This window comes from Oncorhynchus masou, chromosome 3, assembly GCF_036934945.1.
Source record: "Oncorhynchus masou masou isolate Uvic2021 chromosome 3, UVic_Omas_1.1, whole genome shotgun sequence".
Classification (NCBI taxonomy): Eukaryota; Metazoa; Chordata; class Actinopteri; order Salmoniformes; family Salmonidae; genus Oncorhynchus; species Oncorhynchus masou.
Genome location: NC_088214.1, coordinates 42,813,884 through 42,927,788, shown reverse-complemented (window position 1 = coordinate 42,927,788; position 113,905 = coordinate 42,813,884). Strand labels below are relative to the sequence as shown.

General features: G+C 45.0%; 3 protein-coding genes across 4 annotated transcripts; 2 read left to right on the top strand and 1 right to left on the bottom strand.

Annotated features, from left to right (window-relative positions):
- Window positions 1-24,507: 24,507 nt before the first annotated feature.
- Window positions 24,508-27,682, bottom strand: LOC135517306 (Krueppel-like factor 9). The gene is made up of 2 exons (XM_064941492.1): window positions 26,905-27,682; window positions 24,508-25,294 (listed from the first exon to the last, which is right to left on the bottom strand). Exons 1-2 carry the CDS (start codon window positions 27,392-27,394, stop codon window positions 25,041-25,043), a joined length of 744 nt encoding a protein of 247 aa, XP_064797564.1. The 5' UTR covers window positions 27,395-27,682; the 3' UTR covers window positions 24,508-25,040.
- A 3,389-nt stretch (window positions 27,683-31,071) lies between these two features.
- Window positions 31,072-47,341, top strand: LOC135507388 (apolipophorins-like). The gene is made up of 17 exons (XM_064926939.1): window positions 31,072-31,169; window positions 31,445-31,495; window positions 31,859-32,025; window positions 32,303-32,373; window positions 32,837-33,002; window positions 33,369-33,506; window positions 33,969-34,146; window positions 34,558-34,700; window positions 39,126-39,229; window positions 39,864-40,029; window positions 40,335-40,508; window positions 40,760-40,912; window positions 41,708-41,852; window positions 43,937-44,095; window positions 45,963-46,081; window positions 46,766-46,921; window positions 47,153-47,341. The coding sequence occupies exons 1-17, from the start codon at window positions 31,106-31,108 to the stop codon at window positions 47,339-47,341; spliced, it is 2,343 nt and encodes a 780-aa protein (XP_064783011.1). The 5' UTR covers window positions 31,072-31,105.
- Window positions 47,342-47,624: 283 nt separating this feature from the next.
- LOC135517160 (uncharacterized) lies at window positions 47,625-97,229 on the top strand. Of its 2 annotated transcripts, none has more exons than XM_064941225.1 (56): window positions 47,625-47,744; window positions 47,967-48,058; window positions 48,341-48,510; window positions 48,911-49,064; window positions 49,390-49,469; window positions 49,677-49,857; window positions 49,964-50,119; window positions 50,225-50,358; window positions 50,639-50,797; window positions 51,232-51,412; window positions 51,523-51,734; window positions 51,937-52,125; window positions 52,665-52,807; window positions 52,960-53,119; window positions 56,785-56,868; window positions 57,126-57,263; window positions 59,120-59,236; window positions 59,338-59,430; window positions 59,590-59,813; window positions 60,132-60,334; window positions 60,494-60,742; window positions 61,029-61,258; window positions 61,563-61,727; window positions 61,936-62,025; window positions 65,048-65,398; window positions 67,486-67,836; window positions 68,575-68,940; window positions 69,230-69,361; window positions 69,515-69,667; window positions 70,295-70,411; window positions 70,674-70,847; window positions 71,150-71,354; window positions 71,568-71,722; window positions 72,004-72,116; window positions 72,204-72,285; window positions 86,923-87,060; window positions 87,516-87,678; window positions 87,909-88,024; window positions 88,385-88,531; window positions 88,688-88,801; window positions 89,064-89,189; window positions 89,409-89,567; window positions 89,716-89,874; window positions 90,079-90,241; window positions 90,464-90,657; window positions 90,779-90,871; window positions 91,081-91,285; window positions 91,554-91,741; window positions 91,885-91,982; window positions 92,180-92,370; window positions 92,646-92,851; window positions 92,966-93,128; window positions 93,994-94,103; window positions 94,213-94,338; window positions 96,555-96,702; window positions 96,857-97,229. In XM_064941225.1, exons 1-56 carry the CDS (start codon window positions 47,656-47,658, stop codon window positions 96,865-96,867), a joined length of 8,910 nt encoding a protein of 2,969 aa, XP_064797297.1. In that variant the 5' UTR covers window positions 47,625-47,655; the 3' UTR covers window positions 96,868-97,229. The 2 variants fall into 2 exon arrangements, with proteins under 2 accessions (XP_064797297.1, XP_064797290.1); XM_064941218.1 differs by having other exon boundaries at window positions 59,111-59,236.
- Window positions 97,230-113,905: the final 16,676 nt, after the last annotated feature.

The following is a 113,905-nucleotide window of genomic DNA, read 5'->3' as shown; positions in this document are numbered from 1 at the left end:
TTTGTTAGGTAACAGCCTTACTCTAAAATTGATTCAATAGTTTTTTCCCCCTCATCAATCTACACACAATACCTCATAATCACAAAGCAAAAACTGTTTTTTAGAAATGTTTGCTAATTTATAAAAATGTCAATCTGAAATATTCCATATAAGTACCCTTTACTCAGACCCTTTACTCATTACTTTGTTGAAGCACCTTTGGCAGCGATTACAGCCTCGAGTCTTCTTGGGTATGAAGCTACAAGCTTGGCACACCTGTATTGTGAGGAGTTTCTCCCATTCTTCTCCGCAGATCTTCTCAAGCTCTGCCAGTTATTTTCAGGTCTCTCCAGAGATGTTAGATCAGGTTTAAGTTCGGGCTCTGGCTGGGCCACTCAAGGACATTTAGAGACTTGTATCCGAAGCCAGTCCTGCGTCATCTTGGCTGTGTGATTAGGGTCATTGTCCGGTTGGAAGGTAAATCTTCGCCCCAGTCTGATGTCCAGAGAGCTCTCAAGGATTTCTCTGTACTTTGCTCCTTTCATCTTTGCCTTGATCCTGACTAGTCTCCCAATCCCTGCCGCTGAAAAACATCCCCACAGCATGATTCTGCCACCACCATGCTTCACTGTAGGGATGGTGCTAGGTTTCCACCAGACGTGACGCTTGGCATTCATCCCAAAGAGTTCAATTTTGGTTTCATCAAACCAGATAATCTTGTTTCTCATGGTCTGAGAATCTTTATGTGCCTTTTGGCAAACTCCAAGCAGGCGGTCATGTGCCATTTACTGAGGAATGGCTTCTGTCTGGGCACTCTACCATAATTGATTGGTGGAGTGCTTCAGAGATGGTTGTCCTTCTGGAAGGTTCTCCCATCTCCACAGAAGAACTTTGAAGCGCTGTCAGATTGACCATCGGGTTCTTTGTCACCTCCCTGACCAAGGCCCTTCTCTACTGATTGCTCGGTTTGGCCGGGCGGACAGCTCTAGGAAGAGTCATGGTGGTTCCAAACTTCTTCCATTTAAGAATGATCGAGGCCACTGTGTTCTTGGGGACCTTCAATGCTGCAGAAATTCTTTGGTGCCCTTCCCCAGATCTGTGCCTCGACACAATCCTGTCTCGGCACTCTACGGACAAATTGCTTCGACCTCATGCCTTGGTTTTAGCTCTACCATGCACTGTCAACTGTAGGACCGTATATAGACAGGTGTGTGCCTTTCCAAAATCATGTCCAATCAATTGACTTTACCACAGGTGGACTCCAATCAAGTTGTAGAAACATCTCAAGGATGATCAATGGAAACAGGATGCACCTGAGCTCAATTTCGAGTCTCATAGCAAAGGGTCTGAATACTTCTGTAAATAAGTTATTTCTGTTTTTAAGTTTTAAGAAATGTGCAAACATTTGTAAAACCTGTTTTCCCTTTATCATTATGGGGTATTGTGTGTAGATTGCTGAGGATAACAAAAACATCTCTATTAGAATAAGGCTGTAACGTAACAAAGGCACCGTATAGCTTTATTCTTGTGTATTTTATTCCTCTTGTGTTTTTTGTTTTTTTACTTTGCATCGTTGGGAAAGAGCTTGTAAGTGAGCATTTGACAGTAAAGTCTACTCCTGTTGTAGGTTCAGCACCTGTGACAAATAGGCCAACAATTTGATTAGATTGTCTCTTTAGATATAATTTGCATTTTAATTTTCTCAGCTGACATTCAATTGTTCTCCGTACCCTATTTGAACGTTTAAAAAAATTGGAGGTACAAATAAATAACTATTTCGGTGAAAAGTTGCAGTCTTCGTTGTGCTTGTAGAGTTATGGACTGTTCATAACTTGAGAGTTCTGTACTCAAATGATTACATCCTGATTGTGACAGTCATACGAATAATATTACAATGTTCTATTTCATTATGTGAACGGGATTCTGTGGCGTCATCCTATAAAGGTTTCATTAATTCCTTCATTCCTTTATTCATTGTCATCCAGGTCTGAGCTCAACAAAGTTAGGCAAATGCATTATTGTGATGAATAATTGTTTATGTGGGCTATGAGGAGTCATATGCCTACATTGGTAGCCAGACACTGCAAAGAAAATCTCCAGAAAATATAAATAATTAAAATATTTGGGCGGATGAATAGTCGGCTTACCAAGTGGTTAACCGGTTCCCTTCACATTTGTGGCTGCTTCGAGTGATGTATTGTCATTTCTACCTTCTTGTCCTTTGTGCTGTTGTCTGTGCCCAATAATGTTTGTACCATGTTTTGTGCTGCTACCATGTTGTGTTGCTACCATGTTGTTGTCATGTGTTGCTATCTTGCTAGATTGTTGTCTCAGGTCTCTCTTTATGTAGTGTTGTCTCTCTTGTCGTGAAGTGTGTTTTGTCCTACATTTATATCTATATTTTTATTTCATTTTTAATCCCAGCCCCCGTCCCCGCAGGAGGCCTTTTGCCACAAACTCGTCTGGCAGCTTCATTTATTCTCAGGTGCAGTTTTCAGTTGAGAGATAGAGCACATGGATAATGTCTCATTGTATATTCACCGTAAGGTATTTTTAACTAACTTTTGAAGTCAATGAAAAGTAATTGTTACTTAAAATGTTTGTGGTACTGACTCAAAACTAAATGAGAAGTCACACCAACTAAATGTTTTATAAAATAGGTTAACAAATTAATTTTTTTCCCACTATGCTCTGCTGCAGGTAGATTTTTTTGGAATTGTTTTTAATATTTGTGATTTTGCATTGAGTGATTGATTGAATTAATGTTATGCTACACAAAGATTTTTTTAAACTAATCTGAACTAATCCAATCATTACATTGTTGCACCTGAAATGGTTATACCAGTTTAAACAGCTTCTTCACACTGTTCCTAACCCTGGCAGTCATTATGAATGCAGGTTGCTGGGGAATACACATTTCAACTGTAGGATAGCCTAATGTTGGCAAGATTTCAAAAGCAATAACATGTCACTTTTGCAAGCCAACATAATGTGATTTACAGTTAGGGTTGTGAAATGTTTGCAAGTTTTCCAGAAATGCTGGTTGGAAGATAACTGGAAAAGAAAATATGGAATTTTGCAACCCTACTTGCAGGCCTGATGTGGTGGGAATATTTCAGCTGAAATGATAATATTCGCCTAGGAACTTACTTGGTGAAGGCCACAGGACTGACAATGAAGGACTTCAACAGCCACCTGTCATTAACAAATACAGTCATGTGTGGTAACTCTACAATTCAAGTTCTATTCAATGCTGGTTTGACCAATCGGAATCCATGCTTCAAGATTGTTTTGATCATGCGGACTGGGATATGTTCCGGGTTGACTCAGATAATAACACTGAGTTAATCAGGAAGTGTATAGGGGATGTTGTTCCCACTGTGACTATTAAAACCTACCCAAACTAGAAACCGTGGATAGATGGAAGCATTCGCGCTAAACTGAAAGTGCAAACTACTGCATTTAACCATGGAAAGGTGATTGGGAATATGGTCGAATACAAACAGAGTAGTTATCCCCTCTGTAAAACTCTCAAACAGGCAAAATGTCAGTACAGACACAAAGTGGAGTCGCAATTCAACAGACACAAGACATATGTCACGGACACCGACGACTTTAAAGACCTTTTTCGCCCGCTTTGAGGATAACACAGTACCATCAACGCAGCCTGCTCCCAAGGACTGTGGGCTCTCATTCTCTGTGGCCGACATGAGTAAGACATTTAAACGTGTTAACCCACGCAAGGCTGCCGGCCCAGAAGGCATCCCTAGCCGCGTCCTCAGAGCATGTGCAGACCAGCTGGCTGGAGTGTTTATGGACATATTCAATATCTCCCTATCCCAGTCTGCTGTCCCCACATGCTTCAAGATTTCCACCATTGTTCATGTACCCAAGAAAGCAAAGGTAACTAACTAACTAAATGACTATCGCCCCGTAGCACTCACTTCTGTCATCATGAAGTGCTTTGAGAGGCTGTCGGGCTGTATCAGCGCCTGGTACTGCAACTGCACCACCCGCAACCGCAGGGCTCTCCAGAGGGTGGTGCGGTCTGTCCAACGCATCACCGGGGGCACACTGCCAGGTGTCTCCCATCTTCCCCATTATCCACTGTGTATTTATACCCGTGTTCTCTGTTTGTCTGTTGCCAGTTCGTCTTGTTTGTCAAGTCAACCAGCGGTTTTGTATCAGCGCCTGCTTTTCCCCAGTCTCTCTTTTCTCGTCCTCCTGGTTTTGACCCTTGCCTGTCCTGACCCTGAGCCCGCCCACCTGACCACTCTGCCTGCCCTTGAGCCTGCCTGCCGTCCTGTACCTTTGCCCCTGTTGCTGTAATAAACATTGTTACTTCGACATGGTCTGCATTTGGGTCTTACCTTATCCTGATATATAGCTAATTTCTTCACTTAGAAATCAGAGCTTGAGCACTATAAATAGGTTTCAGGTTGGCTTTCTTGGTTTGGACAACAAAGAAGGCCGATTTTGGAGAGAGAGTTAGAGGAGGAAGAGGGGGACGAGGACAAGGACAAGGACGAGGGGGCATGCCAGGGCTGGATACCCCACTCCAGACGCTACTTACCCTACTGTTTAGCCAGAGAGAACGTTGCTTGTGATGTTGATGAGGTGCTGTGGCCAGACCCAAATAGGATGCACCCAAATTGTTTTTTTTCTTTATAGTAACAAGCTTATTTGTTTATCTTCTACTGTATTTGATTTGTCTAATACTGTTCACATACTGTATTTATTTGTGTGCATACATGTACTTGTGAGTGCTATGACAAACTGCCGTGGACTCCACTAAACATGCAAAAGACGCAAGATAGTAGTGTTTTACATTTGTCACATCCGTGTGTAGTTGGCGTGTATAGGAGCTAATTATTTGATGGTTTGTGGGTAGAGTTTTGATGCAAAATCACAATTTTGAGAAGAGTTAAAATAATTTTTAATTAAGTGTTTGGTCTACGACTTGGGTGACTGGAGTCTCTGACAATTTGATGGTCTTTCCTCTGACACCCCTTACGGTCAGATGCTGAGCAGTTGCCATACCAGGCGGTGATGAAACTAGTCAGGATGCTCTCGATGGTGCAGCTGTAGAACCTTTTGAGTATCTGGGGGATCCATGCCAAGTCTTTTCAGTCTCCTGTGGGGGAAAGGTTTTGTCGTGCCCCTCTTCACGACTGTCTTGCTGTGTCACTTTAGTCATGTTTACATACTGCTTTACTCATTTCATGTCTATACTGTATTTTAGTCAAAGCCACTCTGACATTGCTCATCCTAATATTTATATATTTCTTAATTCCATTATTTTACTTTTAGATGTGTGTATTGTTGTGAATTGTGACATCTTACTGCACTGTTGGGAGCTGGGAACACAAGCATTTCGCTACACCAGCAATAAAATCTGCTAAATATGTGTATGTGACCAATAACATTTGATTTGATCTGATTTGATTTTGATTAGAAAAGGCACGGCACACTAGGAAATTATTGCATTATTGCATTTGTACTACTAATCTGAAGGTATTACTGCTCAAGTTTCTTAACATTTTTTTTTTTTTTTAGGTAATTGGTTTCCTCAAAATGTTTGAGTAGCCAGAACGTATTCGGTTTTACAGTGTAGCCAGCTAAAATTAGGCTTTCGACATTTTCTGGGCACAGTTGAGTAGACTATAATGCTTATATGAAAATCATAAGTGGCACGCAGTCCTTAGAAATTGTAGAATCAATTGTAAATTGTCACTCATATGAAAATGGCCGAACCCCTGCTATAGGCTATATGAGGTCATCCTTGTGAAGCGGTGCATACGTGTACTACGACAGTGTCATTGTCTCGTGCGCTTCCCTCCAAAACTGTTGCTCTGCATTCAGAGATGTTCCTTATAATGTGTACACCCAGCTCATTTTTAAATGTGCCTGTCTGCAATATTTGTCAGGGAAGGGAAACATTCTGCGAATATCGAAGCATTGCATCAACAATATGTTTCTGAGAATTTTGAAACATTGTATCAACGAACGACGCGGCTCGGAGAATGTTGAAACTTTTTGTATAAACAAGACTAGTAAAATTGCAACATAGTAGCCAACGCGTAGGCGGCCCGCGAAATTTTTCCCCTCGGCAAGCTTGTCTCTGTCTGATATTATTGTGTTGCCTACGCAGCATCTGGGTGCTTATTATATACAACAACAAAAAACAGCCCTACATCCACACTATCGCTAATTAACGTAGCAATATTTAATGACGTTTTGCCAGCAAGATTGATCTGTTAGAATATCACATTTTTAATTCAGGAAGATGGAAAAGCAAGACGAATACGAGTGAGAGGTGGAAATGCACTATACCAGAAGCAGGTATGCTACAGGTAAGGATGAAGGCAGACGATGATGATGTACGTCTACAGCAAGAAGTAAAACATTTTTTGTCCAACTCATTCATTATTTACATTATCTCAATTATCATTCTGCCACTGCATGACAATGCACATTTATTATAGCCTACAATTGTTATTGTCTATGAAGCCAAAAACAAGACGTATTTTGGGGAAATGCTCTAAATAGCAAGTTGTTCAGTTGTTTATTTTCAAACCAATAAGGCTACATGAAACCAAAACTGCACTAGTCTCCAGGGCGAAATAAATTAAAATAACAATTCGGCTTTACAGCTATCACAACCTACAGTACATTGGGGAAGTAAGACCCCTTGACTTTTTCCACATTTTGTTATGTTACAGCCTTATTGTAAAACGTATTAAATAGTTGGTTGATTAAATGTTGGCTCCAAACTTCCATTTAAGAATTATGGAGACCACTGTGTTACCTTCAATGTAGACATTTTTTGTACCCTTCCCCAGATCTGTCTTGACACAATCCTGTCTCAGAGCTCTACGGACAGTTGCTTTGACCACCTTTCCAAATCATGTCCAATCAAATGAATTTACCACAGGTGGACTCCAATCAAGTTGTAGAAACATCTCAAGAATGATCAAAGGAAACAGGATGCACCTGAGCTCAATTTCGAGTCTCATAGCAAAGGGTCTGAATACTTATGTAAATAAGTTATTTCTGTTTATTATTTGTAATACATTTGCAAGCATTTATAAAATGGGTATTGTGTGTAGACTTTATTATTATTTTTTATTTTTACCTTTATTTTACTAGGCAAGTCAGTTAAGAACAAATTCTTATTTTCAATGACGGCCTAGGAACAGTGGGTTAACTGCCTGTTCAGGGGCAGAACGACAGATTTTGTACCTTGTCAGCTCGGGGATTTGAACTTGCAACCTTTCGGTTACTAGTCCAATGCTCTAACCACTAGGCTACACTGCCGCCCAATAGATATTGTGTGTATCTGGTTATTGTGTGTAGATTGATGAGATAAAACATATATATTTTTAGAATAAGGCTGTAACTTAACAACATGTAGAGGAGTCTGAATACTTTCCGAATGCACTGTATATGTTAATAGCAATAAAAAATTGCATTTGGTTTCAAAGGGTCAAAAAAAGGAGTGCTCCTCACCTCCCAATATCCAATTAAATTAACAACACCTGCCTATCAGATTACAACAAGGCTTACAAGGTCAACAACAACAAAAAGTAGACTAAAATCATTTGTTTTTTTTGGCATGCTACAAGTGGCTATGTGAACCGCTAATACAGGACTGGTAAAGGCCCAATGCACTACTTTTGTGAAATTTTCCATAAAATGCATATTTTTTTATTTTATTTATTTATTTGTTTTTGATTTTTCAGAGGCAGCACCCTCAGCTTTGTGACACCACAAAACGTATTTTTTGGTAAATTTGAGTTTTGAACTGAAAACAATCCTCAGTTACTTTACTGAGCTGGAGTTCATACATTATTTATCATCCAGCCCTATAGGCTAATGGTCACTGCATTTCACCATAATAAAATATTAAAATATGTATCAATCCCGGAATGGAGGAGACTTTCATTGGGCAAAACCTATTCAATACCAGTTGCTGTCAGTGGATTAAGTTCAGCCCCTCTAATGAAATATTCAGAGATGTGAGAGGAGTAAACAGTGGTCTTAGAGCAGAGAGGGTGAGACACCAGGACGCTGTAAAGTCCATGGAGAATAAGAGCACCTCCTCCCAGCTGCCTACTCCACTGAGGCTAGGAAACAGTCACCACCGATAAATCTATGTAATCAATAATTTCAATGAGCATTTTTCTACTGCTGGCCATACTTTCCACCTGGCTACCCCTACCCCGGCCAACTGCTCTGCACCCCGCACAGAAACTTGCCCCCCCCCCGCTCCTCCTTCATTCAAATCCAGACAGCTGATGTTCTGAAAGAACTACAAAATCAGCTGGGCTAGACAATCTGGACCCTCTCTTTATAAAATTATCAGGGTAGGGCAGTGTGAGCAGAACCAGCGGTGTCGTTTGACTTAGCAAACGAGGATCGGATGTCGTCGACCTTCTTTTTCAAAATGGTTGACACCACAAAACGTATTTTGGTAAATTTGAGTTTTGAACTGAAAAAATCCTCAGTTATTTTACTGAGCTGGAGTTCATAGATTATTTATCATCCAGCCCTATAGGCTAATGGTCACTGGGAGTTCAGCCCCTCTAATGAAATATTCAGAGATGTGAGAGGAGTAAACAGTGGTCTTCAGGGTGAGACACCAGACGCTGTAAAGTCCATGGAGAATAAGAGCACCTCCTCCCAGCTGCCTACTCCACTGAGGCTAGGAAACAGTCACCACCGATAAATCTGTGTAATCAATAATTTCAATGAGCATTTTTCACTGCTGGCCATACTTTCCACCTTACCCCTACCCCGGCCAACTGCTCTGCAATAAAACTTGCCCCCCCCCCGCTCCTCCTTCATTCAAATCCAGACAGCTGATGTTCTGAAAGAACTACAAAATCACCAAAATTGTTGCAACCCCTATTACCAGCTTGTTTAACCTCTCTTTCGTATTGTCTGAGATCCCCAAAGATTGGAAAGCTGCCTCAGTCACTCTAGACCCAAACTGTTATAGACCTATATCCATCCTGCCCTACCTTTCTAAAATCTTCGAAAGACAAGTTAACAAACAGATTACTGACTATTTCGAAATCCCACTGTACCTTCTCCACTATGCAATCTGGTTTCCGAGCTGGTCATGTGTGCACCTCAGCCACGCTTAAGGTCCTAAACGATATCATAACCGCCATTGATAAAAGACAGTACTGTGCAGCCGTCTTCATCGACCTGGCCAAGGCTTTCGACTCTGTCAATCACCGCATTCTTATCGGCAGACTCAACAGCCTTGGTTTCGCAAATGACTGCCTCCCTGGTTCACCAACTATTTCTCAGATAGAGTTCAGTGTGTCAAATTAGAGGGCCTGTTGTCCGGACCTCTGGCAATCTCTATGGGGGTGCTACAGGGTTCAATTCTCAGGCCGACTCTTTTGTCTGTATATATCAATGATGTCGCTCTTGCTGCTGGTGATACTCTGATCCACCTCTACGAAGACAACAGCATTCTGCATACATCTGGCCCTTCTTTGGACACTGTGTTAACAAACCTCCAAACGAGCTTCAATGCCATACAACACTCCTTCCGTGGCCTCCAACTGATTTTAAATGCTTGTAAACATAAATGCATGCTCTTCAATTGATTGCTGCCCGCAACCGCCTGTCCGACTAGCATCACTACTCTTGACGGTTCTGAGATAGAATACAGTGGGGCAAAAAAGTATTTAGTCAGCCACCAATTGTGCAAGTACTCCCACTTAAAAAGATGAGAGAGGCCTGTAATTTTCCATCATAGGTACACTTCAACTATGACAGACAAAATTGAAAAAAAAATCCAGAAAATCACATTGTAGGATTTTTAATGAATTTATTTGCAAATTATGGTGGAAAATTAGTATTTGGTCAATAACAAAAGTTTATCTCAATACTTTGTTATATACTCTTTGTTGGCAATGACAGAGGTCAAATGTTTTCTGTAAGTCTTCACAAGGTTTTCACACACTGTTGCTGGTATTTTGGCCCATTCCTCCATGCCGATCTCCTCTAGAGCAGTGATGTTGCTGGGCAACACGGACTTTCAACTCCCTCCAAAGATTTTCTATGGGGTTGAGATCTGGAGACTGGCTAGGCCACTCCAGGACCTTGAAATGCTTCTTACGAAGCCACTCCTTCGTTGCCCGGGCGGTGTGTTTGGGATCATTGTCATGCTGAAAGACCCGGCCACGTTTAATCTTCAATGCCCTTGCTGATGGAAGGAGGTTTTCACTCAAAATATCACGATACATGGCCCCATTCATTCTTTCCTTTACACGGATCAGTCGTCCTGGTCCCTTTGCAGAAAAACAGCCCCAAAGCATGATGTTTCCACCCCCATGCTTCACAGTAGGTATGGTGTTCTTTGGATGCAACTCAGCATTCTTTGTCCTCCAAACACGATGAGTTGAGTTTTTACCAAAAAGTTATATTTTGGTTTCATCTGACGATATGACATTCTCCCAATCTTCTTCTGGATCATCCAAATGCTCTCCAGCAAACTTCAGACGGGCCTGGACATGTACTGGCTTAAGCAGGGGGACACGTCTGGCACTGCAGGATTTGAGTCCCTGGCAGTGTAGTGTGTTACTGATGGTAGGCTTTGTAACTTTGGTCCCAGCTCTCTGCAGGTCATTCACTAGGTCCCGCTGTGTGGTTCTGGGATTTTTGCTCACTGTTCTTGTGATCATTTTGACCCCACGGGGTGAGATCTTGCGTGGAGCTCCAGATCGAGGGAGATTATCAGTGGTCTTGTATGTCTTCCATTTCCTAATAATTGCTCCCACAGTTGATTCCTTCAAACCAAGCTGCTTACCTATTGCAGATTCAGTCTTCCCAGCCTGGTGCAGGTCTACAATTTTGTTTCTGGTGTCCTTTGACAGCTCTTTGGTCTTGGCCATAGTGGAGTTTGGAGTGTGACTGTTTGAGGTTGTGGACATGTGTCTTTTATACTGATAACAAGTTCAAACAGGTGCCATTAATACAGGTAACGAGTGGAGGACAGAGGAGCCTCTTAAAGAAGAAGGTACAGGTCTGTGAGAGACAGAAATCTTGCTTGTTTGTAGATGATCAAATACTTATTTTCCACCATAATTTGCAAATAAATTCATTAAAAATCCTACAATGTAATTTTCTGGATTTTTTTCTAATTTTGTCTGTCATAGTTGAAGTGTACCTATGATGAAAATTACAGGCCTCTTTTTTGCCCCACTGTATGTAGACAACTACAAATACCTAGTTGTCCGGTTAGACTGTAAACTCTCCTTCCAGAAACATTAAGCATCTCCAATCCAAAATTAAATCTAGAATCGGCTTCCTACTTCGCAACAAAGCCTCCTTCACTCATGCTGCCAAACATACCCCCGTAAAACTGATTATCCTACCGATCCTTGACTTTGGCGATGTCATTTACAAAATAGCCTCCAACACTCTACTCAGCAAATTGGATGTAGTCTACCACAGTGCCATCTGTTTTGTCACCAAAGCCCCATATACTACCCACCACTGCGACCTGTATGCTCTCGTTGGCTGGCCCTTGCTACATATTCGTCGCCGAAACTGGAGACTATTATCTTCCTCTCTAACTTTAAGCATCAGCTGTCAGAGCAGCTTACCAATCACTGTACCTGTACACAGCCCATCTGTAAATAGCTCACCCAACTACCTCATCCCTATACTGTTCTTTTTTGTTGTTGTTGCTATTTTGCACCCCAGTATCTCTACTTGCACATCATCATCTGCACATCTATCACTCCAGTGTTAATGCTAAATTGTAATTATTTCACCTCTATGGCCTATTTATTGCCTTACCTCCCTAATATTACTACTTTGCACACACTGCAGATAGACCTTTTCTATTGTGTTATTGACTGTACGTTTGTTTATCCCATGTCTAACTCTGTGTTGTTGTTGTTTTTGTCGCACTGCTTTGCTTTATCTTGGACATGTCGCAGTTGTAAGTTGTTGTTCTCAACTGGCCTTGTTCTCAACTGGCCTACCTGGTTAAATAGTGGGCATCAAGATTAAATAATACAATTCATGACAGCACAGTCATTCAGGACATATACATACAGATCATATGTGGATGTGTTGGTGCCTAACTCTCGATTCATCCACATGATGAAGCTAAAGCAGGCTGCTCTCAAATCAGCCAGGACTCTTTGGGCTCATTACATACTGGTGAGGTCACCCATAACTCAACCCAGTGGGATATCAACACTCAGTTGTCATGCACCTCTTAAATTTTGAGATTTTGGCAAAATATAGTGATATAGTGTTTAGGCTTCACTGTAAGAGTAACAACACATTTTCACAGCTGTAACTGGACGAAAGTACCACAAATAGCCAAATGTGAATTCACCTCACTTCTTTTGAACCAGCCCAGAACAACAGAACGTTCTATATTTCCGCTGAGATAAATTCTACATCACCCAGTTTGTGGACACTGACAACTTGCTGACCAACCTGCGGGTGCTGACGGAGATGATGGCAGAGAATTCAACGGTTGCGACGTCCATTCAGCGCCCTCTACTTCTGGTGTGGCATGACCCCCACAGGTACATCCTTCATTCATCTTCATTTATTTCACTCATTGGCACCATTTCTACACCTCCGCCTTTTTATTGGCCCACTGATGGCCCCCTTCTCGGGAAGACAACTTTATGGTTTGTTGCCATCCGAATGTTAATTCAATCTGAAGCATTGCACTTGTCTGTCTGTCTTGTCTGGCTCTGTTAGTGTTATGATGAGTAAGGGTCAGAGGGCAGGAAAACAGATGGAGCCATTTCATGGTTTGCCTTCTGCCATCTTGCTTCACACCACCACTCCCTTGGCACTGTCCCTCAGTGTTCTGTGACCGTATGGCTCTTCTGTCCTTTCCCAGTTTCATTTCAGTTTTGCTGGTTTGTTTGCCACTTCAGCATGATTTGCATTCAGTTTTCTATCTATGACATCAATATTAAATTCAATTAGCGAGTGTCTTTTTTTAATGTAGACGTCAACAATGTTTGTAACGCATGATAATTTATACAATTAATGCTAATTAAATGTGTTTCCTTTTTGATTCATTGTATTACATCATGTTCTTTCATGTGTGCTCAATGCCCACCATTGTATTTGAAGACTTGAAATATGCAAATGACCAGGGAGGATATTTTTGAATTTTTTTTTTCATTTCAAGGGCTACATAAAATGTCATAGTGGGGCCTGATTTGGCCTTTGGGCCACTTCTTAATGCTCAATTTAATTCACCTTCCTGGTGGTCTTGAGGCGGGGCACCGCCCGGGCGCTGGCCTTGCACCCGCCACACCACGATTACACCGTTCCCCTGGATGGCATCATGGTCTTCGCCTTCTCTGCGCGGCGGGTAGGTCAGACATGGAGTCGTAATGAATTGTGTTTAAACGCACCGTTCATTACTGCATATTGAATGGGGGTCAGATCTGGGCTTAAATAGCATTTCTTCCTGCTTTCTTTCTGGTGCAATACACACAACAGAATAGTCCCAAATGTGCAAACCCCACCTACAGTATCTGCCACACCAGGCATACTCAATCAAACATGCAATACATGTAACGTGTATGTGTCTAATGTATTAGGTTATATTATGACCCTGTGATTCCGTGCAGATGTACATATGCAACAGAGAACACTATGGGTATCTGCCACGGCCCCCGAAGTAACAGCAAGGTTAGGAGGAGGTGGAGAGATTTAGCCACACCATGACTGAGGCTCTGATTGAGACGAATCCTTTCTTACATTTCTGCACAAATCTTGGAATGACATTAATGCATGATTTCCACAAACGTTCGAGCAAGGTCTGAGCATTCTGATTTAGTATAGGATATTCTCTCTCTCACACACAACCCCCTCACTATCTTTAAATATATCCCTCCACGCTTGCCTTCTACATCCTTCCGTGCTTTCCCCACGCCTACAGACCAGTCCCTGCGAAGCTGTTACGACTCCCTTCACTTTAACAGCCTTGTCAGAATGCCCACTCCTCCGTTATAGCTCACTAGTTATCTCTTTCTCTCCTTCATCACGCTCCCTCTCTTGAGAAAATCCCCAAAATGGTCATTAATGAGAGGCTGAGGAATTCCTATGGAAATCATAGATGGCCAATGTCTTAACACAGTGTGATCTGCTTTTATTTAATATTAAGAGTCTAATACATATATTTTTCTTCCGTCGATTGTCAAATCAAATTCAAATCAAATGTATTTCTCTAAAGCCATTTTAACATCAGCAGATGTCACAAAGTGCTTATACAGAAACCCAGCCTAAAACCCCAAACAGCAAGCAATGCAGATGTAGAAGCACGGTGGCTAGGGAAATCTCTCTAGAAAGGCAGGAGCCTAGCAAGAAACCTAGAAAGGAACCAGGCTCTGAGGGGTGGTCGGTCTCTTCTGGCAGTGCCGGGAAGTGATTATAAGAGTGCATGGCTATATTGTTCTTCATGATGTTCAAAAGTTCATATATGACCAGTAGGGTTGAATAATAATCACAGTGGTTGTAGAGGGTGCAACAGGTCAGTACCTCAGGAGTAAATGTCAGTTGACATTTCATAGCCAAGCATTCAAAGGTTGATCATGAAGCATTACAAATACATGCACCATACACCTAAACCTGGAAAAGATTGGATTTGATGAGGTTCTGAGAATGCCCTTACAGTACATCCACTGTATACTGTGTCTTTAGTCATCCACTGTTATTCATTTCATGCGAATCATGAGAAAGGGGATAAAGGATGGAACTGTCTATTCTCCCCAGCTTCATTCTATATCTTTCGGATTCATCCGAAGCGGCGCTTTGTGCGGCGGGATCGAATGCTGAGCACCCTCTCCGTTCTGGGCATCCATATTACACTGACAGTGGTGGTGGATGGCAAGTACGACACCACAACCAAAAAGCACATTACGTAACGCCTGCACCTGTTACTTCAGAAGGGAATAAAAGAAATTGCCTGCTATCCATACTGAATCCTCACTCCACTCCACTATTGCTCCAATTAGTGAAGCATGGATTCATAAAGAAACTTAGATTTATTATCTATATCGTAATCTTCCTTTGATCTTTTCTTCAAACGTTTGTGCTACATTTTGTCTGATAAAGAACAGGTGCCAATGCTGCAGAGGTGCAAACCTGAAGTAAATCTAGACCTAAGCATCTGGGCTGGGTTTGAACATTTAGAATGATGTTTACTAATCTTTTATTTTCTTCTCTTTTGTTCAGAGCTCTGAACACCTCCCAGCTGCAGGCAATGGGCATAGACATGTTGCCTGAGTACAAAGACTCGTATTCGGGGGGGTGTCCTGACTTCCTCAGTCACTACAACATCTGGAAACAGTTGCAAATCTAGTCTATACATGCAAATTGATTCTATACACCTGCAAAACATTGCATAAAAATCCTAATAAACATTGATAGCTGCTACTTTTATTGATTGTGTTAAGGATCTGTAACATTGCTCAAACTTGTTTACTACAACTAGTTTGTTACTTGATAGATGGAAAGATACAGGATACAATACATGACCAAAGGTATGTGGACACTGCTCGCCAAACATCTCATTACAAAATCATGAGCATTAATATGGAGTTGGTCCCCCCTTTGCTGCTGTAACAGCCTCCAATCTTTTGGGAATGCTTTCCACAAAATGTTGGAACATTGCTGCGGGAACTTGCTTCCATTCAGCCAGCCACAAGTGCATTGGTGAGGTCGGGCAACGATGTTGGGCGATTAGGCCTGGCTCAGAGTCGGCCTTCCAATTCATCCCAAAGGTGTCCGATGGGGTTGAGGTCAGGGCTCTGTGCAGGCCAGTCAAGTTCTTCCACACTAATCTCGACAAACCATTTCTGTATGGACCTCACTTTGTGCACGGGGGCATTGTCACACTGAAACAGGAAAGGGCCTTCCCCAAACTGTTGCCACAAAGTTGGAAGCACAGAATCGTCTAGAATGTAATTGTAAGCTGTAGCATTAAGAATTTCCTTTACTGGAACTAAGGGGCCTAGCCCGAACTATGAAAAACAGCCCCAGACCATTATTCCTCCTTCACCAAACTTTACAGTTGGCACTATGCATTAGGGGAGGTAGTGTTCTCCTGCCATCTGACAAATTCAGATTTGTGAAGCGTGATTAATCACTCCAGAGAACATGTTTCCACCAGCAGACGCTTGGCATTGTGCATGGTTATCTTAGGCTTGTGTGCGGCTGCTCGGCCATGGAAACCCATTTCATGAAGCTCCCAACAAACAGTTATTGTACTGACGTTGCTTCCAGAAGCAGTTTGAAATTCGGTAGTGAGTGTCGCAACCGAGGACAGACGATTTTTACGTGCCGTGCACTTCAGCACTCAGTGGTCCCGTTCTGTGGGGACTTAATAAAACAAATGGAACTAGGTTGAAGCGTCTCCCTCTCTCCCTCAGCTACAGTGCATTCGGAAAGTATTCTGACCCCTTCCCATTATCCACATTTTGTAACGTTACAGCCTTATTCTAAAATGTATTAAATTATAATTGTTTTCTCATCAATCTACACACAATACCCCATGATGACAAAGCAAAAAACTTTTCTTTTTTTTAATTGTTGCAAATTTATACAAAATAAAGAACGTAAAAATCTCATTAACATAAGTATTCAGACCCTTTACTCAGTACTTTGTTAAAGCACCTTTGGCAACGATTACAGCCTTGATCCTACTTGGGTATGATCCCACAAGCTTGGCACATCTGTATTTGGCGAGTTTCTCCCATTCTTCTCTTCAGATCCTGTCAAGCTTTGTCAGTTGGATGGGTTACGTCGCTGCATAGCTATTTTCAGGCCTCTCCAGAGATGTTCGATCGGGTTCAAGTCCGGGCTCTGGCTGGGCCACTCAGGGACATTCAGAGGAGTCTGAATACTTTGCGAATGCACTGTATGTGGGGCATAAGCGGCTAGGGGTGAAGCGGCCAAAGCGCTGGGTGGAGGGGGTCTGTAACCCAGTACACCCGGTTTACTCCCACTGGATCTTGATCTATACCCTCTTCCTGCAGAGAGGCAAGAGCCTCCTGGGGGCCCCTTTGCAAGATGCTGCCTGTGGATGAATACCTGCCTTTCATGTTCAATAAGCACCCAAGATGAGTTCCAGTGGTTGGACAAAGTATATTTTCATACAGGCTTTTGCTTTTTTAACTGCTGTGTTCACTCTTTTTCACACTATCTTTCTCCAGCAAGCACCTTATTTAGCAAGTAGATGCTTGTTGAGTAATATTTGCCCGTGTAAACCCTGTGTTTGCTGATCTTAAAGGAAAACTTCACTCAACAACTATCTTTTGGCATTTTTGTCAATAGTCCACTGTTGCTACTGTCCCAAAATGTATTGCATGTCAGTAGTCAAGTTTTCAAGATATTGGACTATCAAGATGCAAAGTGTCACCTGCCACAGTGGACAAATTATATAAATACCAAAAAGAGAGTTTTTGAGTGGATTTTTCCTTTAAGAGACCAGATAGTGACCAAAACGGTGCAAACAATATGGTGCTGGTTCTAGTTGATCATTTCCTTGCTCCACAAGGGGAAGGGGTCGTTTTCAGACCGGTCATATCCGAAAACGACTGTCCTTGTCCTCAGAGAGGAGTAGAGGGATGTCCTATGCCCCCCGGGCGTCGCCAAAGAAGGAGACATGCCTCCACCCTTGCCCGCCAGCATACAGAGATGAACTCTATCCATTAGCCAGCTCTCTCTCTGTCGAACCATCTGGTTTCACAGCGCCTCAAAATGGAACTTGAATGGGAGTCTAATGGCAGGAGCTGCGAACACAGCCGACGGTTTGACCGTTTTCCCCTGATTGCTTCGGCACTATCTTTGAAACTGCAGGCATTCTTTTTTTCAAAGCTCGACACACTAACCAGAACACCTTACACCAAACCAGCAAAACATTATACAAACAAACAATTCTTGCAAAACTCTTCAAACTCTTTTAGAAAATGGTGTTTTTGCCTCAATACAGGACACTCAAATCATCATTTGTATAAGCACACGAAGCACCAACTAGGCACTGATAGTATAAATGAAAAACACTTGTGGCTTTTTCTTTTTCTGTGTGCAATGCACGGCAGTTTGCAATAAAGGTTTGTCATACATGTAGTAAACACACATACACACAGGTATCCAAATGTGTAAAGTATGGATGTGTACTCCGAACTTAACACACTATCAATACAAATAAGGGACAAAAGTAAATATTTTTTCTCTCTCCAAATGTTCCAACACTCCTCAATCAACAAAAGCGCAGTAAGAAGAAAACAAAAACATTTGTGCTAGAAAAAAAAGAACCGATTTATTATTATTATTTTTTTTTTTTTTGTTGCCATTGTGAGTCTGACCGTTAAGACTTCATCCACATCACATGCGATGTTGTCTTGAGCTAGGCAGCGTGAAAAGTATCGCCTGGAGTGTCATGCAGTGTTGTATGGGCCTAGGATCGCATGATGGCGAAGGACGCCGTTTTGACATTGTATTTGCATGGTTGAAACCTGCCTCGTCCACATATATTAGCTCATGATGCACTGCAATCTGCTTCTAGCTCCACGACTCTCTGAAAGAGACGAGACAAAACAATGTATCACAGTACGAAAAGACAGGGATTAGTCAATATGATGTAGCATCACACACTTCTAGATCCAGTGCATATTCATATCTCAGTTGATTTATAGTCTAAGTTTCTTTCGAAAGGGAATCTGTACAGTTGCTTCAACCTAATTCTATTGCGTTTCAGTAGACGAGACAGTGCAGAGAGACTCACTCTGTTGACGTTTTGGAATATGGTGTTATCTGCCATTATGTGGTCCTGCAGTTCTCGGAGTCTGATGCAGTTATTTGCAATGCCCATATTTACAATGTGGGTCTCCTGCTCTGAACAGTCAACCTCTTCCACCAGATACTGGTTTTCTTGCACTTCTGTAAAGACATTTGAATGGTTTTAGTGATAGATCCTTCTCATTATGAAAGTACAGTACATATTACTGCACCAGTAAGACTACAGCACTTAGTTACTTACCGGTTTTCATTTCGAAATATCCAGATGATACCTGCAACAGTATAGAGGCTCAGATTTGGTTGAACCCGTTACCCAGCCTCCCTCATGCTCATCCGATGGTTGACAACATGGTCAACCACAGTCGCTCTGATTGCATCAGTTTTTGTGTTCCTGACTCCCCTTCCTCTTCCCCGCCCTACTTCACCTCTTCCTTCTCCTCCTCTAGTTCTCACCCCTCTTACTCTCTGTCCAATATTGGCCTCCATTGTTGTCCCAAACTAATGTTTACCTGTGGCCTATTTAGTGCTCAAGCTCTGATTTGTAAGTGAACTCATGATCTTAAAGGGTTTTCCCGTGTCAATGATGGAAAGGCAATTGGCGAAATAGTGTAGCAATGTAGAGACCAATGTTTACAGTTTTGCTAGAGGTATGTTATTAAATTGCAAACTGAGTGCAAAGCAGTGAGTTGAGTTTACAGCTTTGAAAAACGTGTGCTTTATAAATCTACAAAGCAGAGAACGTGCATTCAGTTTGGCACACTTGGTTATTGCTTTGGCTACAAGTGTTAACGGTTTCAGAGAAAGTGCATTCATTTTGGCACACTTGGTTATTGCTTTGGCTACAAGTGTTAATGGTTTCAGAGAACGTGCATTCAGTTTGGCACACTTGGTTATTGCTTTGGCTACAAGTGTTAACGGTTTCAGAGAAAGTGCATTCATTTTGGCACACTTGGTTATTGCTTTGGCTACAAGTGTTAATGGTTTCAGAGAATGTGCATTCAGTTTGGCACACTTGGTTATTGCTTTGGCTACAAGTGTTAACGGTTTCAGAGAAAGTGCATTCATTTTGGCACACTTGGTTATTGCTTTGGCTACAAGTGTTAATGGTTTCAGAGAACGTGCATTCATTTTGGCACACTTGGTTATTGCTTTGGCTACAAGTGTTAATGGTTTCAGAGAACGTGCATTCATTTTGGCACACTTGGTTATTGCTTTGGCTACAAGTGTTAATGGTTTCAGAGAAGGTGCATTCAGTTTGGCACACTTGGTTATTGCTTTGGCTACAAGTGTTAATGGTTTCAGAGAACGTGCATTCAGTTTGGCACACTTGGTTATTGCTTTGGCTACAAGTGTTAACGGTTTCAGAGAAAGTGCATTCATTTTGGCACACTTGGTTATTGCTTTGGCTACAAGTGTTAATGGTTTCAGAGAACGTGCATTCAGTTTGGCACACTTGGTTATTGCTTTGGCTACAAGTGTTAATGGTTTCAGAGAACGTGCATTCAGTTTGGCACACTTGGTTATTGCTTTGGCTACAAGTGTTAATGGTTTCAGAGAACGTGCATTCAGTTTGGCACACTTGGTTATTGCTTTGGCTACAAGTGTTAATGGTTTCAGAGAAGGTGCATTCAGTTTGGCACACTTGGTTATTGCTTTGGCTACAAGTGTTAATGGTTTCAGAGAACGTGCATTCAGTTTGGCACACTTGGTTATTGCTTTGGCGACAAGTGTTAATGGTTTCAGAGATAGTGCTTCAAGAATCACTGTTGGTGTTTAAGCATTCAGAAAAAAAATTAAGTGGCTGATCTCTCAGAGCATCACCATCTAGCGCAACCTCCCCCATACATTGTGGACTTCAAAGCGCAAGCGATTTAAACAAGGAAGTGAATTTGGAAAAGCTGAAAGTAGGCTTACGCATCTTAGAAATAGTTTTCACAAATAAATATTATATGCCCGAACTCAGAATCAATTGGGCTTCCCCAAAATAATATTATTGTGAAGTCACATCTAATGCAACTATTGCAGGCTCGATCCCTCTCCATTGCCACTAGCTTCCACAGCCACAAAAGTCAAAATTGGCTCTGTCAAAACAGTCACACATTGTTACCAGGCTCTATGCCCCCACAATCTGAGCCAGGGGCCAAGGTTAAGGTCACAAACAATCATCCCAAAATGTATTGTGTAACTCATTGAAGTTACTTATAGATGGTGCTGAGCAATAAGTGCTTTTTGAAGTTAGTTCGATTATTAAAAAAATAATTACGATTTTTCGATCATTTAAAAAAAAACATCAAATGCATCATGCAATGTGGGTTGAGTGCTGTATCACAGAATGAAAATAATTTGTAAAAGTCCCCTGATTGCTTATCACTTTAACCATCAGTTATTCACAATACCTTAAAAACATTTTTCAGTTGTGTATATTACATTTGTTTTATTTGATGACTTATTTAATTCCAAGTCATCTCATCTCAAAATCACTACTTTAGCAGTTCTTCGAAGTAAATAAGGCATATTATGACTGCTGAATACCAATATCTTGAGGCAACTGCTCTCTATGTATCTCCTCAACACAGACCGGACATATAGCCGCACAGTGGATTATGGTCAATGTAGTTAATGATCACATTTGCTGTGCTAAACTATGTACAACATTGGCCTGTTGGAAACTACAACTTCCTACTACATTGCACAGTACAGGCATGATCTGATTTCTTTCTAGAGAAACTGCAGTGCAATGTGCGCATTGAGCTCACAGAAACAAAGAAATGGAATACTAATAATTGAACCAATGTTCCATGAATTAGTTGTTTGAAAAAGCGAAAAATAACTGACGTTTGGTTAATCGCTCGCTACTTATAGATGATTTGGACAAAGCCTAAACAATACTAATATAGGAACCATTGATTTGTATTGTGCCACAGATGCAAATAAATTAGCAGTGGCCAGGTAAACAACCAAAGCATGCATTTCTTTCATATCCTACTTCGTCTATAGACTGCTTACAGGGTAAGAAACCCAATGTAATATTGTCATTTGAATTATCCATTTCAAAAAGGGATTGATCAAATGTTCCTTACTTTAAATGCCATCACAGACAACCTTCCCTTTAACAATATTGATAATAAATGTATGTCAAGTATAACTGAACATTTAAATACAGTTTCAAGTTAACAGCATCTGTTAAGTCACCTATTAAGAAGAACATGACCCACACAACCAAAACATTTAACTCAAGGTTGGTATTTATTATTTTAAAAAAGCACTGGCAGTTTTGTATCAAGCAAACAATGGAACCAAATTATTAGCATTGTTCCATATCACCAAAAATAATTAGCTATAAAAAAGAAAAAAGAATGAAACCACACAAATAATAAGTCATAATAAATTAATCAGAGGAATAATAGAAACACATGCTTAGACTTGGGTGTTGCACAGGAAATATGGAAGTTCCAGCGCTCAATTCGTAAGACACCTGAGAGTATAAATATCAGAGAGCATGTCGCAGCTGTATTCAATTATTTCCACAGTTCCTCTTACCGACGGAAAACAAAGCTGTAATAAAGCGGTTTCTTAAATAATTAATTATTCATGTAAAAATGTAGCTTTAAAAAAAATCTAAAAACATTGGTTTTGTATGCACAATACAGCTGTGCCTATTTTTATTTATTTATTAGTGTATGGTGAGAAACAATAGGCATTGTTTGCCCTAGGTGTTCAGCGAAGTGAATTAAATAGTTAGAGATATGATTGTGCCCCCCCCCAAAGCCAGTTTAAGTGGTTTGTCAAATCTCTATTTGATTAATTGGTAACTTTATCTGAAGGATTACCTACATAAAGGACTTTATAACCCATACATTAGGCAGTTAATGAGTATTTCACAAATCCCTATGTTAAACGGAAAATAGGGACATAACGGAGATATCAATTTGCGGTCATTGACATTAGAGTTTATGAAATGTATGGGTTATGAAGTTCTTATGTAGGTTACAGAACTCATCTATTGATACATCTAACGCAGTAGGTCCAAATTGAAATCTTCAATATTGTGCAGGGTAGTGATACATAACAGCACATTTATATAGGACACATGCCAAAACTGATGATCAGCACTACTGAACACCCTGGGGTAAGTAAAAAAAAAAAAAAAAAAAAAAAAAAATATTAAGCACAATCAAAACTCTGTACACACAGCATACATAAGAAGATAGACAAGACAAACTAAAAGAGACCTCTCTGTCAGAGTGTAGTTTTCAATTGAAGAACAGAAGAAGTTCAAACCGAAGGCTCGATTGGCTTTAGAAGCATTTTGATCCAACTAACTTTCCAAGGGAAGATAAATATTACACAAAACAAATTGTGAGGTAAATTATTGTTACTCTTATGTGAAATAATCATTTTGACGAGGCAGACTTGCTTAGTCACCATGTCAGAAAATGACGAGATCCACGGAGACATTCACAATTCATTCAAAAACATAGAAGTATCTTCTAAGTAATATTGTGCCTTTGAAGTTATATAGTCCATGTGTGTTTGAGATAACTGCCAGCAGTTACCATCAGCTGTCAGATTGTAATAACTTGTGAAAACGTGTACAAATGGCAAAAGCGTTCCAACTTAAAAAGTTGAATATATCCCATTACAATGGAATGAACAGTGTTCAAATAACGCAGCAAAAATGAACAATTAAAGTCAGTCTGTTAGTGGAGACATGAGAGAAGGAAGACATCGGAGGGACTCTACGAGGAGGTGCCTTAGTCATGCAATTTCAATCTTTCTGTGGCGGAAATGACCGTTTTTAAACAAGGCTCTGAGAGCACAGGGTACAGTGTTATCGTGTCTGAGAAAAGCCAGATATGATGAGAGAGAGGACCGGAATGACCAGCAAACAAACAAAAATACACATAATAAACCCCCAATCCATCCTTTATAGCACTTCCTAAAGCACTTGGACAAATGTTGCTTACTAACCATTGGTTATAATAAATATAATGAGATAACTTGTATCTTTATCAAATTCCACAGTGTTCAATTGTAGAAGCATATTAACACAGTGAATACCTATCACACAAATTAGCCAAGTAGCGTTCAAAAAACCTGTAAGAAAAAGTGTCATATTGCATATGTGTATTTGTGACGTGTCGACGAGTCGGAGTAAAAACCTGTAGAATTGATTCAAACTGTAAACATGGTCAAAAATAAAAAAGGAAAAAATAAAAAGTATGAAATTGTTTAAGGCTTTCTGAGTTTCCTGAAGTGTTGTTCACTGAGACAAAGTAAGAATATGTCCATTTGCTGGACAGACAGTGGAAATAGTAGAAAGTGTCTTCTCTCTCTAACAAAAAGGAAATAGAGACAGACACACGCTCTCTTACACACACACTCACAAGCAGCGCTATCCGATCCAAGCGTATACTCCGTCACCCCTAATATAAGGACTACAATTCATCACAAGCATTACTTCCTCTAATAGAATTTAAGGATATTCTCTACAATAGAAGTTTAAAGCACTTGCATCAGTATCCGACATGTATCATGTGTCAACGTTTCATGGATGGTGAAAACAAAAACAAAACAGTTGATCTAGAATTAATAAGGATGGCCTGCAAACCGCTAGTCTTGAGCGGTTTAAACCATTCATCATCATTACTATGAAAGTGAAGCTGGCCTGCAATTTAAATTATAATAATGCAGTAAATACAATATTGCAAAAAAAAAAAAAAAAAAAAGACATACCTAAAGCCAACTAAATTTATTTGAACGACAAAAACTCATACGACAAAAACACATGGAATGTGCAACCTCTAAAACTGCGGCTGTGGGATCAGCAATGCGGCTCCCCTTCTACTCGACCTCCACCTTGCTACGCCTCTAGCTAAATATCGCTAAAATGGCGCTAACAAAAAAAGAAAACGGGCACAGTAAAAAAAAACGTGTAGCGCCATCTCTTTAAAATAAACTGAGAAAGGAGGAAAACATTTGGCTGCTGCGTGCAGAGACAGCGGACTGAAGACATTGAGAATTCCCTGCATGCGTGAGTGCTTTTCGGGGAAAGGGTTGGAGAGAATTGAGGTTGTGTTGAGCATTGAGAGTAGTGTCGTCTTCGTCCATCGAGGGCGGGTGGTGGTGAATGCAACCCCACCCAGGTCCTGTTTGTGGTGAGTGGTGGACAGGCTGGGGCTGACTGCCCTGTGACCCTTGCTGATCCCAGCCCTAGATGTGGGAGTGAACCCACTGACCCATCCACACTACTGGCCCATGGCGGGGCTGGACACCCCCTGGCCCCCAGAGGACGAGCTCTTACGGCCCAGCATGGACGGCTGGAAGTCGGGGTGGCGGCGGGCGTGCTTGATGAGATGGTCGCTTCGCATGAAGCGCTTGTCGCACAGTGGGCACAGGAAGCGCTTCTCGCCCGTGTGGGTGCGCATGTGGCGAGCCAGCTCGTCAGAGCGGGCAAATTTCTTCTCACAGTCGGACCAGGTGCAGGGAAAGGGCCGTTCACCTGGTGAAGGAAGACAGAAAGAGTCTAGGTCTACACCAAACTTTTGAATTCAAGTCCAGTCAGACTGGGGGTCAAGCATTGCCCTGCTTGTGCCAATCACTTACACAAGCCATTAAGGTAGAAACACAGAGGTTGGTAGTAAGGTAAATTCATGGGATACCCTTATGTACCCATCAAGTTAGTTTAAAAAAAAAGTTCACAATATTATCAGCACCCTTTTTTAATGCAAGGAAATCAACCTATTTTGAAAAGAAAAACTTTAATCTATCGGGTCATGGTTCATATGGGTAGTGAAGAGTGAAATTTAAAAAAGTGAATGCAAAATGTAGACCGCAATAGATATTGACACTCATATGGTAGGCTACCTCCAACATATGGTGGGAGGCCATAGAAGAGACCTCCCTCAACACCTCCACATGTCTCCTATGAAAGGCTCTAACTGGGTTCAGAAATGTGAAACCTTCAAAAGGGCTGCCTTGTTTTTCGAAAGTGATTAACTTGACACAAAGTTGTGAAATAGCTTTGAATTATCCACATTAAAAGTGTGAAAATGTTCATTTAAAGCAGGCATTCCCAAACTACCATTTTCCACAAATGGGTAATAGCCAGGCTAATAACCTACAGTAAAATGGTTTGAGGAGGGGTGAGGACACTTTTTACGTTGACTATTAACGTTAGTTAAAATGATAACCCCAATGTGAAGTCTGTAAGGCTATTTCGTGGCCCTAGAACAGTGCCGTAATCGAGTAATAGGAGTCAAACGAGGGGGTGCCAGGGGCTATATTCAAGACCGCAAAGAGGACCAGCGTTTCGCAACACGCCCAACTCGGTCTGTGCTAGGCGGGATCCCTACCCCTCAACCCACTCCCGTTTTGTGGGCGTTCCCTGACGACTTGTTCTTTTCAATACGATTTCCTCTTCTAATCCATCTGCGCCTGTTATTTCACTGACCCTGAACTTCAAGACCGTGCGGACACCTGATGCATGTACACAAAGTAACAGCGCTTAACATACAACTTTGACGTGGAAAACGATGACAGACGTGGGTGGTTTCCAACAGAGGAAACGGCGTTTTTCTACAAAGACCTGACTCTCACCTAATGGCCACATTGACGCGAGGTGGGATGAAACGATTTGGCAGCTCGAGCTAAAAGAACCACGGTGCCTGCGCAAACGCCCCCGAACGCTACGTTTCTCTCTCTCTCGAACTCACTCGTCGTATGCAAATCTAGCCTAGATGTAACATGTTCGTCACTAGTCACTATGCTTTTTCGTCCAGCCCCATTCTTTTGTTCGTTTACTTCTTTGTTATGAGCCCTCTGGTTGGGAAGTTTTTTCCTCTTTCGGGGAGTATTGTACAAACTCGCGGGTAAACGACAACCACCCCAATGTACAGTATATATATCCGTGACGAAAAACACCTTTCTTCAGGGGGAAAAATGTGATATATATGCAGAGAGGAGAGTGACACTAAAAGGAGGAGTGTTTAGTGAGTATGGCCAAACTACAAGTTCTGGAACAACTTGGATAGTAAAAGGGTTGTTTGTTCAGATTACATGCCCAAAACATTTTAATTTTTTTTACAGTTAGAGCTAGCTACATAATTGTACCTGTATGGGTTCTGATATGGGCTTTGAGATGAGACGATTTCCCATAAACTCTGTCACAGCCGTCGAAAGTGCACTGGTGTCGTTTTACTGGGGACCGAGGCGCTCCTCCTCCCCACTGTTGCTGAGTGGCATTGTACTGTCCAGGAATTGGAGTAGCAGAGGGGGTCATGGTAGGGGTAGTTGAGTCAGACAACGTGGTGTAGCCGCTCTCCCCACACGAGGAGTTGCTGCTTTCCGAGTAGGCCGACATGGGCCGGAATTTACTGTGGAGGTCCGTAAGGATCCCGGCCACCTTCATCATGTTGGCCCCCTCGAGTCTCATTGTCTCGCGCACCTCCCTGTCCTCGTTCGACCCTTCAGGCTCCCCAGGAAGAAGGGCCTGGGGAGGGGGCTGGGCTGCAACTGGGGTGGGTCGGTGTAAGACGGGACCGCTAGATATCGACACCAGACATTCGGCGGCGAAGTAATCGGAATAGTCCATCATCGACATAATGTTTACCGTTGACTTTAGCAAGTCCTTTATCTTGTAAAATTCCGTCTTGTTTTCAGAGTCGTTTTCGAAGCGGATGAGCCAGAGATGTCGACTTCGTTTTTAGCAGACTAACTCGTTGGACCGACCTTTCTAGCTATTCCTATACCGTCAAAGTCTGATAAGTATGCTCGAAAACATCCAATTATATAAAACAAAATAAGAATATATACTGCCCAAACTTGCCCGTGCCTTCAGCCCACATGCGTGCTTTACATCGTCCGACGGTTCATTGTGTCTGCCTCTGGAAAGCCGGTCAAACCTACGCCCCCCTGTACAGAGCACCACGCACAAACTTACGTTACGGACTGACGTGAACGGCGGGCGTGGTTGAAGCAAACGACCGATACAAACAGCGTGGAGTGGTGGCTGAGTTGATGGGGAGCCATAGCCAGTGGCGGACTGGAACATGAATTCGGCCCTGGCATTTTATCCACACCAGCCCACATCATTGGGCACACCGCCAACTCACCCCCACCATCAGATGTACATTATAAAATCCAACATAATGATTTAGGCTTTATTGTAAATTAGGGATTGTCATATTCCCCTGAATCATCACCTACTCTAAGTGTTCAAATCAAATTTTATTGGTCACATTACATGTTTAGCAGGTGTTATTGCGGGTGTAGCAAAATGCTTGTGTTTCTAGCTCCAACATTGCAGTAATATCTAACAATTCACAATAATACACACAACCTAAAAGTAAAATAATGGAATTAAGGAATATATAAATATTAGGATGAGCAATGTCGGAGTGGCATTGACAAAAATACAGTAGAATAGAAACCAGTATATACATATGAGATGAGGAAAGCAAAAATATGTAAACATTAAAGTGACTTGTGTTCCATTATTAAAGTGGCCAGTGATTTCAAGTCTATGTATATAGGCAGCAGCCTCTAAGGTGCAGGGTTACGTAACCGGGTGAAAGCCGCCTAGTGATGGCTATTTAACAGTCCGATGGCCTTAAGAAAGAAGCTGTTTTTCAATCTCTCTGTCCTAGCTTTGATGCACCTGTACTGACCTCGCCTTCTGGATGATAGTGGGATGAACAGGCAGTGGCTCGGGTGGTTGTTGTCCTTGATTATATTTTTGGCCTTCCTGTGACATTGGGTGCTGTAGGTGTCCTGGAGGGCAGGCAGTTTGCCCCCGGTGATGCGTTGTGCAGACAGTTGCCGTACCAGGCGGTGATACAGCCGACAAGATGCTCTCAATTTTGCATCTCTAAAAGTTTGTGAGGGTTATAGGTGCCAAGCCAAATTTCTTCAACCTCCTGAGGTCTTTGTGAGTGGACCATTTCAGATCATCTGTGAAGTGTAGGGTGGCGCACAATTAGCCCAGCGTCGTCCGGGTTAGGGTTTGGCGGGTGTAGTCCGGCATTATAAATAAGAATTTGTTCTTAACTGACTTGCCTAGTTAAATAAAGGTAAAATAAAAAATACGCTAAGGAACTTGAAGCTTTCCATGTGCTCTACTGCGGTCCTGTCAATGTGGATAGGGGCATGCTCCCTCTGCTGTTTCCTGAAGTCTACGATCAGCCTGTTTCATTTTGTCGACGTTGAGTGAGAGGTTATTTTCCTGGCACTACACTCCCAGGTCTCTGGCACCACCTGGGGGCGGCCCTTCAGGAAGTTCTGGACCCAGTTGCACAGGGCGGGGTTCAGACCCAGAACCCAAGCTTAATGATGAGCTTGGAGGGTACTATGGTGTTGAAGGCTGAGCTATAGTCATTGAACAGCATTCTGACGTTCTTATTCCTATTGTCCAGATGGGATAGGGCAGTGTGATGGTGATTGCATCGTCTGTGGATCTATTGGGGCAGTAAGCAAATTGAAGTGGGCTAGGGTGTCAGGTAAGGTAGAGGTGATATGATCATTATCTATCCTCTCAAATCATTTCATGATAACAGAAGTGAGTGCTACAGGGCGATTGTCATTTTTCGTTCAGTTACCTTTGCTTTCTTGATTACAGAAACAATGGTGGACATCTTGAAGCAAGTGGGGACAGCAGACTGGGATAGGGAGAGATTGAATATGTCCGTTAACATGCTAGCTGGTCTGCTTATGCTCTGAGGACGCGGCTAGGGATGCCATCTTGGCCCGACAGCCTTGCGAGGGTTAATTGTCTCACTCATGTCAGCCACGGAGAACGAGAGCCCACAGGCCTTGCGTCGTTGACACTGTGTTATCCTTGAAGCGGGCGAAGAAGGTATTTAGCTTGTCTGGGAGCAAGATGTCGGTGTACACGAAGTGGCTGGTTTTCTCTTTGTTATCCGTGATTGTCTGTAGACCCTGCCACATACATCTCATGTCTGAGCCGTTGAATTGCGACTCCACTTTGTCTCTGTTTGAGGGGTGCTGAGGAGTATTTCTGTCTGTAATAAAGCCCTATTGTGTGGAAAAATGTCATCTGATTGGCTGTTGCTGGCTCCCCAATGGGTGGACCTGTCCCCTTCCAGGCCCACCCATGGCTGCGCCCCATTGCCCAGTCATGTGAAATCCATACATTAGGGTCTAATGAATTTATTTAAATGGACTGTTTTGCTTCTATGAACTGCAACTCGGTAAAATGATTGAAATTGTTGCATGTTGTGTTTATATTTTTGTTCAGTGTACATAGAGTACATGAAAAAAATATCTATGATATTTCAACAACCATGAAAATGTATGATGCTTTGTTTTTCTTAATTCCATCCATCGTAGATCATCATTTATACGCTGTCAAAAATAATCAATGTTTTCGGTTCCTCTTTCAATTCATCTGAGAATGTCCCTATTCTATTTGAGGTCTATTACCTAAGAGATGAGGTAAGACAAGGACACTAGATGTCCCTCTACTTCAGCCAATGACACCCTCCATATATACTGTAGCTTCACATAACCCAGTCACAGCCCATGTTCTCTGGCTGTCTGTTTGTGAAGCCATCTGTCACACAATAATTACTCACTAAAGCAAATCTGACCTCAATAATAGTGGATATCATGCTGTAATAGACTTATAATAGGGCATATAAGATTAATCGGATAGACCTTTATGTACAGCCCCCCCCCCCCCCCAATAATAGTGGATATCATGCTGTAATAGACTTATAATAGGGCATATAGGCAATAAGATTAATCGGATAGACCTTTATGTACAGCCCCCCCCCCCCCATCCTAATGAACCCCATAATAAACATGGGCAACCCTTGCTTACTTACAATGTAATGCGAGGGTTATGAGGACAAAAGTGCATTGCTGTAAGACTTGGGTCACAGAGAATAACTCTACTGTATCATATTTGCAACATTTTGACAACCAAGCTGCCATAACATCGTTGATTCTCACCAGAAAACAACAGATATAAAATGTTTAAATCCCAAAGTGTGTTGTGCTTTTCTGTCTGGAACCCGTCTTTCGCCATATGGGGGTTTATATACCATAGAAAGGCTTTGCATTGATTGGGGGCCCAATGTTATGTCAAGTGATTGGCTCAGTGGTATGTTTGTAGCTCCAGGCTGGAAAGTATTACCTGATTGGATGTTTTGAGCAGTGCGGGTCACTGTGGCAGCAGGGACAGGCACAAGCATAGGCATTCACTGGCTGTGTGAGAACAGTGACTGTTCTTCAGCCCAACTACTTACATGTGGAGTCTTGGAAGCCTGGGTTGCTGCAGTGACTTGAGACTGCTATGGCCGTGCCCCAGCGTGGATTACTATTCTCTCTTATCTTCACAGCTCTCATTTTACTACACAGTAAGCTCTCTATGGTTTGTGACTGGATTTGTGATTTGACTTATTCACATAGTTGGTTCTCGTTTCAGACAGGGATAACTGACCATGCTTTTCAGGTGAATAATGGACAGTAACTGATGGTCCTTTTTGAAAGCAGAGAACATGAGCGAATTCATTAGAAGTTAGACATTGGTAATGGAGTGAATTAAAGGTTATGTTGGAGATTGTCAGTGAGTTTTCAGGCTTGTTTGAAGGGTTTTGTGTGTAGATGTTGCGATGTTGATGTCTTTCTGCAGTAGGTAATTGCCTTCAGATGGATCAACAACTTTGCCGCCCAGAATGCATTGGTGAGAGCAAATAATTGAGTGATAATTCCCTATCTTATTCCAAGCTGAAGTAAATGTGTATTTTCTGATATAGTCACAATGTTTTCCCCTTGATAAATATTACCGTGGTTTATTTATGCGTTCACAGAAACATATTACATTTTGTGAATTGAATTTTAGAGCTACCTCTGTTGAGATTCAGTATCTGTTTTCCATGATTGGACAATAGATCAAAAGCCTTAGTAAACTATTAATAAATAATTATGTCATGATATGTAAACCTTTATAATATAAATCATTTATAATGGATTATACATGAAAGTTATTTTAAAGTGCTACCAGATAATGATTATTCAAATTAGGTATATGATTTGCTGGTTCCAGCTTCCCCATCCCCTGACAAGTCATACCAGAGAGGGGTGAGATACACGTACAGGTACAGCTCGACGATAACCACGACTCTACAAGGCTCTACCTCAGGCAGAAATGGACTGGCTCTCGACTGTGTGGTGGACATTGACGTGATTTCCAAGTGTCACCTTATGATGCAGGTCAGATATGCAGAAAAGTTACGCCAATATGGGGTGATTTTTGTTGTTGTTGACAAAAGTCACTCTGCAAATCCACCAATGTAAAATCCTTTGAATTCACCTTAAAATGCTGTTTTAAAATGTTTACATGTAAACAAATAAAGAATAAAGTTTACTTTGGGGAACTCTAGTTCCCCCTGGTTCTTCCCCATTTCCAGCATTGAATATAATTTTTAAAAATGGGAAATTAATATGATATGGGACTTTTTAGTGATGTTCTTTTCTACGCTCCCTGCAGATCAGGAATCCACAGATAAAGCGTCTTTCTCCCCAGAAGGAACATTCTGTGCAACGCCTGAAGAGTTTGAGGTAATCTGAAATGACAGCATCAATATTGCTTGCATTGTGCATTTTGTGTGTGTTTTAAGTGTGTTTTGTGTGTATTTTGCTCATGTGCGGGTTTCCCCCCAAATTTCATGTGTTTTGCTTATTCTTCGTACCTTTTGCGTCTTAGACCAAATTAAAGTTGGCATATTACAAAAAAGTTGGCATATTACAATGTGCACATCGATCATTTCTTAAGTGTTTCTGCTATCAAATCATGATTGATAATGGATGATTTGAGTTACAAAAGCACAAATGATCCACAACAATGCATGATTTGATAGCACAATAGTGCAGAAATGATACAAGCCCACAAGTCCCAGATCATTCCAGATTGTTATTCCTGAGAATGTGATACTCTGCTCCGACAACACCGTTCATGTGTCTAGGGGTCCTGGGGGTCTTGAGGTCCTAGGGGTCTCATCTGGTGTTTTGGTTACTATCACAGGGAGTCGCTGGAGAGGAGTCGCCTCAAGTTCTCCCTCCAGGGGGGAAAGGTCACGGCCCTCTGTCCACAGGAGGGGGAGCAGCTGTGGACTCTGAACATCAAGAGAGCTCTACTGAGCATGCTCCAGACCTCCCGCACCACCGAGAAGCAGGAAGTAGTGAAGGAGGTGAGGGGGGAATGATCCGTATCCCAATATGAGTAATAGCAGGATAGGCCATGCATGAAACACTAGGTTAGTATTTGCAGTAGGAGGACGACATGTTGCAGTGGTGTCCAAAGTCTGTTCTGCACGGCTACTGTGGGTGCAGGCTTTTGTTCCAGCCCAGCACTAACCCAGTTAACTAAGTAATTATGATCTGCATTGAATACCATGATTCATTAATTATTTAGATCAAGTGTGTCACAGCTGGGCTGGAACAAAAGCCTGCACATCCTGTAGCTCTCCAGAACCAAGTTTGGACACCAGGTCTTCATACCATATTGTACATTGGACAATCCTCTGCCTTTTTTCCTTCCCGTGTCAATTCTTCAGACGGATCTGTACGGGACCTGCACGAGTAAGTATGAGAGGAGAGGGCCTCTACTGGTGAAGACGAGGAACCTCAGGCAGTGTCAACAGGACCGACTGGCATACTTCTGGCCCAATTCCACCCCTCTGAGAGAGGACACGGTGAGATCTTCTACCACCCCCCTCCAACATGGAACAGTCAATGGTTACCATAGTCACAACCAATCACTGATGTCTTTCTCTTGCATTGATATTGGGACATGCAGTGCATAATGAAATCCAGAAGTGCTAGGGACTGATGCCCATTTCTGTGACTTGGAAACCTTCTAGTGAAAGTTTGGTTCGTAACGGATCTGTTAGATTGTCAGTAGGTTTCAGATGGATCTAAAAATTGGTAGCCTGAGTCCCAGATCGTTTTGTGCTGTCTTGCCAACTCCATTGCTGTCATGGCGTGACAATGACAGCAATCGAGTAGACAGCACAAACAGATATGTGACTCAGGCTGAACCATTTGTGTCAAATAAGCAAAATGTCGTACCTTCCACCAGTATCTTGTGTAACCTCAAGCCAGTTAACACTTCCACTTTTACCAAGGGGTGTTCCTATCTCTTATGTCCACTTCAGACAGTGGACTCCAAACTCCAATGTACCCAGCGGCATGGGACTACAGTAATGGAGGAGGTCAACTGCACAGAGATCATCTCCATGGTACCATTGTCAGGGTCAACAGGAGTGGTGAAGACCCAGACCGTCTCTACCCTTACGCTGCTCAGAGCCCAGAAAGGCACACCCTCAGGAGTGGGTGTGTATTCTGATTCCCTCCTCAGGACAGGCTGAGTATAGGCTATACTGTAGTATACCTGAATGACTGTGTCACTGTGTACCCTTCTGACATCAAGGTGTTGTAGTGAGTGTCTGTGTAAAAGCTAATGCTACCAAAATAAACTATTACTACTAGACTTCTATTAGCTAGGAAGCAATCATATTGATGTTACTTTCATCACACTACTACGACTACTACTGCTAGTACCACTAGGGCTGTTGCAAACCTTAAATACATTCTCAATCATTCTTTGAGAATGTAAGTATCTCAGCCATTCAAATTGAGAGGCTGAAGGGTCTAACTTTTATTCAAATGAATTTAACTTTGCCACTTAGGCCCCACTCTCTCAATAATATGATATTCATTTCAATGATATTGTCCCTCCCTCAGATACACTGGGTCCAGGTGTCCTGAGTGACCTCCAGTTTGTAGAGGAGGGGGCTGAAGGCCAAGTCCGAGGCTGGACGTCCTCCCCCCAAGAGGCCACGGACACCGTTAGGAAGCTGTGTGGTCTTACCTCTGACCAGCAACAGGTAGGACCCCAATTTTCCAAGACATCATAAGGGAGTAATTCACGCTTATGACTAGTCTTACAATGCATTATAGTCAATCATTCATATTTATTTATAAAGCCCTTTTTAAATCAGCAGATGTCACAACGTGCTTATACAGAAACCCTAGGCTAGGAAAAGCATCCTAGAAAAGGCAGGAACTCAGGAAGAAACCCAGAGAGGAACCAGGCTCTGAGCGGTGGCCAGTCCTCTTCTGGCTGTGCCGGGTGGAGATTATAAGAGTACATGGCCATTACGGTCAGATTGTTCTTCAAGATGTTCAAACAGTAATAGATGACCAGCAGGGTCAAACAATAATCACAGTGGTTGTAGAGCAGTGGTCACCAACCTTTTCTAAGTCAAGATCACTTTCGCAGTCAAAAAGCACGCTAAGATCTACTGCTCAGATTTGTTTTTCCAAGTCGGAAGAGTTTCCGACTTGGAATTCCGAGTTGGATGACCGTTCAAAACGGTTTTTCCTTGAAGATCGAACAGTTGGAATAAATGTCAGGAATGTCAGTCAGGAATAAATGTCAGTTGGCTTAGCAAGCGTTCAGAGGCTGAGACACTAGGTGCGGTAGAGGGAGAGGGAGAGGGAGAGGGAGAGGGAGAGAGAGGGTTGGGGTTCCATAGCCGCAGGCAGAACAGTTGAAACTGGAGCAGCAGCAATACAAGGTAGCACGTCTGGTGAACAGGTCAGGGTTCCATAGCCACAGGCAAAACAGCAGAAACTGAATCAGCAGCACGACCAAGTGGACTGGGGACGGAGAAAGCCAGGAGTCCTGAGGCATAGTCCTAGGGCTCAGGTCCTCCGGGAGGGGAGCGAGAGAGAGAGAGAGAGATGGGAGAATTAGAGGGAGCATACTTAAGTTCACACAGGACACCATATAAGACAGGAGAATTTCACCAGATAGGACAGACTGACCCTGGGCCCAGGCACATAGACTATTGGAGCATAGATACTGGATGCTGAGACAAGGGGGGTCGGGGGACACTGTGGCCCTGTTTGACGATACACCCGGACAGGGCCAACCAGGCAGGATATAACCCCACCCACTTTGCCAAAGCACAGCCCCCACACCACTAAAGGGATATCAACAGACCACCAACTTACTACGCTGAGACAAGGCTGAGAATAGCCCACAAAGATCTCCTCCACCGCACGAGTCCGAGGCGGCTTAAAACCAGACAGGAAGATCACGTCAGTGACTCAATCCCTCCTAGGGACGGCATGGAAAAGCACTAGTGAAACAGGGTCTCAGAGGCAGAGAATCCCAGTGCAGAGAGGGGACCCGGCCAGGCAGAGACACCAAGGGCGGTTCGTCACTCCGGTGCTTTGCCGCTCACCTTCGCACCCCCAGGTCAGACTACACTCAATCATAGGACCTACTGAAGAGATGAATCTTCAGTAAAGACTTAAAGGCCGAGACCAAGTTTTGCGTCTCTCACATGGATATGCAGACCATTCCATAAAAATTGAGCTCTATAGGAGAAAGCCCTGCCTCCAGCTTGTTTGCTTAGAAATTGTAGGGACAATAAGGAGTCCTGCGTCTTGTGAAAGTAGTGTACGTGTATTTACAGCATGTACCACAGGACCAAATCGGAGAGATAGGAGCAAGTCCATCTAAGGCTTTGTAGGTTAGCAGTAAAACCTTGAAATCAGCCCTAGCCTTTACAGGAAGCCAGTATAGAGAGGCTAGCATTGGAGTAATATGATTGAAATAGTTCTAGTCAAGATTCTAGCACTAACTGAAGTTAATTTAGTGCTTTATCCGGGTAGCCTGAGAATAGAGCATGTAGTCTAATCTGTAGTCTAATCTAGAAGTGACAAAAGCATGGATTATCTTTTCTGCATTATTTTTGGACAAAATGTTTAGGGTTTTTCGCAGTGTTACGAAGATAGAAAAATGCTGACATTGAAATATTCTTGATATGTTCGTCAAAAGAGAGATCAGAGTCCAGAGTAACGCTGAGGTCCTTCACAGTTTTATTTGAGACGACTGTACAACCATCAGATTAATTGTCAGATCAAACAGCAGATCTCTAGGGATCTAGAACTAGCATCTCTGTTTTGTCAGAGTTTAAAAGTAAAACATTTTCCGCCATCCACTTCCTTATGTCTGAAAGGCTTCCAAGGGTAGACAAATTTGGGGCTTCCCCATGTTTCATCAAAATGTACAGCTGTATGTTGTCCACATAGCAGTGAAAGTTGACATTGTTTTCCCGAATGACATCACCAAGAGATATAATAAGTAGTGAAAACAATAGTGGTCCTAAAACGGAACCCCGAAACGTACAATTGATTTGTCAGAGGACAAACCATCCACAGAGACAAAATTCTATCTTTCCCGACGAACTGATATCTTTCCGACAGATAAGATCTAAACCAGGCAAGAACTTTTCCACGTAGAGTAGACCAATTAGGGTTTCTAATCTCTCCAAAAGAATGTGGGGATCGGTGGGGTCAAAAGCGGCACTAAGGTCTACATTATAGTATACATGATCTGTCTTCAGGAAGACAGTGAGTTGCTGCGCTTTTTCAACCAATAAAAATGGAGGAAAGGGAGATTCGATTTAGGTGATAGTTTGGTTTTTTCAGGAGAGGCTTTCTTACTGCCACTTTTAGTGAGTTTGGTACACATTCGGAGGATTGGGAGCCATTTATTGTGTTCAACATAGGAGGGGCAAGCACAGGAAGTAGCAATTTCAGTAGTTTAGTTGGAATAGGGTCCAATAGACAGCTGGAAGATTTAGATGCCATGACTATTTTGGTGAAAATGTCAATAGATACAGGATTGCAAAACTTGAGTGTCTCCATTGATCCTAGGTTCTCACAGTTCGGTGCAGACTCAGGACAAGTGAGTTTTGGAGAAATACGCAGATTCAAAGAGGAGTCCTTCATTTGCTTTCTAATGACCATGATCTTTTCGTTGACGAAGTTTGTGAATTCATCACTGCTGAATTGAAGGCCATCCTTACTTGTGGAATGCTGCTTTTTAGTTTGCTTTGCGACAGTATACATTTTGGGGGGATTGTTTTATTCTCCTCAATCAGGTTGGGAAAGTAGGCTGACCAAGCAGCCGTGAGGGCTCTTTGATTGTGCACGGTACTGTCCTTCCAAGCTAGTCGGAAGACTTCCAGTTTGGTGGAGCACCATTTACGTTCCAATTTACAGATATTTTCTGTATACCAGGGAACTCATTTCTTGTTTTTTGTTTTTAGAGGTGTGACTGCATCTACGGTATTACGCAATGTTACATTTAGATCCTCGGTTAGGTGGTTAACAGATTTTTCCTTGGGCAGGTGGAGGGAATCTGTCAGGGCATCTTGGACTCTTTGGGTTGTCTGAGAATTTATTTTGCGGCTTTTGATAAGTCTTGGTTGGGGTTTGAGCAGATTATTTGTTGCGATTTTCAAACGTAATAAGATGATGGTATGATAGTCCAGGATTATGAGAAAAAAACATTTAGAACTAAACAACATCATAAATCATTATTATACCATTATTTGTCTTCATTGAGTAAAGATATATACGTTCCCCTGTAAGGAACCTATGAGCGATGGTTTCATTCAACGTTTCATACAAACATCTGTATTTATTTACCACAAAGTCACTAATGCTTACACCATATGTGGTGAGGCAAGAATGACAGCTGGTCCCAAGGATAGAAGGATACACTTGTTTTCATTGCTTAAATACTCTCTTTACTTTAACATTTTGGGTTACATTTATCATATAATTATGGCAATGCCAACACTGTAGCGATGTAATAAACCAAATGTAATACATATAATTAAGTACTCCAAGGTTATATTTACTTGCATAAAGGTGAAAAATCCCTTCCCAAGGTCAGAGGTCTTTCCTTCAGTAGTGTGTTCCCTGCCAAACCAACTTTGGCTTGTTTGTGTGCTGTGGTTTGGCTCTCCCTGGGACCTTTCCCTCTTTTTCCTCAGCTCTTACACAGGAGCTCAGTCAAACCCAACCTGGCAATCGTCACGACTACCTGTTTAGATAGGGGTGGGCATTTAAAAAGGGGCCAACCTGGCATCCTGTCAGCCCCTCTCTCTCTCTTTGAAATGATGATTACTTTTTTGATTGATAAGATGAGTCTGGTTCTGTTTTGGGTCTGTCGCTGTCCCGCTCTTATGAAATCATAACCCTGGCTGCAGCTTCCCAAATTTAGGCATGTTAGTTGGAAGTTCCCTGTCGTATGGTCATTCAGTTTCAAAAAGTTGTATTTTCATGAGATTTAGCACAAAGAAATTTAAAGGAAGGATGGATTTTCTACATGTATTAGGATGCTACATTTATGTCAATAATGCTCCAGACAATTCTTTAAGTTCAGGAAAAACATTACTTATTCAGGAAAAACATTTCATATTTCATATTGTCTTCCCTGTATGTAGCTGTCGGAGCTGTTTCTGCACTTGGCCTTTCAACTGAGAGCCCTGTCCCTGCCTCAGCTCAGAACACTGTGGCACGACGCCTCCTTCAAGTGCCGTAACGACTGGTCAGTTCCCTTCAGCCACTGTTCTCTCCTAAATGTATCCTGGGTTGTGTTATGTAGGGCACACTATAAAAAAAATGCTTTGCCGTGTAAAATTTACACGTGTTCTTCATGGACAGTACCTCCCGTTTTCATTCGGTTTCAAAACGTTTCCTCCCTACTGAACACGGCTGATTCTTGTCAAGCCTTGTACCAGCTTTTTAATGCAATAGAGGCAGTGGAACGCTTGTTTATGGTTCCCCTAATGAGAAAAATACACAGCTCTGGGGCAGGGTATGGACAGAGAGGAGTCTGTCTGTGGGACAGCAGCCATCTTTGCATCTATAGCTCCTCCCTGAAACAACTTGCTAGTCATCCCCAGGTTGATTGAAACTACAGGCAAAATCAAAACGGTGTCCTCTCTGCCATATTCTTCGCTGTAGCTGAGATTAGTTTTATTGTTCATTAGTCACGAAGCGCTTCCGTTATGACTCACCCAAAGACACTGGACATATCGTGTATATCAATGAAATGACGCTTTTGATGAATCATTATTTAGAATGCTTTGACACATTGTCCTGAAGTGGGAATATGTGACTGAATCGGTGCTGTCCATTCCCGGCAGTCGATTACTCTGTTGACTGTGCTGTCGTTGCAGGCAGCCTCTCTTGGACGGCCTACCAGCGTGTGGCTCAGAGGAATGCATCGCCCTCTTAACAGACCTCATCCGGGACGAGGAGATAGAGCAGGAGCGGGCCCACTCTTTTCTCACCACCATCGCCCTCATCCCTCACCCCTCACCACACATCGTCGGCTCCGTCAACGTACGTAGGTCTGAAGGGACGTTCTGTGGGGATATTGACTTTGGGTTGAACAAAAACAAAAACATAGATACTGTACCTATTTTATTGAATTTAATGATTTGGCTGAGAATGTTCAATATAGGTCTACATATGATTCAAAATCGTCCCCGAAACTCAACCGACACCTTTACTCCGCGACACTGTTGAGGTCACATCCAACAACGCATGCTTTGGCGTCACCCATTAAACACATAATCAGAGATTAACATACAAACACAATGGGTCCATAATATAAGGCTGTTGTTTTCCCCCTCCTTTTCTCTCAGGCGTTGCTGAAGACACCTGAGGTGTGGACCAAGGCCCTGTTGACTGGTTCTTCCCTGGTCCACCTGCTATGTCGGAGGAGCCAGTCTCCCTGCAGTCTCATCCCCCAGGTCCAGAGCTTCATACAGGCACTGAAAGACACCCTGGGAGAGGGCTGTGGAGGAGACAAAACAGAGGTACCTAGACACAGAATTAGATTTGACTCCATATACACAGATTTTGATGGCGTGCTGGAGTTTTTATCACCGTCTGGTGATTGTGCTGTATTTAAAATGTCATATTAAAGTGTGTATTGCGTGGTTCATACTTGACCTGACTCCTGAACCTGAGCATCTCAATGGCTGCTGCTGCTGATGATGATGATGATAAAGAGAGCAGCAATAAGCAGGATGATGATGATGATGTAAAGTGATGATTTATCCTACAGCTGCTCTACGCATTGAAAGCAGTGGGAAATGCAGGCTTGGCTGCTTCAGCTCTCATCCCTCAGCTAAACCTCTGTATACAGAGCCATTCCACCCCTCTGGAGCTGAGACTCACTGCCCTACAAGCTTTCAGACGCATCCCCTGCAGTGCTGACGTGAGTAGGATGGCAGATAATGGGCACGTTTCTAGGGATAACCTCTGGGATTGAACTGAACTTTAAAAACAAATAACTGTTTTCCCTCAGTTCAAGGTTTAGAAATAGGATTTTGTTGTCTTCTGGAGCCTGGTTTGTGTTTATTTGGAATAAGCTGAGAAACCGTGTCTCACGGAATAAAGCCTTGATTGATTTAATCATTTCAAGTAGCAGAGGTCCCATGGAAGGGATACGATACAAGACAATACGTTACTGTCTAAGAGGACTTTACAGTTCAAACATGATTTGACTTGAATACATTTGACTTGAATACATTTGACTTGAATACATTTGACTTAAATACATTTGACTTAAATACATTTGACTTGAATACATTTGACTTAAATACATGTGACTTGAATACATGTGACTTGAATTCATTTGACTTGAATACATTTGACTTGAATACATTTGACTTGAATTGTGTGAAATATCCTATTGTACTAAAACAATTCAGTCGGTATACTGTTCATACCACAGGAGGTTGGTTGCACCTTAATTTGGGAGGATGGGCCCGTGGTAATGACTGGAGGGAAGTAAGTGGAATGGTATCAAATACATATTTTCTGTGTGTTTGGTGCCATTCCATTCGCTCCGTTCCAGACATTATTATGAGCCGTCCTCCCCTCAGCAGCCTCCTGTGGTTCATTCTGTAAACAGAAGGATCTCTTCACGTGGATTCACGCTGACGTTGTGGGGATATTGAGGTGACTGAGGGGCGAGGGGTCTGTGACTGACAGCTCTTTGCTTCTCCAGAGGGGGTCTGTGCTGCGGCTCTACCGTGACCACCAGGAGGAGGTGGAGGTCAGGATCGCTGCATACCAGCAGATAATGCACTGCCCTGACCCCGAAGTGCTTCGAGCAGTGAAGACGACTCTGAGCCATGAGACCTCCAGCCAAGGTTTGGAAAAAAAGGGTTCCAAAAGGGTTCTTCGGCGCTCCTCCATAGGGACTTTTTGGTTCCACGTAGAACCCTTTAGGGTTCCATGTAGAATCCTCATACGATTCTATTTTAGGTCCTAGATTGCACCAGTGCTTCATTTGTAAATTGCAAGGTGCCGGAACAAAACGTGAGCCAGAGAGGAGAGTGACTTAGGAGACTCTGTGGTCCTGGAAAGCATGAAAAATAAATCACCTTCATAATAAAGCATTGCATGGATTATCATCGCGTTTGCGTACTAGCATAGAGGAGAAGCATAGAGGCGCTTGCAGAAGTTGCACACATGAGGAACATTTTTTGTAGCCTATGTTCCGGGAAAACTGATGCCTTTTATAAACGCATTTCACGCAATTCATTTCATGCGAGGTCCTCTGGTATCACGGCTCTTGCAGCATGAACTGACATGTTGTCCACCCAATCAAAGGATCAGAGAATGAATCTAGTACTGAAAGCACAAGCTACAGCTAGCTAGCTAGCCCTGCAGTGCATCAAATCTGTTGAGTAGTTGACTCAAAGAGAGAGAAAGACAATAGTTGAACAGTTTTGAATTCATTTCTTCAAAAATGAAGGTGAAGCGAGAGAGAGAGAGATAGCTATATATATATATATATATATATATATATATATATATATATATATATATATATATTGTAATGGAAGTGAAAGTATATATATATATATCCTTTACAAAAAAGATTGAAGTTTTGAACCTGCAGTATAAGTGAATGCTATGTTACCTAGCTGGCTCTGGCTATCCAACACTGGAACTCTTCCAAGTCAAGGTAAGCTTTTGGCTTTATTAATTTATTGCCACTGGGGCCCGCCAGTGTAACTGCTACAATCATGCACTGCATGACTGTAGCTAGCGGGTTTACTAATGCATTCATTCTAGTAGCTATGTGGACTGACGTTAGATAATATGGTGACAACAATGTAGGCTGTGTGTTATGATAGGAAGGGTTGGCTTGGAAAGGTTTTTTCGCCTGGTCACAGATAGCTAATGTGTTGCGCACTGAAGTCCACAAGCGAAGGGAAAAAGTGAGAGGAGGAGAGCACGTAGATGCGAGAAGGAATTATACAGTGCTCAAAGTGAGATGGCAGACAGTGTAGTATGTATGGCGTTGTGTGGGTGAGCGGTTAGCTGATGTCAACATTGTCAACAGAGTACCCCATGGCAGGCATAAGCAGGCATAAGCTACGGACAATGAACACAATTGCCTTTTATTGATGGCAATTTGAATGCAAAGAGATACCGGGATGAGATCCTGAGGCCCATTGTTGTGCCATTCATCCGCCGCCGCTGATGTCTATCAGAGCAGAGAGAGAGAGAGAGAGAGGGAGAGGGAGAGGGAGAGGGAGAGGGAGAGAGAGATCATAGAAAGTGAACCACGTTCTAGCTCTGTGAGAGATACAGGCGCGCTTTGCTCTCTCTCCACAGTAATGGCCACCCGGTGGTCTATATGGGCTACAATGTTGACCATACCATAAACCCTGGGCGGGCCCAACACAAATCAATTCTTATAATATCAGGCACATTTTCACATGACATTTTTTAGGGAGCAGCCAGGAGAGGAGTCAACTTGAATGAACTCTGATTGCTTTTATTCTAATTTTTACATTGCAAAAAGTGAAGATAATTGTTCATGCTACAAGAGGTACCGGATTCTGGCAAATGGGTTCCTGAAGTAAACAGTCCAAAACTGAGAGGTGCCAGACCCTGTTCTGGCAGGATGCTGCTCAAATTAAGAACTGGATAGCACATTTTCTTTCTAAAAGTGTAGTCTAGGCCCTTCAGTTTTTGCAGATCTGTAAGGTGGAAGCAATATGTTAAAAGCTCCACCTCTACACCGCTTATACCTATCCAGACCCTTCAGAACCACAAACATCGATGGTTTAGGGCCAAAGAGCAGAGATAGGGAGCAAATTGGCATCAGCCATACAGGTTCACTACTCTGAGAGATTCTAAATGACTCCACCTACACCTCCTACAAGTAAGATGTTATGCTGATTGATATATTGATGATTGCTTTGAATTTCATTCTCAGTGGGCTCTTTCGTGTGGAGTCACCTGACCCAGGTCCTGAGAACTGAGGACCCCATGAAGCAGGCCCTGATGGAGGCACTGCCTGATGACATCATTACCAAAGACTTTGAGGCTGAACCCTGGAAATACTCCTCTTATTCAGACTACACTGCAGACTCAGGTAATTTACATTACGTTCCTCTTATACAGGGCCTTCAGAAAGTATTCACACCCTTGACTTTTTCCACATTTTGTTGTGTTATAGCCTGAATTTAAAATGTGTTAAATTGAGATTTTGTGTCACTGGCCTACACACAATATCCCATAAGATCAAAGTGGAATTTTGTTTTTAGAAATGTTTACAAATGAATAAAAAATGTAAAGCTGAAATGTCTTGAGTCAATAAGTATTCAACCTCTTTGCCTTGGCAAGCCTAAATACATCCAGGAGTACAATTTTGCTTAACAAGTCACATAATACGTTGCATGGACTCACTCTGTGTGCAATAATAGTATTTAACATGATGAATGACTACCTCATCTCTGTTATCCACCCATGCAATTATCTGTAAGGTGCCTCAGTTGAGCAGCGGATTTCAAACACAGATTCAACCACAAAGACCAGGGAGGTTTTCCAATGCCTCACAAAGAAGGGCACCTATTGGTAGATGGGTATAAAAAAAAGCAGGCATTGAATATCCCTTTGAGCATGGTGAAGTTATTAACTACACTTGGGTATGGATGGTGTATCAATACACCCAGTCACTACAAAAGATATAGGCGTCCTTCCTAACCTTCCTTGTCGGAGAGGAAGGAAACCGCTCAGGGGATTTCACCATGAGGTCAATGGTGACTTTAAAACATTTACAGAGTTTAATGGCTGTGATAGGAGAACATGGAGGATGGATCCACAACATTGTAGTTCCTCCACAATACCAAACTAAATGGCAGAGTGACAAGAAGGAAGCCTGTACAGAATAAGAATATTCCAAAACATGCATCCTGTTTGCAATAAGGCACTAAAGTAAAACTGCAAAAAATGTGGCGAACAAATTAACTTTATGTCCTGGATCCAAAGCGTTATGTTTGGGGCAAGTACAACACAATACTTCACTGAGTACCAATCTTCATATTTTCATCATAGTGGTGGCTGTATCATGTTATGGGTATGCTTGTCATGGGCAAGGACTAGGGAGTTATTTAGGATAAAAAATAAATGGAATAGAGCTAAGCACTGGCAAAATCCTAGTGGAAAACATGGTTCAGTCTTCTTTCCAACAGACACTGGGAGACAAATTCACCTTTCAGAAAGACAATAACCTAAGACACAAGGCCAAATATACACTGGGGTTGCTTACCAAGACGACATTGAACGTTCCTGAGTGGCCTAGTTACAGTTTTGACATGAATCGGCTTGAAAATCTATGGCAAGACTTAAAAATGGTTGTCTAGCAATGATCAACAATCAACTTGACAGAGTTTGAAGAATGTTTTAAAGAATAGTGTGAAAATATTGTATAATCCAGGTGTGCAAAGCTGTTAGAAATGTACCCAGAAAGACTCACAGCTGTAATCACTGCCAAAGGTGATTCTAACATGTATAGAGATAAAATAGAGATATTTCTCTATTTCATTTTCAATAAATTTGCAAAAATGTCTAAAAACATCATTTCACTTTGTGATTATGGGGCATTGTGTGTAGATGGGTGAGAATATATATATATATGTAATTTAAAAAAAAATCCATTTTGAATTCAGGCTGTAACACAACAAAATGTGAATTAGGTCAAGGGGTATGAATACTTTCTGAAGGCACTGTACCTGTGTGGTAACATCAACAACATTGGATGAATGTGCTAATATGGTTCACACATATGTTATAATGTACAGCAAGTTACCCGTGAAAGGGTATCTTTGTCTTTTTAGGATAACCCTCTTCAGTTACTCGCAGTGATAGTTGTTTCAGAAGTGATTACATTTTGCACTTGGTTGTTCTTTGAAGAGCAAAAGAATACAGTAAGTGTTTTTTGTTTTGTTTGTGTGTCTCAGGATTTGGAGTTGTAAATATGGAGGGAGCCTTGGTTTTCTCTTCCAAGTCCTTTGTTCCGCGCTATGCCATGGCTAACCTGACCGTCTACATCCACGGAAGAGCTTTCAATCTGCTTGAGGTGAGTAGCTCGAGCATATCTCATTGTTTTCATTCTGTGAGCAACTAAATGCGTTTTTGAGGGAATCTTCTGCTTTTCCCCGATGCTCGGAAGCGTTGAATTACCGAGAGAGCATATCTGAGGACCAGGCACTGTATGTGAATCAAATCAAACGGACAACGGGAAATCCAATTGTCTGCTCTCCTCCGCAGGTCGATCTTCGTGTGGAAAACATTGAACCTCTTCTGAAACACATTTTTGGCCACAAATCAACTTCTCCTGATGAGGAGCCTACAACTTGGGAGGAAGAGGAGGATGGAAAGAAGTCTCCGAGGAAGGAGAGAAGACGAAGAAAAGCAGGGGAAGGAAATAAAGGACAGATAAAGGAGCGGAGAAGGAGAAAAGCTGGGGAAAGAGACAGCTCTGGTTGTTCACCGAGTAACTACGGTTACCTCAGCCAGGCCAGGGCTATGGTGAGACTTTCACAGCAATGTTTAACCATTGCTACATTCATTAGCCTGTCTAAGCCTAGCTAGCCTATGAGCCAATTCTATTTTTGCACTTTTAAGTTAGAGAATTACATTAGGAGATGACCAACATCTGATGGTTTCATAGTGTAGCCTAAATAATGGGTCACTTCCCTCCGATTGTAGATGTAAATAGCTTTTCAATGACCATGGATGATGATTGATGTTTTTATTGTAGTTCTCAGGAGGGAGACTGGAGGAGGCCAGACCACGTTGTTGGCTTGGTGTCAAAGTGTTTGGGAATGAGTTGAGCGTGGTGACCTGTGCTGACCTCTACTCCCAGATAAAGGAGCTGTCACTCAGTATGGCTGGGCTTGCCGTCAGACTGCTGAAGGTATGTGATTTTGACCTCTGACATCTGCGATAGTGGTGCTGTGGGACTCATACAGGGTATGACTCCATATGATAATCTCAGAGGAATGTAGTTTGATGAAATCCTTTGTAATATCTTTCTAGTCTGTTACCTTTAAGCAAATCTCATACACATTAGTTTCATGTTTTCCTCTTCTTGGTATAATATTGTATTGAGAAAGAATGGATGGGCTAATGTGGGCCCCCCCATCAGGGTCAGGAGGTGCAGCTCCACCACAGGGCAGTGGTGATGACAGAGGAGTTGGTCCTGCCCTCTCTGTCAGGCTTACCCATTAGACTGGGCATCAACATGACCTCCCTCCTCTCCCTGCACCTCAAGGGCAGTGCCAACTACAGAGACTGGTCCCATTTCTCACTGGCAGGTCACATCAAGCCCAAGTAAGTCGGTATCCATTTTGGATCTGACGGCCTCTTCATTTTCTTATCCCTGGTTCGTGTTTCACCAATGACTGTGTTTCAGCCAAACAGCGGTCACCACTTAGTGGCATACTAAGTATTTGAAATAATAATGTCATTTTTGTGAAGATCTCTGTACTTTTTGCACACTGTGGGAATGTCCCTCAGTTTCTTTCCCATATAATGGTATTTTTCTCTTCCCACAGTGCCTACGTGGGCCTGTCAGCCCGGATGGGGGTGGATGGGGGCCTGGGTCGGGCTGGGGTGGAGTGGGCCACAGAGCTCAGGACCTCCAGCAGTATGGATGGGAGTGTGCATCTCCAGGAGGGCCACGGCCTGAGAGTGGCCCTCAACACACCTGAAGACCTCATGGATATAGTCTCTCTCAGGTGAGAGGAGCTGTGACTAGTGTTCTTGCTGAAAGAACACTGCTGTTATTTTACATTTTCATTTTTAGACAAGCACACACATTATCTTCAGTAAATGTAACTTTTCTCGTTGTATTCGTTGGTTAGGTAACTAGGTTGGGGCCAAAAGCACATTCCATTTAGCCAATTGAAATTCCAATTCAATGACTTGATTGATTTTCAATGTCTCCCTGCGTGCCACAGCTCCAGAATGTACCATGTAAACGGAGACCACCGAGAGGAGATGAGAGGCTCCAAGAGTCATGTGGAGAGGACCACCTGCACGCCAAAGACCTGTGAGTTCATCCCAGCAAAGCTCAAGGGCGAGTCAAGTCTGGAAATGTCCAAGTCCTTACTGGAAATAATTGTGTGTAATTAGACTATTTGTGCAAAGATTCTAGTGTCATGCCGTATGTGGATGTAAAGTAAGTTCCTTTCGGATGAAATAACTAAACGATATTCGTTGATCTGAGACCAGTATTTAACGCCAATGCTTGCCTAGATTCTATCTTAAAGATGTCCAGTATTTTGTATATTGAAGTAAGAGGATGAGCAGCCATTTTGTAATTCTCTCCCAGGGTCTAAGATGGTGGGGTGGCAGCTGTGCTCCAATGTCTCCTACCCTTTATCCTCTACGGGGCTTACCTTCCTCCCTCCCGGCCCTGTGCACCTCTCCCTCAGGCTACTGAAGCTAGACAGAGGCCTTCATCAGTACCTACTAGAGGCAGCATACTCTCTGTTGACGCAGGTACTGTCAATCCAGCCTATTAACCTGCTAAACGTCCTGCTAATTGTCCTGCTCTGTTAAAAGAGGCTATTTAAAAACACTTTGTTAACCTTGGGCACGGGTGCCATGAAAATTACACAGACTTGTGTTCAAATAGTATTTGAGATTTCAATATGTGCTTTATTGAGCTTGCCTGGCACAATGGAACAAATGAAGTAGTCCCAAAAGTAGAAACCCAGCCTATCTGGCCCACTCAAATGCAAAATATTATTTGAACCCAGGTCTGCAATTACTATACATTATTACACCACATTATTACACCCTATTATTCCAACACATTATTACCACAAATTATAGCATCTGTAATGGAAAGGCAATTAATATAAGTGATGAATGATCATGTTGTTCCTCTATGTTTCAGAGTGGCTCCTGGCTCCCCAGAGAGGCCTCCCTCCACCTCCTCCTGGCCACCCCCCAGTCCTCCATCCCCAGGGACATGTCTCTGGACTTGGCCCTCAGCCCCCACAGGCTGCTCCTCAAGATGACCCACCCACTTAAGACCCTCACCATCCAGGGTAGAGAACTAGATTCAGCGTATTTAAACAGATTATTGCTATTTCATCCTCTTCCAGGGTCAACCTTCGGGAACTAGTTCAGACCTGGGTTTAAGTAGTATTTGAAATATTTCAAGTACTTCAGCTTTGCTTGTTTGGCACAATCAAACTCGTAGAATGGTCGCAAAAGTGCAAATTATACCCATCTGGCAGGCTCAAGCAAACGATTAAAGTATGCAAAACATTTCCATTTCTATTTGAACCCAGTTCTGAACTAGATACAATGATCTTAAACTGACTTGACTTGCGATTGCAAAACTTGACACCAATGGGGTTGTTTTGTCAGGGCAACTTGACCAAGTGAGGAACATGTGGACCGGTCAACTTGAGCTTCTGATAGACAACGTTCATCAGTATTACATCATGGTAAGGAGGAGGCTGGGAGATTTTGTTGTCTTGTGGCGCATCCTGAATCAACCATTAACATTTTTTCAAGTTTCAAGTTTTAATGTCATGGGCACGAGTGCAGTGTAATGCCTTGCAAGCTCTAAACCCAACAATGCAGGTATCAAAGTAAACAATGCGGTTGTCACTATCAATGTTTATATCACATGGTACATTTGGTTACCACAGGGACTGATTGACTCCCAGACCCTCCTCTCAGAGCAAAGGCTGCGTTATCATCTAGAGGCCAAAGTGGGTGCGGAAAGCCTTCCCATGATCCTCTCTGCTAATGTCACTCGTGGACTGGGCAGAAAGACCAGCCTGTCTGCCACTCTGAAGAATGTGTTCAGAGAAGCTGCCTCCTTCTCAGGTTATAGACTATTGAATACTTGATCCAATGCTGTCTATTGAGTGTTTTATAAGCCTGTTACTGTAAAGTCATAGTAAAGCCATCATTATTGGTTCGCTATCCACAGTGGTTTTGGAGAGGAGGCTGGATGATGGGCGGAGACAGTACTCAGTGGAGGCGGAGCTCCTTCTGCCTGGAATGGTGGGCAGCAGGATTCTAGGGCTGATGGAGCAGAAGGGCCCACTGTGGAGCTCTGCACTGAGGCTCAAATACGGCCTACGAGGTGAGTGGTACTTTGCCATGCAGCCTCTCTAAGGCACACAGTGGCTTCAGAGCGGAGCTCCACCATCTGTCACTTTGGGGTTTGCTGAACTTTGACCTTCCACAGAGGACTCCAGACACTTGCGTCAGGAGTGCCACACGTCCCAGAGCCTGAGGAGTGAGAGGGAGCCCAACCAGACGTACCGCATGAGGGCTGAACACGAGTTCTACTGCTCTACCACAGCCCACGTCAACCACAAGGTAACCATTGGTAACAGCAAGGACATGTTTAATATCATACTTTGTTTTAGGTTTGTTCGAATTGTTACCTCATAGGCTTACAGTACCTGGTTGGGCAGGACTCAAATGTTTAGGCGCTTTCATTCACTATCTGTTGTTAATGGTGTTGCAAACATTATGCTCTGACCGAGCCATCTACTCACTAGTTACTCAAGTTGCCAAAGGATAGGAATAGAATAGAACAGACTAGAATAGAATCCTTTCCTCTCACCACTCATCCTATCCCTCTCTATTCTTCCAGGTGCAGCTGAGACACGAGGAGAGTCCCAGCCACACCAAGTCCAGTGTGGATGTGAGCTATGGGAAACACTGGGACGAGATCAACAACAAGCACCGCCTCCTCCTCAGCCAGTCCTTCAGGAACCAGTCCAGACACAACCTTACCAGCTATGCCCTGGAGGTACACACCACAGGTTTATCTCTATTGATCTACTATCTAGTACGTCTAGTTCTATGACTGTGGTATAGGATCTTGTGATATGATATCATCAGGTTTACTATAATGAATACAGCAAGTAACATACTGCATTGTTTGCGCCCTGGAGATAGAAATAGTGATAATAGAAGTTGTGCTATCTCTATCTATCGTATCTATCATCTCTTTTTCTCTACCTCAATCATCAGGGGACAATTTAACGCAATTAATGACAATTGAGAGTTTCTGCCATCTGGAGTAGTCGAATGATAAATGCCTCATGTTTTTGGTGTGTTTGTACTTTGAGATTATGAGCGGCTTGTCCTTGGGCATGGGAAGGTCTCTTATGTACATTCAGCAATAACAAACAAACAATGTAATTCACCACTATACAATATGCCACCCAACGTTTCCTCCAGTTCAGTCTGCAGGTCCCTGACAAGCGGCTGAACTACAAGACCCAGCTCATGCACTCTCACCTGAGGCAGAGGGGGGCCGAGAGCAGCACCCACCTCAAAGTGAACTACAACGACCAGATGCCTCTGGTGGCTGGACTACACTGGAAAGACACCTCCAAAGCCATGTTCAGAAATTGGGAAGGTAATGAAAGATTGAAGGGCATTATTTGCTGTCGTATGCAATGTCATGTGTGTGTGTGTGTCTCTATGCGTGGCCGTCTGCATGTGTAACTGTGAGTGTGCTGTCTCCAGGTATGTTCAACATGGACACTCCCTGGCTCTACATGCACACCACGCACAAGCTGAGTCAGCCCCAGCGCCACACCTACCAGTTGACCTCTGAACTCACTGCCCGCAAGTGGCTGACTGTCCGTAGCCTCGTGCTGGAGGGCTATTACAGAGACAGAAGCAAGGACAGAGAGGCCCGCCTACACCTCTACGCACCCGCTGTCACATACCTCAAAGTATGAAGCTTCCTGCTAGTCTTTGACATATTCAACAATGGCATTTATATCAAAGCAAGGGATAGCTTACTGGACTGGCTACATCTCTAGACACAGTCATCAAGTTTGGGCCATACCTGTATTCAACAGTTCTTGTGGGAAAAGGTTCCATGTAGAACCCATACCCTAAGAGCGATTTTGTGCCGGTTCTGTTGTGTTCCAGGCAGTTGGCTGGGTTATGGTGGCTAAACAGGGTCTGAAGGCCTCCTGCACCATCAGCTCTGTGTGGAGCCCTGCCCTGAGGGGAGACCTCTCCCTGGAGAACAGCAAGCAGGGCAGGACCCTGCAGCTGGCCTCCAGCTATGGCAAACACAACCTCAGCCTCACCGCAGGACTCACTACCCTGGACAAGGTAGGTGGAGAGGATGAAGTGTGAGGATTAGCATGTCCTAAAATCTGCACCGTGCGTACAGTAAGTGAGTAAAGCTCGACAGTGTCATGCTAATTTGTTTTTGGCAGTTATCAACCATTCATATTTTTTGGGCAATGATCTGTTGATTTATGGTTGACGATTCAGGAGGGCAGAGGAGGCTGGTGGGCGGAGCTATAGGAGGACGGGCTCATTGTAATGGCTGGAATGGAATGGTATCAAACACATCAAACATATGGAAACCACATTTGACTCCACTCCCTTTATTTCATTCCAGACATTACAATGAGGCCATCCTCCTGTAGCTCCTCCCACCAGCCTCCACTGAAGGAGGGGTGAGGCTTGAGGCTCAGGGTGTCCTAAAAGGAACACCATATCACAGGGATTAAGTTAGCTAGTGTCATACAAGAATAATTGACAGTCATCAACCACTCATATTTTTTGGCAATCTTTTTTTAAGCTACAGTTTTTTGGGGGCATGTCTAACATAGCATATCACCATGGCGTATGACTCATTGCAGAATTTAAGGAAGAGGATGGTGATGATGAAGATGACCTTATCAGAGCCCAAACGCCCGTCTATGGAGTTGGAGTTAGAGGGTGGAGTGGAGGAGCTCAGGAAGGACAAACAGATTTATCAGAAGAGAGCGTTGCTACTCCTTCGGTATGTATCCACTTACTGGTGCTCTTTATGAGTGTGATTGAATATAACTTGATGATAAGAATGGTGATGAGGATGAAGAATGATGGTTAAACTGCATTGTAAATCCTGACAAAAATATAAAGTTATAATTCCCCCTCCCATCCCGTTAACAGACAGCCGTTCCAGAACTTTCTACAGAGCTTCCTTCTCCAGGAGACTTTCACCGTCGACCTCCACAAGGGCCTTTACATCCTGGAATCCAAAGCCCATCTCTATAGCAACAGAGAAATCATTCATACTCTCACCCTGGGATACCAGCAACCCAGTCCTTTTGTGAGTCCAGGACCACTTGTGTTTCTGGGCCCATATTCACAAAGGTTTCAGAGTAGGAGTGCTGATCTAGGATCAGGTCCTACTAATGTCAATATAATCATATGGTCGTTCCTGAATTTGTAGTTATTTAAATGTATTTATGTACACCTTCCCATTCTAAATCAACCAATATTAATATGAATGACTTTAAATAATTTTGACCTTTATGATAACATTGTGTCACCAGTAGGAGTAGTAACACCAATGATGGTAACACCCATCAGAAATATTAGGTTATTGAGGATTTTCTTAAGTGGAGGCCACAGATGGTCAAATGTAAGTGTAACAGTATAGCTTCCGTCCCTCTCCTCACCACAACCTGGGCTTGAACCAGGGACCCTATGCACACATCAACTGACACCCACGAAGCATCATTACCCATCGCGCCACAAAAGCCACGGCCCTTGCAGAGCAAGGGGAGCAACTACTCCCCAACTACTCCCCTCACAGCGAGTGATGTCACCGATTGGAACGCTATTAGCGCGCACCACCGCTAACTAGCTAGCCATTTCACATCAGTTACATAAGGTCATTAACCTTTTAAAAATGATTTACTAAAGTGATATGATGAATCATTTTGCTCACATTGTTATTTCCCATCATTTAAATTGAGCAACACGAAAGTGACACTTTGGATTTAGTCACCAAATGATCAATGGAATCCTCAATTTGAAGACATACTAAAAGGGTGTGATTAGCTAATCATTTTATTGAACATATACCCCTCCCCCGATAACAGTTTTCCACTGGAGGGAATGCTCGAGGTACTTGTAATAAGTGATTTTCAAGGCGTTGACAACGATGACATAAAACTGAGGGACAGACATTATACGAGTAAAAAATAAGTATTTTAATAGCCTTCTTTGTTTCTATTGATATATACATAAATCATACAAATTACTGAGGTATATTGTATGCAAAAAAAAAAAAAATGAAAATTGGATCGAGGACTTTTTAACTGACCGCCCACAGAGGGTCCCCATGAATGGGGCCCTCGCTGATGAACTGACCCTGAACACAGGGGTGTGTCCCAGGGGTGTGTCCTTTCACCCTTGCTGTTCTCTATCTACACTAACGAGATGAAGAGCAGAGGAAACAAAGTAAGCCTTTTTAAGTACACGGATGACGTGGCTCCTGGTAGGAATCTTTTTAAAAGATGCTACGTCAGATGGGGACTAAACAGACCAACAACCTTCAAGAATGGTGCCCGGTCAAGTTTCCTCCGCGTCAATGTGGAAAAGACAAAGGCGCTGATCATCAATGGCAACAACTGTCCCCAATCACTCTCTCTGAACGACCAACCAGTCAGTAGAGGTGGTTGAGTGTTTTAAATACCTAGGGACATAAAAGGATAACAGGCTGAGTTTTACAGAGAATGCAGAGTGTATATTTTAAAAATACAAGGCAACGTCTGTTCTTAATCAGGAAATTAAAGGGGTTTGGGGTCAACCAGGATGTTCTGGAGAGGGTGTACAGCAGCTTGGTGGGGAGCATCCTCATCCTCAATATGACAGTCTGGTAATCTGAGTGTGAGGAGCAAAAGCAAACTGACCAGAATAGTAAGCACAGCCGGCAAAGTAATTGGTCGACCACAGGCACATTTGAGCAGTCTGTTCCACGAGGCAACCAAAAAGAAGACACTGGCTGTCGTTGGCGACCCCCCCCCCCCCCACCATCTACACCCTCAGTTCGAGAGGCTTCCCTCTGGCCGGAGCTTCATAATGCCCATGGCCAAGAAGAACGTGTACAAACATTCACTCATTCCTTGTGCTGTTGGACTACTAAATGCAAGGTAAATTGTATCGGTATATGTACTAATCTATCCAGTGCAGTTGAGACTGTGTTCGTTTGTGAGTGAATGTATTAATGTCCTCCATGTTGTTAGTGTATGCAACATGATGGACTGACTGGTTTAAATGTGTATGACGTGAGAAGGTATGTGTATGTGGAAGGTGATGCCAAAGCAATATGTCCTTCCTGGATGGACAATGAAGTTTTATTCTATTCTATTATTTTATACTAATATAATTGCTCAGACAACAAGATTTTGTTTACCAAGTAATATATTTTTAAAGATAGGGGTCAAAATGATTGGCTCCCCTGTTTCAATATCTTGAGATGAGATGAGAGAACACATTGGGAGGGTTCTTGTACCATTCTTCCATACAGAATTTCCCCAGAACCTTGATGTCCTTCGTTTGTGCTTACAGTCTACCTCTTCAATTCGAACCGCATGTTTTCAATGGAGGGGCATGTCCGGGGACTTGCTGAAATGTTGATCATGTGGTCAGTTAACTTACGGCTGGCTTAGTTTCAGCCTCCTGACAGAGGCAACTAAAATATCCTGGTACTGGGTAAAGTTCATAATGCCGTTGACCTTAGCAAGGGCACCAGGACCAATGGATGGCCCCAGGAGCAGTGGATGCAAAATATTGAAACAGGTGTGCCAATACTCTTGACCCCTATCTTTTTGAGAATTTTGTTCTATTACTTGTTAAATAAAATATATTTCTCTGAGTAATTGTATTAGCACAAAATAATATAATTTCCCCTCTTTTGGGGGGAATACAATGTAGCTGTAAGGATCGACGCTGGTAGAGACGAGAAGCAGGTACAGGGAGTGAACATATAATTATCAACAGACATGGAACAGGACAGGATAGCGTCTGGCCATAAACACATAATGACATTAATGCAGATACAGGGAACAGACGGGGGAGCAGACAGTTATAGACGGGACAATCAACAAAGGGAAGGAGTCCATGTGAGTCTAAAGAGCGCTGCCGCGCGTAATGATGGTGGCAGGTGCGCGTAATGATGGTGACAGGTGCGCGTAATGATGGTGACAGGTGCGCGTAATGATGGTGACAGGTGCGCGTAATGATGGTGGCAGGTGCGCGTAATGATGGTGACAGGTGCGCGTAATGATGGTGACAGGTGCGCGTAATGATGGTGACAGGTGTGCGTAATGATGGTGACAGGTGCGCGTAATGAAGGGCAGCCTGGTGCCCTGGAGCGCCAGAGAGGGAGAGCGTAATGATGGTGACAGGTGCGCGTAATAAAGGGCAGCCTGGTGCCCTGGAGCGCCAGAGAGGGAGAGCGGGAGCAGGCGTGACAGGCGCTCAGTATTTGTATTATTTATTTTATACAGTCTTTCTTGCTCATCTTTATCAAATGTGCAAATAATTGACTGACTGACTGTAGATATCTCTAAATCCCCAAAATATCACTGTAACTCTATACATCACTACAGGGACAAGCCAATTTGCTTACCCTAACAACTGCATAAACATAAAGTGTTGCAGTATAACCAACTTGGATTATTGTCATTGGTAAACAGTTCAATACAAACAGAAACATGTATGATGTGTAACTATTTACTATTTTAAAGTGTTTTTTCATGGTTGCAAAGGCAAGGGACGCAAATTGCCGCCACAATTCAAGAACGACCCCTATTCATTATGATCTAAAAATCTCAACGGATTCTGGATCAGCACCCCTAGTCTGAGACGCTCTTTGAAGACAAGCCCTGAATTGCTATTGGAAAGGTTAATACAACAGTCATTAGTCAATCTTTCTCAGTGATGTTGTCTTCTATTGGTATCTTCTATTTTTATCTTCTGCAGGTGTGTTCCTCCTTGACCCACCCGTTCAGCTATGACGTCATCCCTCCAGACTCTGAAGTGTGTGTCACAATGTTTAACAATCAGGTAGGGTGATTGATACCCATCACATTTCAAGACATCAACACAAAACCTCTGGTACAGTCTGTTTTGATAAAAACAATGGTACGTTAAATGACTAAATTGAATTTCAATCTAACAAAACAGGCTTGTAGCAGAGCACATGTGGAGAATGAGTTGGTAGCACAGTACTTGAGTCCAATTTTATGTCTGCTATACCCCTAGAGATCCTGTGGGTGAAAAAGTTCTCTATAAAATCCTATGGCCTCCATATTTCTCTACAGACGCAGAGAGAGGTGCGAGGGAGTGTTCGGATCGGGAAGAAGGACAGACTGACGTTCCTTGGACAAATTCAGTTGAACCCCTCAAATTTACCTCAGCATAGGGTCAAAGTTCGAGCCAACCTCACCCACCTATTCCAGGTAAGGTAGAATCTATAAGAGGGACATTAAATAATATAAAGAGTATAATATATAATTATAATATAATATACAGTACCAGTCAAAGTTTGGACACACCTACTCATTCAAGGGGTTTTCTTTATTTTTACTATTTTATATATTGTAGAATAATAGTGAAGACATCAACACTATGAAATAACACATATGGAATCAGGTAGTAACCAAAAAAGTGTTAAACAAAAATCAAAATATATTTTATATTCTTCAAATTAGCCACCCTTTGCCTTGATGACAGCTTGGTTACTACATGATTCCATATGTGTTATTTCAAAGTTTTGATGTCTTCACAATTATTCTACGATGTAGATAATAGTAAAAAAATAAAGAAAAACCCTTGAATGAGTAGGTGTGTCCAAACGTTTGACTGGTACTGTATTCCATTGAGCAGTGTTATTAAGGGCTCTATTTTAAAAAGGCTACGTTTTGATGAATAAAGAAGTTGTGGGTGTGTCCAGGCTTGGCCCCTCACTGGCCAATCAGAACGTGCTCCATTGCGAAATATGTGGTTGCTTCAACTGTCTTTTATGTATTGCCGTGGAATCAACTCCAATTCCAATTTTAGTCTGTAATAGTTTGTTAAATAGCTTACAGAAACGAAATAACAAAATGTAGACCTATCTTTGCAAAATAGGTTAGCTTGAACCCATTAGCAGTCCACAATGTTCTAAGTAATTGCATGGCTTCAATAACATTCACACTGATATAGGGTCCAGGCCTACTGTAAATTGCATTATAGCTGAGCATGGACATGCCAGACATGGTCAATAAGCAAGATTAAAGTAATTATTGATAAGCCCTAAAAAGAGAATGAATAATTCTAATGAAATGCTAAACAACAACAACAACTTGGCTATGTCACACCCTTTTTTATTATTGGGGGGGGGGGGATCATGTAGTGGATCATGTAGTGACCAATAAAGTGTTAAACAAATCAAAATAGATTTTAGATTCTTCAAAGTAGCCACCCTTTGTCTTGATGACAGCTTTGCACACACTTGGCATTCTCTCAAACAGCTTCACCTGGAATGCCTTGCCAACAGTCTTGAAGGACATATATGCTGTTGCCTGCTTGTTGCCTGCTTGTTCTGCTTGTTCTTCACCCTGTGGTCCAACTCATCCCAAACCATCTCAATTGGGTTGAGGTTGGGTGATTGTGGAGGCCAGGTCATCTGATAAAGCACTCCATCACACTCCTTCTTGGTCAAATAGCCCTTACACAGCCTGTAGGTGTGTTGGGTCATTTTCCTGTTGAAGAAAACATTATAGTCCCACTAAGCTCAAACTAGATGGGATGGTGTATTTCTGCAGAATGCTGTGGTAGCCATGCTGGTTAAGTGTGCCTTGAATTCTATATAAATCACAGACAGTGTCACCAGCAAAGCACCCCCACACCATCGCACCTCCTCCTCCATGATTTCCAGTGGGAACCACACATACAGAGATCATCCGTTCATTTACTCTGCGTCTCACGAAGACACAGCGGTTGGAACCAAAAACCTAAAATATGAACTCATTAGACCAAAGGACTGATCTCCACTGTTCTAATGTCCATTGTTTGTGTTTCTTGGCCAAAGCTAGAATCTTCTTCTTATTGGTGTCCAAAAGTAGTGGTTTCTTTGCAGCAATTCGACCACCTCATATATTTCCACCCCACCAGTTTTCACATGACGAAATTGCAAACGAATGTCTTTTGACACGAGTGCCGCCTTAACACCAGCCAAAAAATAGAGCCCTTATACAGAGCATTCTGAAAGGAAGGGAGACAAGGAGAGGAACAAACTATTGTGATGGACCCATGACTTTCTTAGCTATTTCAGTTGAAGCTCCCTTCGTCGGCCATACTGGAAGGAGATGTGTCCTGGGATCCTAACAATAACAGTGTGTTTGATTACCTAGTGAGAGGAAAAGTAGGAATCAACCGGCAGGAGTGTCAGGTAAGAGTAGCTATTCATTCACAACTTAAATAAAAAATATTGCTTATTTATGATTACAGCACTTATCAATCATTAACAATGTGGGGTTTTTTCTCCGTCAGTTTTCTGTTCATCTGAATGGCTCATCCGACAGAATTGGTCTGTATTCCTCGCTCACACATCCCTTCCAATCCAAGATCCTTAAAACATTGGAGGTGGGTTGCTAATGTGCTTTTTCAAAGGTTGACAATTGAATCCCTTAATTGACGAGGTATATAACATTTTTAAAAACATGTCGCTTTTTTGTTTTTTTGGTCAGCGTATCTCGTGGTTTCTAATGGGTTTTAGTAACTTTACTTTTTCGTATTCTCCAGGCCCGGCTCACTGCATACACTTCTATGGTGGACGGCAGAGTGAGCAGCTCTCTGTGTGTGAGGGCTGATGGGAAGGACAGAGCCCTGCTGGAGGCCCAGCTCTCCCACTCCCTACAGAGAGACACCAGAGCCCTGAGTCTACATCTGACCCTGCTCCAGACTCTACTACCTACTACAGCCACTCAGCTGCACCTCAACATGTCTGCCAACATGTCCTCAGATAGGTGAGTGCATTCTCACTAAATCAAATCAAATGTTATTGGCCACATACACATGGTTAACAGATGCTACTGCAGATAACATCGGAGCTCGTGCTTCTAGCTCCGACAGTGCAGTAATAGTCTAAGTATAGGAATGGAATTAAGAATATATAAATACTAGTCTATCAAGTAGCTACATACAGTGTGTACTTAGGACAGGTCTGTCTGTCTTAGCCACAGTTTTGTTGTATCCCTCCCCATGCGTTCTCACTCTGTATCCTAATTGTAATCGTTCATAGTACCTCCATACCTTCTCAACTCTCCCTGTCTATCTCCTTCCAGATTCTCCATGCATGGTGCCTATGACCAGGGAGGGGAGGTCCTGCAGGCCCAGGTGGCTGGCTCATTGGAGCACTCCCCTGGTTCCCCGTGGCTCCGGATGGCTGTCAACGGCGGCCTGAGGCACTCCTTACCCAGCCTCACTGCTCTGCCTCCTGCCCTGAGTCTGGAAGGAGCCCTGGGGCAGTCAGACTGGCTCACTGAAGGTATGGATCTATTTGACATAAGAAGTGATTGAGACTCATTCATCTGGCCTTGTCTCGAGAAGTGCCATGGCGAACCCACGTTTGTGTATTTTCCATGTTAATGCTGTATATAACACAGATGTGTTATTCAGTACTATGAAGTGTACATGTGTGTTGCAGGGCAGCTGAGAGTGACAGTGAGTAAGGCTGTGTACAGTGTGGAGCTGAGTCATCAGCAGGACCAAGGAGACACCTGGGAGGAAGAGGATGGCATGCTGGGGAAAGAGCCTGACGCGGCCAGTGATTGGTTGTGCGCTCGGGCAGGGGAGGAGTCTCTGTGTGTGAATGTGAGCCGCCGATTGGGCAGTCAGGCGAGGGGTGGAGTCAACGGCCAGCTCTCTCACTCCTCCCGCTGGCTCCACACTGCAGGTGACCCCTCCATCTGTCACATACTATAGTTATTTTGAGTCTCTACTCCCCCATTCCCTCTTCCCTCTCCTCAGATGTCCTCCTTCTATGCTCCTTTCTCCTCCACACTTTCTGTCTCCTTAGATATCCTCAATTAATATGATAATATGAAACCGTAATCTGTTGTAAAAAATAATGTGTCACATGCCCTGTTTATCATAAGTCTTACATACCCTTTCAAGTATTGGTAAATTACAGAAATCCGCACACATACATTGTGTACCATTGTCTGTCACCAATGTTTTAGGTATACCAGGTAACAGCAGTGCCCAGGTGAGCTGGACCCAGGAGGAGGGCAGGCTCTCAGTGCTGGCAGAACTACAGACCGGAGCTCATGGCCTGAAGGCTGAGTTTGAGAGGGCCAGGACTGGCGGGGCCTCCCCACGATGGGAGCTCCAAACCAGGGTACAGCACCAAAGCAAGGCCCTGGTCCAAAGAGGCCTGCCTAGCTCCATCCAGGCTACAGGGCACTATCAGGTGCAGCTTCATCCTCTTCTTCCTCATCCTTTCTCTTCTTTCTCGCTACTCTATTGTTGTTAAGAATGCTGCGTTGAACTTGATTTTGGACATACTCCTGGAGATAACCTATCAAGTTATTGAAGAAGATGTATCAACGATGCTTCAAGCTAAGGCTTTTATAAATATAAGAATAGAAATGAATTTGATTGTCAGGTTTCAAGCCATGAAAGACATTCATAATTCAGTCTTTACTTCTATGTATTGCAGTATTTTCAGTTTAATATTTACTGAGCAAAATTATTTTCATGACCTCTGACTGTAGGAGGAGACAGAGCGTTTGAGTGCAGGGCTGGCCATAGCAGTTGACGAACAGAAGAAGGTGGACGTCCTAGTGGAAGCCGGCAAGGGGAACACCGCCGCCAACCTGACTGTGTCTCTATTGCACCACCTGAGGCAACTCAAAGGAATGATACCTACATCATTGCAGGTGACTAACACATTTGAACATTGGAAAATCGCTCAAAAACACATTTACAACAAGACTCTGATATCATAGTTGTTTTCACTCCAAAGAAGAATAGGAACCGTGCGCTCCAACTCATGTGCCATACTGTCTGTGTTAAATTCCTCCACCTTCTCCCACTGCTCCCCCTTTAATAAACAAACTGTGTCGACGGGGGTCTCTGTTTTCACAGATGAGCTGCACGGGGTACGCCACCAACGGTGCCGCTAATGACCGCCTCTCGGCCCAGTGCTCCGGAAGCGTCGCCGGTCGACCTGTGGAGGTACGCGCCTTTCGCTCCGAGAGACCACACAGCAGCAGGCTCTGCTACGGCCTAGCGTTAGCCTACCCTAGCATCACCGCACAGGCCAAAGGCTGCTACAGCCCCATGGGTCAGGCCGAGCTCAGGGCTAACCTCACCCACTCCTCCCGGCTACTGCAGCTCTCCCTGGGGCTACCCTCCCACTCTAGCCTCAGGCTTCTGCTCCGGCCTGGGCCTAAGCGATGGGGACTGGGGTTCGGGTCGGTGGTTGGCCCCTGGAGGATGGACCTTAGTGGGGGGCTGAGGCAGGAGGCGGCAGGGCTCTATGCATGGCACGGCCTGGTTGAGTATGGGACTCCTCATGTCACACACAAGGCCGAGGTTAGAGGTCGTGTTAGGGCAGAGCGGTGGTGTTACCTCTGGGTGGAAGTGAGCGGGGTGTGTGACTCGGTCAGATCCAGCCTGGTGGTGTCGACACAGTGCGGGGTAGAGGTGCGGGTGGCCTGGGTGCGGATCACTGAAGGGGAAGGGGCACTAGCACCAAGCAGGACATCTATGACCATAATAGGAAGCGCTGTGAAAGACGGCCTCAGGGGTACTGTGGATCTTGAAAACAACGAGGATTCTCTCCACTGCCTGTTATCCTTGCTACTGAGAGAAAGCAAGGCTGAGCTCGGCTGGACCCTCCACCACCAATGGGCCACTCTCTCCGCCTCCTCCATCCCAGAAAGTGTTGACCTGCACGGGTCAGCCCAGCTCCGACGCGCCTCCCTCTCCGGGAACGCCCGGGTTTCCTTGGACACCCACTCGGCCAACCTGGACGTCACGGCAACTTGGGAGCCCCTCGGCCAGTCCCCAAACGCCGCCCTCAGGGTCGTCCTCCAACATGACCTTGCCACCCTAAAGCATGCTGGGATACCAGAGGACGCCATCCTGAGCGTGTTTGCGGGGCCCACTCAGGCACAGGTGGAGCTGGAGAGTGATACGTGTTCCATGCTGACCCACGGGACTAGTCTACATAGAGGGGAACACAGAAGGACATGGACCTTGGTTGTCCGTCAGCGCTGTAACCTACTTAAGGTAGAGACGTAGAAATAGAATTACTAGAACGGGCATACCCATTCTAATCAATGTCATTCTATTTCTATGAGTAGAGCGGTGGAAACATGGCGGGAACTGGAAATCAATCAATCAAATTGATTTTTACAAGTGACCTCAAACATGTTTCCCGGCAACAGAAAGCAGGAAGTGAGGAATCTTCACCAGAAAGATGAGCCTCCGCATTCCTTTACAGCATGGCATATCACTGACACGTGGGGTAATGCTGTCTCACATTTAGAACCCAGGTCCAATCAAATCAAATCACATTTTATTTGTCACATGTTCCCGAATACAGCAGGTGTCGGTAGACCATACTGTGAAATGCTTACTTACAAGCCCGTAACCAACAATGCAGTTCAAGTAATAGTTAAGAAAATACTTACTGAATAAACTAAAGTAAAAATCTAATCAAAAGTAACACAATAAGATAACAATAACGAGGCTATATACAGGTGTGGGATGTTGTTGGTGATGTGTCAGCTCATATGTATCTTTTATAATTATTTGATTTCAGCACAAAAACTCACACAAAATTAGACAGCCTGTATGCTATTGCAAATTTGACTGTCTTATTTAGCCATGAAGTGCTTTGAAAGGCTGGTAATGGCTCACATCAACACCATTATCCCAGAAACCCAAAACCCACTCCAATTGCATACCGCCCCAACAGATCCACAGATGATACAATCTCTATTGCACTCCACACTGCCCTTTCCCACCTGGACAAAAGGAACACCTATGTGAGAATACTATTCATTGACTACAGCTCAGCGTTCAACATCATAGTACCCTCAGAGCTCATCACTAAGCTAAGGATCCTGGGACTAAACACCTCCCTCTGCAATTGGATCCTGGACTTCCTGACGGGCCGCGCCCAGGTGGTGAGGATAAGTAGCAACACATCTGCCACGCTCATCCTCAACACTGGAGCCCCCCAGGGGTGTGTGCTCAGTCCCCTCCTGTACTCCCTTTTCACCCACGACTGCATGGCCAGGCACAACTCCAACACCATCATTAAGTTTGCAGACGGCACAACAGTGGTAGGCCTGATCACCGACAACGACGAGACCGCCTATAGGGAGGAGGTCAGAGACCTTGCCAAGTGTTGCCAGAATAACAACCTATCCCTCAACGTAACCAAGACTAAGGAGATGATTGTGGACTGCAGGAAAAGGAGGACCGAGCACGAGTCTCATCGACGGGGCTGTAGTGGAGCAGGTTGAGAGCTTCAAGTCCTTTGGTGTCCACATCACCAACAAACTAGAATGGTCCTAACACAACAAGACAGTCGTGAAGAGGGAACGACAAAGCCTATTTCCCCTCAGGAAACTAAAAAGATTTGGCATGGGTCCTCAGATCCTCAAAAGGTTCTACAGCTGCAACATCAAGAACATCCTGACTGGTTACATCACTGCCTGGTTCGGGCAATTGCTCGGCCTCTGACCGCAAGGCACTACAGAGGGTAGTCCGTGCGGCCCAGTACATCACTGGGGCCAAGCTTCCTGCCATCCAGGACCTCTACACCAGGCGGTTTCAGAGGAAGGCACTAAAAATTGTCAAAGACCCCAGCCACCCCAGTCATAGACTGTTCTCTCTACTACCGCATGGCAAGCGGTACCGGAGTGCCAAGTCTAGGACAAAAAGGCTTCTCAACAGTTTTTACCCCCAAGCCCTAAGACTCCTGAACAGGTAATCAAATGGCTACACGGACTGCTGTTGTAGCCTCGCTACTGTTATTTTTCACTGTCTTTTTACTGTTGTTTTTATTTCTTTACTTACCTATTGTTCACCTAATACCTTTTTTGCACTATTGGTTAGAGTCTGTGAGTAAGCATTTCACTGTAAGGTCTACACCTGTTCTATTCGGCGCACGTGACAAATAAACTTTGATTTGATTTGATATATTGGTTGTTGTTGCTGACTTTTGGTTTCTCCTCCACAGACTCTCCTGCCTCCGTACTTCTCAGTGAACGGCTCCTTGGTCCGCTCCGGCTGCACCATGCGCCTGGACACACACCTCCACACCGGGGGAGAGGAGAGGGGGGCCGCCAGCCTGGCCTTCTCCTCCTGCCTCCCCCAGCTCAGCCTCAGGAGCTCCATCCGTCACTCCCTGGCGGGGCTCCATGCCCTGGGCCTCCCCCCTCGCAGTGCCCTGGTCCTGGGTATCTCGACTGGTGAACGCCCTGGGGTAGGGGTGGAGCTGGAGCTGGGGCAGTGCCGGATCAGGGCTGATTCGGGGGAGAATAAGGCTAACTGGGTCGTCAATGTGACCCACTACTGCCCAGAACTACAGGTAAAGAACACACTGGCCAGGAGAGCACAAACAAATCTGATTCCGGTTACCGATCAGTGGAATCTGATGTGTTAATGCTGGGCTAAGTTCCATTGTGAGTGCCTGCATGTTTCTGCCTTGGCCAGCTTTTGGGGAAATGGGAAACCTAGTCAGTTGCACAACGGAATGCATTCATCCAAAATGTGTCTTCCGCATTTAACCCAACCCTTCTGAATCAGAGAGGTGCGGGGGGCTGCCTTAATCAACATCATCAGCACACGCCAGGAGCAGTTGATATTGGGGGTAAACTACAGTGCTCAAGAACAGAACAGCGGATTTCTTCCACTTTGCTGGCTCTGGTATTTGAACCAGCAACCGTTCATTTACTGGCTCAACATTCTTAACCACTCGGCTACCTACTGCAGAGTTGCATTCAATTCCATTTGAATTCCAGTCAATTCAGAAAGTAAACCAAATTCCAATTTCACATTTCCCCAATTGAAAAGCATTGAAGAGAATTGGAATTGGAATTTCAGTGCCCTTCCGGAATTGACTGGAATTTCAATGGAATTGACGCCAACCCTGCTGCATCAACAAAGTCTTTCGCTCTGTCTACCGCAAATATTACGGTTTCAACCACGCCCTACAATAACATTGACTAAGCTCTTAATCACCACTATGTTACAGCCTGATATCTGAGTTATGACTACTTTGATTGTGCTAGCTGGAACCCCAGCTAAGAGATGGTTTTGATGATAATAGGGGGTTGCCTATATATTATCAACACACCCGTCTCCTTTGAAGAACTTCAGAAGGAGTCTTCATCAAAGGCAAACCTCAGGGCTGATTTTTAACTGGGTGTCGCTGTGATAGAACACCAAGGGTGCACCCCAAATGGCACCCTAACAGGGTCAAAAGTTGCGCACTATAGAGGGAATACTGGTTAACAATAGTGTCCTGAATAGGTTGTTATTTGGGACGTAACCCATAGGATGGTTTGCGAGACCATATGTGTTCTGTCTGGATCAGTGCCCCGTGGTGTTTGTACTAGCAGCGGGAGCTCCTTGTCTCTAATTGTGAGCAGTGTGTGTATGTGTGCGTGCGTGCGTGCATGTGTGTGTGTGTGTGTGTGTGTGTGTGTGTGTGTGGGTGGGTGTGTGTGTGTGTGATTGACAGAGCTTTGTGGATGCAGCTGGACAGAGGGCTTCGCTTTGTTTACCGTCGAGGGATGGGGAGAGGGGGAGAGAAAGGATGAGTGAAAGTGAAGGGAGAGGGGGAGTGAGAGTGAAGATAGAGGGGGAACGAGAGAGGAAGTGAGAGTGAAGATAGAGGGGGAGTGAGAGTGAAGACAGAGGGGGAGCGAGAGAGGAAGTGAGAGTGAAGATAGAGGGGGAGTGAGAGTGAAGGGAGAGGGGAAGTGAGAGTGAAGGGAGAGGGGAAGCGAGAGAGGAAGTGAGAGTGAAGATAGAGGGGGAGTGAGAGTGAAGACAGAGGGGGAGCGAAAGAGGAAGTGAGAGTGAAGATAGAGGGGGAGTGAGAGTGAAGGGAGAAGGGAAAGTGAGAGTGAAGATAGAGGGGGAATGAGAGAGGAAGTGAGAGTGAAGATAGAGGGGGAGTGAGAGTGAAGGGAGAGGGGAAGTGAGAGAGGAAGTGAGAGTGAAAATAGAGGGGGAATGAGTGAGAGTGAAGACAGAGGGGGAGCGAGAGAGGAAGTGAGAGTGAAGATAGAGGGGGAGTGAGAGTGAAGGGAGAGGGGAAGTGAGAGTGAAGATAGAGGGGGAATGAGAGAGGAAGTGAGAGTGAAGATAGAGGGGGAGTGAGAGTGAAGGGAGAGGGGAAGTGAGAGTGAAGGGAGAGGGGTTGCCTTGAGTTGACAGTATGGATAGAAGAAAGGTTTTGTGTCATTAGAATACTTTTTGGAAGTGTGCATTCATGATAGTGCTTTTATAGTGTTGGGATGTGTGATTAGAGATAGGGTTTGTGTGTATGTACTTCGAGGGACTGCATATGTGTGTTTTACAGCGTGTGTATGTGCGCGCGCGTGCACATGCCCGTGTGTATACATGCACATGAGCCACGCATGCCCATGTATGCACATTTCTCCACAGAGCACAGGACTCCCTGCATCCCTGGCCTTCCAGAGCCTCCTCTCATTGGTCCCTTGCCAGCTGGCCGTTCACTGTACTCTAAAGATGGACAACCATGATCTTAATCTGGAGCTGGGCCAGTCCTGCAGTCCGGCAGCACACCTCTCTGGCTCCCTGACACACTCCTTCCCTGGGCTCCGGACCAGGGGCCTCCCCCTGAAGACCAGCATAGACGCTTGGGCCCCTGAGGGCCCCGGACAGACTGGGGCCCTGTTGATTAAAGCTGGCTCGTGTCATATCAGAGCTAATGGAGACATGGGGTCTAATGGACGGACACAGTGGGCTACGGAGTCAGATTGTCCGTTGCTACAGGTAGGCTATCCTCTTTTTTTCAACTATTGAAATGAAACACGTTATACAGAGATTATCCTCATTGCAGGCCTATGACATCAACAGTGAAACCCGAGAGGCTGCAAAACAGCTTCTATCTCAAGGCCGTCAGACTGCTTAACGGCAGTCACTAACTCAGAGAGGCTGAGAATGCTGCCTACATAGGGACTATCGCTGGCCACTTTAATAAATGGATCTCTAGTCACTTTAAACAATGCCACTTTAAGAAGGTTAACATATCTTACATTACTCAAATCATATGTATACACTGTACCTTATACCATCTATTGCACCTTGCTTATATATATATTTATATGTACATATTCTTATTCCATCCCTTTAGATTTGTGTGCATTAGGTAGTTGATGGGGAATTGTTCGATTACTTGTTAGATATTGCTGCACTGTTGGAACTAGAAGCACAAGCATTCCGCTACACACGCACTAGCATCTGCCAACCATATGTATGTGACCAATAAAATTTGATTTGATTTAATGTGGAAAGTTTGTAGTCTTCATATCACACTTACTGTATGTATCTACAACTTACTGTATCTAATCTAGTTAGCCCGGTCCCATATCTGTTTGTGCTGCACAGCCAACACCTACAAACAGATTTGGGACAGCAAGTAATTCACTCTCTTACTGAATATCCATGCCTGAAGAAAGCCATGCAGTTAAATCACAAAATCACACTCCTATCCACCCTTTATTTCCCCAGGGTCTTGACCTCCCCACCCAGGTCCACCTGAATGGCTCTGTGGGAACAGATGACCACAACATCTGGGTGGCCATTTTGGATGCCAGTGTGGAGGGGCAACAGAGGGGTTCCCTGAGGCTGACCGCAGGGGCCAGGTCTGGGCTGAGGCTAGAGGGACACCTCATTCACAACCTCACGGCCCTTGAGGAGATACCGGGCCAGAGTAGGATAGTGGTGACCGGTAGTGGTAGGGCAGACTCACAGGGCTACGATACAGAGGTGGAGCTACAGCTGGGGGAATGTGCTGTGAGAGGCTCAGCGACAGTGATGACAAGGGACAACCTGAAGGGGGCAGTGGTGTACCACAACAACTGCACTGCACTACAGGTACCGGCACATTTTGATGAAAGTGTTCTATTCTATTCCACTACCAACACCTTTGACACTGTCTCGCACTGGGTACTGATTTCCCCTAAGCACAGAATTAGGATCAGCTTCCCGTCCCTATGTCGTAACCTGAACTATTTGGGTGAAAAGTGCGAAACTGAACTTAGATCAGCTCTTAGGTGCAACTTAATCATACACTGCTATGTTAATAACTACTAACTCGTCATCCATTTTCAACCAATGTTTGATTTGCCGGTCTATATAACGTTATATACCAAATATTTTATAGGAATGGGGTAGTCCAGTTAAGATGAACGTTTCTTGGTCCTTGGTCATCACCCAGACACTCCTAGACACCCATGTCTCCATGGCGATGGATGAAAAGAAACTACAGGCTTTGATGGCACTGAAAACAACAAAGGTAGGCTACTGTTTTTTCCATACATTTCATAATTACAAACATTTCAGTGTTTCGAACGGCCTCTTCCGAACAATGCATGTTCATTGACTGATAAACATAGAGATGAATGAATACATTTCAAGTACTGTGTCTACCTCTGTTTGTGTCTGCCAGGGTTGGCAGGAAGCATCAGCCCATCTCAACCACTCTGTGCCCCTGCTAGAAAGGGTGGGTCTCCCCGCCAATTCTGCCATCACGACCCGCTCAGAGAGCCATGGCAACGGCTCTTACCACTGGCTCCTCCACTGCATCGTGGGAGGCCAACAGGTAACCTGATTAACAGCAGCTGTTTAGAGAGGAAACCACAGAATTAAATATAACACTTATTTAGGGCCCTATGCTTTGCGCAATCATGTGACATATCAATATTTTATCCTGCATTTGAAGCCTTATCCAAAAATGCGAATTTCACAAAAAAAATATAGCAATTGTCTGAGGATGGTACTGGACCAAAAGGGAACAGTTAGATGAAAAAGCTTGAAATAAAGGTTCAAATCCAGGCATGGCACATCACTGCGCAAAACGCAGGGCCCTAAGTATGATATTGTATCTCTATGGAGAAAACTGCCCTGTTGTATGCTAGGGGGTGAGCGGGGTGCATCCCAATAGTCTAAAGTCGCTTGCTTTCCTAGACTCCTCTCCTTCATCTGCACTGGTCTTTAAACACATTGCATCTTCTTCTTTTTTATATCACAGCGTACATCAGGGAAAGAATGCAAAATAAGCAATTTTACACTATTGAGATGTACCCTAAGATGTGTTCTTCTTTGCAGTCATCACGATTGTAATAGTGAATGCAATATCATGATTATCCACCATATTCATTTTAGCCAATTTCACATGTCTTTGGTATGTGTATATGTCCGTCTTTATGGTAAACACTTTTGTTTTTAGTGTATTGAGGAGATGACCGTAGAGAGGAGTCAAGGGATGGTGAGGGTGAAGAGCATTGTCAATCACACTATGGAACTTCTGAAGAACTGGGGACTGCCAGAGAACAACAGTATCCAGGTTAGAGACGTCAGACTGCTGATCCAAGCCAAACCAACCTGAGTCGAGCTGTACTGGGTTGACCATAGTTGCTGGAACCAGGCTGGAAAGGACAATGTGAAAAAACAAACAATATCCAAGCCAGCACAGTACGGTTCAGGTTGGCATGATAATGTGAAAAGCGGGTTTAGAGGTGTAGATTCCTTGGCTTATATATCGATCTGTTTTTCTACTGTATCTTATTAGATAAGTATTCAGTATGATGCCTTTGCTGTGCCTCCAGCTAGAGATTGGTTTTGGGCAGGTGAGGAACCTGACCATTCAGTCCCAATTTGGAGCTCAGCTAGCAGGACTGGGGCTTCAGCTGAAGGACAGTCCATTGGCTACTGAACTGAGAGGCAACCTGTGGCACAGTTGGCTTTGGCTTCAAGAGAGAGGCTTTCCACAGACGATGGAGGTAAAGAGCTATGCCCAGTCTGAATATCTTTGGCGATATCTTCAGTGAATTGAGTGCGTTTGGCTGTGTGGGTGTTCCTGCAGTACATTTCAATTATCTTCTACTTTACTGATGAGGGGTGAGTTACCCGAAAACAAACAATGAACTTCATGCTTAATGATTTTCGGGAAACTTGGCCCTGAAAACAAGTGCAGTTGAAGGAAAGAAGACAAGGATCCTTGGTCTGATGATCCGTCCTTGGTGTAATCCGTCTTTCCTCCCCTTCCCTCTGCCCTTTTCCTCTCCTCCTCCCTCTCTCCCAGGCCCTATGCTCCACACACAGGGTGCTGTCTCAGCTGAGGTCCAGGGCTCACCTCTCCGTGGATGGTCACAGGCTGCTGGGCTCTGGCCTGAACATCAGTTTACCCGATGGACATCTAGCCATGCTGCTCTCTCTGACCCCTCCCTCATCACCGCGTACAGACTTGCCATATAGTCTGGACACCGCCCTGACTGCCCAATTCACAGGTTAGCACACTAACCCAGCTAACGTCACGGAATGACAGAAAGTGGCCCTATTTGTAACGTTCGCTATCGGTCAAACGTGTCCTATGTATAACGTTCTGTCTTAACCAATCTGTGACATGTCTGGAATCTCCTTGACGTTCAGTATGCACACAGTTATGCCTTTTCTCCACTAGCCTACTTCTCCTTAGTGCCCTAATTCATTCCCCTCCATAGGGCCTATGAGGAGTGTGTCAGTGGACCTGCACTGTAAGGGGAGACGGGTGCGTGTTGTTGGGGATGTGAGGGGCTGGAGAACCTATGGAGGGTCCAGGGAGGCCAGAGCCACAATACAACACAGCTTACAGGGTCAGACCAGCCCTATCCTACAGGTAGGCTGGCTGACACACACACACACACACACACACACACACACACACACACACACACACACACACACACACACACACACACACACACACACACACACACACACACACACACACACACACACACACACACACACACACACACACAAAATGCTTCCCTACCCCTGTGTGTGTGTGTGTGTGTGTGTGTGTGTGTGTGTGTGTGTGTGTGTGTGTGTGTGTGTGTGTGTGTGTGTGTGTGTGTGTGTGTGTGTGTGTGTGTGTGTGTGTGTGTATGTGTGTAGGTGGAGGCCTGGGGAAGACTGACTGACTCTCAGCTCAGGTGCTCTGTAGCTGTGAACCCTGAGCTCAGCTCCTCTGTGGCCCTCATCATTCAGGGCCATCATCTACCAGACAGGTATGATGACACACACACACACACACACACACAGACACACAAACACAAAGCAACATGCGCTTGGTTGATGTTTGTGCTCGTGTCTAGTAAGGAGCTGATGGTGAAGGTGGTCCAGAATATCCCACAGTTGCTGCTCTATCTGCCCACTCAACTCAACGCCAGATCTCAGGTGTGTGGTACTGTGTATGTGTGTGTGTGTTCTTTAATTCTCACACCTCCTGCTGCCATTTTCACCGCCGTCATGCTAGCTAGAGAGAGATTGACAGTTCTGTGGTGCAACTCCAGCTACAATCGAAACATTTCTGTAAGGCATAAGCTCAGAAATAAAGGTTTGATCAAAGAGGAAACTGTAAAAGAGTTGGTTGTTTCGGAGTGTGTCTCGACTCCCCGCTGCACATTGGAGATGGTTGACATTTGTTTGCAAGGATGAGCCCTCTTCATCAGAAACCATGTTATGTTGATTTCAACAGCGACCGCTTTAATGATTTAAATAGAGTTGAGGGGTCATGAGGCATCAGGCTGTAAAATCAGTAATGGGAAACTGCGTATATGGAGTGTGGAAGTTGGCGTGGCGAAAATAGTGGCAGGATCAACACAAGTGTGTGTACGAAAAGCGAATCAGCTAATTGGGCAGATTTGTTGCCACTGAAGACCGTTTTGCGTGACTGACTGGGCTGCATAACAAGTCGATAAACCGGTGTGAATGACTCGTGCCGACCTGAGCTCCTTCCCACTGGGCAGGTGTATCACGGTGTCGCTGGCGGTAACATTATCTAACATGGCAACCAGAGCACTGCTGTTCTATGGAGGTGCCTGCCAACCTGAGGTGTTTCCCACTGGGCAACTTTATCACGGACCTGCCGTTGGTAACATTAGCTAACATGGCAACGAGAGCACTGGTGTTGCTTAGAGGTTCTTCCTACTGGGCAGCTTTATAACGGTGTCGCCGTTGGTAGATAAAATGTATTCCCCCCACCCATTATTTTATTTCAAGTAGAATAGCAGCCTACACAGGAAATAAATAACATTGTGTAATGACCTGCCTAGATCATAAATTAACTATTGTCCAGACAGAGGCCTGAGTTTGCGAATTGACGGTTTATTAAACCAACTTTACACAGGCTACTGTTTGGGCCGTAGCACACGCCAAAAAGATGACAGATAACCCACAAGCCAATCGTGACCTTCTCTTGGGAAGCCCAGACGTAAGAGAGAGAGAATAAAGGCTGAACCTGGTCTTAACTTCCAATGCTCCACCCCCCTGCCCAACCCCCCTCCACGCCACTCCGCCAACCACCAGGATGCCCGGCATCAGAACATTCCAGGCATTCCCGTGATTGGCAGATAGCAGGTTGATTGACATGTCGGACCCCGCGAACACCGGGTACTGGTCAGTACAACACAACCACCTCCTAGCCTAACACATAACACACAGCTGTCTGTGCGGGTCGCTACACAGCCCCCCACCACAAAGTCCCTCGTCCCCGAGGGAACAAACAAAGTCTCTGAAGCGACCCGGAGGTCTCCTTTGCCTGCGTGGCCGTGATGGTCGCAGAGTGCCCCTCTGGGAACCAGGGGATGAAGGCAGGGATATGGGGGACAAGGAAGCGGGAACGGGTAATACAGTCCGTGGCTCTGGGGAACCACGCGGTGACACAGGGGGGGAGACAGTGGGAGTGGGCTGTCTGGAGCCTTGTCTGCGGCACCTGAGGGTGGGTGCCTGGAGAATGTCATTGCCAGAGAGGGGAATTGTGGGGGTTCCTGGGGTTTGGGGAAAAGAGGCCCCTCTGTATGGGGCTAACCTGTCCCGGTGCAGTGCCACCTTTCTCCCCCTGGGAGGAAGCTGCACTCGGTACACAACCTCCCCTACCCTCTCCAGGACACTGCAGGGTCCCACCCAGTGACTGTCCAACTTGGAGCATCTAACCTTTTTTCCTTAGGGGGCTGTAGACCCAGACCAGCTCCCCAGCCACAAAGTGCCTTCCCCGGGTGTGCACGTCATAGTTCCTTTTCTGCCTCACACCTGCATTCACCAGCTGCTCTCTGGCGAAGGTGTGGGCTGTCTCCAGGCGGTCCTGGAGTCTCCGGGCATACTCCGGCCCCGGAGGAACATGAGGGCTATCCAGGGGCCGACCAAACGCCATCTCCGCAGGGGTGCGGATCTCTCTCCCCAGCATGAGGAGGGCAGGCGTGCAGGAGGTGGAGTCTTGGACAGCGGAGCGGAATGCCATTAGGACCATAGGCAGGTGCTTGTCCCAGTCACGCTGGTGTTTGGAAGAGACGATGGCCAGCTGCTGTCCAAGCGTTGTGTTGAAGCGCTCCACAAGGCCATCACTTTGAGGATGGAGAGGAGTAGTGCGGGTCTTGTGCATACCCAGCCTATCACACATGGTGGCGAACACACGGGACTCAAAGTTTCTGCCTTGGTCGCTGTGGATGGACTCTGCAGCTCCAAACCTGCTGAACATCCCCGCTGTCAGGGCGTCGACGATGGTCTCTGCCTCCTGGTCAGGCAGAGCATAGGCCTCGGGCCATTTTGTGAAATAGTCCATGGCCGTGAGCACCCAGCGGTTTCCACTGTCTGTGGTGGGGAACGGCCCAGCTACATCCACTCCCACCCTCTCCATGGGAGCCCCCACTGGGAAGTGTTGGAGCTGAGCATGAGAGCGGCCTGGGGGGCCCTTTCTCGCTGTGCAGTTGTCACAGCGGCGACAAAAGTCCTCCACATCCTTCTTGTGCTGCCCCCAGTAGAAGCCCCGACGGAGACGGCGCAGTGTTTTTGTGACCCCAAAGTGTCCAGTCCCCACCCCCCCATGAGTACTCTGGAGCACAGCCTCCCGCAATGCTTTTGGGACCACCACCTGCCACCTCTCCTCTCCCGTAGCTGACTCCTTCCATGCCCGCTGTAGCACGCCATCAGCCAGCCGCAGTCTCTCAAACTTCGACCACAACCCTTTGGTCGCGAGTGAGAGCGCTGTCACCTCTTCCCATGGTGGCCTCACCTGCGCCTCTACCCACTGTAGCACTGGCTGTAGGTCTGTGTCCCGTCCCTGCTGCTGCCGCCATTCAGCCACGTCGACAGTCTGCAGCTCGCAGCAGACAGGCCCGCTCGCCCGACACACTGTGGCACAGACACCCTCCTCTGCCCGCAGCTCTCTCTCCCGTCCCTCTCTCCGTTCACAGTGGCGGCAGCCATCTGCAGTACAGGGCCGACGGAACATGGCGTCGGCGTTGGAGTGGCGTGCCCCTGCCCTGTGCACAACCGTGAAGTCATACGGCTGAAGCTCCTCCAACCAGCGTGCCACCTGCCCCTCTGGCTCTCTGAAAGACATGAGCCACTGGAGAGCAGAGTGGTCAGTCCTTACAGTAAAGGGCAGACCACCCAGGTAGTACTTGAAGTGTTTGACGGAAGCCACAATAGCCAAGAGCTCCCGCCGGGTGACACAGTAGCGGCGCTCATGTTTGTCAAATGTTTTGCTGAAGTACGCCACCACTCTCTCCCCCTCTGGCCCCACCTGGGCCAGCACCCCACCCATGCCCACATTGCTCGCGTCTGTGTCCAGGATAAAGGGCAAGGTGAGGTCAGGGGGGGCGAGCACGGGGGCCCCGATCAGTGCACGTTTGAGGGTGTTAAACGCCTCCTCACACTCCACTGTCCAAGTGAAAGCCTTGTCCTTCGGCAGAAGGCGGTTCAGTGGAGCAGCAACGCTTGAGAAGTCCCGTACAAACCTCCTGTAGTACGAGGCCAGGCCCAGGAAGCTCTTCAGCTGACGCTGGTCGGTGGGGGTGGGCCAGTCTCTGACAGCCCCTACCTTGTCCTCCATGGTGCTGATCCCCTCCTTCCCCACTCGGTGGCCCAAGAAGGACACCTCTCTCCTCATGAAGTGGCACTTCTCGGGGTGGAGCTTCGGACCTGCGGCAGCCACCCTCTCCAGCACACGCCGTAGCGCCCCCAGGGCTGACTGGAAGGAGCTGCCATGGGCCAGGATGTCATCGAGGTATACCAGACACTGCTGTCGGGGGATGCCATCCAGCACCCTGTCCATCAAACGCTCAAACGTAGCTGGAGCGTTGCACAGGCCAAAGTACAGGACCTTGAACTGCCAGTGTCCTCTGTTAGTGGAGAACGCAGTTTTGGCTCTGGCCTCTGGGGAGAGGGGCACCTGCCAGTAGCCACTGCGGAGGTCTAGTGAGGAGAACCAGGAGGACCCTCTAACCAGGTCCAGCGACTCATCGATACGTGGTATGGGGTATGAGTCCTTCCTGGTTACCTCATTCAGCCGCCTGTAGTCCGCACAGAACCTCAGCTTGCCCCCCTTCTTCGGAACCATGACGACTGGCGCCGCCCAGGGGCTGTCTGAGGGCTCAATGAAGTCTGCCTGCTGCATCTCCAACACAGCCTTGTCTGCCGCCTCCTGGCGTGCCAGCGAGATACGGCGGGGACGCATCTTGATGGGTCGAGCATCACCTGTGTCGATCTCATGCTGCACCAGATGAGTCTGACCCACCTCTTCCTCACTCAACGCAAAGCTGTCTCTGAATTCAAACAGCAACTGCCACAACCGTTCCTGCTGCTCGGGGTCAAGACCAACACAGTTCCTCCCCCATATCTCCCTCACTGCAGACAGTGTCCTCTCCTCTCCCATCTGGGGTAGCTGGGCTGGGGGGTTGTGGCCCGGGCTCACAGAGGGCTGTGTCATGGAGGTAGCTGGGGGAATGTAACACACCGCCGTAGGTGACAGGGGGACTGAGGAAAAGTCACACACAGCTGTGGGGGAGGGGGCGCAGCCATGAGTCTCTGCTGCTTTAACTGTTGGAGTAAAGGGTTTGTTGGGTTGAGTGAATGTGACATTAGGGGGAGCCATGGTGACTTCCGTCCCTCCCTGGAAGCTCAGTGTGCCCCTATTTAGGTCTAACTGGCAGCCTGTGCTCCTAAGAAAGTCCAACCCCAGGATACAAGGGTCCTGCACAGCCGCCACCCACACAGGATGACGCACAGTCCTGCCCCCTACTGTCAGAGTCATTATTCCCTTCCCTTTCATGGGTGCCAGCTCACCTGTGACTGTGCGGAGCTGCACAGTTGTAGGCTCACACTGAGTCCAACCTGGCACAATATCTGGCCTCACCAGGGTTACTGTGGACCCAGTGTCCACCAGGGCGGAGCAGGGCACCCCTCCACAGTGACAGGGACATGACAAAAGTCCCCAACACAGGTCCGGCCCACCACAACAACAGGCTCCATCCGCTTGCCCTCGTCTGCTTCTGGGTGAAGTGGAGCCTTGCTTCCCCGTCTGTGCCGGTGGGCTCCTCCTGAAGATGATGGTGGTTGGGATAGAAAGCCAGGGGTCCGCACTACCCGGTCTATGCGGACCCCGAGCCGTTTCCCTGAGCTCTGGGGGACATGGGGCAATCTCGGCGCAGATGGCCTGGCTGGCCACAACCCCAGCAGACCCTGGGACCAGGGCTTGTGTTTCGTGCCGCCTGTAGCGACACAGCCCGAATGAGTTTTGTCATTTCGGCCACCCAAGCAGGCTTTTCCGGCTCCGGGCTGCTCTGCCCCCAGCTCGCACAGAGGGTGTGTCTCCCTGCACCCCCACCAAAGCCCCAGCTGAAGCCCCAGCCCACACCAGCTCCCTCTCCAAAGCCATCTCCAAGGCTGTCTGCAATGACTCAGGATGAGCCAGCTGGGTCTGTATGCGCAGCTCCGTAGGAGAGAGCGCCCGTATGAACTGGTCCCGTGCTAGCTCGCTCTGCACGGAGGGGGGCATGTGAGCATATGCCCGCCGAGAGAGGCTCTCAATTTCATTAGCTAGCACCCGTAGAGGCTCTCCAGGCTGCCTGCGTCTATTACTCAGTTCGGAGCGCAGTAGCCCGGGCTGTACACACTGTCCATAGCGCCTCCTCAGTGCTCCCACTAAAGCACCATAATCATGCCTGTCCTCGGGGCTAATCAATATCAAACAGGCCAGAGCTTCATCCGTGAGGCATAAAGCCAACTGCAGTGCCCTTTCTTCATCCGACCACCCCCTAAAATGAGCTAACAGTTCAAACTGAGCATGAAAAGCTTCCCAATCCGCCTTACCGGAATACTTCGGGGTCTTAACAGATACGGACGCAGCCGGGAACTGGGCGCCGCCATGTTTGTTTACATCCTGAGCCCCAGATTCCTCGTCACGCCGCGTCGACGTCGCCACTTCGGTCCGCCCACCAGAATCCGCGCGAAATACAGTCGACGAAGCACTCATGCCCGCTTCAGCCGCCATCGCTCTAACGTCCTCCCTCAAGCGGCCTCTGCGCTCCGACGCCCTGGCGATCTCCTCAGACAGAACCCCCGACGTCCATTCACACGCACCTCCTTGGCCATAATCGTCCCCTACCTCCACCTTCACTTTCGGATTCCCTCGACGCATTTTCAATCCCCGTTCTCACCTACGGTAGCTAGCCACATAAGTCAGCTAGCTAGCTGGCTAACTTGTATTAACGTTTTTACTTCTGACACCAATGTAATGACCTGACTAGATCATAAATGAGCAATTGTCCAGACAGAGGCTTGAGTTTGCAAATTGACGTTTTATTAAACCAACTTTACACAGGCTACTGTTTGGGCCGTAGCACACGCCAAAAAGATAACAGATAACCCACAAGCCAATCGTGACCTTCTCTTGGGAAGCCCAGACGTAAGAGAGAGAGAACAAAAAGCTGAACCTGGTCTTAACTTCCAATGCTCCACCCCCCCTCCACGCCACTCCGCCAACCACCAGGATGCCCGGCATCAGAACATTCCAGGCATTCCCGTGATTGGCAGATAGCAGGTTGATTGACATGTCGGACCCCGCGAACACCGGGTACTGGTCAGTACAACACAACCACCTCCTAGCCTAACACATAACACACAGCTGTCTGTGCGGGTCGCTACAATTGATAACCATCTAGATGTCACCTTGATACAGTCTACTCAATGGGGAGGGCATGAAGACACAACACCGAGATAGTTTCCTTCGCTCCCGCTTGCCAATGACTGATGTTCCGCAACGGGGTGGAAATGAGCTACCTAGTGTATCCAATATCAGGGTGACAGTCACAGTAAGCATACAAGCATCATTACTTTTAATAAAAGATAAATAATAGTCTGTTTAGTCTTGTGAAAATGTACAATTATTTGTAACAGTGAAATACGACTGATTTATCCTCTGGCTTGAAAACAGAAGTGCAAACTGACTCTCGTGGTACGGTAGTTGCATAGCAAAAAACAAACCACTCAATCAAAACTGTCCAACCAATAACGGAGCGCTGATGTTAGACCCATCGCTGTTGATCAACCCACTTCTTTCGACACGCCCACTTTGAGACACTCCAAGTATGCACTTAGCCATACTTGTCATTTCATAAAGTAGGCTCAACTGTTGACTTATTTATACTCGTGTGTGTGTGTCCTAGTGTTATTTAGTGATAATTTATAGGGTGGGGCATGAATTTATTTTAGAGGTGGCATGAAGTACATGAGAATGGACGGGGGGGCTGGTTGGGATCATTTTTCATTTTCCAAATACCTAAAACAGCTTTTTTGACGCAATCTAGACTCATAATCATTGTGCCTAATTTTATGTAAAAAAATCAGTCTATTTTCTGCATAGGTTATCTAAGCATACCTCTTGACCTGTTAAATTGTCATTTTAAATAACAATGCACATTGATTCTTTAAGAACTTTTATGCCTTAGGCATTTAGTACAACTGCCACAATGGTATATAGTATCATAACCCAAGAATTAAAGCCATTTTTGTATTTTCTAAAGTCTAGTAACTAGTAGATAGTTAGATAAGCTACTCTAAAATCAGACTCATTAGCTGAGATTGCACCAATTAGATGCCAGTAGCAATCACACCTACCATATTTGGCGATCCATTGAAGCTGGCCGGTTCTGCTCACAGATCCTGCTGCTGCTTGTTGCTACTGCTAGTATGCGTTTGCTTCTTTAGCTCCCACTACCAACCCAGACTCCACCTGTTAGGTTCTGTTTTCCTGCTGGGGGATTGGTATAGTTTACCATACTCACTGCTTGTAGGTCATTTTATATATTGACGCTTTGCTTGGGCAATGAGCTACCCCGAAGGAGCAGAGCCTATATTGCCAAGACTTGCATGATTCATTCTTTACTAAATGGTTCAACATATTTCTACGTGGTGTCTCCTGTCTGAACTTGGCTTGGTAGTTGGTTATGAGGTTGAAATATTGGGAACCTATAAAGCCGGCGAACTAAAGCCAAGTTCATAAAATTGCTAGGTGGCTAGTATTACAGAGAAACAACAAAACATTTTCATTGTATTTATTCATCATCAAGGAATCAATAGGCTACATAGCTCGATCAAAATACTGTACCTCCCTCGAGTCCTGCTCATCACCAGCAGATACAATTGAATCAAGTGCTGTGTGTGTCACTCGATACTTACTCTCTGATATTGTCTGCACGCACTACAGTATCTAGCGTCCTGCTTAGCAAACACTATATATACAAAGGTATGTGGACACCCCTTCAAATTAGTGGATTCGGCTATTTCAGGCACACCCGTTGCTGACATAAAATCGAGCACTAAGCCATGCAATCGCCATAGACAAACATTAACAGTAGAATGGCATTACTGAAGAGCTTCGTGACTTTCAACGTGGCAGCCTCATAGGATGCCACCTTTCCAACAAGTCAGTTGATTCATATTCCTGCCCTGCTAGAGCTGCCCAGATCAACTGTAAGTGCTGCTATTGTGAAGTGGAAATGTCTAGGAGCAACAATGGCTCAGCCGCAAAGTAGTAGGCCACATAAGCTCAGAAAACAGGTCCGCTGAGTGCTGAAGCGTGTAAAAATCATCTGTCTTCAGTTGCAACACTCCCCACCGAGATCCAAACTGCCTCTGGAAACAATGTCAGAACAAGAACTGTTCGTCGGGAGCTTAATGAAATGGATTTCCATGGCCAAGCAGCCACACACAAGCCTAAGATCACTATGCGCAATGACAAGCGTCGGCTGGAGTAGTGTAAAGCTCTCCGCCATTTGACTCTGGAGCAGTGGAAACGCATTCTCTGGAGTAAGGAATCACGCTTCACCATCTGGCAGTCTGACAGACAAATCTGGGTCTGTTTTTCATGGTTTGGGCTCGGGCCCTTCCAGTGAAGGGAAATCTTAACGCTACAGCATACAATGACAATCGAGACGATTCTGTGCTTTCAACTTTGTAGCAACAGTTTGGGGAAGGCCCTTTCCTGTTTCAGTATAAAAATGCCTCTGTGCATAAAGTGAAGTCCATACAGAAATGGTTTGTCGAGATCAGTGTGGAAGAGCTTGACTGGCCTGCACAGAGCCCTGACCTCAACCCCATGGAACACCTTTGGTATGAATTGGAACGCCGACTGACCAAGGCCTAATCGCAAATCAGTACCCGACCTCACTAATGCTCTTGTGGCTGAATGGAAGCAAGTCCCCACAACAATGTTCCAGCATCTAGTGGAAAGCCTTCCCAGAAGAGAGGCTGTTATAGCAGCAAAGGGGGGACCAACTCCATATTAATGCCCATGATTTTGGAAAAGAGATGTACGACAAGCAGGTGTCCACATACTCTTGGTAATGTCGTGTATCTTTGCTCCTGTTACGGCTTTTTTATTTTTTTTATTTTTTTTATTTCACCTTTATTTAACCAGGTAGGCTAGTTGAGAACAAGTTCTCATTTGCAACTGCGACCTGGACAAGATAAAGCATAGCAGTGTGAACAGACAACACAGAGTTACACATGGAGTAAACAATTAACAAGTCAATAACACAGTAGAAAAAAAAGGGGAGTCTATATACATTGTGTGCAAAAGGCATGAGGAGGTAGGCGAATAATTACAATTTTGCAGATTAACACTGGAGTGATAAATGATCAGATGGTCATGTGCAGGTAGAGATACTGGTGTGCAAAAGAGCAGAAAAGTACATCAATAAAAACAGTATGGGGATGAGGCAGGTAAATTGGGTGGGCTATTTATCGATGGACTATGTACAGCTGCAGCGATCGGTTAGCTGCTCAGATAGCAGATGTTTGAAGTTGGTGAGGGAGATAAAAGTCTCCAACTTCAGGGATTTTTGCAATTTGTTCCAGTCACAGGCAGCAGAGAACTGGAACGAAAGGCGGCCAAATTAAGTGTTGGCTTTAGGGATGATCAGTGAGATACACCTGCTGGAGTGCGTGCTACGGATGGGTGTTGCCATCGTGACCAGTGAACTGAGATAAGGCGGAGCTTTACCTAGCATGGACTTGTAGATGACCTGGAGCCAGTGGGTCTGGCGACGAGTATGTAGTGAGGGCCAGCCGACTAGAGCATACAAGTCGCAGTGGTGGGTGGTATAAGGTGCTTTAGTGACAAAACGGATGGCACTGTGATAAACTGCATCCAGTTTGCTGAGTAGAGTGTTGGAAGCAATTTTGTAGATGACATCGCCGAAGTCGAGGATCGGTAGGATAGTCAGTTTTACTAGGGTAAGTTTGGCGGCGTGAGTGAAGGAGGCTTTGTTAGTGAACCAGGCAAGGCAGTAATTAGAAAAACCGAGGCTACTGAGTCTGCCGATAAGGATATGGTGATTGACAGAGTCGAAAGCCTTGGCAAGGTCGATGAAGACGGCTGCACAGTACTGTCTTTTATCGATGGCGGTTATGATATCGTTTAGTACCTTGAGTGTGGCTGAGGTGCACCCGTGACCGGCTCGGAAACCAGATTGCACAGCGGAGAAGGTACGGTGGGATTCGAGATGGTCAGTGACCTGTTTGTTGACTTGGCTTTCGAAGACCTTAGATAGGCAGGGCAGGATGGATATAGGTCTGTAACAGTTTGGGTCCAGGGTGTCTCCCCCTTTGAAGAGGGGGATGACTGCGGCAGCTTTCCAATCCTTGGGGATCTCAGACGATATGAAAGAGAGGTTGAACAGGCTGGTAATAGGGGTTGCGACAATGGCGGCGGATAGTTTCAGAAATAGAGGGTCCAGATTGTCAAGCCCAGCTGATATGTACGGGTCCAGGTTTTGCAGCTCTTTCAGAACATCTGCTATCTGGATTTGGGTAAAGGAGAACCTGGAGGGGCTTGGGCGAGGAGCAGGGGGGGGGGGCGGAGCTGTTGGCCGAGGTTGGAGTAGCCAGGCGGAAGGCGTGGCCAGCCGTTGAGAAATGCTTGTTGAAGTTTTCGATAATCATGGATTTATCGGTGGTGACCGTGTTACCTAGCCTCAGTGCAGTGGGCAGCTGGGAGGAGGTGCTCTTGTTCTCCATGGACTTCACAGTGTCCCAGAACTTTTTGGAGTTGGAGCTACAGGATGCAAACTTCTGCCTGAAGAAGCTGGCCTTAGCTTTCCTGAATGACTGCGTGTATTGGTTCCTGACTTCCCTGAACAGTTGCATATCACGGGGACTATTCGATGCTATTGCAGTCCGCCACAGGATGTTTTTGTGCTGGTCGAGGGCAGTCAGGTCTGGAGTGAACCAAGGGCTGTATCTGTTCTTAGTTCTGCATTTTTTGAACGGAGCATGCTTATCTAAAATGGCGAGGAAGTTACTTTTAAAGAATGACCAGGCATCCTCAACTGACGGGATGAGGTCAATGTCCTTCCAGGATACCCGGGCCAGGTCGATTAGAAAGGCCTGCTCACAGAAGTGTTTTAGGGAGCGTTTGACAGTGATGAGGGGTGGTCGTTTGACTGCGGCTCCATAGCAGATACAGGCAATGAGGCAGTGATCGCTGAGATCCTGGTTGAAGACAGCGGAGGTGTATTTGGAGGGCCAGTTGGTCAGGATGACGTCTATGAGGGTGCCCTTGTTTACAGAGTTAGGGTTGTGCCTGGTGGGTTCCTTGATGATTTGTGTGAGATTGAGGGCATCTAGCTTAGATTGTAGGACTGCCGGGGTGTTAAGCATATCCCAGTTTAGGTCACCTAAAAGAACAAACTCTGAAGCGAGATGGGGGGCGATCAATTCACAAATGGTGTCCAAGGCACAGCTGGGAGCTGAAGGGGGTCGGTAGCAGGCGGCAACAGTGAGAGACTTATTTCTGGAGAGAGTAATTTTCAAAATTAGTAGTTCGAACTGTTTGGGTATGGACCTGGAAAGTATGACATTACTTTGCAGGCTATCTCTGCAGTAGACTGCAACTCCTCCCCCTTTGGCAGTTCTATCTTGACGGAAGATGTTATAGTTGGGTATGGAAATCTCAGAATTTTTGGTGGCCTTCCTGAGCCAGGGCTCAGACACAGCAAGGACATCAGGATTAGCAGAGTGTGCTAAAGCAGTGAGTAAAACAAATTTAAGGAGGAGGCTTCTGATGTTGACATGCATTAAACCAAGGCTTTTTCGATCACAGAAGTCAACAAATGAGGGTGCCTGGGGACATGCAGGGCCTAGGTTTACCTCCACATCACCCGCGGAACAGAGGAGGTGTAGTATGAGGGTGCGACTAAAGGCTATCAAAACTGTTCGCCTAGAGCATTGGGGACAGAGAATAAGAGGAGCAGGTTTCTGGGCATGGTAGAATATATTCAGGGCATAATGCGCAGACAGGGGTATGGTGGGGTGCGGGTACAGCGGAGGTAAGCCCAGGCACTGGGTGATGATGAGAGAGGTTGTATCTCTGGACATGCTGGTTGTAATGGGTGAGGTCACCGCATGTGTGGGAGGTGGGAGAAAGGAGGTATCAGGGGTATGAAGAGTGGAACTAGGGGCTCCATTGTGAACTAAAACAATGACAACTAACCTGAACAACAGTATACAAGGCATATTGACATTTGAGAGAGACATACAGCGACGCATACAGTAATCACAGGTGTTGAATTGGGAAAGCTAGCTAAAACAGTAGGTGAGACAACAACAGCTAATCAGCTAGCACAACAACAGCAGGTAAAATGGCGTTGACTAGGCAACGGGGCCGACAGATAAAACATAAACAAGCAGAATGGAGTACCGTGATTAATGGACAGTCCAGCGTGCATCAGCTATGTAGCCAAGTGATCAGTGTCCAGGGGGCAGGGAAGCTGGATTGGTGAGTGTTATCCAGGTTTAAAAAAACTAACAATGACTAAATAGCTTGTTAGCTGGTTAGCTTCTGGAGGTTCTTGAGTGTGTTCTAAAAATTAAAAATAATAGTAGCGATTCCGTATCACATTGCCTGAGGCAGGTTACCGGAAGGTATAAACAAATTAAAAATCGAAAAGAGAGAGAGTAAATATGGGTCCAGTGAGTGTTTGGGACGCGGCGATTCAGACGGTTAGCAGGCCTGTGCTAACAAGCGAACAGTTAGTAGGTCGGGGCTAAACAAGGTAGCAGTTAGCGGACCGGGGCTAAACAAGCTGGCAGTTAGCAGGCCGAAATAGCAAGCAAGGAGATAGCAAGGGCTAGAGAGTTAGCCTTTGGGGGACGTCGCGATGGGGTGAGTCTGTTTATTCCTCTTCATGCGGTGACATCGACAGACCGGTCGTGGGTCCGGGAATTGTAGACCAGGAGTATGCTACGGTGGTAGGTATTGTAGCCCAGGAGTATGCTACGGTGGTAGCACAGGGGCTCTGGCCGGGCTAGCTTCAAGCTAAGTGGGTGGAAACGCTAGCCAGGAGTAATCAACCGGGGTTGCGGTTTAGCTAGATAGCTCGTTGTGAAGATCCAGCTGAAAGATGTTCCGTTTGCGGTGGGAATCCGGGGCTAAAAAATAAATAGGTCCGTTATGCTCTGGTTAGAGTCGCGTTGTTCGAACTGGCGAGAGCTTTCCGAGCTAAAGGTTAGCTGATGACCGGTTAGCTGAAGACCGCTAGAATAGCTGGTAGTTAGCTGGCTAGCTTCAGTTGAGGGGTTCCGGTTCCGAAGTAAATATAAATACTTTAGGAAAAATAGCTACATTGGGTGAGGCGGGTTGCAGGAGAGTATTTGGAAGCTGAGGTTTAGCAAAATGTTTTAAAAGATATGCGAAGAAAAATATGTAAAAACGAAAAAAGACGATATATACAAGGGACACGACACGTCTTACTGCTACGCCATCTTGGCTTTCTAGGTGGGAAGGAGAGTCGGACCAAAATGCGGCGTGTAGATTGCGATCCATGTTTAATAAACAAACGTAAAACACGAATCAATTACAAACACTACAAAACAACGAACGTAACGAAAACCGAAACAGCCTATACTGGTGTAAATAAACACAGAACAAGGACATCAGAACACTAAGGACAATCACCCACGAAACACTCAAAGAATATGGCTTCCTAAATATGGTTCCCAATCAGAGACAACGATAAACACCTGCCTCTGATTGAGAACCACTTCAGACAGCCATAGACTTAACTAGAACACCCCACTAAGCTACAATCCCAATACAAACACACCACATACAAAAACCCATGCCACACCCTGGCCTGACCAAATAAATTAAAACAAACACAAAATACTTCGACCAGGGCGTGACAGCTCCTCAGTGCACTTTGGAAGGAACCACTTACTAGGGGGAATTGGGGGGTAAGGGTTTAGGGTAGAAAAGTCCCAAGGAATCTGGATAGCACTGTCCTTAAACACTTGGGATGCTGCAAATGTTTAGTAGCGATATTATACAGCACACGCTGGCTCGTGGGTGGGTTGGTCTGGGAGGAGGGGTGTGTGTGTGTGTGTGGCAACGTGCTGCCTTTGGTGCGCAGCACGTTGGCCGTTCCTGCTGGGACTTGTAGCATAGCGTGTCGCGTGCGGCATGGAAGGCCCGCGGGGCCTTGTGTTTGACAAATGTGGCTTAGTCTAACAGAGTTCCCCTGTTTCTGTGTTCAGTTGAATCAGTCAGACTCCAGTGTCAGGGGGATGGTGGAGCTGCAGTCGGGCAAGAGGAAGCTGTGGGCTCTGGGGGAGCTGGCTGTCACTGAGGGCGGCTACCGTCAAGCCCTGGAGCTTAACCAAACCTACCCACAGGTAGGCAATCATTCACTGTACTAGCAGTCCCCTAGTTATGAGTTCACTCACTAAACACATTGGCCACTAAACACATTGGCCAAGTCCAAAAACAAATCTATTCGGTGTTTTTAGGTGCTATAAAGGTGTAAGCTTTTTTTTAAGTCTGTTGGAAGACTAGGTTCCTTCAGATATCTAGTTCCTTCAGATCCGCAAACAATGTAATTACACAGTGAAATATTTCAAAATGATAAAGTTATGCATACCGAATAAGCGTTCCTACCGTGCCACCATCACAGCTGTCGTACTAATACGTACGTATTACCAGGGCCAAGGTCAGTTTTTATTTCAATTCAGTCAATTCAGGAGGTTAAACTGAAATTGGAATTGGAACCTTTTGACGAAAGTGGAATCGGAATTTCAGTTGAATTCCTCAGTTGATACGTTTTTGACCATGCGATTGGTTGTGATGTTAGCTGAAGCCCCTGCCCAGGAACATTGCAGTGAGGATGTCGTACGAGGCAAGGAACTGGAGCCACCAGCTGCAGCATTGGGCCGTGTGGGGCAGTCAGGAGTTCAACATGGCCGCCCTCTACTCTGCCCCTCCAGGACTGCAGCAGGGAGACCGCACACTCAAAGGTACTACACACTATGGGCCAGTTTCCCAGACATGTATAACCAGCTTATAATGCCTTATAACCATGTTATAACAATACTTGACTAAATACCAGCCATTTTGAGTCTGTTGGAATATACATATAAATAATAACATCATTCCTCATTATAAGACAACATCTAGGCTCCTATATACTTATAAGAACATTATACCTGCGCTCTTTACCTTACGAGACGTGTTTCCTTGTCCTCAGTTCAGATTGCGTCTGTGCGTCACGGGTGCAGTCTGGATGTGGCGTTAGAGCGTTCCCTCCACGGTAGGCTGGACAGTGTTGTGCTGGGCTGGAGCAGACATGGAAGACAGGAGGAGGTGAGACTGGTTGCACCACCGAGCTATGCGCTGAGAGTCAACCATGTATTGGGATCGTTGGAATGAATCGATGTGTGAATGAATGAATAAATGACTGGACGAATGAGTGAGTGAGTGAATGAGTATACTGTTTGATCCCCAGTAGGGGGTTTTCGAGCTGCAGGAGAACCCTCCGACTGGGACTCTTGAAATAACAGGGCATTTTTGGAAAGCTTTGGGAATTCTGCAACCTTAATCCCCGGAGAGGATGCCGAAGGAGACAATCACATCCTAAGTTCCTGCGTAGGATGATTGTAGTACTTTTGTTTTGTCTTTCTGGAATGTGCTACTGTGGACCTGATGGTGTCTGTGTTTGTTCAGGTTCGAGCTCTCTCCTTGTGGAGGGGTCAGGGGGAGAGTAGTGAGACAACATTGGAGCTGAGACAGCCATTCACCCTAACACTCTCCCAACTCTACCTCCACACGATCTCACGTGCCTCGGCCACGGAGCAAAGAAGCAACCATCAGGTACCGGCAAGATACACACGTGCACACACCACACACACGCATCAATTTAATTGATTTATGACGCACCCGCGTGTGTGTCTCTCTCTCTCTCTCTCTCTCTCTCTCTCTCTCTCTCTCTCTCTCTCTCTCTCTCTCTCTCTCTCTCTGCGAGCTCAGACCCATGTCTCCTGGGACAGTGGCTCTCCTGTGAATGTTTCCCTCACCCTCAGCCAGCAGTGGCTGGACAGCTTCAGCAGGGGGCAGGCCTGTGCCCGCTTCTCTCCCGCGCAGGTACAACCATAGACATACAATATCATGTCCTATTTAAGTCCGTGGGTACAAATTCCCACTCGAGTAAACATCTATTGTTGACGGTTCCCGCGGGTTAATACAGTGAAAGAGGGATGCATTTCCAAAAACGCTAACATTGGTAGGCAGTAGACGAACAACAATCGACTTAAGAGGATCTTAATGCTACACCCAAGATGTGTCTCCTTTTTCGAACCTTTCATCTGGAGCTCACCTGGAGTGTGTGCGCGTGTGTGACCTACAGGAAGTGGTCCCTTCCCTGGTGGCTGTTGAGGGATGTGTCTCAATGTCCAAGGAAGGGAACTCCTACTCCCAGAATGCTGAGCTGAAGTGGGGCGACAAGAGCCTCAGGCAAAGCATGAACTACCAGGTACTGAATTCAGGTCATTATTGTAAAAGATTATGTGTTCTCCGTCACTTCCCCGGTTACAATAAAGGCACGCCATTTATTTTTATCAGGTGATCAGTGCCCGAGAAATCGCTAATCTGGATCACATGGTTATTTGGGACGCAAATCATCGATGCCTCATGCTCCATTGAAAGGGTTAATGGTGTCGTCTATAGAGTGTGTGTTGTGTGTTTCCGCCAGTGGAGTGCCACAGGACTACACACCCTCCAGCTGGAGGCTGGAGCAGAGAACGTGTCTCCCGCCCCCTGTCCCTCACACACCCTGCTGGCCCAGTTCCACACCAACCTCAGAGACAGGATGGAGCACCACATACAGGTGGGCCTCTGTCCCCCGCACTTGGTGAGTATGTCATCGTGTTAGGTCATCGTCGACCTAACTTCATTATTATACTGTTATACAGAGACAGAGTAAGCACTTAGTTCAACCAGTCAGCTTTGTGTGTGTGTGTGTGTGTGTGCGTCTGTGTGTGTGTCTATCTATATGTCAGTCTCTTGGCTGGTCTGGGTACCACAGAGTGAACATAGGGACAGAGCTGCTGTACACCAAAACCCGTCTCTCTCTGGCGGGACAGCCACACTGCAGCCTCACCCTGGCTCTCACCAACTCCTCTACCGCACACAGCACCAACATATCACTGGTAACTGAGGTGAGCACTGCCATCATTGCAATATATGTACATTATGGGCATTGTATGTTTATTATATGGTAATATGCATGACTGTACTATAGCAAGGGCATGGTGCAAGGTCATGTGTTCATACCATTGGAGGTTATAGCCATCTGTGTCTGCACTGTGTCTGTGTGTGTGTGTGTGTGTGTCTGTGTGTCTATCCACCTGTCTGTGCTGTAGTCTAAGGTGGGTAACTGGAGTGTGAAGGTAGGGGGCAGTGCCCTCTCCTCCCTGCTGGGTCCTGGGCTGCAGATCCAGGTCAGACTCGACCGCAGTGAGCAGGTGTGGCTGAGGGGGGCGCTAGAGGGACGCTGTCTACATGCTACAGTTGGATATGGAAACGGTATATACAGTAGGCTTGAAGATTGAGGACAAAATAAGTTGTGGCTGGTAATATAGGGCATGCCCGTTGCATAGCTTTCATCTCAATAGATCATGTCATGATCTAAGATTTTACCTGACTTTGGTGTTCATAATTGTGTCTTTGGTGTGTGTGTGTGTGTGTGTGTGTGTGTGTGTGTGTGTGTGTGTGTGTGTGTGTGTGTGTGTGTGTGTGTGTGTGCAGGTATAGGACCAGATCAGGACCTCACAGTGGCACTGTGTCTGGAGGGCCGACGGAAGTTAGGCCTAACCCTTGAAGTACTGAGACGAGAGGACGGGACTCTGCTTGAGTCACTCACGTCCGTCTCCGTGGGCACAGCCAATCAGAGCCTGTGGTTACGGGCCAGGGGATGTGCAGAGAGCCTATTGGCAGTGGAGGTAAGAGATTTACACCCAATAGAAAGCGACCGTTGATCTGTCTCATGAAAACACGAGACATCCCGTCAGACTTCCTGAAACCCGTTTCTTGATTATCCCACTATTTCAATGCCGTCTCCAGGCTCAAGTCCACCATTTGAGCTCTCAGATGAGAAGGAAGATCTTGGAGAGAGTGCAGACGTTACAGCACCTCCTGACAGAATTCAGGCAGCAGGTTTGCTTTGGAAATTAATTTACTTCCTTGGTATATGACTTACTTGAATACTTAAATACACAGTCCCTTACTTGAATGTCCTAATGGTATTATTAAGTAGCTCAGGAAAAGAGCATCTGTCAAAATCAAATGTTAATACTCCATAGATTAATCCACAAATGTCTTAACAGCTTTCTGACAATTATGCCCTGTAATCCTCCTGCTACTAGTCCAAGGACATTGAATTGCTTCAGGAGCTGAGCGGCGCAGCCTTACGTTTTACCCAGAGAACAGAGGCCCTGCTGGGGCAGAGAGAGGGAGGAGCGTGGGGCTCTTGGAGGGCCAGCCGACTACGCCACGCTCTGACTCACAGTCTGCCACGCCTCCTCCTCCTACTACAGCACGCCTCTCAGCTTGGACAGCATGAGCTCAGGAGTGAGTGACCTTTGACCTATTGTTAGGAGTCTAACCCTGTCATAAACGTATCTTTACCTAAGCACTAGGGTTTATGATATCAGTCTGGTAATGTCACTCACTTGTTTATGAAGTTCATGGAGGTTCAGTGTCTCGTGAGTGAGTGAGTGAGTGAGTGAATGAGTGAGTGAGTGAGTGAATGAGTGTTTGTGTCTGTGTGTGTGCATATGCGTGTACAGTACATACCTACACCTTCTAACTTTGCCACCTCCATTATCTCCATTCGCAGGACCACTATCCACTATAGCCGGGGCGTACCATGATGTGACAGGCCAGAAGGTAGACTCTGTATGGAGGGAGGCTGTGTCCATGTGGACTGACAGACTGGTGGAGCTCCTACCCACCCTACTGGAGAACCCTCATCTTAGACCAGTAGCCCAGTTCACCCTCACTACCCTCAGCACTATCCTGGATGTGGTGAGTTTATGGTGGAGAGAGACACCATACTAGATAAGGGGAATAATCGATTGGTATGGCAGCCATTTTGGAGAAAATTGTGTGGTTGTAGGAGTAACGAAGGAGTGTATTTCTGGGAATTTACACTTGCATATTTGTACCAGGTGAGCCATCAGACTGGCCACTGGGCAGAGTTGAGGTTGGCAGTAGCCTTGGCGGGGGTCAGAAGACGATTGGCCTCTGTGTACAAACTCTCCGCAAGGTATGAACTCTACCGAGCTTCTATTTCTGTTTGTTTAACCGTATTATTTTTGTATTCAATTAAAGAATACCCTTAAACATTTCCTGGACTGGGTTCATCATGTACTTGAGCTACACGGAACATGACTGTTGCATGATTCTGTTGAGACAGGCAGAAGACACAGAAAGTATCTCTTTCATTCTATTCTACTCCCCTAGTGACTGCTCTGTCTCCGTAACTATACCCCTGCCCCTGGCGCGGGCCCCTTGGTCCAGGATGGAGAAGTTCGGGGTGGTAGAGGTCCTTCTGGAGGAGTGGCTCCTCAGGCCCTTGCAGGCCCTCACCTCCCTCAGGCCCACCGCCGAGCTCTACCGCCTGAAACGGAAGATCACGGACAGCCCCTTCTGCCGTGAGCTAGGCCGCCATTTTGAATAGGGATCGGAGCCGTGGGCTCTTTCTCAATGTATGTTCCCATGCATTCTCTCGCCTCATCTTCTTGCCAACCTTGGACCTTCTCCTCCAATAGCGTTGAGAAGGAGGTGAGGAGACAGGACGCGAGGGATTGAGGAAAGATTAGTTGAGAATTTGTGTATTTAATGGGCCGCTGTTTTAATACCTCTAAAATGCATCATAGGTCTCATCCATCCTTTGTGATATTGGCTGATCCCTCCCTCCTTCCACCAGATGAAGCTCTGTTGGTGGCCAACCAGTTTGTGGTGTCGTTCGACGGCCACCTATATGAGCTGCCAGGCCCGTGTCCAGTCATCCTAGCTCACGATATCACTCAGGATGACTCCTTCACTGTGCTGCTAGGTTCAGACTCCAGCTCACAGCACACTCTGTTGGTGCGGATGAATAACAGCACTGTTGCCATCCACCACAATGGAGAGGTACAGAACATTAAAATAAACTGTTTTTACACTGTTCTCTATACAGTATTTCAAATAATTACATTTTTGAAAGTATGATTTGATAAAACATGTATTATTTTTCTATTATTGTAGGCGAAATTCAATTGTCATGTCACACAGACATCCTACAGTGATAATGGACTGGTCATCAGGAAAGAGGGGAATGTTGTCGAGGTGTCCAATCAGAATGGAGTACGGGTGTCATGTGACCCATTGCTCGACCTGTGCAGCCTGACTCTGGATGGCTGGCTACATGGTATGAACGTGATTCAAATTCAGAAGAAGACATTTGCGCACCATTAACCTTTTGTTACGTACGCCTCTAGGAAGAGGGAATGCAACACCCTGCTACAACTCAACTCCCTGTGGAGTGAAAGAGGTATGGGACTGTAGGTGCGAGTAAGGATGACAGAAGGCAGAGAATTGACCGTTTGCTAGGAATTTATTCCGTCACACGGTAATGTTGGGGAAAAGGGGCTGAACAGAACCAAAGCAAAGAAAGTAAATGTCAGAGCCCCCTCTCCTACCATACCTGCCTACCCACTACTTACCTAACTAGCACCACCTGGTGCACTAACCAAAATACAGGGGTTGGTCCGCCCAGGTCTTACCTAGTGTGCATAGACAGTGTATATACTACGGGTATATGTATTCCCGCGGGCCTCTTGCCTAAGCACTCCCTAGGTGCCTTCCCCTTCCTCCCTGGGAACAAACTAAACAGAATATTACAAACTGTTTCTCAACAAAAACCGAGAAAAACTAACTCAGGACATTAAAGAAGCTCTGAGCAACAAACTAACGCAGAACTTAACAATCAGCTCTCTCAGCAACAACTAACACAGGGTCAGCTCTCCAATCATCAATGGGGGCCGACCAATCAGCTGCTTGTGGAGAATTTCAGGAAGCCATTTCCTGAAACACACACTCACAAATACACAAACTACAACACAGAAACTGGGGAACGTAACACCTTTTGATAACAATAATGACTGTTTTGGTTTACTGAGAATCCCATGTCATATTTATTCCGGTGTATGGTAGTAGTATTTAGTTCAAGCAGAAGTAATTAGTGACTCCTTCACTGTCTCCATGCCGTTCATTGTCTTTGATTGTCTATGCAGGTGTGTCCACTGGTGTCCTAGGGACCAATGACAACGAAGCAGGAAATGACTTCCCTCTTCCTGATGGCTCACAGGCTGACAACATGGCTGACTTTATGCACAGCTGGCAGGTAGGAGAAGACACATTTGACACATTATGGACAGTTATAGCAGCCTACATAAATAATAAAATGTATGAATGTGCTTTTCATTCTCATTCCCATGTGTTTATGCTGACAGATCAGTCCTGAGTGTGGCAGTGTACCACAGATAGCAGAGCCCTGTTCTAAGACGACTGCCGATACTCTGAGCTGTGACTTTCTCTTCTCTGCCCGTGACTCTCCACTGGGCTCCTGCTTCAGAGTGGTGAGGACAGCTTTACACAAACACTTTAATCAGACAGGGTCTGGGCGAAGGTGGGCACTGCTGCCCTGTAGAGGTGGACCTGGTCGTAAAGGTTGTTCAAGTCCAGGGTGGAGTGGTGGACCAGGTATTTGGTTTTGAGGCACAGTCACGGGAAATACTTGTTTACCCACTGTTTGGTAGCAGGGTGGAAGTCTTTTCGTGGTAGCAAGGTGCAGATAGTGTGTTGGGGAAAGTAGAATAAGCTTTTTTAATCACTCCCTTCAGTGCTGTGGCCACCCTTTCCTGCTGTGCTCTCAGGTTGTTTGTGCCTGTGTGTATTATTATGTGGCTGGGTGACCCTAGTTGGTCCTCAGACAGAAGGTCTAGGGTGCGCTGGGTGAACCTAGTTGGTCCTCAGACAGAAGGTCTAGGGCGCGCTGGGTGAACCTAGTTGGTCCTCAGACAGAAGGTCTAGGGCGCGCTGGGTAAACCTAGTTGGTCCTCAGACAGAAGGTCTAGGGCGCGCTGGGTGAACCTAGTTGGTCCTCAGACAGAAGGTCTAGGGTGCGCTGGGTGAACCTAGTTGGTCCTCAGACAGAAGGTCTAGGGCGCGCTGGGTGAACCTAGTTGGTCCTCAGACAGAAGGTCTAGGGTGCGCTGGGTGAACCTAGTTGGTCCTCAGACAGAAGGTCTAGGGCACGCTGGGTGAACCTAGTTGGTCCTCAGACAGAAGGTCTAGGGCGCGCTGGGTGAACCTAGTTGGTTCTCAGACAGAAGGTCTAGGGAGCGCTGGGTGAACCTAGTTGGTCCTCGCGATGTCGACGCTATGGGTGGACTGTTCTGCTGTGGTGTCGAGACTTTCGTCGGAAGCTGAGGTGGGCTGTTCTGCAGGCTTCTCTGCGGTGGTGGCCACCTCAAATGGGTTGTTCTCTTTCACACGCCATCCCACCTCACCCTCTCCTCCAGCAATCTGATCATTTAATCTAGTGTTCTGTTCTTCTCCTGCTCTTTCTCCTGTTGATGTTGTCTCACCACAGTCCAGAGTGCAGATATGTCTCTCTCCGTGTCTGGTTGAGGGGGTGTTGTTGAGCTGGAGAAATTTTTGTGCTGACTGAAGTGTGTTCACCTCCTGTTCTAGCTCCACCTGCCGTACCCCCAGCTGAGTGAATGTATCCTTCATTTCAATGAGGGAGTAGTACTCTGTGCTGGAAGGTTGACATTCTGCTTGAGGTTGCTCTTCTGTGGGGTTGTTTAATGAAGAGGTCTGGTCTGACACACTCGGGGTATCTTAATCAAGAGAGATCCTGTTGAGCTATCTCTTTGATAATGTGAAAGTCCAGCTGAAAGTGTTTGGGGTTTCCCTGTACCATTACTGTTCCAGATTTGTACACTTTCACATTTTTTTGACTCCGAGTCCAGGTTGTCTAGTATCCTGAGTTTCCACCCATCGGAAACACCCGCCCTCTTAACAGATGGGTAGTGTGTTAATATAGTACTGTGCCATGACAGTGGATGGTCTGTGTGGAAGATGAATTTGCTTATGTTCCAGTTGTTATAACAGTCAGCAAAAAGTGTCTCTTGATTTTCCATTAGGAGCTTCATTTTGTACTCTTTTCGTGCCTTATCATATTTTTATTTTTTTTACAATTTGAGGGTACTGTATTTTAATTACCTCTGAACACCAGGAGGCGGCTTCAAAGCTCTCTGAATTTGGTTGGTGTAGACTGTGACTCTTCTGCCATTGTTGGGCTCAAGGGCTTTGACACCTCTCATTTCACACGTCAGTGCTAATTGAAGTTGTATCTCTTTGTCCTAGCAAGCTTGGTAGCGTTAACGTAGCATTCAGTCCTTATAAAGTAAAACATGTCATTGTAATGTATTTGTCTTGGCTTTTAAAAGTGAAAAAAATAATAGCTTCAGATTGAACATTACTTACTCAGTTCCAGGTTGGATGGTGTTTTCAGGTTTCTGTTTGTTTGCCAGAACATTTGCTGTATAGATTGGGAATAATAATCCTCCGTAGTAGCAATGCTTCCAGGTAATTCCGTCCAATTCAGGCTGTAGGTTTGAAGTTTTGATTTGGAGTGAAGGTTACGTTGTATAGGGTTGCATCCTGTATATGACCCTGCCGAAGAATCCAAGTTTATATATATTTTAAAACATGTTGAAAAATGCAGGAGCTCATCTGCTCTCTCTCTCTCTCTCTCTCACTCTCTCTCGCTCTCTCTCTCTCTCAGGTGGACCCAGGCCAGTTCTTATCGGTGTGTGAGAGAAGCCATTGTGGCTCTGTCTCGGGCCACTCCGGCGCATCCTGTAAGCTAGCTGCTGCTTTTGTATACCTCTGCCAGAGAAACTATGTCCCCTTAGAGCTCCCTGTCCAATGCAGTAAGTATGACGTACAGCTAACTCCATAGAGTTGCAGTGACGAGGGATTGGAGTATCCTGGCAACCACGGTCTTATGACAATACATAACATACATAATAACCGTATATTGCGAAATGTTATTCTTAGCTTGTGTTTCTTTTCTCTTTTTTTCAGTTCGAGTATGAGGAACTTCCATAATGTTACGATTGAGTTTAGGAATCATTGCACGCGCGATAGTACACCAGAATATGTGTGAGGCTCCATTCCTCCGCTTAGGCATCAAAATAATAACAACGGCAGTGGATCAGACGCCACTGCGGCGTCCATCTTTAACAGTACTGCAGATATGTTTGTTGCTTTTTGTAGGGTGTCCAGAGTGGGTGAGAATGCACTTGTGATGAAATTTCACTTCTGTATGTCATAAAAATGCATTTTACCAAGACAAATATGATTATTCATGTTCTGAATTGTTCAGTGGATTCTTTCTGAGCATGCCACGAACTAAAGTAAATATAAAAGGCTTTGAAAATAAAAAAGCTTGGCACACGCTCAGTGCTTGATTGACATTTCACCGAGATACACTTATTTTTGTGAGAAATCTTCTTTTTTTTAAAGAACAAAAATAGATATCCATCTCAGTTATTTAACAGACTCTCTTAACTAGAGTGACTTACAGGAGCAGTTAAAGTTTAGTGCCTTGCTCAAGTGCACATTTTCACAGAGTCGACTCTGAGTTTCTAACCAGCGCTCTCTGGGTTACTGTCAAAGCACTCTTACCTGCTAGGCTACCTGCCACCTCTATAGTGGTTTATGTCCTGCAGATTTCAGAAGAGAGATGACAAGTTTAACGTGAAAGTGAGCCTTTCAGGTAGCCAGTAGCCTTAATTCTTGCACAGAATCCAGCCTAGCTAACGCAAAGCAATTTTCCAGATTTTTGACCACTTTTTTCCCTCTGGCCTCCATTGATTTAGGCACACTAATTCTGGCAATCCTACAAGAGTAAAAACTCCAATAACTTTGAATGGATTATGATAGAGACATGGGGTTTGGACCATTGGTACACAATAACATCATTTTACCCATTGGTCGAAAGATGTTTTTGATTGGACACCCCACTTGAACATCCTTTAAGCAATTGTGTTTTGGATTTTTTTTTTTACCATGTTATTTTGCCTTGTAAAACTGCTGATGTTTTTGTGTACCATCGATAATTAATATGTACAGTCATTTTTGTTTAGATAGTAACATTTATGAAACCTTTGTCAATGTGAGAATAAAGTGGACAATCCTAAGGAGTATTAAACATTGTTCCTTAAAGGGCCAATCATCAGTTGAAACAATAACAAAGTGTTCTACCCGTCTATGTAACGGCTGTTGGAAGGAGAGGACCAAGGTGCAACGTGGTATGTGTCCATATTTATTTAATAAACACAGCAATAACAAAGAGAACGACCGAAACAGTTCTGGCTGGTGCAGACACACAACAGAAAACAACCACCCACAAATCATAGTGGGGACACAGGCTACCTAAGTATGGTTCTCAATCAGAGACAACGATTGACAGCTGCCTCTGATTGGGAACCATACCAGGCCAAAAGCAGAAATATAAAACATAGAACAAAAACATAGAATGCCCACCCCAACTCCCTGACTAAAATAGAGACATAAAAAAGGAACTAAGGTCAGGACGTGACAGTCTATTTTTCTGTAAAAAGCTAAGGGATGGGCTGGAGAAATATAACTACTCTCCAATTCATAGACAGAGCTATATGGATGAAAGGACAATGTTTACAAAACAATGGAGTAAAATAAGCTTATGTTTTGGGTTCTGATGGTGTACGACAGTTGAACTAAGCTCATGAGACATTTATAAGTTATATTCTTCAACAATCAATGTGTTTATCATTAATTTATAACAACAAAATTAGCACCAGAGATTGCCCCTTTTAACCTTAATCTGTTGGATATGAAATGTTTTACGGTAAATGTAAATGTATCTCTAAACCAGAATGTTGTATCGTCATCTGTGAATGATTAAAAGTTGGTTGCAAACAGGTCAATTGCACTTAAATGTGATAGGATTTCATAATCTAAATTTGCACTTCAATCAATGTTTGCACCAAATAGTACATGACCAAAGACATAAACCATAAAAGTATTAAGTTACTACAAAAAGTGTTTTACTAATACTACAGGATTGTGTTATTACTTCAGAAAATGTGTTACTACCATGGCTCAAATGGAAGGGGCTTGTGGAGGGTATGCAATTCCCCTTAAATAAAAGGGCAAAAAGCATACCCCTTGTTAGTGTAAGATTTTGAAGAGAAAAAATTGGCTCCTGATAATATAAAGCATGCTAATGATGCTTAACGCTACAATGCGCTAGGCTAGAGAAAGACGATAAAGATTCTTATGCACACGGGGATATCTTTAGTTCACCTCTATGACGTTCTGAGGCTGAGATATGACCTTCTAAAGACGATGAGTAAAAAAACAAACATAGGAAGCAATCAATTGAGCGAATTAGGCAGCAATGCACACAATGAGTTAGATAAAATATTACAATGTCAATTTCTGTCTCGGTTAACAGCTCAGCCTATAGGTCTACACTTAGCCTACTCGTAAAGCTTTGTGCATGACCTAGGTTCTAGAGCCATGTTGAAAAGGTAAACAACAGACGGTTCATACACAGTTTGGAATGGCTGAAAATGTCCTTTGGGAAGATTCTGGAAGAATGGTAAAGAGAAATGAAAAAAAGCTCAAGTCTAATTTCGAGCTCTGCTTCATGTTTGGGTCATACGTCATGGACACGCTGTTGTACGGTTGTCCTAAATCTCAATCATGTGATTACCTCAGTGGTTGAGAAATCGAACAATATAGTCAACACGTAACTTGCGCACAGATAAAAACAAACACTTTTGTTTTATTTCAGAAGCTGGGAATGGCTGTAATATGTCCCAGGATTCCCCCACAGGTTAGAAATTATCTGGGATTGGGACTGCTGAGAAGTAGGTGTGCTTTAAAAACTAAATTGGAACCAGTTCCTAAATCTGTTACAATTAACCTATTTACAGCGAAAGTACTGTTCTCCTCACTCTGTGAGAGAGTGTCTTTTAGTCTCTTTAGAGTCACATTAATGCAGCGCTAGGAAATCAGCTTCCTCTACTGTTTTGATGAGTGGTCTTCCTAAAGCACTCACACCCTCAGATCTTGTTTTACAGTGCGTTTGGGTTTCACCAGAGCCTCAAAGGTGTCTTTATAGTCAAACATCACATTTTCCATAATTTATTTCCTGTAAAGTGGTTGTGCCTTCTCCAACCAAAATGATTTGCACATTTCCATGGGCATGTCCGGAGTGCTTTTAATCATATTAACCAAGTTACTGTTGTATGCTTCAAAAACAAAAGCTTAATGGGCCCACAATAAGACCCTGTTCCTCACATTCTGGGCCAGATGAAGGCAGATACGGATATTGAATGACACATTCTCTATGTACCCAGGCATTTCGTGGTACTTACTATTAACCCACAGCGACATCATAGTTCTTGCCACTCCAAGAAGAACTGAGTGTATGTAATCGGACACGCAAAACAGACAGCCCCTTAACACCCATTACAGGAGCGCTTGTCTGAATTTCAGTTCTGGGTTCAAAACCTGACTGGTAGGAATACACACGAGAGTGCCATTGACCTGTCTCTACAGCTGTGCCCTTTGGGAACACAGAAACAACACCCATATCCCCCAGTATATTGTATTTAGATAATTAACATAGGTCGGGCAATGGAATCACAAACTACTACCAAGGGACAAATATGTAGAATAGCATTCATAAAACAGAGGGCAGAATATTTTTTTGTGGGGAAGTTTTTAACAATTAGTCCACCTTCATACAGCAGAATTACAGTATGTCGCCATTTTAACGTGGCCCATTAAAAGCACTATCCAAATCCATTGGATGTAGTATCTTGGTATGAAGGGATCGGGAGACTGGCGCAGGAATGCGTAATAGGGTTTTTTATTGACCCAAATTACAGCGTGCCATTTAAAGGCATGGGGACGAAGACCAAACAAACACAGGGTTGAAACCCAAACAAAAGAGCGAGGAATCCCTCGAATAAATACAGCGGGCGAGACCCGTAACATACACACACACAACGATACCACACGGGACGAGACCCGTAATCATCTGCGCAATACAAGCGGCGCGAAAGCCAAAATAGCAAAGCACTGGTACTCACACGACCAACTGACATTGTAACAATAATCGACCACCCAATGGAAACCAAAGGGCACATTTAAACAATTACAATCAGTGGGAATGGGGAACAGGTGTGCGTAATGACACAGTTCCGGAGGGATCCGTGACACATCTAGGAAAACCAAAGTTCCAAAGGTTGGGCCTAAGATGGCGCCAACAGAGATGGTCGACTCTTAGAAAACTATGCAGTATTTTGTTTTTTCTGTATTATTTCTTACATTGTTACCCCAGGAAATCTTAAGTCTTATTACATACAGCCCGGGAAGAACTATTGGATATAAGAGCAACGTCAATTTACCAACATTACGACCAGGAATACGACTTTCCCGAAGCAGATCCTCTGTTCGGACCACCACCCAGGACAATGGATCTAATTCCAGTAGCTGACCCAAAACAACGGCGCCGCAGAAGGGGCAGACGAAGCGGCCACCTGGTCAGGCTTCATAGACGTGCACATCGCCCACCACTCCCGAGTATACTACTAGCCAATGTCCAGTCTCTTGACAACAAAGTAGACAAAATTCGATCAAGGGTTGCCTTCCAGTGAGGCATCAGAGATTGTAACATTCTCTGTTTCACCGGAAACATGGCCCTCTTGGGATATGTTGTAGGAATCAGTTCAGCCACCGGGCTTTATGTATCGTGCCGACAGCGATAAACACCTCTCTTGGAAGAGGAAGTACGGAGGTGTATGCTTCATCATTAACGACTTATGGTGTAATCATAACAACATACAGGAACTCAAGTCCTTCTGCTCACCCAACCTAGAATTGCTTACAATCGAATGCCGGTCATTTTACCTACCAAAATAATTATTGTCAGTTTTAGTCACAGCTGTGTACATTCCCCCTCAAGCAGACACCAAGACGGCCATCAAGGAACTTTACTGGACTATATGCAAACTGGAAACCATATATCCTGAGTCTGTATGTATTGTAGCTGGGGATTTGAACAAAGCAATTTTGAGAACAAGGCTACCTAAATTCTATCAGCATATTGATTGCGCTACACGCATGGGCTATAAACCTCTACCACTGCTACTCTAACTTCTGCAATGCATACAAAGCCCTCCCTTCGGCAAGTTCCTTGGCATACACATCACAGACAAACTGAAATGGTCCCCCCACACAGACAGCGTGGTGAAGAAGGCGCAATAGATCCTCTTTAGCCTCAGGAGGCTGAAGAAATTTTGCTTGCCACCCAAAACCCTTACAAACTTTTACAGATGCACAATCGAGAGCATCCTGTCAGGCTGTATCCCAGCCTGGTATGGCAAAAGCAGCGCCCTCAACCGCAAGGCTCTCCAGAGGGTGGTGCGGTCTGCACAACACATCACCGGGTGCAAACTACCTGCCCTCCATGTCAAGGAAGACCAAAAAGATCATCAAGGACATCAACCACCCGAGCCACTGCCTGTTCACACCGCTACCATCCAGAAGGTGAGGTCAGTACAGCATCAAAGCTGGGACTGGGAGACTGAAAAAACGTTTCTATCTCAAGGCCATCAGACTACTAAACAGCAATCACTAACTCAGAGAGGCTGCTGCCTACATTAAGACCCAATCACTGGCCACTTTTATAAATGGATCACTAGTCACTTTATACAATGCACTCTAAATAATGCCACTTTAAGGTTTACATATCTTACATTACTCATATCACATGTATACACTGTATTTTATACCATCTATTGCACCTTGCCTTTGCCGCTCGGCCATCGCTCATCCATATACTTATATGTACATATTCTCATTCACCCCTTTAGATTTGTGTGTATTAGGTAGTAGTTGGAGTTAGATTACTTGTTAGATATTATTGCACTGTTGGAACAAGCATTTCACTACACTCACATTATCATCTGCTAACCATGTGTATGTGACAAATAAAATTGGATTTGATTTAAAAGGTCATAAAATAAATTTTGTAGTGATTCCTATGTTGATTGTGTAAAGAATACTTGCTGGTCTGTGGTGTGTAATGAGGCGATATTGCACTTCACAGATATTTATTTTGAAATGACTTATTCCAGCTACCAATAAGCGCGCACCCATTAAGAAAAGGACTGTAAAAACCGTTAAATCCCTGTGGATTGACGAGCAATTGAAAAATGGTATGGTTGAGAGGGATGAGGCAGAAGGAATGGTAAATGATAATAATTAGGTCCATAATAAAGCACTGCTCTCCGTTCTGAACAGCACCGTCAACAAGGCAGATCCGACGGGCCCTAGTTTTGTCGCAGCTGGACCACTGTTCAGTCGTGTGGTCAGGGGCCACAAAGAGGGGCCTCCGAAAATTACAATTAGCTCAGAACAGGGCAGCACAACTGGCCCTTAAATGTACACGAGGACGTAACATTAATGTGCATGTAAATCTCTCATGGCTCAAAGTGGAGGAGAGATCAACTTCATCACTAATTGCTTTTGTAAGAAGTGTTGACATGCTGAATGCAAAGAGGTGTCTGTTTAAACTACTAGCACACAGCTCGGACAGCCAATGCATACCCCAACAAGACATGCCTCCAGACGTCCCTTCACAATCCCAGAGTCCAGAACAGAATATGGGAGGCACACAGTACTACATGGAGCCATGGCTACATAGAACTCTATTCTACATCAGGTAACTGACGCAAGCAGTAGATTCAGATTTTTAGAAAACTGATAAAAAGGCAAAAAAAGACACACACACACACACACACACACACACACACACACACACACACACACACACACACACACACACACACACACACACACACACACACACACACACACACACAGGAACAGACACATGCATACGCACACATGCTAGCATGCACTCTACACACATGTACAGTGCCTTGCGAAGGTATTTGGCCCCCCTGAACTTTGCGACCTTTTGCCACATTTCAGGCTTCAAACACAAAGATATAAAACTGTATTTTTTTGTGAAGAATCAACAACAAGTGGGACACAATCATGAAGTGGAACGACATTTATTGGATATTTCAAACTTTTTTAACAAATCAAAAACTGAAAAATTGGGCATGCAAAATTATTCAGCCCCCTTAAGTTAATACTTTGTAGCTCCACCTTTTGCTGCAATTACAGCTGTAAGTCGTTTGGGGTATGTCTCTATCAGTTTTGCACATCGAGAGACTGAAATTTTTTCCCATTCCTCCTTGCAAAACAGCTCGAGCTCAGTGAGGTTGGATGGAGTGCATTTGTGAACAGCAGTTTTCAGTTCTTTCCACAGATTCTCGATTGGATTCAGGTCTGGACTTTGACTTGGCCATTCTAACACATGGATATGTTTAGTTTTGAACCATTCCATTGTAGATTTTGCTTTATGTTTTGGATCATTGTCTTGTTGGAAGACAAATCTCCGTCCCAGTCTCAGGTCTTTTGCAGACTCCATCAGGTTTTCTTCCAGAATGGTCCTGTATTTGGCTCCATCCATCTTCCCATCAATTTTAACCATCTTCCCTGTCCCTGCTGAAGAAAAGCAGGCCCAAACCATGATGCTGCCACCACCATGTTTGACAGTGGGTATGGTGTGTTCAGGGTGATGAGCTGTGTTGCTTTTACGCCAAACATAACGTTTTGCATTGTTGCCAAAAAGTTCAATTTTGGTTTCATCTGACCAGGAATTTTTTTTGTATCCAAATCCGGCTTTAAACTTCTTCACAACAGTATCTCGGACCTGCCTGGTGTGTTCCTTGTTCTTCATGATGCTCTCTGCGCTTTTAACGGACCTCTGAGACTATCACAGTGCAGGTGCATTTCTACGGAGACTTGATTACACACAGGTGGATTGTATTTATCATCATTAGTCATTTAGGTCAACATTGGATCATTCAGAGATCCTCACTGAACTTCTGGAGAGAGTTTGCTGCACTGAAAGTAAAGGGGCTGAATAATTTTGCACGCCCAATTTTTCAGTTTTTGATTTGTTAAAAAAGTTTGAAATATCCAATAAATGTCGTTCCACTTTATGATTGTGTCCCACTTGTTGTTGATTCTTCACAAAAAAATACAGTTTAATATCTTTATGTTTGAAGCCTGAAATGTGGCAAAAGGTCGCAAAGTTCAGGGGGGCCGAATACTTTCGCAAGGCACTGTACATTGTAATATTGTTGTGTGGTGGTATTATACATTTTGTATTGTAGATATGTAGTGGTGTAATATTGTGGTATGGTGGTACTATACATTTTGTATTGTAGATATGTAGTGGTGTAATATTGTTGTGTGGTGGTACTATACATTTTGTATTGTAGATATGTAGTGGTGTAATATTGTGGTATGGTGGTACTATACATTTTGTATTGTAGATATGTAGTGGTGTAATATTGTTGTGTGGTGGTACTATACATGTTGTATTGTAGATATGTAGTGGTGTAATATTGTTGTGTGGTGGTACTATACATGTTGTATTGTAGATATGTAGTGGTGTAATATTGTTGTGTGGAGGTACTATACATTTTGTATTGTAGATATGTAGTAATATTGTTGTGTGGTGGTATTATACATGTTGTATTGTAGATATGTAGTGGTGTAATATTGTTGTGTGGTGGTACTATACATTTTGTATTGTAGATATGTAGTAATGTTATGTACTTGAGTGAAGACCCAAAAGCGGTTTTAACAGAAAACAGAGTTCTTTAATGAAAAACAGGAATGGCATAAATCCTCTTCCAACGTTGACAATGGAACAAAAAGAATGTAGTATAGTGCAGGATGCACCTGCCAGGCAGACTCCGACAGGATAGGACAAGGTGGAAGCAAACGAGACGACAGCTTGCTTCTGGCATCAAAAACACAAACAAGAATCAGACACTGAAAGTAGCAGGAACAGAGAGAGAAATAGAGACCTAATCAGAGGGGGAAGAGAGAACAGGTGAGAAAGAGTGAATGAGCTAGTTAGGGGAGATGTAGAACAGCTGAAGAATGAGAGACAGAGAAGGTAACCTAAAAAGACCAGCAGAGAGAGACAGAGTGAAGAGAAAGGACAGGAACAGACATAACAAGACATGACAGTACCCCCCCACTCACCGAGCGCCTCCTGGCGCACTCGAGGAGGAAACCTGGCGGCAACGGAGGAAATCATCGATCAGCGAACGGTCCAGCACGTCCCAAGAGGGAACCCAACTCCTCTCCTCAGGACCGTACCCCTCCCAATCCACTAGGTACTGATGACCACGGCCCCGAGGGCGCATGTCCAAAATCTTACGAACCCTGTAGATGGGTGCGCCCTCGACAAGGATGGGGGGAGGGACGAGCGGGGGCGCGAAGAACGGGCTTAACACAGGAGACATGGAAGACCGGGTGAACGCGACGAAGATAGCGCGGGAGAAGAAGTCGCACTGCGACAGGATTAATGACCTGGGAAATACGGAACGGACCAATGAACCGCGGGGCCAACTTGCGAGAAGCTGTCTTAAGGGGAAGGTTCTGAGTGGAGAGCCATACTCTCTGACCGCAACAATATCTAGGACTCTTGGTCCTACGCTTATTAGCGGCCCTCACAGTCTGCGCCCTATTACGGCAAAGTGCCGACCTGACCCCCTTCCAGGTGCGCTCGCAACGCTGGACAAAAGCCTGAGCGGAGGGGACGCAGGACTCGGCGAGCTGAGATGAGAACAGCGGAGGCTGGTACCCGAGGCTACTCTGAAAAGGAGATAGACCGGTAGCAGACGAGGGAAGCGAGTTGTGGGCGTACTCTGCCCAGGGGAGCTGTTCTGACCAAGACGCAGGGTTACGAAAAGAAAGACTGCGTAAAATGCGACCAACAGTCTGATTGGCCCGTTCGGCTTGACCGTTAGACTGGGGATGAAAGCCGGACGAGAGACTGACGGAAGCCCCAATCAAACGGCAAAACTCCCTCCAAAATTGAGACGTGAACTGCGGGCCTCTGTCGGAAACGACGTCAGACGGAAGGCCATGAATTCGGAAAACATTCTCGATAATGATCTGAGCCGTCTCCTTAGCAGAAGGGAGCTTAGCGAGAGGAATGAAATGAGCCGCCTTAGAGAATCTATCGACAACCGTAAGAATAACTGTCTTCCCCGCTGATGAAGGCAGTCCGGTGATGAAATCTAAAGCGATGTGAGACCACGGTCGAGAGGGAATGGGAAGCGGTCTGAGACGGCCGGCAGGAGGAGAGTTCCCAGATTTAGTCTGCGCGCAGACCGAACAAGCGGCGACAAATCGACGCGCGTCACGTTCCCGAGTGGGCCACCAGAAACGCTGGCGAATGGAAGCGAGCATACCCCGAACGCCGGGGTGGCCGGCTAACTTGGCAGAGTGGGCCCACTGAAGAACGGCCGGACGAGTAGGAACGGGAACGAACAGAAGGTTCCTAGGACAAGCTCGCGGCGACGGAGTGTGAGCGAGTGCTTGCTTTACCTGCCTCTCAATTCCCCAGACAGTCAACCCGACAACACGCCCTTCAGGGAGAATCCCCTCGGGGTCGGTGGAGACCTCAGAAGAACTGAAGAGACGAGATAAAGCATCAGGCTTGGTGTTTTTTGAGCCCGGACGATAAGAAATAACAAACTCGAAACGAGCGAAAAACAGAGCCCAACGAGCCTGACGCGCATTAAGTCGTTTGGCTGAACGGATGTACTCAAGGTTCCTATGGTCAGTCCAAACGACAAAAGGAACGGTCGCCCCCTCCAACCACTGTCGCCATTCGCCTAGGGCTAAGCGGATGGCGAGCAGTTCGCGATTACCAACATCATAGTTACGTTCTGACGGCGATAAGCGATGAGAGAAAAACGCGCAAGGATGGACCTTGCCGTCAGAGAGAGCGCTGAGAAAGAATGGCTCCCACGCCCACCTCTGACGCGTCAACCTCAACAACAAACTGACTAGAGATGTCAGGTGTAACAAGAATAGGTGCGGATGTAAAACGATTCTTAAGAAGATCAAAAGCTCCCTGGGCGGAAACGGACCACTTAAAGCACGTCTTAACAGAAGTAAGTGCTGTGAGGGGAGCTGCCACCTGACCGAAATTACGGATGAAACGACGATAGAAATTAGCGAAGCCCAGAAAGCGCTGCAGCTCGACGCGTGACTTAGGAACGGGCCAATCAATGACAGCCTGGACCTTAGCGGGATCCATCTTAATGCCCTCAGCGGAAATAACGGAACCGAGAAAAGGGACAGAGGCGGCATGAAAAGTGCACTTCTCAGCCTTCACATAAAGACAGTTCTCCAAAAGGCGCTGGAGGACGCGTCGCACGTGCTGAACATGAATCGAGAGAGACGGTGAAAAAATCAGGATATCGTCCATGTAAACGAAAACAAAAATGTTCAGCATGTCTCTCAGGACGTCGTTAACTAGTGCCTGAAAGACAGCTGGAGCGTTAACGAGGCCGAAAGGAAGAACCCGGTATTCAAAGTGCCCTAACGGAGTGTTAAACGCCGTCTTCCACTCGTCCCCCTCCCTGATGCGCACGAGATGGTAGGCGTTACGAAGGTCCAATTTGGTGAAAAACCTGGCTCCCTGCAGGATCTCGAAGGCTGAAGACATAAGAGGAAGCGGATAACGATTCTTAACTGTTATGTCATTCAGCCCTCGATAATCCACGCATGGGCGCAGGGACCCGTCCTTCTTCTGAACAAAAAAAAACCCCGCTCCGGTGGGAGAGGAGGAGGAGACTATGGTACCGGCGTCGAGCGAAACCGACAAATAATCCTCGAGAGCCTTACGTTCGGGAGCCGACAGAGAGTATAATCTACCCCGGGGGAGTAGTTCCCGGAAGGAGATCAATACTACAGTCATACGACCGGTGTGGAGGAGAGAAGTGGCCTTGGAACGACTGAACACCGTGCGCAGATCGTGATACTCCTCCGGCACCCCTGTCAAATCGCCAGGCTCCTCCTGTGAAGAAGAGACAGAGGAAACAAGAGGGATAGCAGACATTAAACAGGTCACATGACAAGAAACATTCCAGGATAGGATAGTATTACTAGACCAATTAATAGAAGGGTTATGGCGCACTAGCCAGGGATGACCCAAAACAACAGGTGTAAAAGGTGAACGAAAAATTAAAAAAGAAATGGTTTCGCTATGATTACCAGAGACAGTGAGGGTTAAAGGCAGCGTCTCACGCTGAATCTTGGGGAGAGAACTACCATCTAAAGCGAACAAGGCCGTGGGCTCCCCTAACTGTCTGAGAGGAATGTCATGTTCCCGAGCCCAGGTCTCGTCCATAAAACAGCCCTCCGCCCCAGAGTCTATCAAGGCACTGCAGGAAGCAGATGAACCGGGCCAGCGGAGATGGACCGGAAAGGTAGTGCGTGATCCAGAAGGAGAGGCCTGAGTAGTTGCGCTCACCAGTAGCCCTCCCCTTACTGATGAGCTCTGGCTTTTACTGGACATGAGGTGACAAAATGACCAGCGGAGCCGCAGTAGAGACAGAGGCGATTGGTGATTCTCCGTTCCTTCTCCTTGGCCGAGATGCGGATACCCCCCAGCTGCATAGGCTCAGCATCCGAGCCGGCGGAGGAGGGTGGCAGTGATGCGGCAGGTGGCAGTGATGTGGAGAGGGGAGCAACGGAGAACGCGAGCTCCTTTCCACGAGCTCGGCGACGAAGATCAAACCGTCGCTCTATGCGAATAGCGAGGGCTATTAAGGAGTCCAGACTGGAAGGAACCTCCCGGGAGAGGATCTCATCCTTAACCTCGACGAGGAGACCCTCCAGAAAACGAGCGAGCAAAGCCGGCTCGTTCCAGTCACTAGAGGCAGCGAGAGTGCGAAACTCAATAGAATAATCCGTTATGGATCGATTCCCCTGACATAGGGAAGACAGGGCCCTGGAAGCCTCCTCCCCAAAAACAGAACGGTCAAAAACCCGTATCATCTCCTCCTTAAAGTCCTGAAACTGGTTAATACACTCAGCCCTCGCCTCCCAGATTGCCGTGCCCCACTCACGCGCCCGTCCGGTAAGGAGAGAAATGACGTAGGCGATGCGGGCTGCGCTCCTGGAGTAAGTGTTGGGCTGGAGAGAGAACACCACATCACACTGAGTGAGGAATGAGCGGCACTCAGTGGGCTCCCCAGAGTAACAGGGCGGGTTGTTGATCCTGGGCTCCGGAGACTCGGAAACCCTGGAAGTGGGCGGTGGATCGAGGTGGAGTTGGTGAACCTGTCTTGTGAGGTCAGAGACTTGGACGGCCAGGGTCTCAACGGCATGTCGAGCAGCAGACAATTCCTCCTCGTGTCTGCCTAGCATCGCTCCCTGGATCTCGACGGCGGAGTGAAAAGGGTCCGGAGCCGCTGGGTCCATTCTTGGTCTGATTCTTCTGTTATGTACTTGAGTGAAGACCCAAAAGCGGTTTTAACAGAAAACAGAGTTCTTTAATGAAAAACAGGAATGGCATAAATCCTCTTCCAACGTTGACAATGGAACAAAAAGAACGTAGTATAGTGCAGGATGCACCTGCCAGGCAGACTCCGACAGGATAGGACAAGGTGGAAGCAAACGAGACGACAGCTTGCTTCTGGCATCAAAAACACAAACAAGAATCAGACACTGAAAGTAGCAGGAACAGAGAGAGAAATAGAGACCTAATCAGAGGGGGAAGAGAGAACAGGTGAGAAAGAGTGAATGAGCTAGTTAGGGGAGATGTAGAACAGCTGAAGAATGAGAGACAGAGAAGGTAACCTAAAAAGACCAGCAGAGAGAGACAGAGTGAAGAGAAAGGACAGGAACAGACATAACAAGACATGACAAGTAATATTGTTGTGTGGTGGTATTATACATTTTGTATTGTAGATATGTAGTGGTGTAATATTGTTGTGTGGTGGTACTATACATTTTGAATTGTAGATATGTAGTAATATTGTTGTGTGGTGGTATTATACATTTTGTATTGTAGATATGTAGTGGTGTAATATTGTTGTGTGGTGGTACTATACATTTTGTATTGTAGATATGTAGTAATATTGTTGTGTGGTGGTATTATACATTTTGTATTGTAGATATGTAGTGGTGTAATATTGTTGTGTGGTGGTACTATACATTTTGTATTGTAGATATGTAGTAATATTGTGGTATGGCGGTACTATACATGTTGTATTGTAGATATGTAGTGGTGTAATATTGTTGTGTGGTGGTACTATACATGTTGTATTGTAGATATGTAGTGGTGTAAAATTGTTGTGTGGTGGTATTATACATGTTGTATTGTAGATATGTAGTGGTGTAATATTGTTGTGTGGTGGTACTATACGTATTGTAGATATGTGGTGGTGTAATATTGTTGTGTGGTGGTACTATACATTTTGTATTGTAGATATGTAGTGGTGTAATATTGTGGTATGGTGGTACTATACATGTTGTATTGTAGATATGTAGTAATATTGTGGTATGGTGGTACTATACATGTTGTATTGTAGATATGTAGTAATATTGTTGTGTGGTGGTACTATACATGTTGTATTGTAGATATGTAGTGGTGTAATATTGTTGTGTGGTGGTACTATACATTTTGTATTGTAGATATGTAGTAATATTGTTGTGTGGTGGTATTATACATTTTGTATTGTAGATATGTAGTGGTGTAATATTGTTGTGTGGTGGTACTATACATTTTGTATTGTAGATATGTAGTAATATTGTTGTGTGGTGGTATTATACATGTTGTATTGTAGATATGTAGTGGTGTAATATTGTTGTGTGGTGGTACAATACGTATTGTAGATATGTAGTGGTGTAATATTGTTGTGTGGTGGTACTATACATTTTGTATTGTAGATATGTAGTGGTGTAATATTGTGGTATGGTGGTACTATACATGTTGTATTGTAGATATGTAGTAATATTGTGGTATGGTGGTACTACACATGTTGTATTGTAGATATGTAGTAATATTGTTGTGTGGTGGTACTATACATGTTGTATTGTAGATATGTAGTGGTGTAATATTGTTGTGTGGTGGTACAATACGTATTGTAGATATGTAGTGGTGTAATATTGTTGTGTGGTGGTACTATACATTTTGTATTGTAGATATGTAGTGGTGTAATATTGTTGTGTGGTGGTATTATACATGTTGTATTGTAGATATGTAGTGGTGTAATATTGTTGTGTGGTGGTACTATACATGTTGTATTGTAGATATATAGTGGTGTAATATTGTTGTGTGGTGGTATTTTACATGTTGTATTGTAGATATGTAGTGGTGTAATATTGTGGTATGGTGGTACTATACATGTTGTATTGTAGATATGTAGTGGTGTAATATTGTTGTGTGGTGGTACTATACATGTTGTATTGTAGATATGTAGTAATATTGTTGTGTGGTGGTACTATACATTTTGTATTGTAGATATGTAGTAATATTGTTGTGTGGTGGTATTATACATTTTGTATTGTAGATATGTAGTAATATTGTTGTGTGGTGGTATTATACATGTTGTATTGTAGATATGTAGTGGTGTAATATTGTTGTGTGGTGGTACTATACATGTTGTGTTGTAGATATGTAGTAATATTGTTGTGTGGTGGTACTATACATGTTGTATTGTAGATATGTAGTGGTGTAATATTGTTACATGATGTAATGTTTTACATTTTGTTTTATGTGTGATGTAAGTGGCTTAATGAGTTTGGACCCCAGGAAGAGTAGCTGCTGCCTTGGCAGGAACTAATGGGGATCCCTAAAAAATACAAATGGTGAAGGTTGACGGGAGGTTGTGAGTGGGTGGTTACAAATTGTCTTTGTGGGGGGAGGAGAGCTAGTTGGATAGATAGTTATTTTTTACTGATTTATTAAATTATGCCCACATGTATATGAAAATGATATTATTCTATCAATATAAAACAAACATATAAAAGGGCCCTATCTGCAGTGGTGTAAAGTACTTGGGTAAAAATACTTTAAAGCACTACTTAAGTAGTGGGTATTTTGGGGGTATCTGTACTTGACAATTTATGTTTTTGACAACTTTTACTTTTACTTCACTACATTCCTAAAGAACATGTACTTTTTACTCCATACATTTCCCCTGACACCCAAAAGTACTCGTTGAGTGCTTATTAGCAGGACAGGAAAATGGTCTAATTCACTCTGTTATCAAGAGAACACATGGTCATCCCTACTGCCTCTGGTCTGGCAGACTCACTAAACACAAATGCATCGTTTGTAAATGATGTCTGAGCGTTGGAGTGTACCCCTGGCTATCCGTACATTTTAAAAACAAGAAAATGGTGCCAGCTGCTTTGCCTAATTTAAGGAATTTGAAATGTTTTACACTTTTACTTTTGGTACTTAAGTATATTTTACCAATTCCACTTACTTTGATACTTAAGTATATTTAGAACCAAATACTTTTAGACTTTTACTCAAGTAGTATTTTACTGGGTGACTTTCACTTTTACTTGAATAACTTTCTAAGTATGACAACTGGGTACTTTTTCCACCACTGCATATCTGTCATTTCAAAAAACACTAAGCTCATGACCTCGACATGAACACCTCCCTCTGCAACTGCATCCGGGTCAAACGCTTCAAGTTCCTTGGGGTTGCACGTCACAGACGACCTGACATGGTCCAATCACACCACCGTGGTGAATAAGGCGCAACTGCACCTCTTCACCCTCCAGGCGACTGAAGAAATTAGGCATGGGCCCTCGGGTCCTCAAGAAGTGCTACTTCACCCTCCAGGCGACTGAAGAAATTAGGCATGGGCCCTCGGGTCCTCAAGAAGTGCTACTTCACCCTCCAGGCAACTGAAGGAATTAGGCATGGGCCCTCGGGTCCTCAAGAAGTGCTACTTCACCCTCCAGGCGACTGAAGGAATTAGGCATGGGCCCTCGGGTCCTCAAGAAGTGCTACTTCACCCTCCAGGCGACTGAAGAAATTAGGCATGGGCCCTCGGGTCCTCAAGAAGTGCTACTTCACCCTCCAGGCGACTGAAGGAATTAGGCATGGGCCCTCGGGTCCTCAAGAAGTGCTACTTCACCCTCCAGGCGACTGAA

What these genes read in the sequence shown, in the direction of transcription:
- LOC135507388 (XM_064926939.1), top strand. Translation starts at nt 31,106, where the DNA reads ATGGCCGTGCCCCAGCGTGGATTACTATTCTCTCTTATCTTCACAGCT. An exon ending in GTGGAGGAGACAAAACAGAG is followed by an intron (nt 40,509 to 40,759) that starts GTACCTAGACAC and finishes TTTATCCTACAG; the next exon opens with CTGCTCTACGCATTGAAAGC. An exon ending in GCATCCCCTGCAGTGCTGAC is followed by an intron (nt 40,913 to 41,707) that starts GTGAGTAGGATG and finishes TTGCTTCTCCAG; the next exon opens with AGGGGGTCTGTGCTGCGGCT.
- LOC135517160 (XM_064941218.1), top strand. Translation starts at nt 47,656, where the DNA reads ATGGATGGGAGTGTGCATCTCCAGGAGGGCCACGGCCTGAGAGTGGCC. An exon ending in AGAAGCTGCCTCCTTCTCAG is followed by an intron (nt 49,858 to 49,963) that starts GTTATAGACTAT and finishes CGCTATCCACAG; the next exon opens with TGGTTTTGGAGAGGAGGCTG. An exon ending in TCGCCGGTCGACCTGTGGAG is followed by an intron (nt 62,026 to 65,047) that starts GTACGCGCCTTT and finishes TCTCCTCCACAG; the next exon opens with ACTCTCCTGCCTCCGTACTT.
- LOC135517306 (XM_064941492.1), bottom strand. Translation starts at nt 27,394, where the DNA reads ATGTCGATGATGGACTATTCCGATTACTTCGCCGCCGAATGTCTGGTG. An exon ending in CCATATCAGAACCCATACAG is followed by an intron (nt 25,295 to 26,904) that starts GTACAATTATGT and finishes TTCCTTCACCAG; the next exon opens with GTGAACGGCCCTTTCCCTGC.